Source organism: Lacerta agilis, chromosome 5 (genome assembly GCF_009819535.1).
Source record: "Lacerta agilis isolate rLacAgi1 chromosome 5, rLacAgi1.pri, whole genome shotgun sequence".
Lineage (NCBI taxonomy): Eukaryota > Metazoa > Chordata > Lepidosauria > Squamata > Lacertidae > Lacerta > Lacerta agilis.
In genome coordinates, this window is record NC_046316.1 from 49,447,259 (window position 1) to 49,591,437 (window position 144,179).

General features: G+C 42.7%; 2 protein-coding genes and 1 long non-coding RNA gene across 5 annotated transcripts; 2 read left to right on the plus strand and 1 right to left on the minus strand.

Moving 5' to 3' along the window:
- Nucleotides 1-13,982: 13,982 nt before the first annotated feature.
- SMNDC1 (survival motor neuron domain containing 1) lies at nucleotides 13,983-25,130 on the plus strand. The gene is given in 7 exon segments (XM_033149708.1): nucleotides 13,983-14,005; nucleotides 17,263-17,382; nucleotides 19,883-20,025; nucleotides 21,820-21,981; nucleotides 23,283-23,311; nucleotides 23,314-23,435; nucleotides 24,892-25,130. Coding segments are annotated over 6 exon segments (714 nt in total). The 5' UTR covers nucleotides 13,983-14,005; the 3' UTR covers nucleotides 25,030-25,130.
- A 5,313-nt stretch (nucleotides 25,131-30,443) lies between these two features.
- Nucleotides 30,444-35,189, plus strand: LOC117047014. The gene is made up of 2 exons (XR_004426647.1): nucleotides 30,444-30,588; nucleotides 34,008-35,189. It is a non-coding gene; the product is annotated as an uncharacterized LOC117047014 (long non-coding RNA).
- Nucleotides 32,835-116,734, minus strand: MXI1 (MAX interactor 1, dimerization protein). Of its 3 annotated transcripts, none has more exons than XM_033149710.1 (6): nucleotides 116,373-116,734; nucleotides 90,222-90,354; nucleotides 70,820-70,849; nucleotides 39,909-40,023; nucleotides 37,390-37,561; nucleotides 32,835-34,926 (listed from the first exon to the last, which is right to left on the minus strand). In XM_033149710.1, the coding sequence occupies exons 1-6, from the start codon at nucleotides 116,614-116,616 to the stop codon at nucleotides 34,766-34,768; spliced, it is 855 nt and encodes a 284-aa protein (XP_033005601.1). In that variant the 5' UTR covers nucleotides 116,617-116,734; the 3' UTR covers nucleotides 32,835-34,765. The 3 variants fall into 3 exon arrangements, with proteins under 3 accessions (XP_033005601.1, XP_033005600.1, XP_033005602.1); XM_033149709.1 differs by having other exon boundaries at nucleotides 32,835-34,929; nucleotides 116,373-116,730; XM_033149711.1 differs by lacking the exon at nucleotides 116,373-116,734 and adding an exon at nucleotides 90,771-91,519 and having other exon boundaries at nucleotides 32,835-34,929.
- Between the last annotated feature and the right edge of the window lie 27,445 nt (nucleotides 116,735-144,179).

Here is a 144,179-nt window from a genome sequence, read left to right on the forward strand (position 1 = left end):
GCAGCTCTCATGTATTAATTTTTTTAAAAATACTTATATGCCACAAATTAAGTGGCATATATCAAAGTGGTGTACAGTGGAAACGGGTTGCAAACATGATCCGTGCGGGAGGCACGTTCACAACCCACAGCATTCACAACTCGCAGCGCCGTGTCCGCGCATGCGCAGGTCGCGATTCGGCGCTTCTGCACATGCACAAAGCGCAATTTCGCGCTTCTGTGCATGCGCGAGCACCAAAACCCGGAAGTAACCCAGGTTTGGCACGGTGCGTAACCCGAAAATGTGCAACCTGAAGCGGCCATAACCCGAGGTATGACTGTACAGCAAATAAAAATGCATTAAAATACATAAAGACCAAGACCACTGATAAACTGTAGAATACATAATTCTTTCTTGTATTGCCTTGCAAAAGCCAAGTGGCATAGAACAGTTGGAAAAAGGGCTCTGTCATTCAGCAATATGAGAACTTCAACCACCACATTCCTGTCCAGCCGAACTCTCTCCACTTTAGTCTACAGCTGTATCCCTATCATTTCTTTCAGCTATAAAATTCTTCCAATTTTCTCTTATCACCTGGATGCTAGGGAAGAAAAACCCTTCCCATTATGTCCCCCCCCAGCACTTTCTTGATTTGCACATTTATTAATTTATTTTTAAAAACCCAAATTATTTAAAATGCCAATAATTTCTGGAACACCCAGCAACCTAATTACTAGCAGCTTCTCATTTGTACTATCATTAAATTCACAGCTGCAGCTGAAAGTGACAGGCTGCTATCTCACACACCCAAATGAAAACATACAGGGGAAAAACCCTCCCATTTAATGGGAGCCCATTTAAATCCTCAAAAGAACAGAAGTTTAGTATAACCAGATGATGCCATTTTTGCTTCAGGAAGGACAATAAGTAGCAAGAACCAGAATCAGATAATATTTGGAAAGTTTCAACAATTCCCCCCCCACACACACACATTTTCGTCAGAAGACATTCAAGGGTTTGGTGTGGAAAAGTCTAGTTGCTAACATGACACACCCAGCCTAGACTTCCGTCATTTCTTACATTGCAGTTTTCCAGTTGACCTTAATTCTTTTATTGGCAGAGGGGAGAAACAAGAGCTTTGGGTGAGATGCCTGGATCTCTCTGTCACCACACAGCAACATCCAGCTCATCTGCCATTTTCTCATCCTAAACCAGCAGGGCAGGGGCAGTTGTAGAAACATAGAATTGTAGAGTTGGAAGGAACTCCAAAAGTCATATAGTTCAACCCCTTGCAATGCAGAAATTGTGCTTCTTGGGACTATGCGTATTCAGTCTATTAAGATATATTTAATTCAGGGATGGAGGTTTAAGCAAAGTGGGCAGAGAAACCTAGGTTGCATAAAAGAAACAAAACAGTTTATTCTGAAAATAATCTAAGCTAGACAGTAGCCTTTTTGTGCAATAATGGGTTCTCCAAATATATAAGGTTACTCAGCTTTTCCACCTCCGGGGATTCCCAGTTGTGTGGGAGCCTACATGTAGGAGGTCTGCTTTTGCTATAGTCCACCAAACCGCAGAAAATGGCTTGCTAGCCCCATCAACTTTATTTCCAGATCTGATTGTGAGATAAGATGCCTTGGCTGCTCTTTAAGAGTAAAAGACAGCATTTCTTCCCACTCCCACTCCAGCACTGGGGCAGGGAGAAGTGCTACCTTGAATAGCAGACAGAGGGATCTCTTATCTTAGATCCTAGCAATAAGATCAGAGATAAGCCCTCTGCTTGCTCTTTAGGAGTGTTTAGAGTGGGGTGTATGGGTATTCTCTAAAGGGCAAGTAGAGGAATCTTTTCAGCCATGCCACCCCAACACCGGAGTGGGGAGCACTGAAAATGCTGCGCATGTGTTTGCAAACATGTGTCCACATGTCTGGTGCATGCATGTGCATGTGTTTGAACGTGTCTGACATTGTGTGACTGTGTGGAAAAGGCCAAAGCTGAGCACGGCATCCCCCTTGCAGTTGAGGTTGATTACAAACGGTCCTACATTACAAACCAAGCTAAGTGCTAGCACATGCTCCCAATGTATCTAGTTCCACCCACAGCTTTCTTCCAACAGCAGCTCTGTCGCACCTCAAGTGTTGTATGTGCTCCTCCTCCCAAATAACACAATGGAAAGGAGGAGTGGAGATTTGTATGCATCTGAGGTCCTAAGCAAGACTTCAGTGCTTATTGAAATGGCACAGTGTTATTTCTAAAATCTATACAGCTGTGATTTCATCCCAACTGTGAAAACAGCTTGAAAAGAAAGAGACTCCATTCTGCAGTGTTTGTATAGCAGACGTCGTTGCTGTCTTTGATGAGTGTCAAATGGAATCTTTTTTCCGGATTTGTATGCCCAATCCCCAAAGCAATTGAATGTGCCATGATAAGAAGGTAGTTGGATAGATGTTTATCACGTTTGGTGGCAAAGTGTTCTCAGCAACTTCCCTGCAAACACATTTGGAGCAATAGCGATGTGGGTTCAATAGCAAATATTTGCCCTGTATAGTGCATATATGGATAAAATACAATTGTCTTGGAGGGCTGGAAATATTTAAAGCTCTTGCACTGCAGAGCTTTATCAGGAGTTCTGATAAAACTTCAGTCTCCATAGGAAGGACTAGAATAACATGTGTGTTCCTATATATCTTGAACTTTGGGGAGGAAGGGAGGGCTAGAAACTCAATAAATAATAATTAGAATAGTACAAACAATAAAGTTGAAAAAAGAAAACTTATTTTAGACTGCCACCTCTGAAACAAAACAACTACTGGTAATATTAGAGCGCTATGCCATTTATAAGCAAATACATTGATTAAACAGTGTGGCCAATATGTGTAAGTAAACATGGACATATAAGATTATACTCTTCCACCATAACTCCCTCTACAATTGACCAGAAAAACCACTTAATCTGTCCCCAATAACTGATCTACCTATTCTGCAGAATGAGGTGGTAAATTGAGGTGGTAGAATTCTGAACAGTACCACTTTAGACTGAAAGTGAGGTATGGGTGTCATATTTTTTAATGTTCTGATTTCTGCACAATAATTTCCCTGTATATAGCACATCAGAGACAAAGGTTTAGAGAAACCCTCTTCCCATTGTGCTTGCTTGCTGATAGGGATACTCCATTTTAATGTTGTTCTATGAAAAGACCGCCTGGGATTGTATCAGTCTCTAGAGATGCAGTCGAGAATTCTGCAGGCTATGTTTTACATTGACCAAATGCAAGGACTGGTCAAAATTTAAAGGTGCCTTCCAGATAGTCAAGGAAAACTTGGAGGTATTTGCCTTCATATCAAGAAAACAAGGTGCTGGCTTGTGGCTGTTATCTCTTTCATCTCATACAACCAATTTCCTTAACAATTAAGAAGCAGGAGAAATTAGCTGAGCAAGATATAAGCTAGCAGTGGTTCCTTCTCTTTCTGCATGGGAAAGGACAAACACCTCAAAATTTCATTGAAGATCAGCTTGCTGGAGGGCACCTGTAACATTTTAAAGGCTAGTTGCTTTTCACATGGTGAATGTAATAATCTGCTACCTCATTATTTAGTGTAACATGTAGAATAGCACTGAGATAGAACACATATCTTGAACTTCCACATCAAGTTTCATTGCTATAAGTATAATCAATAGTATTCGCTGGAGTTTCAGGTGTTTGTGAATAATTTCCTGACCTATGGTCTTGACTTCTTGGACTCCTGAGACCAAAATATTGGCTGAAAAGCTTCTAGTATTCTCCACTCCCATATCCATTCTACTATGGAACAAGATAGAATAATAAATTAGAGCCTTGTTTCCTCAGGAAGGCCAAGAGAAGACATTTGCTACTGGGAAGAGACCTGCTTCATCAGTAGTTAATTGCTGGCATGGCTATCATAGAATCATAGAATCATAGAGTTGGAAGAGACCACAAGGGCCATCCAGTCCAACCCCCTGCCAAGCAGGAAACACCATCAAAGCATTCCTGACAGATGGCTGTCAAGCCTCTGCTTAAAGACCTCCAAGGTAGCTGCCCAGGAATTCATGGTTAGTTTGTATTTGACACATGATCAGCAATTGCAAAATAGTTGATAATGTGATTTATCACATTTTTTTGGCTCAGTAAGGTTCCATAAGACTTGGGTTGTATTAGGCCAGGGATAGTCCATGTGGTTCCCTCCAGATGTTGCTGGACTACAACTTTTATCACCCCAGTCATTGGCCACATAGGCAAAAGCTGGTGGGAATTGTACTCCAACATCTGGAGGGCATCTTGTCGACAACCTCTGTATTAAGTGAACAATTTTTCTCCCAACAAAATATTTGTGAATAAACAATGACTCCGAGGAAAGGGGACTAGTGGTGGGTAGACAAATCCTATGCATGATTTTTTGGAAGTAAGACCCACATTGTTCAATATACATCAAATAAGCATGCAGCCTTCGTGTTTCATATTCCCCAACCCCCCCCCCCCCGAATTGTTTATCACCTTGGGTGTCTTTCAAGCTGAAAGGCAATTAATATTATCGTTAAGCTCATATTGGAAGCAAAACATAATTATTTCATGTTCCAATTTTGTTTATTTAATGGAGCTAATTAAAGTAGATATGGTCTTAACAAGGCATGTATATTTATACATATTAATTATTTTGTTACTAGCACCAAACACTGCCGCTCAGTACAGTATTGATGGCTTACCTATCAACGTTATAGCGATCGGGGTTTTCTCAGCTTCAAATATCACCCTTCACCAGCAAGTGCCAAGGCAGGTTACAACAATTTAAATTCAGTGTTAAAAACATATAAAACAAATTACAATCACAAGAATAGGGTGCATCCTGAAGGGGAAAAAAACACACAAAGACACATGGGGTAAAGAGGTGCACCATCAGTATTCACCAAAAGCTGTATAGGGAAGGTGATGGATGCAGTTCTGTGGGAAGGGAAGTCCACAACTTAGGGAGGGGCTGCCACACAGAATGCCATCTGCTGGGGGGCCACCACCCTGAATTTCTGAGGGAGGTGGAACTACCAAGGCAGCCCCTCAGCTTATCAACACCTGAGAGGGTCTCTCAGATATCTGGAGTCTAGAAGACATTTAGGGTTTAAATGCTAGTGTGAAGTGTCTGCATTGCAATGATCCAGTCTGGAAATTACCAGAGCAATGACTACCAGGGCTACCTCATTTCTGTCCCAAAGAGGCTGCAGCTGGAGAAACTAGCTGGAGGTAGGTGCTTCTAGCCACTGAGGGAGTGTTAGCCACGGGGCAATAATTGTATAATATTACTGGTTCCAGGGAGGTTCTCTTACGGACCCCTCCTTCAAGGCAGATGGTACCTCCCCATAGTCCAGTGAAGCACTCGATCACTCTCTGGACCCACCCACTCAACCCCCATGGACTAACTTTAAGAAGCCAAGGTGTGCACGAGTCAAGGGGCAGGTGCCCAGCTGCACTTCTTCAAGCAGCTTGTCTACAACCTCAGGCCACAATAATCAAAACTGGTCTGGCACAGATGGAGCAGACAGTGCAGTGGAAAGCTCCATTGGACATGCTCTAACTATGGCATCCAACTGTGAGCAATTTTGTCCTTAAAGTGCTGCTGAGGGTGTCATAGTAATGCTCTCTTGACCAGAGGACAAAAGCCCATTCACCACTTGGAAAAGCTCTTCCAGAAGGCTACTTGTGGACACAATGGCGGTAGAAAAGTAAGCTTTCTTCGCCATCGCTGCTGCCATGTGGTAGGTGCCATGATGCAACCTCACACATGTTCAAACCCAGATTTATGTCACCCGCACTCCGGCCATTGACCCTCCTGTTTCATTACATGCAGCTCACCAGAGTACTAAGGCGACCTATCCAATTAGCTTGAGAAAATTGATTTTTTAAAATGTATTGGTTTGTTAACTGAACCGCTAGAAAGTCTGAGAGGTTTCTGATGACGCATCACAGAGTGAGTCACAGTGCAATGGATTAGTCATAGCTGTAAGATAAATACCCCCAAGTTTCCTCTAAAGTGACAGGTTTACCTGATCTTGCTGAAGAATTTATGTCACAGAAGTCACCATCATCTGAAGTCATGTAGCTCCAACCCCTTTGGGCTACATTAATCCGGTGTCATGCCATGCCACTTGCCTGGGGATTTTATTCAAATACACTTTTCCACAAAGGGATCAGGCCAGAGTAGCATGCACTGTGAGAGACGATGGAAGAGGGCAGCTCAAATATTGGCAAGACATGCGTCATGAAGGAAAAACGAGGTGCTCGCTTCGGCAGCACATATACTAAAATTGGAACGATACAGAGAAGATGAAGGAAAAACGAGGTTCCATGGGGGAATTAGACTTTTGCTTCCTCCCACCCATACCATCCCTGTGATGTTTATCCAGGTTCAAAATGTTAAATCTTGCTACATTGGAAAAAGAGGAAAACTAAAACTACAGTGGCCTTTGCTTTCTTCACTGGCATCTTGAAAACAACAGGCCAGCTAGCTCTTTCAAAAGAGGAGAAATGCAGAGCAGTGCTGTCATCACAGTATGATATTAAGAGGAATTCTTGGCAGGGGTGGCCAACTCCCAAGAGACTGCAATCTACTCATAGAGTTAAAAACTGGGGGGTTCAGGTCCCTGTGCTAGGAGGAAGGCTTATTCTGCTGATGAAAGAGTAATTCCCAACTTAGCAGCTCCAAGTCCAGAGGAGCTCATCGGGTCATGCAAGTGTAAGGCTTTGCACATGTTCATTCTCAAGACCATTTTATGGCTCCTTAGAATGCACACGACAGCTGATATTTTCTGCATTCACTGCTGCATATATTGTAACACAATCCTTGATAACACTGTGATAGCACTGCACTATGAGATATATTCAGCTAGCTCTTGAACAAAAATTTAATGAACAGCATTAGTGCATTTTCCCCATTCGCTCACAGTCCTTTGAAAACAAACCAGAGACACCTATCCCTCACATTTGCCTACCAACTCCCCATGCAAAAATTATGCCAGGATTCATATCAGTGATGGCCTCCAATAAACCTTATCATAAGCTGAAGAAACAGGGAAAGGAAAGAAGGCAAAAAATATAAATTAAACAGAAAATTAGTTTAATAATAATAATAATAATAATAATAATAATAATAATAATAATAATACCAAATCAGTGATTCTGCAAAATACTGCAGCCTAGTTGGCTTGGTTGAGAGAATTCATGAATTCATTCCTGGTCATAGAAAACTAGATGCCACTTTAAATTTGGACAACAGAAATGGGAAATACCTGTATTTCTATGTCCTTGACAAGTTGGCCTATTGATCTTTTATTAATAATATTATTCTCATATAAATATATTTCTTCTTTTCCAATTACTATGTTTTACCTATTGAGGAATAGATTTACATAGGGTGTATGCAAGAACACACGCACGTTGATAGAAACCATTTCAATTAAAAAAAACCATCACCACAAAATGAACAATGTCAATGCAAGCTGTTCCTTATGCTCCATTGTCTTTATGTACACATGAAAAGTGGTTCTGCCCGTTCCCTTCATTTATTGTAAAATATCATGCACAATCTCTGACTCATTCCTGGGATTTGCTTGCTTTATGTTGAGCACGACCTGTGTTAGCTTTGTTCCTTTTAGCTGTACAAATTGGTCATCAGTAGCACTGTGGGAAGTAACTCGTTTATTAGTCATAGCCAGCTCTGTAATATGAATGCCTAAAGCAGAAATGGTCTCTTTTGATCAGCCTGGTCTGCAGTGAAATTGCCCCATGGATTAAAATGAAAATGTTTGGATGAGTGTTTTAATTTGTTAAGCATTTCTTAACTGATTGTGTATGTTGCATTTGGGTCTTCTTGTCTTTGGGAAAGTAGTACTGGAACAGTTCCCTTACGCTGGTGATCATACATCAATGTACTTCTAGTTGTGATGATGTCCCCCACCTGCTCTATTTGATATAAGCAAGATTATGTAGATTTTTCAGTCATACAAGAGCAAAATTTCCAGTCACATTTCAAACTTATCTTTAAGCTCCACGTATTCCACCACTATTTCTGAGGTTCGTTAAGGGTGCTAGGAATTGCAGCTCTGTAAGGATGAGCTCCCGTTGTTTGGTCCCACCTCCTGCCAACCTAGCAGTTCGAAAGCACGTCAAAGTGCAAGTAGATAAATAGGTACCACTCCGGTGGGAAGGTAAACGGCGTTTCCGTGCACTACTCTGGTTCGCCAGAAGCGGTTTAGTCATGCTGGCCACATGACCCGGAAGCTGTACTCCGGCTCCCTCGGCCAGTAACACAAGATGAGTACCGCAACCCCAGAGTCGTCCGCGACTGGACCTTACAGTCAGGGGTACCTTTACCTTTTAAGGAATTAAAAACAGCTCCCATTTTTTTGGGGGGGGGACCATTAAAGACAGGGGTCAGCAAACTTTTTCAGCAGGGGGCCGATCCACTGTCCCTCAGACCTTGTGGGGGGCAGACTATATTTTGAAAAAATATGTACAAATTCCTATGCCCCACAAATAACCCAGAGATGCATTTTAAATAAAAGCACACATTCTACTCATGTAAAAACACGCTGATTTCCGGACCATCTGCGGGCCGGATTTAGAAGGCGATTGGGCCACATCCGGCCCCCGGGTCTTAGATTGGGGACCCCTGGTTAGAGATATAAATGAATTTTACATGTATTACCATGAATGTGACCTGTATGGCCAAACTAAAAACTGTGTGTTTAACCAAACAGAAGTGCATCGGGTTTGGTCCAGTGCGTCTTGAGAGGGCATTTGCCACAGGTTCCACTCCAAGGACAGCAGGTAATGGTTCTGCCTTTAGAGGTGAACAGAAGACAAAGGGGCCAGTGGCAAATCTTTGCCAATGAGGAAGGGAAGGAGCAGTTCAGGTGTGTGTGCCAAATGATGGGTAGTTGCCTCTAAATTATTTGCATGACTGGCCTACCTTTCTTCATTCAAATAATTTTTAATCTTTCCAGACATCCTGGCTTGGCAGCCAAGGCAGTTTTTCAAGGGATTAAAGATGCCGTAAGAGCAACCTGAAATATGCCCTAAAAGCATATAAACTTAATTTTATTTGCAATACTTGGTGTTGAGCGTATGCATGATGATGGGCAATCTAGTAAAAAAAAAAGTTTAATAAGAAATGTAATAACACAAAAAGGATCTGCTTTTATGTTGACCCCAAGTCAACATCAATGAATTGCTTTCCCCTAGAAAGATATATTTCCATTCAGTTATATTAGATATACCGGTAATATACACACAGCACAGTCAAAGAAACTGGGAGGGAGGGAAGGTTTTGTGCAAACGCAGCAGAGCTGCCATCTAGTGCTTGGCACAGACATTGGCACAGACATTTGCAGGGGAGAGAAAAGAATGAGCTGCTGTAAAAACTCAAAAGTTGTTTTTCACAAGTGATATTTAAAACAGTGTTTTTGTTTTTTTGATTTTTTGTGTTGCCTTTAAGCTGACTATGATCCTTAAAGTGTGTATTTATCTTAAAATTATATCTTCTGCTTCCTTCCTAGCACTAATGGCATTCATTCAGTGATGAGTTTCAGATCAATAGGTGTCAGGCACTGGATCTACACAGATATAAAAAATGTGATGGAACCCCCCCCCCCCCCGCTATTAATAAATATATGCAATTTGCCATTGAGCTCTACAGCACCATATGGTGGCACATTTTTATAACACACTTATAATGTTATAATTGCAACTGTGTAGTTGAGTCCAGGGACTGGCTGGACGAGGAGGAGTGGTGGGAGGCTCCAGCCAGAGAACCCCCTAAGGAAGCCTCAGGAGAGGAAGACTCAGAGCCAAGGGAGACATGGAAGACAGGTCAGAGTACGAAGGTGGGACAGAATGGTTGGATGCTGAACAAGCAACAGGCTTGAGTGAGAGAGAGGAATAAGAGGCAGAAAGCACTGCAGATGTAGGACAGGCAGCTGGGAAGGAGGTGGGGGCTGAGGCTGCAACAGATTCACAGGAGTCTGCCAGTCCTACTGTATTCAGATCCACACACCCCCACCCTCGTCTCCAAGGGCACGGAGGGCTTTGCATGTAGCAAAGAGCACAGAGAGCACAGTGGGCCTCTCCCGGACAGAGTTTAAGTTTCATGGAGAAACAGCCAGACAGGGAGGAGATTTAGGGGGAAGTGGGAGGCAAGTCAATTTTGGCAACTGCTTTACCAGGGCCAGTCTTCCTCATAGGTTTCTTGGTTTGTATTCTGTTTCCTTGAATAAAGAATCAACTTTACTGCTCATCTCTTGAGTCTCCATGCTCACCTGCAGCTGAACCAGCCCTGACAGCAGGTATTCATAGCATCTTAAAAAACCCTTAATATCTATGTTCCCAAATATGAAGTTTCATTACTATTTAGCAATAATTTTGACTGTTTTCATTAAGGCAAAAGATGAGGGGCTTCTTGTCTTTTTGTTCTTATTTTTACAAGATCTGAGCTAGGAAATAAAACTGTGATTGAGAATAATAGAAATAAACGATAGATCCTAAATACCACAAACAGAAGGCATCTAATCCAAAAAGTATTTTCCACACACATGCCCTAAAAAACCCCAACCCCATGGAGGGTTGGGGGGATGATTCTGGTATATAGCATGGAGGCTGCTGGAGGATGGTGTTAGGGTCATAACAAAAGAAAATTGCCTTATTTTGAGTAAGAACAGTGGTCCATCCAGCTCAGAATTGTCTCCACCAGAGGTGGGATACTGGATCTCACAGAAGGGCAGATCCTGACTGGGTTACTTTCCAAGCGCCATTTTGACACGTGCTTCAAAGTTCAAGTTGTGAGAGCAGACAGAAGCTTATCTCCAATCTTAGCATTGTGGTCCTACAATGCGTATATGTGTTTATGACGGATATGTGTGCCAAGAGCTCAAACGCAGGAGAAGCTTCCTGATGTAGAATAGAATGTTCCTATTTTCATCAGAGAAATGTTGGAGGGTATTATAGTTTACATGGAGGTTACATTCCAGCCTTTGTGGACGATTTGGTGCTGACACTTCAGGATCCAGAAACCAGTGCTTGTGAAGCACTGGATTTGATACAAGAATCTGGACAGTTTGCAGGCCTGAAATTGAACAAGAGTAAAACCAAATTTTTGTGTAAAAATCTTTCAATAGATGAGATATCCAGATTAGAAGTCAGCACTGGTTTGAATTTTGCTAAAAAGGCGAAGTACCTTGGTGTGAATCTAACATCAAAAAATTTGTATAAAGATAATTATGAAGTTGTGGAATGAAATTAAGAGAGATTTGGAGATATGGTTGAATTTAAAGTTATCATTGTTGGGCCGAATTTTGGCTGTAAAGATGAATGTATTGCCAAAGATGTTGTTTTTGTTCCAAATATTGCCTATCATTGATAATGTGAAGTGTTTTAAAGAATGGCAAAAGGTATTATCCAAGTTTATCTGGCAGGGTAAAAAACCGAGAATTAAGTTTAAATTATTAACAGATGTTAAAGAAAGAGGTGGTTTCTCCCTGCCAGATTTAAAGTTATATTTTGAAGAAGCAGCAGCATTTTGTTGCCTTAAAGAATGGTTTATGTTGAAAAATACTGATGTACTAGACTTGGAAGGATATGATAATGTTTTGGGATGGCATGCTTACATATGGTATGATAAGATAAAGGCCCACATTGGATTCAAGAATGATTTAATTAGAAAAGCATTGTTTAATATATGGATTAGATATAAATATTTGTTAGATTTTGAAAACACCTTGGTGGATTTCTCCATTGTAAGCCAAGGCCCAGAAAAAGCTAAATATGGAAACAAAGTGGTTGAAATATAGTGATTTGTTGTTGGAAGTTGAGAACAAATTTAAATTAAAGTCATATGAACAACTTAAAGATAAGTTAAGTGATTGGTTACATTATCATCATATTAATGAAATGTTCAAAGCCGATAGTAAAAATACAGGTCTTCAGACAGACAAATCCAGATTGGAAATGGAATTGTTAGATACAAAGAGTAAAAATCTTTCTAGAATGTGGCATATGAAAGATGAACAAATGAAATCAGTAATGACTGATTGGGCTAAAGATGTGGGACACAATATTATGATGAAAGATTGGGAGAGGTGGTGGAAAAAACTACTTGTACAGCTCTGAGAGAAAACATGGTGAAAATGATGTATAGATGGTATTTAACACCTGTAAAACTTGCAAAAATGTATCATACATCTGATAATAAATGCTGGAAATGTAAAGAGAAAGAAGGAACCCTTTACCATACGTGGTGGATGTACCCCAAGATAAAGGACTTCTGGGGAAAGATTTATAATAAAATGAAAAAAGTGTTAAAGGACACTTTTATAAAGAAACCAGAAGCCTTTCTATTGGGAATCATAGGGGAAGAAATTACCAAAAAGGATATTACTTTCTTTTTGTATGCTACGACAGCAGCAAGAATACTAATCGCCAAGAACTGGAAGAATCAAGAGACATCAACAGCAGAAGAATGGCAAATGAAGATAGACTTTATGAAACCTGCTGAGCTGACAGCGAGACTAGGCGATCAAGGAGAGGAAACCGTGCAGGAAGATTGGAAAAAAATTTAGATTGTGTTTAAAAAAAATTGTAATGTTTAAATGTTATATTCCTTAGGGAAGTGGTTAGAGGTTTGCGGTAATCAAGTTGGAAATGGACTTTATAAGATACAATGTTATAGAGAAATAATTCCGGGTGATTGCTAACAGTATGTAACTGCCAAAGAAGATTGAAAATGAATTTCAGAAGGAGGAGATTGGGGATAGTCACCCTAAAATGATAGTGGAATAATGTTAAGAATATATAAGAAATTTGTGTGCTGTTTTTTGTTTTGTATTTGTTTTGTATTTTTCTTATAAAATGAATAAAAATATTTATTTTTTTTAAATACATGGGGGTTACATTCCAGGGATCACGCCTAAAGCCAAAATCACGCCTAAAGCCAAAATCACACTGCGAGAGGCAGTGAAGGATAGGCGTGCCTGGCGTGCTCTGGTCCATGGGGTCAGGAAGAGTCGGACACGACTGAACAACAACAACAATATAAGAACAAAGGATCGTCAGGCCAATGGCCCACCTAGTCCCGGCATCCTGTTCTCACAGTGGCCAGCCAGAAACCAGCGAGGAGAACCGAAGTACAAGGCAGTTAAAAGCAGCAGAGCCCACCGCCAAAATAATTATTTCAGAAGGGCAGAAATCCTGCTCCGATTAAATAATAAGCCCTGCGGCGATATTGGGTTTTTGTTGACTCTCTCATTCCTAACGCTACTTATTACGCGGCTTTCTTTGCACTTCCGCCACTCTCTCCCCGCACATGGAGGATTCCAAGGAGTCGCAATTGGGAGTCGGAAGTATCGGTTTCGATCCGCCTCTTGGTTTGTGCTTTCCCCACCCCCGGAGTGGTCATGTGATCCAGCTGGTTCGTCAGGTCCGGATTCCCCCTCTCGCGAGCGTTCATTTCCGCCGACCGGGCTCTTTGCGTCGTCGCTAGGAGCAGCAAGAAGGGAGGGGGCGACGTTTGTTTGGGGGGGGGGGTCGGACGGGGGGGGCAAATCTCGCGTGGGTGCGCGCGCGCGAGAGCAAAGACGCTTCTCCTGAGACCTGACGGGACGGAGAGAGGCCCTCCGCGCGCGAGGCCAAGGTGAGAGGCGCGGCCCTTCCCCCCAGCTTCCCCCTACTCTCGCGGGGCGAAGGCGGGGAGGCCCTTCGCTCTCCTCAGCCCTCGGCCCTCCGTCACGACCTTCCCTCTCTGTACACGGCGCTCCGCTCTCCAGGCCTTCGGCCCCTTCCTCACTCGCTCCGGGGCCTCCTTTAGGCCCTCCCTCAGGCCCAGGCGCCACTTCCGTCCGGCCCTCTGTGATTCCGCCGCCTGAAGTTTTATCTACGGCCAGCCATTGTCTGCGCGCTTCCCGCACGTGGAGGCCTGTTTCGTCGGCTTACAAGATTTGCCTTCTGAGGATTATACTGGTTTTTTTTACGGGAGGCCCGTCTCGGCTCTTCCCTTCTGTCTCGAAACCTCCGCTCCTTTGTAGCAGGATGGCTGAGTTTTAATGGCACCGCTTTTGCGAGCTTTTTTCGGCGTGTGGCCTTTTAATTGGAGTCAAGTCCTTTTTTTGGCGGGTTGTATCCTGTGTAATGTGATTATAAAGAGTGTATTGTCCACAGTATGGTGTTGGTATGCAGAATTTGCTTTCCATACTTTCCACCCACCCCCAGAAAAATAGTACGTCAGGTCACGTGCTATTCCAGCCATTCCTACCTGTAGGCAAAACTACCAAATTTGGCTTTTGATAATTCTGTACAGATAGTGTTTTCTAAACTTCACATCCGGTGTTGAAAGGACTAGGATAGTTCTTGTGTCTTAACAAAGGATTTGTGTTTGGATTGCTTTCAGTTTTTATATTTCCAAAGTGAGCGCTAGTGTGATGCTCAAGAGTTCCACCCCAGCTCTGCTCCATGCCTCACCCACTCTGTGATCTGTACCATCTTGTATCTGTCACCTTGACAAAGACTGAATAAAGAGGTTTGTCCAAGGCTAGATAACAAAATTGTGGCAGAAGATCCATAAATACAATCCATGTGTTGCTGTGAATTTCCTTATGGGAACTAATGCTAAGAGAGAAGGATTTAGTCAAGGTCAGGCAAGGAGTTTGGTTGTCCAATATAATGCTGAAAATGAGACTTGTGCTGAGAACAATTGAATAGTTATACTTCTCAAGGACTATGTTCTGGAAAACTGAATACAACAGAGAATCTGTGAATGTGCAGAATGTTTAATCTATTTGTAAGCTACCCTTAAGTATCAAGACCATTAGGGTGGTGTACGGCAACAGATAAATAAAAAAATGTAAATATCTCAGAAGGATTCAAGGTGCAAAGGTCTCCTGCAATAAAACAGGTTGCACCAGGCACCTGAAATTCAGTAGGGTTGGTGCCTTCTTGTGTGGCGGAGGCATTCCATGGAATTGGGTCCACAAAACTGAAGGAACAACTCCTTATTGACACCAGTCATATTTCTGGTTCATGAGGAACCACTCTCCTCTTTAAAGGCAGCTCTGATTTGGATTCTGGGCAAATCGTGTGCACATGACAGTATGAACAAGAGACACAACATGAAGGAAAGAAGTTGTTTCTAAATATTGTTCCACTGTATTTCGTCAGCTAGAAGCAAAGATTCTGTGAGTCCCTTGAGTTGTGAAGGGAGCTTCTATTGCTTCCATGAAACCTGAAAGTATCTGCAAAAAGCATGGGTCTAATATAATTACAGTGGTACCTCTAGTTGTGGACATGATCTGTTCAGTTTGCACCCCGAAAAGTCTACAATTAGAACAGAGTATCTGCGCAAGTGTGGAGCGCGATAGAGCACTTCTGCGCATGTGGTGAAACCTGGAAGTATACACTTCCGTGTTTGCTGCGTTTGCAAGTCAAAAAGACCCAACATGAACCTCACACAACACGAGTTACAGGTGGGTAGCCGTGTTGGTCTGCCATAGTCGAAACAAAATAGGAAATTCTTTCCAGTAGCACCTTAGAGACCAACTGAGTTTGTTCTTGGTATGAGCTTTCGTGTGCATGCATCTGAAGAAGTGTGCATGCACACGAAAGCTCATACCAAGAACAAACTCAGTTGGTCTCTAAGGTGACACAACACGAGGTATGACTGTACAATAGTCTGCAGAGGGCTTTCTCAAGTAATTCCTGGAGATTGAAAAAAAAAAATACAACAACCTCCCCTTTTATTGTTTTTAATATTGGAGTAGAGAAGAATTCTATGTAACCTGAAAGCTTTCATAGCATGTTAAGCTTGTTTGTTCCTAATCAAAGTATTTTTAGTATCTAGTTATATTACAATGTTAGGTTTAGATGAAAAAGGGGTAGATTACATAAAGAGTAATGTCAGTGCTGCAGCTCTTCTGGGAGATGTCCTACCGGTATTGTGTGCTTCCGGACATGGAAAGTTTGGCAGCACCCAGGTATTGCTGTTCTGATTGAATCTATAAATGTAAAAGCAAACTTGCTTTCAGGCCTCTGAAATCAAGGTAACATTCTGTAACCAAGTGTGTAGTTCTTTACCAGCCCCAATTGATCTGATTGAATCCTGTCATTCTTCACCCCTTGTGGGCCACTTTGATAGGTAGGTGGGCAGTGCAGTTTGAAATCAAAACGTATGGGCTAAGGCAGAAAGCTTTGGAAGCATTGCCAATTATTGCTTGCCAGTGCCAGTAATCCCTATTTCATTAACCCATGTGGCTTGAAATTAACTACAGCTTGGTAGTACAGTACTTGCAAATCTTACTTTGGGCAAAAAACAAACCTAGTTTACCTGCCTTCCACTGTATGTAATATATGACATAAGGTATAGGGCAGGGACATAAGGTGGGCATCTCTTGGGGGAAATGGCCTCATGGGCCAAATTAGGACACACTGGAGATTTTGCACTTATGCTTTAGCACCAGATTTAAAAAAAAAATCCATTCAACGTTTTCTGAATATAACCATATCACCACTGTGTAGCTCACTAAACTCCTGACACTAAACTCCTGATCATGATTGCTTCCCAACATCAGTTGGGCTGAGATTGATATAAAGATAATGCTATTTGGAAAGAGAATGGTTAAAGTGATGGAGTTGATTCTTAGTAAGGAGAAATGAACCCTCGTAAAGGAAATAACTGGAGCAGTCTCTACAGCCCATAACAAGCATCCCAACCTACTGGACAGCTTCTAGATAGGCCAGCTCCTTGATAGGCCATCTATACTTGGGGAAATTATGCAGTATCATTCTGTTTTTTTAAAAGTCAAGATTTACTGAGCCCCCAAAATGCAACCCAGTAACCAAACAGGGATAACATGGGGGATGTTTGGTTTACAACATTGGTGAGATGCCCTGTAAAAAGTGAGTGAACAAAGTATTCCACAGTAAATTCCCAGGGTGGAAACAGGCGTTTACTTACCCCATACGATTCTGTTATTGTAACATTAACACAGCAGTAAGGGAACAAGCCGTACAAAAGATACTACCTTATAACTTGATTACTGCCAAGGTAATCTGGCATTATTTGGGAAGCCTGCTGTGGACCAGCTGGAGTCTCCAACCAAGGCAAGTTACATAAATATTCTGTTATTGATAAGGCTGCACTAAGTCATTAGTGATTTGCATTCTAAGTATTTTGCCTCTGCAAGACTGTTTTGAAACAGACTTTTCCCTCAGTATTTTGTAATGCCTTTTTGCTCTTTCCAGATGTCAGAAGACCTTGCAAAACAGTTAGCTAGCTATAAAGCTCAACTCCAACAAGTTGAAGCTGCTTTGACAGGAAATGGAGAAAATGAAGATTTACTAAAACTCAAAAAAGACTTACAGGTGAGAATAAGAAAAAGCTTTGTAAATTAAATGTTTTTACACGTATAGTGAAGAGGATCTTCTACACTGTCAGTGGCAAAGAATTTACTATGGTGATATTAACGATGTGCTAAATGTTGGACTTTAAAAGTTTAAAATCTTTCACAAAGAACTAGGGCTGTCACCTCATTAAAGTGATTAAAGGCATCTGAATTGTATGAATTTTGGGCAATTAAATTGACATAAAATATGCACCTGAGTAAAAACGAGAGTTCTGAAGCAATAAACTGCCCTGAGATCTTTTGATGAAGGGGGGCATATAAGTCAAATAAATCATGGGTAGGCAAACTAAGGCCTGGGGGCCAGATCCGGCCCAATCACCTTCTAAATCTGGCCCACAGACGGTCCGTGAATCAGCGTGTTTTTACATGAGTAGAATGTGTCCTGATTTAAAATGCATCTCTGGGTTATTTGTGGGGCCTGCCCAGTATTTTTACATGAGTAGAATGTGTGCTTTTATTTAAAATGCATCTCTGGGTTATTTGTGGGGCATAGGAATTCGTTCTCCCCCCCCCAATAAATATATTGTCTGGCCCCCCAAAAAGGTCTGAGGGATCTGCTGAAAAAGTTTGCTGACCCCTGAAATAAATAAACAAATAAGCCATTTTGTTTTCAGACGATTCACATGTGAATTGTAAGAGTTACTATCTCAGAAAAGGCCTTTGTTTGTGCGTGAAGAATAAATGCCTTTTTAAAGATGGTGTTTGCCACCCACAATTTTTATGAGTGCTTTTGTGCCGAAAATACGTATATTTAAAAACCTTCTGCTCAGTCAATTGGGGCACCTTTTTAGTTGCTAAAAAGTTTTAATGGATTAATGTAGCTGATTAATCAATAGAAGCTCGTACTTTTATATTTTGCTCAGTGCTGTATGCAGAGACTTTTAATACTGGTACTTTAACACTGATCTCTAAATGCTTTTTTTTTTTTACTTGTAATCTTTCACATTAAGCCAGGTGGAATGATCACCACAAATTGAAAGTGATTGAAAGTCCTGGAGTGAATGTTAATATGTGTGTTCATTTGAGTTTTGCTTTTTGAAAAACATGGTAAAGTTGAGTCTTTTAGGAAACAAATTTAGAATACTAGATGATGCACTATTATGTGTGCTGTTATCTTTAGAATCTGATTCAGGTGTGCCTTGCAAGCACTAAGCAGTCATCAGTGGTTCTAGCTCTTTATTCCTCTTAGACTGTATTTTGGAAATGAATTTGTCGTATGGTCTGTTTGTTCATTCACGTTTTCTTTGCCATTTCTACATGTAAGAGCAGCCTTTTACAAGCTTATTGTTCAGCTGCCAATATCTGAGGACAAAAGACAAGTCTTAATCGCATCAGATATGAAAGGTGCATATGTATTAAATTATTCCTTTTCTTGTTAAAATTTGTTCTATTTTTATTCCACCTTTCAGGCAGATACTGTCTCTCAGAGAAGCTCATCTCAATCCAAAGTTCAATGATGGTGGCAGGCTCACTGCCTAAATGAAATGATGCACAGGCCCTGCCCCATGGTTACAAATTAAAGGGATAAGAGAAAAAGAGGAGGGGAAGGGAAACAGAAGGAAGGAAAAAGTAGATGAGGGAGATTAGTTTGACAACAATGTGTTATGTGTTTTACCTTCCTCTCCTCTCCCTGCATGCCCAAAAATCTGCTTCAGAGACTACCCCAACCTTCTGGAACAGATTTTGAGTGGGTACAAGGGGGAGGAAAGGAAAGGAAAGAGAAGTTCTGTTGCACAAGTGGGACAACAGTATTGGATACAGTCCAGTAGACTTAAAAATTCAAAATACATGTAACTTATTACCTGTAGCTATAGCCTATTAGTAGTTTTATTTATAATCTCTAAATAGCAAAAAACATATGCAGGAAACTACTGAGCCCTTGCTCATATGTATTTTATAAAGAAAAGTATTTTCTGTATGCATTCATTCTTTGGTTTGTGTATAGTGGGCTATTCTCACATAAATACAGTTTTTTAGTATTCAAACAAGAAAACTGACTTGCTGAAAAACCTATTTCTTCCACTAACCAGTGCATTCATGTCACAATAATTTTCTTTTTTAAAAGGCTCAGTAATCCTTGCTTTATCACGAAGGAGAGCAGAAAACTCCATTCTGTAGTTGTGTGCCATTTTCTGCTGTCTATTTTTTACTCTTCCATTAAATATAATACTCATTTGTAATGCAAAGAGGAAAATGCAAACGAGATTTTTTCGTGCTGCCCTCCCCCAATGTTAAAATTGGGTTGAGCTATGGGAGTAGTATTAGATACTTGCTAAGAAACCAGACAGATTCCCAAAGCTTATAGAAAAACCTTTAGTAAATTATGCAGACAGATTTCATGTGTTGTTCAGTCTGCTACCATTTGCTAGCAATACCGTAGTTGGTAAATAGTCTTCATGCATGGGCAGGAGTGAAACTACTTAAACTGTGTTTGACGACTTGTTCTTTTCCACCCTCAGGAAGTTATAGAATTAACCAAAGACCTTCTTTCAACACAACCTTCAGAAACACTTGCAAGTTCTGACAGTTCTGCTTCTGCTCCTCCAAGTCACACATGGAAGGTTGGAGACAGATGTATGGCAATATGGAGTGAAGATGGACAGTAAGTGTAGAAACAAACTTCTGTAACAGTTACATGAAATAATACAGTTCCATGGTAAGATACTTCGCTTTGGTTTATACTCCCCTCTTCGGCTGAGCACCAGTTCAGTAAAAATCATTGATTGGATCTTGTATTTTTCAAATACAAAATATATTAAACTTTAGAGCTAGGTCCATTGTTTTAACTGTTTAATTTGACTAGATAGTTGTAGAATACAATATGGCTTCTAATATCTTTTAAAATTTGCCACCTTCAAAAAATCTGGTGTGCAGTAACTGAAATTGTTTTGTATACTAATCTGAAGACTTGGAGCTCTGTTGAGATTGTATTAGGATACTTGGCAACCATTGAGGTGGCAGTAGGGTAGTATAGGGCAGCAAACTTTTCCACTGCTTCCCCCCCCCCCCCCTTTCTGTACTGTAAATTTATTCTCTGAAGTGGTGGCGGGAATGGGCTTAGAGAAAGCAGAGGTCCTTCCTTACAATTGTGTACATATAGAAGGGTCATGCTGTTGGGAGGATCTGTGGTTGTTGCACCCATCCAGACATGGTGGTAAGGGAATGTAAAGCAGGGTGTTTAACATCCTCCCCAAAACTACCCACAGGCAAATATTTTCAGAGGGTTGAATAAAGACTTTTAGAGCTCCCTTCACAAATAGTGATGTGCCTCTAGGGTGTATCCTTTTGCACATTTCCAAAGTGAATCAGTGACAGTCCTCCACCAGGAGAAATTCAATTCACCTTGGTCTTTGCTGAAGTGGGATGCAGCAGTAAACCCCTCAGAGTCATTCTGTTTGGTATCATTTGCTGACAGCAGAAAGTGAATGTGTGTACCAACACATTTCCTCCTGGTCCTGTTGCCTTTGACCTGCCTTCTGCTGATAGAGATATTTTTTAATACCTTATGGGAAGAAGACAACCAGCAGTTCTTTTTCTGCAAGGTTTGGGTCTCCTTCTTGCCATGGCCTTCCGCTTCTCCATTTAGGCCCCTGAGATGCCTAGACTCAGACATTCCACTTAGTTTACTTAAGGATGTACCGGTACTGCTTTTGAGTATCAGTGATGTGATTGAGAAAAATAGATAATTACCTTGATTATCTGTCTTCATTTAAGTTACTATCACAAATCCTACATTGCTTAATGCTTTTCTTAATCCATCTTCTTACGTTAGTAATTCACTGCTTGCTTTCAGAGAGGGAGATTATATGAGGGCAGTGAAACCTCTGTCAAATTACAATCTCACATTGTAATCCTGTGCATACATATCTCAGAAGTAAATCCCATAAAACTTCTAAATACGTGGGTATTGTGGCTGATTGCCTTTTGTGGTGGTGAAAATTAGTACAAATGATAAAACAGCCAAACACGAATCCTCCAGATTCTAAATTTTAAAAAAAATCCTTCCAGTAGCACCTTAGAGACCAACCAAGTTTGTTCTTGGTATGAGCTTTCGTGTGCATGTTTTGAATTTGGGGTTTTCATCAGCTGTACGCCACAATCATCACAATTATGACAAATAAAGGCTTGACATCTCTCGCTTTGCATGTCATGAGTCTATCTCATATGTTAGTTTCACCAGTTAAGTTGAATTCCTGAAATAAATGAACTTTTCCACGATACTCTAATTTTTCAAGTATCACCTGTATGTTTTAAGAGTTTGACTTGAAATGCCAATCCAAAATGAAGCAGGAATGTTGTGAAATTTAATATTAATATTAATCACTGCAAATACAAGTTTTGTAGGGTTGAGTTGTAAACCATTACTCACATGCTTACAGCCATGATATCTTTACAGGTGTTATGAAGCTGAAATTGAAGAGATAGATGAAGAGAATGGCACAGCCGCAGTCACCTTTTCGGGATATGGCAATGCTGAAGTCACACCCCTGCTCAATCTGAAACCTGTGGAAGAGGGAAGGAAAGCAAAGGAAGACAGTGGCAACAAACCCATGTCCAAGTAAGTGGCTGGAACAGTTTTCAGTTGGCTCAGTGTGTCACATAGCAATCGGAAAAGCTGTAAGGCTACTTTGCTGATGAATCATCTCTTCCCAAAGGTGATTTTACAGCAAAAAAAGCCATAGAAGTCAACACTATCCTTAGATGTTATTGAACTGTACTTTGCATAGTTACCCTAGATTTGGGAAAGAGGTAATGCACATTGTCTATTCCTCCCCCCCAATAAATAATGCCTTAGGATATGGGCTTGGCTGCCCCAGTTTTAGAGGTCCAACCCAGGGAAACCTGTAAAGTCCAAAACAGTCTTTGCCATCTTAGGACTGAACTGGTACTAAGAACTAGGGATGGACAAATGGGTCTCTGTTCTGTGACATTTTTGTTTGTGTTTGTTCATAGGTCCCTTCCAATTTCACATTAATTGTGATTTTTTTAAAAAATCCAAATGAAAACTATGTATTTAAATTTGGATTGGAATATATGTAGTGAATTAGGTCAGTTCTTAAATTATCCTCAAGCCCTACTGTGAACATACACATAGATAGTGGTTTGAGATTATGATGAAGGTGTTATGGTTTGTGCTACTAACTTTAATGCTTATCGTGCTGAGTTGGTTAGGCTCATGAACTCCAAAATGATTGCTCCATGCCTGTGTAGTAGTATATTTCCCCTGGGACAAATTCTGAGCTAGAGTTGCTCTGTGTTTAGCAAGACATTAGCTAGTTTCAACTGATTTCTGAAAGAGAGCCGTTATTCGTAGTAGTGCATGAAAGTAGGATTGCTGTGCTTTATTGAAACTTGCAATGCACAGATTGCTTTACAGAAGGAATGACAGCACTTTCTACAGCTGGAGAATGAAATGGGCCTGGACAGCTGAAGCCCCATTGTACTGAGAGTTTATCTTTACATTCACCTAGCCCAAGGTGAGACTCTCTTAATCAGTGTATCCTTGCTTTTATCTACATGTTCTGAGAACAAAAGTGAAGTTAAAGCAAAGGTGATGTGGGGCTTCCAGTTGGTTGCAATCTAGATGTAATGCCCATACAAAACTATTGCCGTATACTGTGGCTAAACTGCCAGTGTTGTAAAAAGAAGGCCAGTTCTGGTGGGTAAAGATGTGGATGTAAGGCAGTATTGATAACTCAGAATTAACCACCTCGGCTTAATCTCTTCATGTTTGATGTTTTGTGAAAATTTGCCCTGATTGCATAGCAACCACCTTGCCATGACACATTACTGCCCTTAGACTTTCTGAAGAGGAAACTGGGGTACATAAGTAACCTTCAGTGCCATTTCTCATTTTAGAAAAGAAATGATTGCTCAGCAACGAGAATATAAAAGAAGAAAGCTTTGAAAAAGGCCCAGCGAATCAAAGAGCTGGAACAAGAGCGAGAGGACCAGAAAGTCAAATGGCAGCAGTTCAACAACAGAGCTTATTCAAAAAACAAAAAAGGCCAGGTTGTATATGCTGTGCATTAGTAGCTTGCTGATAGAGGTTTCTTGCTGAAGAGGAGCAGTGTTAAATGTATGGCAGCACAGGAGTAATCCCCCCAAACAAAGAATATTATAGGCAAAGCTGTTTGTTTCTGGAATATACCATGGGAGAGATCTGTTTATAATATTTTTAACGTACAGTGGTACCTCTGGTTACGAACTTAATTCATTCCGGAGGTCTGTTCTTAACCTGAAACCGTTCTTAACCTGAGGTACCACTTTAGCTAATGGGGCCTCCCGCTGCCGCTGCGCTGCCACTGTGCGATTTCTGTTCTCATTTGAGGTAAAGTTCTTAACCTGATGTACTACTTCGGGTTAGCGGAGTCTGTAACCCAAAGTGTTTGTAACCCGAGTTACCACTGTATGTTAAATATCACTACACTTAGTTTGAGTCCCTGCAAATAGGGTGGGATAAACTAATGGGTATGCATGCAGGTCCCAGTTTCCGAGCACAATGCATTTCCAGGAAATTGTTCGCTAGGCAAGCATTCGCAAAACAAGCAGATGATTTCCATTATTTCCTATGGGAACATTTCTAATCCATGCTTTCTGCCTGAGACTGTTGCAGCCATTAAGCAAAAGCCAGACAAAGGGATATCTGATTTGTCTGATGACATTCCCTTCTATGGTTTTGCCCAAAATGGGTGCTGGTGACCAGCAAAGTACAAACAAGTAAGGACATGAGCAAACTCCGGCTTTTGGATATCTGAATCAGCCACTTCTGTAGCAAAGTTTGAGTATAATTCTTTGTGTTTGAACAACAGATTTCTGATAACAAGCGTTCCAATAGCAGCACCTGTAAAGTTAAAAGTTCATGCCTATAAAGCTGTGGCATAGTTGCTTGCACTATGATGCTTTCAGGCTTCCATAATGTACATGGTACAAAGCTCTTTGTATGTTTCATATTCTTGAGTTTGGTATTGCCAAATATAACTTGCACTCTGTTTGACCCATTGATATGTGAGTTAGGTTTTTAGTGTGTGCTGTTTACATGCTAAATTATTTTGAGTGGTGGTGGCAAAGAAAAACATTAATAAGCAGCCACATTATAAAGATACCTTAACAGAGCATGCAGAAGAGACTTCAGGCAAGTGAGGCTGGTAGCACTTTATGAAGTTTGTAGCTATAAGAGCAAAAAAGGTTTTGTTTTCCTTTAGCCCTTTATTGTGCATTGAAAGGACCCTTATAGAACTGTAGTGGTTCACTGGGAGAAATATGACTTGCTGAGTGCCATGGCCAAAGCAGAAGTGCTTCATTTTCAATTACAGCTTTTTTTGTTAAAAGTAACTGTTTAATGATCAATAAAATTTGGTTGTATTTTGCTTTTTGAGTGGTGCATGTGAACATTTGATATTAGCACTCCTTTGCTGACGTTGAAATTTTAAAATGTTACAATTTGTGCTTTTAATTTGTTCCACAGGTAAAGCGAAGCATCTTTGCTTCTCCTGAGAGCGTAACAGGGAAGGTTGGAGTTGGAACATGTGGAATTGCAGACAAACCCATGACACAGTACCAAGATACATCCAAGTACAATGTCAGACATTTGATGCCCCAGTAATTGAGGAAGAAACGGACTTAACATCACTTCTGCAGGGCTTTACATTTACCTTTTGATTGTCTATATTTTTCTAAAAGTAAACTATTGGCGCATAGTGAAAATGGTTGTTGACATCAGTTGGCTTATGCTGAGTACAAGCCTTAAGCACGGTAATAGCTGTTCAGATTACCCCTTTGCTCTTAAAAGATGTAAATGTGCACAAGTCAGACTGTTGAAGAAATGCCCTTTGCAGTATCTGATTTTTCAAGTGTCCATCCCCATAGCATTAGTTGGGAATGCCATCAACAAAATGGTTGTGAAATAAATAGTTATCCCAGCTTTCTTGCTCCCTCTTATGTGCTTACAGGCCTGCCATCTTATTGCAGGATAGCTGTTAAGCACTGTAACTCCTGCAGAACTAGTACAATTATGACTTTCTCTGGATTTTATTCTATTTTGAAAGTCAATTGTCGGGTTGACTACAATCTGCATCTGCTTCCTTGGCTTGTAATGAATCTGGGCCATCTAATCTCCAGTTAATGATTCATAAACAGTGCAGTTCAAATTTTAAGATTACAGGTTGAATGCATTGTGCCGGAAGTGTTGACAAAATCCATCTACATGAGCAAAACAGGGTTTCCACAAAGCTTGACAGATCTTGGTAGGCAAAATTTGTGCTCATGATTGACTCAACTGAGGAGAAGGGGTTTTGACCTTTGACATGAAGTCTGAGAGATGCTCTAAAGCTTAGTATGACTTCAGGGGCATGTCCCTGTCATTTTTCCCTAGCCCAGGCTGGATAGTGGCAGAACCAGGGGCTTGTCTCTGTCACACTGAGCCTCAGAAAGTCCTTGAAAAGCAGGAAGATACACTGCTGGTTTCCCACTTTCCAAAATCTGCAAGGTTGGGGTGGTGTGGAAGGAACTCCCAGATCTTGCACTGAGTTTCGAAAGCAGCAGGACGTCTTGCTTCTCCCCAAGGCTCATCATAAATTGATGTAGATTTCTCTTCCCCTATCTGGAGTATGGAGAAAACTAGGGGATCTCTGAATTCAGCACAAGGGTGATATCCAACTCATACTTGGAGCAAACCCACTGAAATCAAGTTACCCAAATCAGGGGGTCTGCTTTAACTTAGTTGGGTATTATCCAAAGTCTTGAAGATTCTACCATCCTTCTCCCAGCTCTAGAAGGTGGAGGTTCTCACCAGGAAAAAAAAGCACTTGCTAGTGCCAAGCAGGTAAGCACATTTATTGTCGGAGCAGAACATTTTGATTTATAAGTCTTGAGAACCTACCTATAGGCTTTGTAAGATTCAGTCACTTTGCAGGTTTGATTAGCACTTTTAAGTGTTCAAAAAGCCAAGTTACATATAGAAATACTTATTCCTCTTGAGAATTACTCCGTGCGTTTATGTTGATAAATAATATGGCAAGTCACCGCATTGTGCTGAATTTTTTGTGTGTGCTTATCCAGCTGTTTTAAATGCAACAGGAGGTTCCTCTTACAAGGTTTAACTTGCATTAGTATTGCTGGCCCTCCTTGATTTTATTGGGAAACCATGTGTAAAAGTCTAGGCCCTATTTGTATCTTGTGGATGCAATTGCTTCCCTTTGCCATACGTATTGCTTAGGGTTTGTAGTCTAGCTCTCAATCTTGAAATGTGTCTGATACAAAAGTTACGTATAGCCCTGTATACAGTGTAGATAATTATTTTTGTAAAATATGGGTTAAGTTAATGAACAAGACTGGATTTAGTTATTTCTCGTACAAGAATAATTCTTGCTCATTAATCGCAACTCCATTCCCCATGTATATTATGTTGTTGTAGTTCCCTTTTGTAATTTTTTTTCTGAATTAATAAGATCAGGAACCATCAGGCATTTGTTGATGCACTGATTAGTGTAAATGTCTGTCAGTTTACTTGAGCCTAAAATCCATATCTATTAGCTTAGAATCCATCATAGAAAGAGGTTCTTCTTGTTAACAAAAGGAGGAGGTAATTTTTAGGACTGTGTTGATTTCAGTTTTGTATGTTTAACTTTTATTAAAATAAAGTATTCAAAACCTCTTGGCTTTGTTCCGAAGAATCTAAAAATGTGAAAAAATTAAATCTGGTATGAAATTATGTAACATGGTTAAATTGTAGGAGTTATAACACTTGTGAAGTCCACAGACTACTAAGGTTTTTTCTTCTTCTAAACAGATGTTCCTTGGTCAAATTGGATTATAGAGGTATCTTAATTTTTATCTAACAGTACTGCGGCTTATGATGCAATTGATGACAATTTACCTGTTAGGAAGACATGCATATTGAGGCAGGATATTCAGTTGTCTTTGAAGCTGGTCATTCAAATCTGAATGTCTGGGTCCTGAGATCAGAAACTGCCAGGATAATATATTGATTCTGTTTGTTGTGACTGAATAGCTAACTTTCCTATGGGAAAGCATTTCACTTCCTTTCAAAGCAGGTAAAGATGGAGGCCAGTGCAGCAGACCCTTCTGTTCTTTTACCTTCTGCAGGAGATTTGTGCACTTGTATGGAAAACTGGGCTGCAATTTCAGTAGACTAGGTAAGCTTCTAATCAACGTAGATGGAGCTATGCTGTTGCAGCAGTTTGGACAACTGAACTTGTATTAATTTTTTTCATTAGTGATGTGGGAAGAGAAAAGGGTAACAAATCTTACTAGAAATAAAATTCATTAAAATTTATTTGTATATTTTAAACAAGTTTATATAGATGCCCACAAACAAATAATAATGTTTACAATGATGGAAAAGGTAACATCTTTGCAGCACATCCCTGCACCATTATAGATAATGCTGTTTCAGTATTGTTTTGACGATTGGCGCTGGGTCAAGCTAAGCACCAATCATGGATTGGTTGGGGGTTTTTATCATTCATTTCCTCAAGTAGCAGTTGGCTACAGCACCATTCGAGTAACTGCACCAAAGTTCAGGAAACCTCAGAGGAAGCAAAACTAGTGATAACAGAAATCTTAAAAATAAACTTGCACATAAAAATATTTGTCAAGAGGATACATATCTGTTTAAACACGGAATTGCATTCCTAGACCAGTGCAGTATCATTATATAGAAACATTTTCCCCCTTTAATACACAAATTACAAAGGAAACCCATAATTCAGTAGAGGCTGAAACAGATTTGCTGGTATTTTTAACAGCTGGGAAAAATTATAATGGCACAACCTAATTTGTGCATCAGACACTGGTTAATGTGATTGAAGATAGAACGTACTTACTGGGTTTAAAGACCTGTATTGTAGTCATTTTACATTAGAATATAATAGTTGCAAACATAAATGCTATGCAAGCTTACACTGCAGTAACTCTTTTCTTTTAAAATAGCAAAGTAATAGTTAGAAGCTGCAGAAGACTAAGTTAGGAAAACATTTGAGATTTGCAAAGTGAGATGTCATGCTAGAATTACAATTTCCTTTGCATTCTGCGATGGCTAGGCTTGAAGATCAGTAGCAAGGAATATCCAAGAGCTACGTAGCACAACAGTGATTGATGAAAAAAATGCACTTTTTTCTTATGCTAGCTGTTGTGATTTTAAACAACAATTTAATATATGTACCATGTCAATAGGTGCTGAATAGGGACATCAGCACTATTAGAAATATCTCCAGAGAAGCACATTTTCTCTGTGGAGGAGCCCTATCATTACTTATTTGTGTTGAATTTGAATCATGTTTTTATAATGGGTAAGGCATTTTATGCATATAAAGAGTTAGCTTGTCTTCATTTGGTGTGTTCTTCGTTCAAAAAAGGGATTAATCTGTTCTGGCCAGTTTGCAACAACCAATGAGCTGCTATGCCAGAACACACCCCCTAGTTACTGCCAGTCGGAGCATCATGTTGCACCAACTTGGTTGGTCCAATCCCTTAGGGGGTCAGCTGAAGTCCCTATAGGGAAGGGTATATAACTGGCACTCAGCTTCCTGACATGCAATATTTGTGTTGTGTTGGAGCACCTGCTAAGTTGCATAGCTCCTGTAAAATTTCTAGCAGGACTTGCCGATATTTTTCTATCTAGCAAATGTCTGAATTGATAGGTGTCTTCCACATTGGATTCAGTAATTGATTTTACTGTTCAGCTCTTCAAATCCTACATAGCCTTGTAGATTTCATTGTTTTTTGTTTGTATATGACAAGTTAATCTTGTAGAGCTTAATGCCGCTACACTTACTTGACTGGAGATTTTAGCCATAGTATAATAGAGAGTTTGGCGTGTTTGAGCCCACTGTAATCAAATGACTAGCATGTTGAACTCTGTGTGTGACTTGGTCCCTGTTGCTTTTGTAACAGAAATTAAGGATAGCTGTGTATTTGAGAAACTGCACAATGCTACTGTAGCTTGCATTTGGGGGTGGGTGGGGAAGGTAGCTTCTTCAGGTAAGTAACTTTGCTGAAATACCTATCTTAAATGTACAGAAAATAGGAAAGGAGCTGAAGGTTGATTCACACACGCAGAAGTTTTGCAATAGTAGCTACTGGAAAATCCTGCCGTTTTCCCTAGCAGCTTGTCTTACACACCCACAGCCACATGCAGCATTCAGCTTTTGGCATGCTGCAGTAACCATTGTTTCTTGAACTCCTGATGCTGGATCCTTTGCCTAGTAATGAGTTGAAGGTTAGTCCAGTGTAGAATGTTTGTGCATTTTCTCTCCCCCCCCCCTACTTTGTGTACAGTGATCATCTCAGTTGGCCCTGAGCTTTAATCTAGTCCTGTTATAGTCATAGAAGCAGGTTCCTTCTGTATGCAGTGGTTGTTAATAGAGTAATATTCTAAAACCAAGATCATATTGTGCTACAAGGAGTCAAGAGGGGCGGGGGCCCAAACTACATAAATGCTAGTGGTATCTGAAGTATGAGGACATAGATATTCATAGCTATTTTAGCAGCACTTACATCCAAATTTCCTCTGTTTTTCTTAAAGGGATCTTTAGCATTTTAAAAAAATAGTTCTGAGACTGGCTCATATATACCCACTCTGGTTTGACCAGCTGAACAGAGAAATAGTGGATAGTGTTTAGTACAGTTAAAAATATCCTTTGCAACTTGGCTAGAGAGGAGAAAAATGAGTAATTCTTGATGTTGACGATTCTGTTTTTAGTGTTCCTTCTTTTGTAAATTATCTTATTTAGAACTTTCCAATGGCGTAATTTAATGATGGCAGGTGTACTGTGCACCAGGGAGGCCAGTATTACAGCGTTGTAAAATGGCTAAGTATTAGGCCATAGGTGAAGAGTGAACAGTAACAACTGCTACTTTCAGTTGGCTCTAACATTTGCCAGTTTCTTTCTAAGGCCATTGATCTGATGCAGACCATGATACCTCAACTGGTCCTGGTGCTCTGCCACTGGAAGCTAGATCATTGGTTCACATTGGTTAATCCTTTAACTCACAACCCTTTTCCCCATTTTTGTGTTGCATGACCAATCATATGCTACTGGAACTGCAGTTTCCAGCTCCTCATGCATGAAGTCTGAAGAGCAAAGATGAAGTCACAACAAAGAGGGTTTCAAGTTCTGAGAATCATGAATTTTAATTAACTGTAAGTTATTGCCCATATTAGCCCATTCCACTAGCATGTACTGTCTTTGAACTGAAGTGCCATAGTGTGCCCCAAGTCATATAGTCCATCACATTGCACGAGTTTTGAAGTTCAGTGCTGTCTAGTTGCTTCACTCAAGACTGTTCAGGGAAAAGTGGCCATGCATGTATGGCTGCTGCTTCCATTTTTCATCACATTCAAAAAGCTCAGAGATAGGGCACATGATTTGCATGCAAAGAGTTCAATCCCTGCATCTCCCAGGAATATGGCTTCCTATAGCAAGGTTTGAAATATCCATGCCTAATCCTAGAGAGAGAATAAACATAGACACTAGCAACCTCACTAGTGGTTGCTTATGTCCATCATTTCCTAGGTGGCAGAAAACAGCATAACTCTTGCATCTTCTGGATATAGTAAGATACACATCCATTCTTGGCATTACCTACACAAGCATTAACAATGACAAATACCTAAAATAAGAACTTTCACCAAGATGAAGAAAACCTGGACTGATATTTCCCAGTAAGCATCATGAATGTCTTGATGATGATGAAGTCAGTTTAGTTCATTAACTTTTGGGTGATAAAGGCTTGGTGATGCACCTATATGGGATTACCAGTTTTGGAAATGACCCATTCCTGCAGCTGATGCAATTTCTTTTTTTTTAAAAAAAATATATCTGTATGCCAAATGCAAAGTCCCATTTAACTTTTGGGTCTCAGCCTACAGATACAGCATAGGCACGTTTATCTGAAAGTGAAACACACTGAACACAGTAGACTGACTTCTGAGCAAACATGCATAGGTCACATTACAAATTAGAAATGGGGAGGGGGAGAGATTACATATGAATGTTATCTCAAGTGTAGGAAAAGAGGAAATTTCAAGATGTAAATGCAATTTAATGATGATGTTATATTGAAGTTTGAGCTGCTTTCTGGCTATCACTATGACTCTTAAGTTACAAATGTACCCTTTTCATTTTTTTTAATAGAATGGCAAACATAACCACATGCACATTCAGCCTTTTGTACCTTGTTGCAGTGGCTCTTTAACGTACAAACTGTTATATGTGATTCTGGAGTAACACTTCAAAGTCCCTCTAGGTTTATATTGTGCTTGTGCAGAAATTATACTTATTATATAAAGGTAAGTTGTGTGTCTAGCTAACCCAAAGCTCACACGCAGCTCTTCCTGGTGCCTTGTTGAGGAAACTTCTGAAGGAGAGAACCTTTTTATCAATGTAGACTCCCCAACATAATCTAATCATTCTGGGAACCTATGGAGCTAGGAAATCCCTCCTCCCCAAACATTCTTCAAGAGGGTCCAGGAACGTCATGTTACCCCTTCAACAAAGTAATGCATGAAGAGGTTTGTCCGTCCTTCCCATCTAATTTTTTTTACATGATCTGACACATAACGGCACTTAAATCAGATCAGTATTCAACATCTGGACAGCAACTTTCCAGGCTCATCTTTTTTCTAGTCCTAAAAAAAATATTCCAGCCAGAGATGTCAGGGTTTGAACTCAACTTTTACCTTCAAAGCATGTACTCTGCTACATGAGCTCCTGTGATCAGAAATGGACTCAAAGGATGTCTGCAAAATCACAAACCAAGACTACCCACACAACTCAGTACTGCAATTTGGCTCATTTTGGCGTTCTCGCCAGTCATTCTGAGTCCCACAGAATTGTGCTGGGACACTATAGCTTCACACATGCAGATTATGGGCCAATTAACAGATCTCAGTACTATAAAAGTTGTTGCTACTGGTTCAGCTGAACGTTTTACTCCCATTAACTACAACTAATGGGTTCTTATTCCAGCCACTAGAGGGAGAGAGTACCACATGCAGTAAACCAGAATGTTTATAGAGTCACCTAGGGAGATTAATGTAGAACAACAACTGGATCCAGGCTTTACCAAACAAAATAAAAAATAAAAAAACCCCAGCTCTATAAAACACACTATAACCTTGGTGGGATTATGCTTCTATTTCATGACACAGGTTCTAAAGTTGTGTCTTGTATTATATGACACAGTAATAGCTTCTGGGGTGAACGGATAACATGTGGGTTCAAACATACACGCAGCATATCAGTATCAAGACAAGATCTACATGAGAGGTCATTTGGGGTCATCTAATCACATGGCCAATAGGTTTAAAAAAACAATTTCCAGGCACAAGAACATGGGAATTCTAAAATATTATCATGAGTGACCAAAATGGCAGAACACAGTGCATTTCAGATACAGAAATTTAATGGTGTTAAAGTGCTACTATTAAGCAGAACCATATGCTAACATTTAAACACAATTTCACTGCACTGCTAAATGAGGTTACCTTGTGTTTTTTGTGGGTTTTTTTGTTTTTTGTCGCCCAGCCCTATCTAAAGAATAATAAAATTAAAATCTACAGGACTGAAATTAACAACCCAATAATTATAATCAGCAATAAGTTATGAATTTTATAAAGCATTTTTTTTCTCTTTTTCTTTTTTTTCCCTTAGTAATTACGGGGTAGGCGAATTACTTTAAGTCTCAAACAAGTGTCATAAATGAGGTCTCTAAAAAAGAAGTTTAAACTTGGTAAAGGAACAATAATAAAAATCCTTGCAGTTAAAAACTTAAAAGTGAAAGCAAAGACGACCTCAAAGTGCAGGTTAGAAAGCTTATCGCAAAAGGAAAATCATTTTTTTAAAATTGGATACAATCTTGTTTTGTTAACAGCAAGACAACTGCAACAGTTTCTGCTCAGGGAGAGTGGGAGGGCGTCCCCTGAGGAACTGTGAGACACATGCCATGTTAACTGTGGGCCCACGACTATGGTTGGATCCAGGTGGCAAAGTTTGCAAAGGGAATCCATAAAGGAAATCAAAAGGAAGAGCCATAAAACCCGAGGAGAGTTCCCTGTTCCTTTTGTGCATGGCAGCAGAAAAATGGGTCCCTTTCCATTGGTGTTAGTTACAAAAGACATCTGCAGAATCATGCCTATGAGTTCTAAAAAGACATTGTTGCATGTAGGTTCTCTCACCTGAACAACTTTTACAAACATTTATCAAAATAATTTGCAAAAGGGAAAAAAAGGATAATTGCGGCTCAGAATGGAGGCTGTGCCTTTCCTGCACATCATATCTTTTACAGGCTTGTCTGTCTGTCTGTCTCTCCTCGCTTTGTCAGAAGCATCACTCTAGACAAGGAGTTACTGCTGTAGCCATTGAATCCAGAGAGCAGTTGCACTGTGTGCTGGTATTTTACAGCTCAACACCCTAGTGCTAAATAGTGCGGCACAAGCTCTTGCCTTGAAACAATGTCCAGCTGAAAAGTTGAGCTGAATGAGAATTGCTTCCAGATTTGCAGCACCTCTCTTTTCACAGGGCATGAGCAGAGCTTCTAACTATTACTGTTATCTCTTAGGTAATAATGATCAGAGCTGACTGGAGAAACCTAGTGGGCAGAAGGTGTTGACTGGACTAGCTACTGCTGGTGAGAGTACACAAGAACTTCCCATAGTTCTCGCGTTCAGGTTAAAGCGGGAAAGAATCATGTGATGGGATTTTAAGGAGAATGAAAAAAGGAGTTTTGTAATTCATAAAATTGTGCAAACTCATCAGAAGAGGCTGGTCCAAGAAAATAGTATCACCTTGGCTACTTTTGTCCCACAATCTGGGACTAGCGTTAGATCATCATCATAAGATATTGGACTAACGTTTTTATTTATATTTAGCACCACAAGGGCTCTTAACAAAGCTTGCTAAATTTGGAAGATGGAAAAAATTCTATTTCTCAGAAAGTATGACAAACTGAGAAAAAGGATTGGGGCCAGAATAACCAAGATCCCTTGTCCAAATCAAATAATCTCTTAGCAAAGCTATCCACTTATACATGGGCAAATCTCAGTCCAGCTGTGCACAACTGGAGTCCTGCTTCAGACGTCAAAATAGCTATGGGTTCAGCACTAAGTCAGTATTTTGGACTATGACAGTATGGAGACTGACTGACTCCCGTTAGGTTCCCACCCTCCTGTGGACCCACAGAGCTATTCTAGAGTTGCATCTGTCCAAGCGTAGCTGTTGAAGTGCGGTTTGGAGAAGAAAAATACTGTATCTAAGAGCTCTGCTGTGTGAACTTCAACTACCCCAAAGAAATCATCTGCTCTGCCCTAGCACCATGCTCTAGGAAGTGAAGGAGAGCTTGACACTAGCACTGGAGTAACCCTCATCACTCCCAATGCTTTGCAAGCTGCTGTGGTCATCAATGTCACTTGTACTGGTTGTGCTGATATCATCCACGTCTCCATGGGAGAACTCTGTGCTTTCCACATCCACTTCGATTTCTTCTGCAAAAGAAGGAAGACCCCCAAGTTAGTATCAGGGTAGGTTCACTGTTCAATCAAGACTGGCAAAAGGTCGTGGCCACATCATGAGATTTGCTTGGAAATGTCTGGTGTTGTATCATTGAGGAAAAAGGAAGGCAGAAGGCAGGAAACTGCCTCGTTATATTAATCAATGTTTTGAAAGAATTATTATTACAGCCCATTTGGTGCCAGCTGATTTGGACTCCCAATTTAACAGATTTTGGATTAAACATTTTAAATTATTGGTGAATGCTCCTGAGCAAGAAAAAGAGCTTATTACTACACAACTATTTAACTGCTTAGTACATTTTTGGTCATTTTGATTAGAAAGTTATTGATCAGATTATCACTTTCAGCTGCTAGCTCAAGACAGAAAATTCATATCTAGTGGCACAGCCTTGGATTAAGCAGATAGTTACCAATACAATATCGTAAATCTGAACTGCTGCTCTAGAAAACAGATTACCCCTTCTCAAATCAACAACAAGGAGCTTTGTTGCAAACCAGGGAAAGCACATTAATCGTTGCATGCAAATTATCCCAGACACTATCACATTCTACGCTTTGAATTAATACAAGTAAATTGGCATACTCTCATTTAATTTGCACAATTCATTCTAAACTTTTGAGTTCTCGGAGATTTAAATTTGCAAGGGCGAATGAGGTCTAGGAAAGGGTCATTTGTGGAGCAGGAAGACATGCAGACCTGAGTCTGTTGTTTCAAACACTTAGAAAAAGCACACAGCAGAGCATGGAACTGTACTATCCAGAATGCAACACATGTTGAAATGCTCTAGTGCACACAAATACAAAAATCAGGAATATGGAAAACTAGCACTTCAGGGAGAAATATAGACTAGAAACGTCTCCAAATGACTGAATCAGCAAAGAACCTTGACCTGAAGTGTGTCCCTGTATTTACAAATTCCTCTAGGCAACCATAAAGGAAGGCTTTAATGAAAGAGGACACTAATCCACATAGTGTATCAAACTGCATGGCACATTATGTATGTCCCATGCCATTAAAAATATATAGACAATACTTTGGGTCATCAAGTGCACTGGCTCACTATCCTCAGAAGATAAAACAAACTTCTAGGGGGAAACTATATATAATAATAATCTGGAGTCATCCTGGAGAAACATATCAAACATCTTCACTTCTGAGATTTCTCAATGGTTATGTAGAAATCAGGTTAAAATAATAGCTATGCCAGATACAGCCTTATTTCAGTCCAGCATAGCAGGAGCAAATCAGCAAGGGAGATGAGACGCTGCTGCTGATTGATCCTGCACAGACACAATGACTTAGGGCACAATATTTTTGCTATTCCCTTCATCTCATCTAAGAACCCCATGTTGACATATACTAATATTATGCCACGGCAGACTAGGTTCGAGTTTATCAGTGTTAATGTGTCAATCATTCTGGTTAACGCTGCTTCCCAATTAAAGGCATACCTCATTTTTTGTGCTTTGCTTTACTGCGCTTCTCAGATACTGTGTTTTTAATAAATTGAAGGTTTGTGACAACCCTGCGTCAAGGAGGAGCCATTTTTCCAACAGCATATGCTCATGTCATGCCTCTGTGTCACATTAAGATATGCACATTGGGGTTTTTTTTAGACATAATGCTATTGCACACTTTAGACTACAGTATAGTGTAAACTTTTATATGCACCAGGAAACCAAAAAGTTTCTGTGACTCACTTTATAGCAATTTTGCTATATTGCAGTGGCCTGCAACCGAACCCACAATATCTCCGAGGTATGCCTGTACTATGTAGGAGAAGGAAGTGCAAATCATCTTGTCACACCTTAGTGATGTCATTCACGTATTGACAGTATGTGCTTTTCAAATCCATTTTAAATATAGTAACAACACTGGTACCATTTGTATCCAGAGATGTTTCTGCCACAAATGAATTTGAGAGCTTTCCCCAAATATGTTTTTGTGGTCCCTCATGACTTAAAAGAAGAAAATGGGAAATACATTTGGGCATGGCCACCCACTTCTTCACGGTCGCTGGAGGATCCAACACATGAAACACTCCAGTGCCCATTGGGCGATGGGAAATCAATGGGGTTTAAAGCCATTATCTTTGGGCTGGATTGTGCTTCATGCTACCAGTTTCTGTATTGAACAGAGCCAGGTGAAGGGCCAGGGTGGTGAGAATCAAAAGGCAATATGATAACAGGAAATGAAGAGCAGCATGGGGCCAAAATTATATCTTGAACCACATCTCATCTGACTCCAGCTGTGAGCCTTGTTAAAGAAGAAACTACCACAGAAGATATATTGTTCTAGATGTCTGTGAAAGCAGGCTGTCTTGCCAGGTGAATTAGATTCAAGCTGCTCATGGGCTGAAGGAGCAGAGATGTGTGGAAAGGGAGCCTCAAAAATTCTGCACCCTTCTCTAAAGTCACAGATGAAATACTGACCCCGCTCTGAATCAGAGCGATCTGAGGAAATGGTTGATCCAGTGCTGTCCATTCGTATTCGCTCAATCTCCTGAGAGCCCTGCAGCTGCTCCAATCTTCGCTTTAAGAATCTTTGCTCTCTTTCCAGGTTATCAAGCTGGTGCTGGCTTCTCCTGTCAGCCTCTTCAAGTTTCTGCCATGATAAAAAGCAAGCAAATTATTGTTTCTTGACAGCTACGGTATGTTCTGCCTCCACTGTCAGAGGAAAGATGCCTCTGAGTGCCAGTTGCTGGGAATCACAAGTGGGCAGAGTGCTGTTGCACCCCGGAGCTGCTTGTGGGATTCCCATAGGCATCTGGTTGGCCACTGTGAGAACACAATGCTGGACTAGATGAACCTTTTCTTATGTCCTTACAGAGGATTTCCCTAGTATTTTTCTGCAGACTCATTTCCCTCTGTTGACTAACATCTGAAATGAATTATGTTCTCGGGTAGCACGGAAACAGCTTGCTAGTGGTGGTGGCAACAAGAACGAAAACATCTCTGTGAGGATTCTGGTGAGTAATTAACAGGACAAAATCAAGGGGAGCTTGAGTATAGCGCTTAATTAACACGGGATGCTGCATTGTCAGCTCTCTCTATTAGTGGATCATAGTCTCCTGATCCAGGAACATTCAGCCCTGTTCAGATTATTTAAGTGGAAAAGGCATTAGAAGGTTAAAAAAAAAAAAGTTTGGTGTACCCTTGTTCATTTGGTTTATTAGGTATTTCTTCGAAGCAGTTTCCCAGTTGAACAGTGTTTTATGTAATCTGCTGCAGATTCCTTTGATCGCAGCTGGGAAATCTTACCAGGCCAGTGCACAGGGTTTCCTGATGGCCAGCATGTTGCGTAACTCTAAAGTCATCTCAGGCTAATGCCATCCGTTTAAGCAAGCACGGTTCCCCTCCCTTGCTAAGCCTGAGCTGTTCCAGTGTGTTTAAGCACATCCTGATCCCTGTGAGCCGGGCACTACCCTTTGTTAAAGCAAACCACCAGGAGAAGAGTCAGGAAAACTGCAAACACGAGCACCTGCTGTGTTGCTTCAAAACAGTCTGGCTCTTTCTTTGTGTTGTTACTGACTATTGTGCTGACTTTCCCTTTTCAGGGCATTAAAAAAACAAAACAACAGTTAACACTGGAGGTCCTTAGCAGCATTTCCCTGTAGCATGTGGCTTGGCTCGCTTGCTTAAGTTACCTGGAGCAATCTGTGCTGAACATCAGATTCTCTCTATGGCACACTTTGGTCTAGATTATGTTGAATGATCTTTCACTGGTCTTGCCTTGCTTCTGAGATTGGGCTTGATTTTTAACAATTCCGTCCAGCTCAAATTCTACTATTTCCCCCCTTTCAATCTCTGAAGAGTTTAAAGCCCAGCTTGAAACTACACTTCTGCAGCTATTATTAATGCAGCAATTTGTTAGTCTTTAAGGCAGTAAGGGACACTGCTATTTTTATTTCAGTGTGCATATTACAGTTTCAGGAGAAATTCTAGCTAAGTAAACATCTTATGATTTCAGCCATATTATTTACTATGCTGTTTTCTTCAGTATTTCAGTGGTATTTATACACTCAATATATTTGAGAGTTAATTTACAAAGAATGCCAGCAGAAGGGCACATCATTTCAAATGATCCAACTCTTAATTTAATTTTGTGGAAAAATCTGCATTCTAAGACTATGATTAATGACATAATGAATCACACCAGATATAAATTTTAGGCACATGTAGTAGTGCAATAAACTCATTGCATATAGCCAAATGCCTTTCCAAAGCATTCATACTACATATTAGTTTTGAACTTATCAGAACCTCCTGATCTTGAATATGTATAGGAACAGGGTGGGGAAGACAGAAACCTTCCCACCTCTTAACTGTGGCCTCTCCTGCAGTGAATTCATTAAACTTTGGTATCTTTCTATTATGGTTTCTAACATGAAGCTGAGAGCCGTAGTTTGGATATTATAGTGATTATAGTCTGTTAAAACTCCAGTGCAAGCCCTACTGGAATTAATGGCATTTGCACAATAAATATTTTTACAATTGACTCCAGTGGCTTTCAAACTGCAGTGTCCTGCACGATTCCTATTGATTTTAATGGCATTGGTGCAAGACAAACTCTTGGTGAATTTCCTGGTTTGTGGAACTGCAAATGTTCTGGAGTTTTAAAAGAATTCTTTAGAAACAAAGAGTAGCATTTCAAGAACAGTATGCTAGGTCGATCTGTACATTAATGGCCAAACTAAGGCTGCAATCCTATGCACACTTACTGGGACTCAGTAAAGTCTTACTGAATTCACTGAGACCTTTTCAAGTCAACATGCATAGGACAGTGCTGTAAAAAAAACCCCTTACAATGTAATAATATTATGGTACTAATCCTCCAAAGTAGGGTGTCAACTTTCCTTAGTGCAATTATGGCTCCTAGATAATCAAAACTTCATTACCAGACTAATCTTACTGAAACATGCTGGAAAAACACAAAGAGATGCAGCTCTTACCTTGATATGTGCTTTGGCTTTGTTAAGCAGCCCAAGGGTTGTGTGTCTGGAGCAGTCAGGTCCTAGTGGTATCAGAACTTTTAAACGTTCTAGACACAGGCGGAGGTGAGCTCGTCTGTGAGGAAGAGATGTGAGAGTCAGAGCTGCATTTCATTAGTTTCCCAAACCACAGTACCCCAGTTCCCCCAGGCATGGTAACAACCTTGTTGTTTCAGCGGCACCTGACATTCAACAGATTTCACTTTACGTGGCAAAACTCTGACCTCAATAGAATGGTATGTTCAATAAGGCACATGCAAAGGGATTAACCAGATGATCTACCCCATACATTGTGGGAAAAGTCAACCCATTGCCTTTCTTATAGCTACCATCTACAGTGAACTAGGGGACTCGGGTGGCACTGTGGGTTAAACCACAGAGCCTAGGGCTTGCCAATCAGAAGGTTGGCGGTTCGAATCCCCGTGACGGGGTGAGCCCGTTGCTCGGTCCCTGCTCCTGCCAACCTAGTCGTTCAAAAGCACGTCAAAGTGCAAGTGGATAAATAGGTACCGCTCCTGCAGGAAGGTAAATGGCGTTTCCGTGCGCTGCTCTGGTTCGCCAGAAGCGGTTTCGTCATGCTGGCCACATGACCCGGAAAGCTGTATTCCGGCTCCCTTGGCCAATAAAGCAAGATGAGCGCGGCAACCCCAGAGTCGTCTGCGACTGTACCTAATGGTCAGGGATCCCTTTACCTTTACCTTTACAGTGAACTAAGACGAAGTTCATTCCCAGGCATAAATGCAATGACTGGTTATACATGGGCAACACCTATCACATATTCATTGGAGTACTCCTGAATTTTTCAGTGTTCAGTAAAGAAACTTGGAAATGCAGTGGCCCCATGTGCTAAAGAAAGCTCAAACCAAGACGGCATGTTCAAAACCACCACCATTTTTCTTTCATTGCATGCAATTATTTTGACATCCAGCCACTGTGTTTAGGGGACCGATTCAATATGTTTCCTATTAAAAGACAAACAAGGAGCCTAGGATTATACAATACCATCATGTAGTGAGCACAAGACATACAGTCCTTAATATGTAACAGTACAGAGGGCCTTCTCAGTAGTGGCGCCCTCCCTGTGGAACTCACTCCCTTCAGATGTCAAGGATACAACTACATAACTTTTAGAAGACATCTGAAGGCAGCCCTTTATCAGGAAGTTTTTAATGGTTGATGTTTTATTGTGTTTTGATATATGCTGTAAGCTGCCCAGAGTGGCTGAGGAAACCCAGCCAGATGGGCAGGGTATAAATAATAAATTACTACTACTACTACTACTACTACTACTACTACAAATGAGTCCATGGCAAGGATGCAACTTGAAACCATCTCTCCTCAATAAAATACAGCATTCCATCCCTGGACAAATGTAGATCCACAAGTCAAAGTCCTGATGAATATTAGTACATCAGTGTCAGACTACCTAACTCTTGAAATACAGCTGCATATCAGACTCATGATCGACTGCTTATCCGCATTCTTTAAAATACTCAGCCTACTACAGGACAGGTAACAGGAGCCTAAATCAAAGTAAATGTTACACTACAACAGCATCTACCAAAAAATCTAACCTTGACTGGCTTAGGCCCAATGAGCAAATGGTAGTGGACATTAAAAAAAACCAACCACTTTTTAACACTTGCTAAAAGATAAGGCTTGGGTTGTTTTTTTTAATCTTCCAGGGAATAAAGCAATACAGCTATGGGTAATTCTGCTTCCCTTCAATGCTAGAATGAATGGCAGAGTCAAGAGGTGTTTCTTGGTCAACCACAAAGATTTCAATGGAACACAGGAGTACACTAGCCTAAACTGAACTGTAACATAAAAAAGCCTTGAATCATGATCAGAAGCGAATGAGGAATCACTGCAGATGCCAAAGGATGCGTGTAACATACTGCTAGTGACCCACTCCTGTCAGGAGACAGGAGACAGGCTGGTGCATTTTTGTACCAGCTGGAACTCCTAAACAATCACTCACAGCCAACCCACACAGCACACATTTGACAAATCCAGCCTTAAAATCAGAACTGACACAAACACTGGTTGTCAGGACACCCTTAGATATAAAGGACCACATCCTTTTCAAGTCTTCTTGTATGGTCTTCTCTGAAGCGGGGAGAAATCACTACTGGCCCCATAGAAAATGATCCAGATATCTTGAATTATAGTTCACCTGCCACTGGGCTTCTACTTGAGAAAAAAAGGCAACAGCAAAGACAGGTGCACACGAACATTTATTCATTTAAATAAGGGCAAACTGCACTTTCATATAAAATACCAGACATTAAAAACTTCCCTGAACAGGGCTGCCTTCACTGTACTTTTTAAAATGCCTACTAAAAACATGTCAGCTCCCCCACTTTCAGGAAACACGACGAGGGAGAGGGCTGCAAAGTTTATTGTAGGGCTAAAAGTGGTGAAGGGAGCCAGGGAGAGAATTTAGGGTTACAGCTAGAGGTGGAAAGAAGCTGTCAATGCCAAGTCACTCATGGAAAGCAATAGAGGACTGGATCTGGAATACAATTTTCTCAGAAGTCAGGTCTACCCAGGCCTCACTGCTGCTCAGTCACAGATCTACTAGAAATGGTAGCCTTGGATTCTAGGTACATAAGTGCATATGTTTACTGATTTGGACCCTTCATTTTCCACAACCCCGTTCCCTGGGAAAAGTCCTTCATCCTATCTCCAGTTGTGGCTGTTCCCAGCACCTCACTAGATAAAAAGCACATCTGTCCATTCTTAGGTCAAAATAAAGACCTTCCTGACCCTGATAAGACCATGCAGACTACACTGAGGTGGTGAGGAGGCACTGAACACACAGAATTAAGTTAGAGCTCATTTTGAATTCAATATGCAAAATTATTTTATTAAACACTCCCATTAAAATATTTAATACAGTGCCACCCACATACATGGTGCTTTAAAGGAATATATGCAAAAGAGCCAGTTTCTTCAGCTAAAAACCTGAATTTCAAATAGGATAGGAAACAGGGAGGCAAGGTGAGGACAAGTTATATTCCCCCCCGCCCTGAACCATTTTTAAGATGATGCAGAACACTGCTCAACAATGGCCAAAATGCCCACCTTCTGAACTAAACCAATAAAGGTAGATGGGTAGCCGTTTGTTCTTGCGTCCCTCGCCTGAAGAAATTCCCCAAAGCTCATTCACAACCTGCGACTGAAAGTGAAATCCCCAAATCGATAACACCATGACGTCAGCCTCTCTTTTTACACTGAAGGCCTCCCCAGTTCCCGAAAGCCTTCATCAGTCATGTTCATAGACAAAGGAGGGGAATGCAAGCTCAGTCCATCTGAATGAAGGCCGAAAAATTAGTCTGGGTGCTTCATTTACATTTTGTATTTCACATCCACTATTGTTAGTAATTTGAAAGGAGTCCGGGAGGGGGGAGGTGCTGGTAATCGCACAATTATATCACTGACAAGCAAGGATGATTAAGGGTGGTAGGGTCAGGGGTTTGGCTGATGAACTGTCACAGGAAGAGTAGCACCCACTAGAGAGGACAGCCTGTCAGTGTTTGTATTCCAAAAAAAAAAAAAAACCCCTTCACAAAAGGCCGTAATTCACTTGGAAAAACAACCCCAAGGCTCTGACTTTGTCTTTGCTGGATTTGTTTTTAACACAATAATAATAATAATAATAAAACCTTTAAAAACTCTGGAAGAGAACAATGCATACTGAACTCCTTCCATTTCTTGCCCCGGCTTTCGTATCTTTCCTAAAATGGAAAAAGAAAAGTATATAGCACTTCACCCATGCTGCCAATCAAGAGGGCCCCGCAACTCGGATAACAAAACTATATTGACAGCTGCTGGTTGACAACAGGGAGTTGACACAAGTTAATGGTTCCCACCCCAGCAACAGGTGCACTTGCAAATGCCTTAGGAGGGCTTTGCTGGACTTGAAGGGTAGTGACTAATTTGAATTAGGGGAGGTCCATGTAGGACTGTATGCAAATACACTCAGACTTGTCCAGCCATCTCACTGCAGCAATGTAAGATCATCGTATGACTTGAGGCCACAGTATAACTATGGGTAAACTAATTACATTGCTTTAATTGTTATGCAGAAACAAGTCCTCTTGTCTGGCAGCACTGAAGAGAGGTGACATGAAATTGAGGGTTATGAAGGTTGAACTATGTTGACAGGAGCCATAACCCACATCTTTGACACAAAAGGGGCACACAGAGTGGCTCAGTTATTATTATTTTTAAAAAAGCTCCACAGGAATGACAAAAAAACCAGCTGATGACATATAGTATAAAACAGCAGATAAAGCTCTCACAGTGGCTTCCAAGGCTTTAAAAAGGCTTGGAGGAATAAAAAGGTATTTGATTGCTGTCAAAATGACCATGACATGTAGGTGAAACTTCCTGGGAAAAGAGTTCAGAGATGGCTCTCTCCAGGTCACTGCCTTGCCTCCAAAGCTGGAAGCACCCAAATGAGAGCCTTAGGACAACAAACTCAGTGACTGGGTGGAAGAGATGATCCAACACCCGCCTGGGTCTTAAGCTGTGTAAAACTTTTAAAAACTTTGAACAGTCACCACAGGGGCATCTGAAGGGACCACCTGCCCTGAGGGGAGGGGAGAAGAAGCACCAACAGCTTCTTCTAAACAAACAGGTTGTCTTTCCCACTTTTTGTAACCCTTCTTTAAAAAGCAGGTGCTTATTGTTGTAATAATCTTCCGTAAGCCGCTTTGTGAGGTCTGCCAGAACAGTGCTATACAAATACTGTAAATAAATGAAAGGATCTTGCTCTTTGCACCTGACATGATATGTGCGTATTTCTCATAGCTATAAACGGTCTACTCCGAAGTGGCTCTGATTCATGGACTTACGAGAGGAATCCATGCATTCAGCTTCAGGGGCACAGTAGAAGAGCAGAGGTTTTGCATAGCACAGGTCCCAAGCTCGCTTCCCAACATCTCCACGAAAAGAATCAGAGAGAGAAAAGAATTCTGAAGAAAAATCTAGAGGGTTGATGCCAGTCAGTGTAGAGTATACTGAACCAGATGCACCTAAGATTTGATTCGGTAAAAGGTGGTTTCCTGTTTTCCTTCAGAGATAGTCAAAATGCAGAACATGATAGTTACCAGGTAACACATTTCATCACCTCTCAATATTTGCCCTTTTGCTGGGTAATTACCTCCCATAGTATTAGGAGCCAACCTTACCAGCTCTTAATATGCAGGTTATGCTGACATAACATAATATCTCGCCCAGACATCAGGGGTGAAAATATTTCCTCAAATCTAAAGCAGTGCCTTTAAATTCAGAAAAGCTTTCTGTACATACTGGGGTGGCTTCCCGTCTCTGCATTTTATCAGCCTTGCGCATTTAGACAATCTAGGTTACCATTATATTTTAAGCAATTAATTCCAAGTGGCAGATGTGGATGAATCCATAGTCTGCAAAAGACGTACGAATGAATTTTTAGATGGTCAGTATTGGGAGTTGGAACCAGTGCAAAGAACTGGTGAATTTCATATCCAGGTGGTAGGCTTGTGGTAGGCTGAGTCAGAATGAAGGCAACGTTCTGCAGATAACGTCCTCCTCTGCAACATATCGGAGAATCATTTCCTCTGCATCTACACCGTGTGACCTACGTAGGTGTTTCCTGAAATGCTCCTAAATGGACAGGCAAAGTACGCACCCAACTGGCTTTTGCGCATCCTGCAATCCAAGCAGGATGGGAGTTGACCATGTGCTGCTTAGTATCACAATAAATCCTGCAGAACAGGATGCTTCACAAGCAGATGACCTATCAGGCCAAGCTTTTGATATCAAAGTTACCAGCTGCCCCACCCACCAAATGTCCCTTATTCAATGACATCTAGCAGGGGCACTTAGACCCTGAGGATTTAAATCTGTGCAACAGGCGCCCTTATTTAAAATACATACCAAAGGTGCCCAGGCAAAAGGACCAAATATTTGATGCAGTTTATGATAGGAAGGAAAGCAGGTCTAACTTGGAGGCGGCTTTGTTGAAGGCTCCCTGAGATAGGAACTATGAACTGTAAAGCTCTACTATTTATCAAGAGAACCTGGTTTCAGATTAAAACACATGCATAGATTATTCCAGCAGAAGAGGGGAGAAATGTGGAAACTTACCACCTTTTCTTTTGAGGGAGGGGGCATCAGTACAGTCATATTAATCCCCAATAACTGCAACTTTCACACTTCGATTACTGCAAACTGCTCTATGTGGGGCTTCCTTTCCACTTGGTTTGGAAGCTGCAGTGAGCACAGAATGTGGCAGCTAAAATACCAAATGGTATGGCTAGTTTTACAGATATGACACCAGTGCTTAGGGATCCGCACTGGCTGCTTATCTGCTACTGAGCCAGTTTCAAGGTTTTGTTACTGGCACATAAATCTCTAAACAACTAGAGATCAGACCCAGCAGATAGCCTTTCCTACAACAGCCCGACTTGACCTTTATAGTCACCAGAGACTATGGATCGCCATTCAGAAACCTTACAAAAACTGCCCTTTTCAAGTGTAGCCCCAACCATCTGGAAAACTCTCCCCCAAGATGCTTCAAACATATCCAAAAACTTGGTTGTGTGTTACTCAGGCCTCATTCTGATGCTTGAGCAGGTTACCATGTTCAGTTGCCGATTTGTTCATTTAAGTGATGGAACTTTTACAATGTGATTATTGTACTTTATTTGAATATTTTACTGTATTTTGATTTTAAGTTCTATATATTTGCAAACCACTTAAGAGAATGCTCCAAAAATGCTATGTGGTATAAATTCTCTAAAAACAACAACAACTCTTTCAGGTCATATTTGTCTGGCAGCAGATTGACACGCCTTTTGTACTGGTATAAACAAGCAAGCACCTAGGTTGACCTGGTAGCCTATCAACCACACTCCTGATCTTTATTGGGCAAAAATGACTGACGCAAGGCCCTTTGCAGAGCCAGGAAGTACCAGTTTTGAAGCGCACCGCTTTTTGTAGCACTGAAAGGTATCATTATGAAGGAGAACAGTGTGGGAGGAATGAATGAGGCCAGCTTCCATGTTCACACTGACCTAATAAAGGAAGGTGCTTTGCATTCTCAAAACAGGCCACAAGTAGTTTTAACATGTTAAAACACAAAAGAAGACTCCAGCAAACATGGGTGAAATTCCCAGGTGGCGCTGTGGGTTAAACCACAGAGCCTAGGGCTTGCTGATCAGAAGGTCGGCGGTTCGAATCCCTGCCACGGGGTGAGCTCCCGTTGCTCGGTCCCAGCTCCTGCCCACCTAGCAGTTCGAAAGCACATCAAAGTGCAAGTAGATAAATAGGGACCGCTCCAGCGGGAAGGTAAACGGCGTTTCCGTGCGCTGCTCTGGTTTGCCAGAAGCGGCTTTGTCATGCTGGCCACATGACCCGGAAGCTGTCTGCGGACAAACGCCGGCTCCCTTGGCCTATAAAGCGAGATGAGCGCCGCAACCCCAGAGTCGGACACGACTGGACCTGATGGTCAGGGGTCCCTTTACCTTTACCTTTATGTAGCTAGAGTCTGGAGTTCTGCAGCTTCTACATCTCTCGACAGAAAACTGCTGGCTAGCCATAAGTGTAGGGTACATGTGCAAGATCCATTTGAAATCAAAGAAGCAGAGATCCTGGCTGGATTAGGCTGATCTGATGCAAAGGTGCATGAGATCCAGTATGTTTTGGGAGGCTCACCTTCCCAGGTAGGCATGAGAAAAGCCTACACCCACCGACATTCCCTAAGTGGGCGCACATGGATGTAATTTCATATTTCCCTTGAACAAAGCTTATGTGTGAGTGTGTGTTAAAAGACAGATTGTTCACCCTGCCAGCCTGTGCTTTCTCCTTCTCTCAAGGTATAAAATCCCACACTGCAGTGTGTCACACCTCAGTCGGACGGGTCTCCTCCTCCTCTCACTTGGTGAGCAGTCGCCCATCTGCGGAGGGCTGCAATTTCAGAGATACTCTCCACAGTTACAAATGACATCATCCCTCTGATTATATAATGCTCGGGGAGGAAGCCTATTTTTATGAGCATTTACTGCATAGCTCTGGAGCCCTACTGTACCACGCACATGCAGGGCCAGACACTGCTTCCTCTGCCTCTTGGGCACAGTGACGGCAGAAATCCGCCAAAACTCGGAAGTTTATGAATGATAATTGTAGATTCCCTGCAGATCAGGGCTAGAAATACTGAGGGGGCAATTCAGTGAGCACTTTTTTTTTCAACCTGTCAAATGGTTTTAAACACCAGAATATGAGGTCTTTGTGCACTGCCACACTTAAGGTAGGGATTCTTCTATTATAGCTACCACACCAGTGCTGGTGGACATGTTTACTCACATGTGATAGCTCCATGAGCAGCAATATTGCACAAGAACCAGTCACAACAACCCCCCCCCCCCCCACACACTATCACACCATATTCCAGTGGCATCAGAACCCGGTGTGGAGACTCTTTCCTTATTCAGAAGATCCCTGTGAGAAGCCATTTTCCATGCATTCGGATAGATTCGTACATTATGACCATCTCATAGAAGTGGCTTCCCCATGAGCTGTTGGTGGTTTCATGAGGCAGCAATAATGCCACATTTATAACTGCTGCCCGGTGCCACTGCCATGTGGAAGTGCTTTCCCATGCTTTTCCACAAAGCTGCTCGTAATGTGCTGTAAAATCTTCACCCAATGTCCACCCCCAACTGCATTGTAACATTTTGCAGACCTCTCACACCAGGTATGCAAATGGGATTCTATTTTCTTGGGGGTTAAGTTTGGATGTACATTGGAGACTAACAGAAATTAAGCAGTTTGTTTTGTTTTTTAGACTCACTGCACACTAAAAACATATTAAAACCCTGCACCAATGGGGAGCCACACAGACTTCCACTATGAGAGACTACAAGCAGTCACCTCATATCCTCACATGGGAGAGGGCAGGAGAGGGATAATCTCCACCTCCAAACCTGGGATTTGCATCCAATGTAAGTCATACTCTGAACAGATCCACTGAAATTAATGAACATGACTGATTTAGGTCTACTGATTTCAATGGGTCTACTCACAAAGTATAATTTAGTTAGATACAACCCACAGGGATTTTCCAGTTAAGAGTCATAAGATACCACAGGGCATAAAGGGACCCCTGACCATTAGGTCCAGTTGAGGACGACTCGGGGGTTGCAGCACTCATCTCGCTTTATTGGCAAGGGAGCCTGGCGTATAACTTCCGGGTCATGTGTCCAGCATGACTAAGCCGCTTCTGGAGAACCAGAACAGTGCAACTCTGACATGCTTTCAACTGCTAGGTTGGCAGGAGCAGAGACCGAGCAACGGGAGCTCACCCCCGTCACGGGGATACAAACTGCCGACCTTCTGATTGGCAAGCCCTAGGCTCTGATACATGGACACAAATACTTGCAATCATTTTTAGCCTCAGATTATATGGAATGCCACTTGCATTTCCCTTCTTATTTGCAGCTCAATGTTTAACCATTTATCTGCAAAAGGAAGAAAGAGTTACACTAAAAAGGCTCTAGAAAAAACCATTTTTTCTGATACATAATAGGTTGATGCAGGCAAAGAAAGGAATGGTTTTGTATTTTCCCAATTATTATCCCAAAAGATTGCTAGGCTTAAATATATCTTTGGACCAAATTCAATCAATGCACACCAAAGGGGGCTAATTCAGGAATCATTTGCACATATATTATTTTATTATTTATTAGAAGTCGTAGCAGCAGCCATTTTTTATACAAGAACAAAACAAGTGGGGGCAGAGACCCTCTCCTACTTTCTTAAGGCTAAAGATATGCCCAAGGCTGTATTACAAAATTCCACATGCAGGAAGTAGTAGGACCACAAAAACTAAGGTGACATATTCAGCTCTTTTAAAACACCATCTACCCCCCCCTCCCCATAACTGGGCCAGCTACACAGAACACACAATGTCACTGGTTTGGCATGCACAATCCTAAGAGAACCCAGTCACATTCTGCTAAGGTGCCATGTGGCTTAACACCAAGCGTGTATCGCAAGGACGCACTTAAAAGCCTTATTTCTTTTAAAAGGGGAGAAATGTCCTTAAAGGGACCAAATTTTTTCTCTCATCACAAGCCTAACTCAATCCTCAAATCAGAAAGCATATTTGCTTGAATAGGGGCAGAGAAGAGGAAAGAAAATGTTCCTGTCTGGATTTGTTACACAATGGTTACAGGATAAAAAGCAAACCACACACAGAAAAACACAGAGCGCATTTTCAAGAAATAAACAGTGTGTGTGTGTGTGTGTGTGTGTGTGTGTGTAAAAATACAGAGTTAAATTGTATTCTACAAAAATGCAGAGGAGAGAGGCATCGTTTAGGAGAAAAATAATGGCTGGAGACAAGCAGCCAAGCCTGTATTAATAAATCATTGCAGAGTATCATTTTGGGGCCAAGTAATAAGAGGCATCTGCATAATTCTGCATGTTCAGAGAGAGAACAGGAAAGCAAGCAGGGGCTTTCCTTCCATAAACAATTCCCAGGTCATATGCTTATCTTGTAAAGCCATCATATGACTTGACGGGTTGCTTCATCCTTAACCCAAAAGACAATCAAATCTTTCTCTCTCCTTTCCACCAGCCCCCCCCCCACCCTCAGCCACCCTTCCATTGGTTGCTGCTGTTTCGATGCAGTTCCTATTGGGCAGTTTGTTCTCTAGCAGAGAAAGGACGAACCCAAGATTTTGCTAAGTAACACAACCAGAAATGGAAAGCCAGCGAAGGGCTGGGGATGGATGGAGACTGTATTTCCTTTGCTATAGTGTTACATAAGTGCTCCAAACCCTTGAGCCAGGCATGGTAACACGGCTGTGGCTTTCTGCCAGTCCTCGGTAACTCTGCTCATAGGTGCACGCTGTCAAATACAAATGCAAAAGCAAAAACACATGACCTTACTCTCAGGAAATACACAGCTGGCAACACCGTTCAGAAAACAGACTCGGCTACAACAGTTGAGAAAGCTTTTTGAAGGCTTTCATACTTTTTGCTTAAAAAAAAAAATAATGGAGCCAAATGGAAAGCACTGTTTTCTCCTCCTCAATGGAAGCTGCCGTTTAATTTTCTTCCCCATTCAGTAGTTCCAGCCGATTAAGAGATAAGCTGCATTGAAATAGTTTATTTACTTAAAGGCTGCACACCCTTTCAGCCAGAGCTTCTAAGTAAAGGAACTCTGAAATCAAGTCAACAAAATAAAAAATGTAAAAAATTAAAACACAGCAACTAACGTAAGGCGTTTGGTTAAACACATAAAAGAGTAAGAAGAAGAAAAACGGCAGCTAAAAATAGAAAAGCAGCAATAGAACCCGAAAGGGAAGCCTCTTCCCCATTTTCTCGAGCGATTTACTTGAATCCAAAACATTCGTGCCAGTGTAGCTACTGGCACAATCAGGGCTTAATTGGAGACAAAGTTCAGTCCTGGAACATATGAAATCAAAAAATAAAATGCCCTTGAGCTCCTGCCCTTTCACTTTCAGTCTTTTGTGGCAAGAAAGCAGGCTGCAAACACACCCTCAAAATCCCCTTTCCAGAGACTAAACTAAATACAGGTTGGCCACGTAACCAAAACAAGGACCAAAACAAGATAAGAGCAGGCCTGAAGGAATTTCCCTGCCTTCCAATGGCTACTAATATAGGAACATCTTGTGCCCCATTCCCTCCAGACATGTCCATTCACACCTTTAAATTCAAAGCTATGTGTACCCCTTTCAAAGGCTTGTCTCCCAATGCAAACAACCTAGGAAAAAACCTGGAAGAATGGGGAGGACCACCTCCCCAATTTTCCCACCCCCTTCACATCCCTAATCTCTACACACCCAGGAAAACAACTGCCACACCTGATCTATTTACATGCCTCTGCAGCTGATACTCTCCTCAAGAGGGGAGAGGAGGTGAACTTTATATCAAACAAGGTGACTGTACTATGCCTCGGGTAATAGAAGGGATAAAGAACCTTTTTTACTCCCCTCTTTCCAGTCTGAGTAGGTCAGGGGTGCCCTCCTAAGCACTCAGGCAGCCTTACGTTCCTCCTAACACCAGACATCCAAAGCAATTGCTTACAAGGGAAGCAGAGATAGCATCCAGCTTTCCTGCTCCTCCCTGGAGACCAAAGTAGCTTGCTTTTCTCTGTCAACCTCCAACTCATACACACAGGTAGTGCGACACCAAAAGGCCCGGACACATGACAGGAAAATTCCCTGTAGGTCTTGCAGAAATACACAGAAGACCCCAACATCCATGTCTGGCAACAATCTTGCTTGAGGAAAAGCAAGTGGGGCAAAGCAAAATGGACCCTCATCATCTGCTTAGAACAACACACAAACGGTTGTTAGGCGTGTGCTACAGAAAGTATAGGCTGGGATAAGAAGCTCTGTGGTACTCCAGAAGTAGTCAAACTACAGCTGCCATCACTCCTAACCACTAGCCGTGCCGGTTTGGGCTGATGGGAGTTGGAAGTCCAACAAGATCTGGAGAGCAAAAGGTTCTCCCATCTTTAGTGTATAGGGCTGCGATCGAATCCCTTTCAAATTGCTTCACAATTTAAAGTGCTGTGAAAGCGCCATATGAAGAAGAACTCATGTATTGCTGTGGCTCTGGGAAACCTATGTTCAAGTCCCAACTCAAGTCATGAGCCTAACAACTGGCCTTAGGCATCTAACAACTGTGCATGTATGTTTAAATTAATAATTTTTAAACGTTAAAATTGAAAGAGTGATATCCCACATTAATCATACTCAGTGTAGACTCACCGAGGTCAGTAGACAAGAAACGCAAGTTGGATACCATTCAGTGACTTTGCACCAATCACTGTTAGATCCAGAAAAGCTTCGTCCAATGAAGGAGTTTCTTCTTACAGCTTCTCTGGCTTTAACCCACTATTTGTCAGCCTAGCTAGCCTATCCCACACAGTTGCTGAGAGATAAAAATGGAATAAATCCACAGATATTGCTTTGAACCTCTTGAGGGAGCAAAATATACACATCACTGGTGGGAGCAAGGCCCACAGATCATTTTTGTACTGTGTGAAAAGGTAGAGATTTTGGTTTATTCTCAAAAGTTTCTGCATGTTATTCTCATGTTGTTTCCCATGAATGTGATGTGGAATGCAACTGTGCTAATTATAACACCAAGATTAACCTAATGGCGCTAAAAATAAGCTAAAAATAAAAAAGGACTGCTATGGAAATAGTTGATCGTGTATCCTGTGCCCTCATTCTGGTTAATCCCATTATACTCACTCCTCTTTAGAAGCCATTCAACACAGGTGTGCGTGTTTTCAAAAACACAGTGGCCTTCAAATGCGTTATTTGTCAACAATCCAAGAGTGCTGAACCAAAATTACGCCTACATTTGGAAATTAATTTTCCATTTCAGAAAATGCCAGATCCAGAAATTCTAAAGAAGCCCCAAATCTTGCTCATCTTGAATTTCAGCAGTCACAATGTCTGAAATCCTACAAATGCCAATTGTTTTCCATCTAATGCTGGTCCTTTACAAATCAGTTGTAATTTCTAGAATTTCTTTTGTCCATTAAATAATCAAATGTGCAAGGAAGTTACTGTTTTGGATCCTTGAGCTCAGAGGGAAAATTCTACATGCAACATTTTGAAGTCACTCTTTAAAATGAGCAGAGCATAATTTCTAGTGAACCCCTTGATCAGCTTTCATCAGGTTATAGATGGTAACCAAATGGTATATAGCAAAAGGGCTCAGATTCATACAGCAAGGTCAGTTATAGTCCTGGTAGGAGACCAAGCCTTCCTGTTAATATCTCACAAGCTCAGTTGCTTAGACACCTAATCTGCAAATGTCTGCCTTGGAATGGGTTGGATTCAAGCCTGCAAGGAATGAAAAAATACTCAAGAAGGGTGGGAAACACGTTGAATCATATAGTTCATGCAGTAGAAATAAAGGACAAAACAGTATCTCCTAGGAGGAAGCCACAGCGCCTTGTGAACAAGACTAGAATAATTAATATTTCACCCGACATTGAACCATTTCTATTGTCCTTTTACATGATTAATAACTAAATACCAGCAGACCTCCACAGGAGTTTCCAACAGATGATGGGGGGGGGGGACACCAAAAATTGGGACCATATTGGAACTCCAGTTAACACAGCCCACTACCAAATGTGTTTTCTATTAAAGGGAACAAATGGCTCACAGTATGGTAGTGATCATGTGACACAATTTCCCCCATAAGGATAGGTGTTACGGCTTCCTGAATTTCCAAAATACCACACTCTAAGAGATACAAGAAATACTAATATTGCTTCATTCTGATATCCCCAAGCCACACGGAGGACACACGATTTGGCCTAGTGCATTCCTGAGTACAGTTGCATTTTCCTTCCAGCTGTCACGCTCATGTTAATGTTTGCTATAAAGTACCACTCCACTGCTGCTAAGAACGAGTGGCTGCATCCAGTGATGTGTGGCTCAGGCACTGCTTGCTCCACATGGTTCTTTTCTTTGGACAGTCGGGCAACTCTGGGAAGATCTATTTGCAGAATTTATGAAGAAAGCCCTTTGGATGCTAAGCATAGCCACAAATCTCTACATATGTGCGCTTCAACGTGTTTCCACAATCTAGCTCGCTCAGAGTTACATTGTTCTTAAACATGCAGTTTACAAGGCTTGGTTAATCTTACGTTAAAGCAAAGAAACAAAGATTCCCAAGGTGATGATTTCTTCAGCCATGCCTGCATGATTGCCAACAGTGGGACAGCAGTGTGCACATAGCCCTGTCTGTAGCATGTGACTTGTCTCACTCACTAGGGCCACATGAACTGTAGGTATATTTCTGCAGTGCACTTGCTCTCCTTTCTGTGATTACTCTAGTCTGGACTGTACTCAGGTGGCAGAGGTTAGGTGAAAGGTCCTATCTGGACTGGATTAGGTGGATTCTAGAAATCTTCTACCTCCAATTCGATACCGGTAGAGACGTTGGGCAGCTTCTTCACCACTACATTGCAGCGGAAGCGGCATTGGCAAAATTCTCTTTTGTTTGCAGCCTTGAAAAGGCACAGGAATCCTATTCCAAATGGAATTTGGCACCCACAGCAGTAGATTGGGATTAGTATATGCGACTTGGGAGTCCAACACTATCTGGAAGGCCGCCGATTCTACACCTCTATCTAAACAACAATCTTCCCAAAGCAAGGCCTACAAACATCAACTGAAGGTTATGATCACTTTCCTAAAACTTTTTCTCTGTTGCAAATGTCTCATTTTCAGCCCAAACCTAACCTCCCCCCTTTCCCCATTTTTAAGCTTTACACAAATCGTTGGGGAGAAATTGCATATTCCATCAAAAGAAACACCAGATTCTTCCTGGAGGCGCATTACCATTACAGAGGCTGATATCTCTGTTCTGCCGTAATGGAGCAGCTCAAGATCTTGGCTTTTGAGTCTAAGCAGATTCCAAAATGTCACCTATTCCTCTACACCAGGCATGTCCAAAGTCCTTTTCGGAGGCCTAATTCGGCCCCTGTGGCAGTTTAATCCGGCCCCCATGGCAGTTTATCCTCGGGGTCAAATCCTTTAAAAATCTCAATAACTTCAATCCTAAAAAAATCTCAACAATTTAGGGGTAAAATTGTTTTTTAAAAAGCTCAACTTTAATCTTAAAAAAGGTTCAACAACTTCGGTCAGCCCTCACGTATGTTCACTTCACTCAAATCTGGCCCTCTTTGAAAATGTTTGGGAACCCTTGCTTTACACGTTCTTTCTCAAGAAAATATGTAGCCTATAAGCCAATTTTTCTAGTCGTCAACAGTTTAGAAAGGGTCAGCTAGAGGAACACTGCACATTTCCTAAGAGAGTAATATTACCTAGAATATACTACAGGGACATGCTGTTCCCTCAGATCTGCTTTCTACTTCTCCAGGCATCAAGGGAACAAAGTTGTTTGCTTTGGGGGGGGGGGGAAACATGTGCGCCACTCACTTGCCAAAACCAGTGTTTTTGTCCCATTATCATACACCCAAGCCATGGAGTGTTATGTCGTTTTCACAAAGTCTTCCTACTAGAAGCTTTGATCCTGTATTATGATTTTCCAGGGGCCTCTTGTTTACCAGATACCTGTATTCTGAATCTGTAAACACAGGGTTTTCCCCCCTCTCTTCACGTGCAATCACCTCTACTGTGCTCAATGGAGCTCACCAGAATCCATATAAGAAAGGGTGAATATAGAGCATTATTCATGACATTTCTTTTCCACCTTTATTCCAAGGAGAAGGTGAAGGCACACATGATTCCCTCTTATTTCTTTCTCACAAAAGGTCTATGAAACAGGTTAGACTTGAGTTAATGGGTGGAGTTGCCAGTTCAGTGGAACTTCCCCTTTCTTCCTCCTTCCTCCCTTTCTTCTCCCTGCACCTGCTAAATCTAATCTGTGAGGTTCCTCCAACACTCCACAGAGGATTTGAGGAGGTTGCAAAGAACATTCCAGGAGAGGAGAGGGGGAAAAGTTCTGTTGCACAAGTGGAAATCCTTGCAACAAAGGAACAAGTGCAAAAAACAAATAAATAAGTTACTTTTGTGCAGTTTAGAATAAGCAGAGTATAGGCACACTGCAAATAACTCCGCAAGTGAGTCAAGCCACATACCAAGCATTCATACACAAAAGGAAAAAACCCCAACTCTCTGACAATCTAATCAGGAGAATTTTCTGTTCCATTGTCAAATATGATAACTCTTAAAAGTCTGCATTTCCCACTAGATTCTGCTTAGGCAGCAACCTTCTTCCCAAGCATTAAGGTGATTTTAATTTAGATGATTTTATTTAGGCTTGCTGCTGTTTTCAGAGCATCTGGTTTAATCTGCTGCTGATTATCAGGATTTTTTGGGCTATTTTTATGTTGGTCTATACACTGTTTTAAAGGCTTGATTAGTCTGTACTTGCAGGCTGCTGCAATTTGTGTTTTATGTCCTATTACTCGAGTTGTGTTTTTATTTTTGTATACCACCTAGAGAAAAATATCCTGTAAGGCAGCTGTGGAAAAAATGTATTCTTACCTAAGTAGTACTTTTTTGCTTTAACACCTAAATGTTGCGTAAATTTCTGTACCACATACCTGCTGTAAAATAAATATCCATTGCCTTACAATGAACTTTTTTCCTCACGTATTTATTACTGCCCAATGCAATTAGAACATGCAGGGCAAAGAGCATCATATGATAAGAGTTGATTGTATGATGTCCCAGAAGCTAAAAATTAATTTGAATTGTTTAAAGAAATAAATGTTGATTGCAAGAGACTAAAGAAGAAGAAGTTACTTCCATCTAGGTGTGACTAGATGAATGAACTCGGGTATAGATAACAACTACATATAACCTTACAGATTTTAACACATGTTAAAGGTAAAACTGGATACTTTGAGAAGGAAGGGTTTCACTTTCTTTTCATCAGTAGTAGAATAAGAGAATGCAATCCTAAACTCACTTACTGGGGACCAGGCCCCATTTGAACACAGTAGGACTTAGCTCAGAGTAAGCATGTATAGGATTGCACTATTAATAAACAATGTAATTCATCAACTCTGCACTGTACAGAGGTTATATTACATTTCTTACATTTTCTGTTAATTTATTTATATATAAAAAAGCTTGGAAACATCAAACATGTAGCTGGAACTCCTTTCTTGAAGGAGTGCAGCAGAGTTGGTTTGAAATCTTCATACAATTCTGTAACTCATTCTGTTTTCTGGGAACCCAATAACCTATTTTTGTCAGGAGATTTCGGTTTGTGGAGCGATTCATGGAATGCCACTACATATTTTTCTGTAACATTTCCCAAAAAATTGTTTTGCATGCCTCTTTGTACTGCAGCACAAGATCTAGAAGCCAGTGTGGTGCAGTGGTTAAGAGTGTCAGACCAGGGAGACCCTGGTTCAAGCTCCCTCTCAGCCATGAAACTCTCTAACCTTGAGCCTGTTATTCTTGCTCAGCTTAGTCTACCTCACTGAGATGCTGTGAGGATAAAATGGAGAAAACAACCAAATACACCATCCGGATGTCACTGGGGGAAAGGCAGGCTAAAATGGATCCACAATAAACAGGTTTTTAGACTTCAAAAATGGTGGGTGCCAAATAACTTTTGACTGTTGGAACAAGCCATGAAGCCAAAAATGTTGTATTGTGGAATCAGATGGGAATATTTTGATCCTAAGAGTTTGAAAAGAAAATGCTATGGGAACACAGATATTGCAAGCACACAAAAGACCCAATACTATAGCATGAAGGAAGTTATGAAACTTCCCAAAGCTTTTCAGAGACTTGGTGCAGGACTGCACTTTTGACCTTCTAAGGCATAGGATCAAAGCCAATAATGAAACGCAGAAGTAAACAGGTGAAGCTTTTCACGGCAGGAAAATGTTAGCTGCTAAATTTCTGCATTTCAGACCTATCATTAGCAGTACAGAAGCCAGGCCAGTTCAAAATGGTGGGAACCTTAGCTTTGAGGGAAGCACTATGCATCTGAGAAGGCTGCCAGTAACGCTGAACAGGATACAAGGCTGTTGCAGAATCTCTTAAGGGACATATTTGTCAATTTCAGTAGCAGCACTAATGCTGCCTAAACATGATCAGATTATACCTCCCTGCCCTCAAAGAGTATATGTTTGTTGCTTGGCACTGGATGCAGAGTATCTAATATACTGTAGAAGCAGAACAATAGGCCCTCTGCCATAGCCAAATTACCATTGTATAAACCACATCAGACCTCCAAGATTGTGAAGGTAGCTCAGTCCCACGGAGGGAAAAAAGAATCCTGCTCCAAAGACAACAAAACCCAGATTGAATCAAGTGTCAGCGCACACCCTGTATCAGCAAGGGGGGTGGGGGTGGAACCCTCAGATGATATAACAAGCCTTTATAAATAATATCTCTCCAAAGCAGTTCTGGTTTCCTCCATTTCCTTCCCCAGGCTGACTCAAAATAGCTCCTATTAAAAGCTTCTCCCTTTGTAAAGCACAGTTATGGCACTGTTTCTTCACACCCACAACTATTATTTAGTGGTTTGACCGCACTGACTATAAATGACACACTATGGATAGGTCTGGGGAAATGGGTGCTGCTGGCAGAATACTTAAGCGTCATAGGAAATGTCCTCCCCACCCCCACCCCCATAACAGAAAATGGAATGGAGTTTAGTATCTATGCAGTTCTACTTCACAATCTGCCTACCACACATGTTAGGGCAAGTTTGTACATGCATGTTCATCATTCAGTGACCTGCAGCACCAGCAGGTAATTTGCTTATGTGAAACAGCCCCATGAGACCTAACACCCAGAAAGAGATTTCATATCACCCAACATCCACTCCTAATGAGGGCAGTTTAGTGAACGACCATAGGTTAGTGCAGTATTGAGCAGCGTATAGAGACGCCCCAACAGAATGAGTGACAGGAGGCTTGGGCTTAAACATTTTAGCCCTTAGCTGGGATGCTGATGTAGACTGCACCTCCAGGTTCCTCCTAGCTGAGTGATCACAAGACTGGAACCTTTGAAACAAGGGTGGAGTTGGAGGGAGGGAGATTAAGTGTTAGAAATATCAGTGTTTTCTGCTGTTGCTCATTCTGTGGAATGCCCTTCCCTCTGCCCTCAGTTGCTTCAGACATTTTGTAAAGACTTCCTTTTATCCAGGTTTTGCCTGATCCGTAAAACTGGACACTGATTTATGTCTACAAATAAATCTCTGTTTTATTGGCTTTTATATGTTTCTATTTTGTTTTATTGGTTTAGGCTGTATTTTGTTTTAATGGATATTGGTTTCATATTGTACATAATGATCTAGTTGAGATTCCTGCATTGAAGAGGGTTGGTCTAGATGGCCCTTGGTCATCTATAATTCTACACCGCTTAGTGATTTTTTTTTTTTAAAAAAAAGATCAAGTGGTTTAGAAATTCCTTTTAAATAATAGGAGATCATGAAAAGCAAGGTTGAAATGGATAACCAACAAAAAAAAGGGGCTGATGGTAGTTTTATTATGATGTGTCCTTTTCGTTTTTATGCTATGGCCCTTGGCTCTTAAGTTTTTGAAAGTTGCCTAGAGACTCTTTTTTACTGAGCAACTAATAAGTAAAATAATAAAAACCTGGTAGAAGTTTCCAATACACAGTTCAAATTCTACGGTCAAAATGTATCATGAAAATTAAATTGTGCAGCTTTGCTTCACTGCGAATGGCTCCTTTTTCTTGTGACAGAAGTGGGAATGTTGGCGGAAATAAAGTGAAGAGCTGAACAAAAGGAGCATCAGACAGTGAAGTTGAAGAACAAAAGTGGGTGGGCAGAAAGAAGAGATCCTGGACATCTGCAGAAATAAAAATATTTATGTTCCTCCTGTTGCACACACCTAAATATATGAATCTCAATGTGCTGTTGATTGTGGTTGTAGGAGACATGGGAAGGGGAAGGGGTGCCACACACCCCTTTGTTAAGAGTAGCATAATATGAGGGTTGATTTTCAGACATGACGTTCACTGCATAGCTTTGGTTAAGCAGCTATGCCAGTGGGATGAACCTGACAAAATTACTGCAAGTTGAGGACAGGGGATGGGGGCTAACTTATGACCTGCTTTGACATGGAACAGAAATTAAATAGTACTATTAGTAACAGGCACTAATAAGGTTTGGATCTAAACTGAGTCATGCTTGGAATAACCAATTGCTTGACTCAGTACGGTACATGATTCAGTACAGATTCACCCCATATGACAGTCTACCCACAGAAACAAATTAATTATTTTCAAAGTGTTGAGAATATAGAAAATTATTTCTCAAGATTAGCCCCAATATCTGTATCATACAAAGCAGTGTCTGTTGCTCAAGGTCTTCATAACACGACAATTACTGGTATCCTGTTGTATATAAAACATTATAAGTACAGTATAGGCTAATGCTTCACGTAGTGATTAGCTTGATATATACTGAAGTTTTTGCTCTCCTAAAAACACTTCAGGTTTTTCAGACTTATCACTGAATGCAGCTTTGGAAATGGCTGCTCCAAGGATTTGAGTCAATCCTTGTTCTTCGGATACACCATTTCTGAGATACCACCTACTTCTGTCTATGCATCCATCCATCCATCCGATCTGCCTTAAAAAGGAAGGAATTCTGCATCAAGTTTCAAGAGCCAAACAAAACCCACTCAGCCTACCTAACCTTTCTAAATCCAAGATTTCAAAAGGAAAAAAGAATGCTTGGGTGCATGGACATGAAGTGGCGCAAATATTTCCATGAACCTGGCAATTCCGGTGCAGAAATGCTCAGAAGTGAGAAGATAGGCACTTACGAAACAATGGTAGCAAACAAGCATGTTCACTCTTTGGGTTACCAATATGCAATGTACTCCCTTAATTTGATCCAGCTTTTTTTTATATGCCACTACCTGGTAGCATCACCATACTTGGTTTCCGCCCCCGTCCCCCGGTCATTTAAAAAGTTTTTTGTACATAGTCTGCACCATTCTCTCAAAGCTGCACTTTAGTTGCAATTGTTATCTCATTTCCCTAACACGGTATTAAAATTTTAAATGGGTGTCTGCACAGAAAGATACCAAACTTTATGGATATCATGGCAACCAGCATACCATATAATTTTGAATTATCACCTGCATGCTATTATCAGAATTCACACATCTTTGTGAACAGCTGTAAATTTACAGCTGTATTGTGTTCACAAACATTCATGATTTTATTTATCAGAACAGCTATGTGCATATTCTTTGCTTGGGTTATCTTCCTGCTATGTAGGAAAGAATGAGATAGTTAAGGAACGTAAGTTGTTTATGTTCTAAAGCACTCCTGATAGGTTGGCAAAATATGCTCTTATTACCTCATCTTCTCTTCGCCAGAACTTCCCAAGTGGTTTCCACCTGGTGATGCTCATGGGTCTATGGAGCAATGCAATGTGCAACAAACAAGTCACTCCATCAGAATCCCTTACCTGAACGAACCTAAAGGTGAGCTGGAAACCTAGACCCAGCGGTTGGTTCAGGTGATATCTCCGAGACCTGGCTAGTTCACAGATTCCTGGGCACTGACATTTATATGCAGTACCTGCCACTGATCCAGTATCTTAAGAAAAGAATACGTAAAGCCCTGCACTGAAGAAATGCAGCAGCCTCAGCTCTAATAATGCAAAAAAAAGTAAACATGCACAATTCCTGAATGGATAGAATACATTCTTGTTGCAGAATGTGGTTATTCAGCTCATAGATGTGGGGCTTACATTCCCTACATATTAATAGCTTGTTATAAATCTATAATTCTTTCCCTGTAACTAAACTGTTGGCTCATTGCCCCCTTTACCTTGCCACAGGCAATGACACAAACCCAAGTTATGAAAAAAAGAGAAAAACTGAATTGTCAACAGTTTCAATATCAGATTTGAATGCAAGAGCATGCACACTTATAGTCACAGTAAGAGAATGCACAAGTTTTAGGGGACTGAAGGTAACTACTGTTCTTATTGGAAAAAACCATTAAACATGCCACAAATCCATTAAACACTAACATACCATCATTTCAAGGATGTCTTTACTTTGTTCTTGAAAAAATTTCTGGAATTGCAGCACTGCAAACTCTTGATTTTATTTTAAGTTCCTTGAGTCTTGGCAGGGCTCATTCTACCCCAAAACTCGTTCCCCAGGCCTGGAGAAGTTTTTGAAGCACCCAATGGAATGTGCATAACCCCATGGAAATCATGCAACCCTAAGCACAAAATAACCTAAGCCACAAAGCAGTAGCACACTAGCCCGAAATATTATCTTATTTCTAAAATCCACTTTCTCCATATAGTATAGCTTTCCAACCACATTTTCTAAGCTTCTCTTGAGTGGAATTAACTAGGCCTGAAGCTGCTTGAGATTCGGACAAGTCAATTTCAACACTCCATTTACTTGCCTGCACATACTTCTAATCAGGAATTGGGATGGGAAGGGAGTCTTATTCCTTTCTATAATGTTTGTAGTGTTTGTAGTGTACACTCATCAAGCTGCCGCTGCTGTATCAGAGTTACTGCCTTTGTAGCAACAGGGGAAACAACTCTTGTTTGTTGGGAAACAACGACAGCACAGATTTCAAGGCAGGCAAAGCAATCACGTGGCTAAAGAACCAGACTGTCATCCTGAAACTTGTGGGCAAGTTTCCTTTCCACACTGGAGAACCTTCAGTCCACCTTCAGTCCAACAGACTTTAAACAGAACCTAATCCAAGGCTGACATTCAGCCCATCTTAAAAACAACTCGCAGTAGTAGACAGCAATGTGGGATGGTGCTGTCTTGCCAGAAGGGAGAAGGGCAAGGCTGGTACAGTGCAAAGATGCCAGTAGGAGCACTGGTTTGGCAAGAAATCCATTTCTTGCTCCCTTGGGCCAAATGGTTAAGGAGGTGTAGTAATGTATAAATCCTTCCACCCATTCATGCACCCAACTTTCAGGATTATAATGCCACCAGTTTTCCCAGATCCCACTACCTTCATGGAAAACACAGCTAAGACTTCAGGTCTGTAACATAAACAGATCCTCCAGGATTTCATCAAGCAATGACAGAAAAGGGCTTTTCTTTCTTTTGCATCTCCTGAGCATTCCTCTGAAACCACTTGTTCCAGCATTTACAATTTTTTAAGGTGCCACCAGACATAAATGCAAATGAGGACGTTCGACCGATATAATGGCCAGTGACTCAAGTTATCTTTCCTTGCCCCTCACCTCATGCTTCAGTGGGCTCTTGTAACTTAACCTCAAGGTGCTGCTTGTACATTTTGCTCCTCTAAAAATTGTAGAATCAATTTAAAAACAATTACTGTATATTCTGGCGTATAAGACTACTTTTTAATCCAGGAAAATCTTCTCAAAAGTCGGGGGTCGTCTTATACGCCGGGTGGAGAATCTGCGGTCGAGTATATCTCAAACTCTATATTTTAACTGGAAAAGTTGGGGGTCATCTTATACGCCCAGTCGTCTTATACGCCGGAAAATACGATAAATAATATTTCAGGGAGGAGGGAGGAAATGAGTTAGTGGCGTTACCAGTGTCTACAAACAAATTAGTGTTACACACAGCCAGTTTCTGCTGTAACAAAACTGGTTTCCAAAAAACCAGACGGGGAACAAAATAAGATTGTATATTTTAAAAAGTGCTTTGTCCACGCCCATAGCAGGCTTACCACACAGATTATGTACTTTTGTATGCACGCTTCCTTTACAAAAGGAGATTCACCATTTAGAAGTGCTCTGATTCACCTCCAAAATGAAACATTCATCACAGCTAGTCAAATACGTGAGGATAAAAATGGTTTGCTCCTGCATTATCAATCATTTATACAGCAGTATTTCATTTTCAAAGTGTTTTACAATAATTATTTTGCTTATCAACTCAACAAACGTCTGAACAAGGTCACAACAATTCCCTTTCGCACGTGGGGGCTTGGGGCTGAGAGGCAGCCAGTCCCCAAGGTTATCCAGAATGTATAAGGCTGACTAGACGTGAATCTAGATTTCCCAGAACACATTTCAACTCTCTGGCAGCAGAGGGTGCTGACAACTCATACCTAAAGCTACCACTTTCATCAAAGTGAAGAGGCTTTACTGTGTATCAGGTGGGCACAGCTATTCCAACATATAAATGACAACATCACACATAGATTCCCCCAAAGTGCACACTATACAGAGAATTAAGGAAGAATTTACAGAGGGGTGAATTCCTTAAGTGAGGGTACAACTTGAGAAAATAGATGTTGCCAAAGAGGAACGGTTATTAAGGGAGACAAAAACTTGTACACAGTCAAGTCCTAGAACGTCAAACTAAAGAACCTGAAACTAAACACACATTCTAGTTTTTAAAAGTGCACTATGTACGCAGAATGTACTATGGAAACCAATAAATATGCCTACATTTATTCTGAATATGGTACGAGAAAATCAAAGCCCTTAGGTTCTTCTACATGCAAAACTTTAAAATAGTCACACATCACTCCCAAATTTAAGCTATAATTTGCAAGATCCAAATTGCTGGGTAAAATTCAGGGTCTTTTCTTTCTAAAAGAAAGAAAGTACACTGCTACAAGTCTATTAAGAGCTGAACATAACAGAAGAAAAAGATTTGCGTCTAGCACTTAGTCTTACAACTTATCAATAAGAAGTATCAAAAATAGATGTGTGCAGATTTTACCATACACTTAGGAATATGACATAAATGAATGTGAAATACTCGATCTAGTTTTCCTCGGTTTATTTACAAAATGAGTCAGGGAGGTTAAGGTCAGGATTGTTCTGTTTGGTATTCACACACACAGTGGCACCAACAGTGAATTATGCCTGGGTCCAAATGGAACTTCAGCTGAAAGATGGGATATAAATATTTTAAATACATGCACACGTTTCAAAAACGTGCAGGTTGTGGGTGGAGAGACTATTAAAACACATCTCACAGATTTGACTCACAACTTAAACGAAGCTGCACACACTTTGGAAAAGTGCAGAAAGAAAGCACTGGGGAAATATTTGGCCCCAGAATTTATAAAAAGTGCCGCCAATGGACATAGTCTCAGCTTGTTTACTGAAGTGAGCAGGCCCACTTGAAGCAACCTTGCAGAATTTCAAGGGGTGGGAGAGAGAGAGAGAGAGAGATTAGCAAGTGAGTTAGAATGCTAATAGAAAAAAGCACCATCTGGCTTCCAGCCAGAAACCAGTGAAGCCAGTTGGGTGTAAAACAGAAAGGGGTGGATGGGATGGATATGGTACACAGCCCAAAGCTAGCTGCCCATGTAACAGAGGCATCTAGGAAAAGCAAATAGGGCTATGAACAATACTGAATCCAAGCTAGTAGAGCAGATGTGAAAAGCCAACGATGGTTCACAAACCCCATCTAAAGCAAGCCATGGTTAAGATTAACCTCCGTGCAGACATAATGCTATACAGTGGTTAACGCAAGGAAGAGGGATGTTAGCAAAGCCTATGATTTCTGTGCCGATGTTTTTAAAAGCCACACCTGCCAGACCAGAAGGGGTTAAAATAAAATTTAAACACCAAACCAGACAAGCACCCACTTGCAGACAAAGGGGGAAGAAACTGAGTCAGGGACCTAATAGTGGACAATTTGAAAATTACAGGGTATGTCAATAATGGAGATAACAGGGGGATTCAAAAAGGAAATAATCTCCACAAGGGCCGGGGGGGGGGGATAGAGAAAGAAGCAAAAAGGAGCAACCGCCTGCAACAAAGCCATTAGATTCAGGACTTTTATCTTTGCCAATGTTAAGTCTGCAGACAGTTGCAGACTTAAAGACGCTACAGATAGAGAGCAATGAAAACCTGAAGGTGAAGCAATCCTTTTGTTTGCCTTGGAGCCCAGAAGGAGATTTCTCCACCAGCATTAAAACACACTGTCTGGTTCTCAGGTGACTGATTTAGCTACTTCTACTTTTAGCTGCACCAGAAGGCTGTCCATTAAATTCTGTTGGCAGAAACGGGTTGAGAAAAGGGACACAAGCCACAGAACCCTGCCACCGTCCTCTCCCCCAAACACCCCAACACCTCACTACCTGCTGCCTATTTCCTCGTGCTCTTCAGGTGTTGAGCCAATCACTATCCTGCTAGCGGCCCACTGATATCGTTGTAAGTATCCAACATGTAAAAACACAGAACTCATTTCAAGTGAAGGCAAAAGTTACTCCTCGAGCAAAATGCCACCAACCCAAAAGCAGCACTTTGCTTCGGTGATATAGCTGTGGGAACCTACAGTGAACCCAGACTGCTTTCTCAATAGCTGAGCATGACTAGAATAGGGCGCAAAGTATTGCTCTGAAACATTAGGGCAACGTTGGATGCCAGTGTTCAAGAGTAGGACGGAGGAGGTTATTCATTGAAAGCAAAATGGAAGGTAAGTCTGAGAAGACCAGCCATCTCCAAACCTGCTCTGAGGTTTTACAGTTAGAAGTTCTTGAGGCTGAAAGTCCAGGTTTAAATTCTCTAAAGCTCCTTCACAAACACAGAACAGTGCAAGAACCACATAACAGGATCCTCTGCTGTTGCAAGGGAGGATGTTTGTGTATATCACAGCCATATATATATATGGATGGGGCCACCTGCATGGAACTTTCCCTAATCTAACCCTTGCTAAAAGGGAGCTCGCAGGTGGGAAAGATCAAAGAGACCGGACCCAGTTCTGTGACTGCAATATTTACATGGAAACATGGAATCATACCTCAGGGAACTGCTCCTATTTTACTGTGTTCGCTTCCTCCCTCCCCCTCACACACACACATGTAATGGAGGGACGGCGTATAACGAAACCAAAAACGGGCAAAACTAATTTTAAAAGCACCCCAAGTTCAATGCTGCTGACATAACACAAAAGAGAATAAAGAACACACACTGGGGATTTTTTAGCTCTTGTTGTGAAGGGCAAAGGAAATAAAACAAGAGGAGTTTAAGAAAGTAAATAATACAGGACGTGAGGTTCCTGAATGGTGGCATGCTCAGCTTTGTAGCTCTCTAGCTGTACTAGGATGGCAGAAGCTCCAGATCGCCACTACCACAAGCACTGTCCTAAGCCTGCCGCTGTCTTCGCTATGCTGCGAAAACCTCTCCCCACATTGCATATTTCAGTCTTCCTGCCCTGTCTCCAACCCACTGACAGGAAACTGAAACACAGCATACAGCAACTTGGCTCGTAATAGGGATCTATAAATTGCAATGCACTCTGACTATGTGTTTCTTAAATGCACGAAATAGCGGACAGTTTTCTTCCCCACCCCACCCCTCCCAAGGAGGTGTCCAATTTTAACAAGGCTACTATGTTCCTCATGATAAATCTAAATTCTACACCATTAAGACTCCTTCCTTTGGGGCGATAAAGACACTGACAAAGGGCATCATTTAGGCATACCTGCAAAAAGCTAAATTTGTGACTATTCCCCCCAGTAGCTTTTAGGAATACATTGTGAAGTCGAAATCTCAGAAGTATCCTGTGCCAGTTATCACAGTTTAGCAGTCTTATGCCGCTAAAGTATCTTGGGAACAGTAGTATGTTAAGGGGGCTGAGAGTTGTTCAGACTCCTTGCAGAGGTACAATTGCAGAAGGAACCATGACTGCTAAGGTGGCGCAAGAGTGCTTTAAATATATGGTGTGGCATGGATGTGACTTCTGTAAACATTAATATCAGTTCTTTGCAACTTGGGTACTTCCTCCTTTCCTGTGATGTTCCTTTTTTTTATGAGCAACGGCGTTACAATACCCCTTCTCTCAATCCGTGGCCCGTAGGCACCTATTCATTTATTACAGTTATCAGTACCCATTCAGCATGCAAGGTTGCTCATTAGTAAGAAAGATTCATTAATAACACTAGCAATATTTTCAAAAAATCTAACAATTCATCAGGATTCTTCCTACAGAGCAAAAGAGCTTTAGCTGGGGAACACACACACACACACACACACACACAGAGAGAGAGAGAGAGAGAGAGAGATACAGTCCAGCTACCTCTTTCCCAAATCCTCTTTAGGCATTCAAAACAATGCATAAGGGTGAAAACTGTGTGACCTGGGGGCAGAGTCTAAAAGGTCAGATAGAGAGGCCTGGAGAACTCGAAGTTCTCCATGCCTGGGTTTCCCATGGAGATTCTGGCTGCATTCAACTGTGCATGCCCAGAAGCCTCCCTTTGTACAAGGGTCCCAACCACAGGTAGAGTGTATCCAGATTCAACTGAAAATTGTTTAGAGCCCCCTTCGCACTGAACACATGAAGGTTGGCATGTGCAGTGTTGCAGCAGGATGAAACTCTCTCTCTCTCTCTCTCTCTCTCTCACACACACACACACACACACTCCACTTTAAGCCCACCCCTGTACATCTGAATGCATAAAGAGGGCTCTCGAATCCTTCCCACTGTGGTAGATGGCCCTTTGCAGGCAAGAAAATAAAGCCCAGCTTCTCCCATTTGATTTTGTGTCTATGCATCTGTTGCTCCCTCCCCTCTGTTTTCTTTCAGGACTTGACCTCCTTTGCATTTCCACAGACCTATCAGAATTTCCCGGTGCTTTTTTCCCCCCTTTCTAAAATCCCCTTCCCCTCACAAAACTATTGGTGCCTCAAAAGCATACAGCTGTGTGCACTTTTAGCATTATCGTTAATTGAAATTGCAAGCTCAGCTCAAGACAACAACAACGGGCCCAGCCCCCAGCTCTTTGCAGAAGGAAGTAAACATACACAGGAAACCCACAAAGAACAGGCTTGCGATGTCAGGGGACAAGGCAGGACACCAAAACAAAAACTACAAAGCGCTGCTGTGACAGAGGGACACTGGTGCGCACACAGAACCTTTTGATTTTGTGGAAGCACGTTAACTTCTGCTGTTCCAGCCAGAGAGTCGTGGCTGTGTCTTTAGCCAGGATGCTAAGCTGGAGATGCCCCTGCTGCGGGTGGCGTGGGGGGGGGACCCGTTTCAGACCGAGGGTTGGGCTCCAATCTGAGCACCTTACCAGAGGGCCACAGGCAAGTGGTGGAGAGGGCCTGAGGCAAAAGTGAGCAAGGCAGCAAAGGTGAATTTTACCTTTGTACAGAAAGCTAATTTCTACACACACTCATACAGCCCCCTCTCTATTCTCCACCCAGGCAAGCAAGATACAGAGTACGAGGGCAGGCAAAAGACATGCAGAGGTTGGTGTGGAGAAGCTTTGGCCCTGCAGATGGGGCTTAACTCCCATCACCTCAGACCATCACCTAGGTTTGCTGGGGCTGATGTAGTTGTAGTTCAGCAACATCTGCAGGGCAAAAGGGTTTCCCACACCTGTTCAAGGAGTTGATGAGGCAGAATTTGTGAAGGGTGTGGCCTAGGGAGAGGTCCAAGAGCTAGACAGAGAGGTGGTTGGGTCCCATTGGAGCCCCAGGCCTGAGGTCACCACCCCTGCCCTCTTCATCATCAGTGGATTCGGAAGGCAGTCTGAGTAAGTCTCCCCTTCCCATGCAAGAGGTTTTCCCTTCCACAGGACCATATCAGCGAGCCTGGGAACAGAGATTCAACCAGCCTCCCTACACCCATCCTCCCAATCCTGAAGATATGTTTATAAATAGGAAGCCTGGGTACAATGATAGCATCCTGAAAGCAATGCCATAACCCGATCTGCGTGTGAACTAAGTCCCTGTTGTCTCAGTAGTATTTATATTACTCTAACTCCTGTTACAAAGGAGATGAGTCATAGAGTAGAGCTAGCCAAGCAACAAAACTGCATGGCTTGCTGAAAAACTTCGGCTCAAGGATAAGCGGGCTGCATCCTGAAGCACATTACAAGAGCACCACTCCAGAGGAGCAATGGCTAGCCAGATTTAAAAGCCATTGGACAATGCCATTTCCCTTCAATAGGCAGAGATTATGACAGGCCCGATAGGCAGAGAAAAAGAGGAGGAGGCCAACACACACACACACACACACACACACACACCTCTTTAGTTAACATGTAGTGTCTGAGAAATCCGATACCCTAGCAACCTCATGTATGGACACTGACCCAATCAGATTTCAGTTTGCAAAGAGAAGAGAAACAGTATTTCTTCTGCATACAGATGAGCTGCAAAAATGGGTCACTTCTTTGCATTTTAGGGAGGGTAAGAGAGGTACTTCTTCTTTCCAGATCTTTGCATGGATGTGTGTGTGTGTGTGTGCGCGCGTGCATGCGTTGTTTTGTTGTTTTGAAAAAAGCACTCACCTGGTGCAATGTGGCATTTCCAGGCTGCCAAGGCAAACCAGAGGAAAGCTGAAGGGTTTAACATTTAGGCACACTGATAAAAGTTTGCATTTTCAGGAAGCCAGTTTATCAGTAACTTACCGGTTCTTTTCTAGTTCGTTGTGCGTAGATCTGGAAGATAAACCAAGAAGAAAAGGATTAGCCACTTTATAACTTCAAGAGCCAAGTCCCCTAAATTGTGAGCAGTTTTTGTTTCTTAGTTACAATGGATCAGAGCAGCACATTCAACCACCCACACAAAGAATTACCGTATTTTCCCATTTATAAGACATGGGGTGTTTTGTTTTGTTTTGTTTTACAAAAAATAGGTTTAAAATTGGGGCTTGTCTTATACACGGGTAGTGCTCAGGGATGTTTTCTTAATTTGGAGCCCCCCAAAATAGGGGGCGTCTTATACATGGGGGTGTTTTATAGACAGAAAAATGTGGTACTTACAGACCCTACAATTGAAATATTTGGAGCTCTAGATCTTACTATACCGATGGTTTTCAAGGCTTGGGATTTTCATTCAGCTACATCTACTTGCTCATTGTTTCAGTCACCACAGATGTATGAATCAGCGTGGCCCACATAATTTTAGAGTTATGATACAGCTTACACAGGTTAGTTATCCCAAGATGAAAACAGAGATCAGGGAGAAAACCCTGAGTAGTCACAAGGATCCTCAGATCATATTGCAATGTAGTTGAAGCAAAATTCCAAGTATGATTGATACTTGGCCAATAAAATTATTCCTATTCCTATTGCTATTTCAGCTCCAATTGATCATATGTTCACTTCTTCCCATAAACAAATCAGAAGTTGAAACAGTGGAAGAGGGTTCAAACTCAGGATAAGTCATCCTGAACAAGCCAGTTTACGGAAATTTTAATTATTTTGAGCAATTTGCAAGTTTCCAAGGCCCTTTGAATTAATGAGACTGCAAACTTTGTTTTTTATTGGCCTACATCATGGATAACATAATGGAAGCAGGAGACAATGAATGTTTGGATCCCATCAAACTTTATACTGTATTATTTAAAGTGCTAACCGTAACAAACAATATCCTATGACTTTTTAAAAAATGACATAAAAGAATTTGAGAGTAGCATGTATATTTTATGATAGACTAACTTAAAATAAGAGGTTAGTGGCTTAGAAAAAGAATAGAAAGACATATCCATTTGTTTGCCAATTGACATCACACTTGGTTGAAGGCCAACTATTTCCTTTTAATATATTAAAAATATTTATAACTCACCCTTCATTTACAGATACTTGGCCAGAGTGCAAAACTTTAAAAACCACCATACAACAAGCACCAAAACCCTCAAAACAAATAGAGGGAGATAAAAATAACAAAGCAGGCTAATAAGCAACTAAACCTTAATATGCCTAGGCAAATAATAGATTTTGACCTGGTGAAAAAATATTGTCTCACTTCTAAGGGGAGGATATTCCACAAACAGGGTGCCACCACAGAGAAGGCTCTCTTCTGCATCACCCATACCACATTTCCCCCATTGATAGGACATGTTGAAGACACTCCTTCGATCTTAAGAAAGGGGCAAGCTGATTTAGGGAGAGGCACTCCTTTAAACTATCAACATCTAAGATCGATCCTTGCAGAGAATCCTAATGACAATAGAACTGACTTCAAAACTACAGTACTGTAGTTCAAAACTCAATGGCGATTCCTCTATTACCAGTAAATCAGAAGCTTCTTAAGAAATAAGGGTAGGGGAAGTGGTGAACAGGGCCAACTTTTACTGGGCAAGTAGAATACACAAAGATTAATCTGAATTACTCACACCTCCAACCTGGAACTGAATGAATGGCTACATGCATAAGCCACTAACTGTAATATTGTCAGGAATTTAGAAGCTGGTTCTAAGAAGCGGTCTCCTATCTTCTGATGGACAGACGCCTGGCTCCTTTCCCCCTGTGCAAATTATTACAAAGCCTAGAGCAGAATGCACAAGTGTAAAAAGGTCAACCAGCAACATTCAATGAACTTTTTTTTAGCCTAAAGATGTATGAACATTTGGAGTAAAATCAAATGTAAAAACAATGGGACCCTATTGTCACATGCTATGCAGAAACTTAAGGGATGTGGGTAGTGCTGTGGTGTAAACCACTGAGCCTAGGGCTTGCTGATCGGAAGGTCAGCGGTTCGAATCCCCATGACGGGGTGAGCTCCCGTTGCTTGGTCCCTGCTCCTGCCAACATAGCAGTTCGAAAGCACGAAGTGCAAGTAGATAAATAGGTACTGCTCCGGCGGGAAGGTAAACGGCGTTTCCATACACTCCTCTGGTTTGCCAGAAGAAGCTTAGTCATGCTGGCCACATGACCTGGAAGCTGTACGCACTGTGCACTGTGTTAAAATACATGCATTTCAACTATTAAATAAGAATGAAAGAGGGGTGGGAGACACTAAAGTTCTCCCATGTCCCAAGAAATAAAAATGAAATTCCTTTGAACTGTATTTCAAGCAGCAGCATCTAAAGGTACAGAAATAAAATCTGACACTGTTGCGAACTTAATGCATTCGGAGTAATCTGTGTGTAAATTACTGTGTGTAAATCCAGTGTGCTGTTAGTTTTATTTACTGTTATGTTCCTGCAGGAGATGTCTCCCTCTTCCTGGAGACTCCATTAATGGCTCCAAACCCAAAGATATGCAAGGGATTGAATTCCAACATTATAATCAAGCCAGTCATGAAGGTTGGCGCTGAAAGAACAAAGTTCGGCCCACCGCTGGGAACAAAATTAAAACAGCAGGCTCTCCCTATTTCTTCTCACACAGGAGACTCTTTATTACTTATCTTCCTTCTATCAGACACCAAAGCTGAGGAGGGTTGCCATTTTTCCTTGAAACTGGAAAGTTTATTATGTGATTTATAACCATATTGGCATAAAGTAGTATGAATTTTCCCAGACAAGGAAAGGGGTGGGGTGGAGGGGGGGGGGCTATGCCGCTTCTAAATATATCCTGTCAGACTATTACGATGAACAATCCTTAAAATAGAAAGCATTTTGAAATACATCTAGTGTTCTCCTTGGTAACTTGAGGTATAATCAAAATTCTCTCCTCAGAAATCTTTGCCATTTCTTCCATAGCTTCCTCGTAGTAAGTACACTCATAATTGCCTCTAAACTAAAAATTATAATCATTCAATGGAGTAACATCCTGACTTTGTTAGATCGTATACGCTCATGTGTTAAGTATTGCCCACGAATGTGACTAAACTGTGCGGTTGCATAACCATAGCTCAGTGGTTATGCTAGACAGAATTTGGCTAACAGTGCACTCCTCTAAGTGTCTTTTTAGAAGTAAGCCCCACTCTCTTGAAGGGGTTTACTCCCTGGTAAGTGCATGTGAACAGCAGTCTGAATCCTAGTTAGCGTTTCGTTTTTTGAGCAGATTTTTATTCCTCATAGATGTCCACATGGCCACCAGATTAATTCCATTTTTATTTTGGTAAAGGTAGAGAAAAGAGCCTCGATACTGTATACAGCATTTACAGAATTTCTGTGAGGCTGAAGGGATGATGATGTTTGCCCAAATGACCATTTTTGTACAGGACATCACAGTTTTTCAAAGTACCAACCTTATTACATATACACATAACCCTAGCCAGAAGTGGAGCTAAAATCTGATGAGGAAAAGGGATTAGCTACAGAACAGCACAAACGGTTCCAATTCTTATTATTCTTGTTTACCAGATTTGACTCAACTGCACACGGTTGTGTTTCCAGACTGGGGCCTTATATCACAAATGGGTCATTCAGATACAATCTCTCTGTGTGAGTATTTGGCTTCCACACACCCTAGTTTTCTCAATCCTGCGTATTCATCGTTTTTCCACCCATGTGGGTTTGTTGCCCCACCTCTCCATCACATACTGCACAAACTTCTTCTATTCAGGACACCTTTTCATAAACAATTCTCTGGAAGTGCACAAGAGCAAATGTTGCAAGCCTTTGTTATCTTGTTTCACAATAAGCAAAAATAGAGACTTGTAGTTTTGGTGGGTTTTTTGTGGGGGAAGGTGAACATTTCCATTTGTTTGTTTCTAATTTTTAGTACCAAGGTTTTGCACAAGAGGGATAAAGATTTTTTATCTAATATTAAAGCCTAGAAAGTGTGGGGCAAAAGGTAAATGTGGAGGAGCCCATAGTCTCAAAGGTACATACCACACACACACACACACACACACACTAGAGAGATCTTGAAAAACAGCCTCTCCTAATCAGGTTGCTGAAATTCAAATGTGCCTTCAGCATGTTGCAGTTGGTGGAAATAAGCCCACTCCTATCATCTGAGCTACCAGGAAGAAAACGGTTAGATTGCACACAACTGGGAAGCAGATGGAAGTATAGGGGTGTTGTGTTAGAAGCCACCCACCCAAATCACATACCCCAAAATGCTAACAAGCTTCCATACCAGCTGTAATTGCAGATGTCTTAATGGGCTGCTTTTACTTATCGGATTTTCTATAGTAAGGGGAGATCCATATTTATTATTATTATTATTAGTAGTAGTAGTAGTAGTAGTAGTACTACTACTTCTGAAGCATGGACCAGTATTTTAATGGCAATGATGTCATGTGGAGACTACAAAAAGAACAAAAACGAAAACCAAGCCTTGCCTACATGAGCAGCACCAATTCCACAATAAACTCCTATCTGGAAGCACTCTTAAGTCACAGTTCAGCATAATGCTTAGAACCCCCTCAGTAAAGCAAGCTTTATTCCACCATTGTATATTCGCTGAATTTTGTGGCACTGCTCTACACTCTGCTGCCTCCATTTCATAAGGCTATTATGTGGCTCTTCAATGCTGACCCCTTACTTTAGAACACAGGTGGGCAATGTGGGCCCCACAATAATCCCCCCTGCCAGCTGTCTGAGAACAAACTGGTAGGTTTCTGTCATCCATGCCATGGCTTCCCCTAAAAGAATCATGGGAACTGTAGTTTACCGCTCACTGAGCTACAATTCCCAGCACCCTTAACAACCTAAAGTTCCCATGATTCTTTGTGAGAAGTTATGAGCTTTAAATGTACAGCATGGGTGTCTGTCTGTCTGTCTCTCCCCCCCCCCCTCTCTCACACACACATACCGAAATCAGAAAGAAATAATTTCATTTGAAATTAGAAATTCAGAGGACTGGTACCAATTCAAACCTGATGTAGCCATGGGGAAAACTGAAGCAGATCAATCTTTATTCTGGATTAGCCAGTCCAGAAGGCATGTCCCTGGCTCTGCCAATCATTAATTCTAGCTCTGTCACTGGCATGGGCAAATGCACACACAGACATGGATCAATTACCTCCCTGCTCCCCCCCCCCCCCCGAACACACACTAAGGAATCCTCCTCTTGACAGAAAATAGGCTGCCCAGCATTTGCAATTCCTTACTCCAAAGTATCAGGCAGTGCAAAGTTAATTAGCGCAAGACTTTAAGGTAATAGTTGAACAGCCACAAACAGATCTCTTGGGTAAGCCACTCCCCTCCAGCCTGACATAGTCCTAATAGTTGGGTGTAGGCTTAAAATGCTTCATCTTGGAGAAAGGCCCAGTGAATGGTCTGGAAACACCCAATATTGCAGAGTTACCAAAACTAAGCAGACGAGTAACCTGAAGGTCACAGGGCATATTATTATTATTTTAATGAAAAGTAATTTTTACTATCCCCCCAATAATATTTGTAAAAATTATGGCCATGAGCCATCGTAGCACAGGTACAGCATAGCCTGGGAGAGAAAGGAAAGGAAGAAGGAAGATTCCTGGGTGAGATCCCCTTCTGCATAAGGAGTGGTACGACTGTGGCATGAGCATTTCTTCTTCTTTTAACTTCAAACAGAGTCATGTGGATCCAAAGGTGCCCTTCCACTCAAAGCAAGATCAGATCCTACTTAGCAGAACATTTCACAATGAATTGAAATCCAGAGGAGTTCTTCCATTTGCACAAGATAACCTTCTCTCTTTCCCAACTGGATTATGTATCTTGAACTGTGTATAGTTTTAAGCCTCTTTACGCATGCCCAAAACACAATCCAATACAGAGATGGGGAACTTCTGGCTTCTCGTTGTTTCTGGACTACAATTCCCATCATTACATTGGCAAGTAAGCTGTTTGAAATCTCCCAAACCCTGCTGCAAAACAAGCTTTGCAACAGAGAAATATTTACTATGCACTGGAGAGCTTCATGTACCCAGTGTGCAGGCATGCCGTTGCATAATGCCTTTGCAGCTGCAGGTACTTTGTGCAGCAAGGTCTCCCCTAGTGCTCTGCACAACCGTTTGCAGAATGGCACTAGGGAGCAAACCTATTCTACCCGCCCTTCTTTGTAACCTAACCTACCATCGTCTTTTTTCCCCAAAGTGGATATTACAAAGGAGGAATGTACTTTCACATTTCTAAAAAAAAATTCATACATCAAAGCAACTAAAGATCTTTTCACATCAAGGCAGCATGCAGAAACATATGAGCAAAGGAACAATTAGGCTGTTTCTCTCCCTTCTCCCCATATAAACCCGTGTTGCTGTTGCAAAATCCAAGACATAGAATAGAGTCAACAGCCTTCTTGGCACATTCATACTGATGAACTTAAGAAGCATAGGGAAGGGGGCATAATTCACAGTTCTGCTGCTATACTAGACTTGTTGAAATAAATAGGAATTCAAGAGAAGTCATGTTTTGGAACAACACATCCTGGAAGGTTATTTAAATGTACAGACCTGACCTAACCTGGTGAATAGAAGGCATACAAAACATTGGCCCAGTTCACACGTCACATTAAACCATAATCTGATAACAAGATCTGGTTTAATGTGCATGAGTAGTGTACTCCAGTCCAAATAACTTAATTGTGCAACAAAGAGTAGTGTACTATTGAACACTGCTCAAAAGTTCCTGTGGTGTTCCTTAGAAGGCTGGATTGTCGTGTTGCCTGGACTTGAGCTCATAGTTTCATTCATATGGTTTCATATGATGTGCTATCTAGGCCAATGACTATAATACACCCACTAGAATATGAGGGCGAGTTTGCAAAATGGCAATTGCGATGCTTTGAGCAAGGCTACTAACCCAGACCTTTGCTACTAGTAAGTTATTGAAATATTAAGCAACGTCAAGTCCTCAGCACAACCAAGATAATGTAAAATAATACATCTACTTAACCTAGTTTCTTTATTTAAATAAAATATGTTGTTCCAGGGAATGGAAAAACGACCTTTAGAAATACAGCCTCATGAATACCCAAAGTTAACCCCTACAGAGGCATAGAAAGTAACACTTGGAGGAGCAGCAAACAATCCTGGAAATTTATTGTAAGTCACAAGATTCTTTCTACACATATTTAAATTCACTGGAGTGTCATTACATGTGTTTTATATTTAAAATGTTACATCCATGGGCACTGCCTGTGTCTTTATTTTTATAACTATACACTACTAAGATGGCACAGCCACTCTAGACATAATAATTATACAAATATACTTGGGAAACAATTCATATGGCCATTTTTTACACATATAAGAGTCACCATCTGATGACTATGCAACACTTCCAATGGTATAATAAAACAGAGACCATGTTATCAAGGGGTACATATAAAAGACCTCTGCACTACACAAAGTTACCAGGATGCTATCTAGTCATGACTTTCCCATGTCAAAAGTGGCCATTTAAAATCAAGTCTATGTGTGAAAATAATCCAGCCTCTGTTTTTCCATGTTCACCTTTTCAATTAGAACAAATAAATGTGAATTGAAATAAAAAGTGACACAATACTGTAAATTACTTGCAGTTTGATCAATTTCACTGCCCATCTCAAACAATGTTTCTTCATTTGGTTTCTGGTTGCCGAGACCTTTGGGATTGGTTGGATGTGTCAACTGATTTTAAATATCTGCACTGATGAATTTATATTTCTTTAAGATTTGTTTTATTATTCGATTTATTATTCTGCCTTTCTTCCATGGTGGAACTTGGGTTCCTAAGGTGATTGGTCTCCCATCAAAGCAAAGACCTGGCTTAAGACCAGCAAGACTGTAGCATCATATGCCTTCGGATCACACCCTGGGAGGAATGATATTAAGCTAAAATTCAGAATGGCAGAGGAAGCAATTGGGCAGGTTTGAGCTTGAACTATGTTTTAACTTGAGGCGTAGGTCAAGTCACAGAGTGATAGTTAGAATCCAGTCAGAATGTACATGCATCCTAATAGAGTCACATGCTTCTTCACTGGTCTGCCCTCACTAGAATAAACCTAAAAATATGCTCCGGCAAAAAAAATGTGATTTAATACCACAGGGTGAAGCAGCTCAAGTAGAATGTGCAACTAGCCCAAGGTCACCCGCTGAACTTCATAGCAGAGTTTAGATTTGAGCCCAGGTCTTCCAGACCCTAGCCTTATGCTGTAATCACACTGCCCCACTGCTGAAACCTGGTGCCAAGACTCAAACTCAGAATGATAGCAACAAGTCTGTGCATTCAAACACAGGGCTACCAAAATCAAAGGCGGGAGGTGAAGAGAACATTATTTTTACAGCAGCAAAGCGATGTGTGCGAGGGGGCTCTAAACCCCCGCTGCAACTTCCCTCCCCGCCCCCAGCTCCAAGTGCTTTTCACCCAGCCAAGGTTACTGCTGGGATCAGAGTTCAGTGGTGTAAAAAGGTGCTGAGGGAGAGGCGTTCTGGGTGGAGCAAGGATTCTTCTCCATTCCATGAGATTCCTTCCTTCTTTCCACGTGACGGGGGTAGTTCCACGTTTAAATGCAAGGGACTGTTGCAGCCACCTCTAGGTTGGCCCCAGGTTTTACATCTCAAAATAATCAACTAATCTCTTCTACAATAATATCCTGTGCAGCATGATTTCTTCTTGTCTCCATGAGAGCTTGGAAGGTAGTCAGCCAAGGCTGAAATATTGCGGAACTCAACCAACCAGCAAAATGTTTTGTCATAACCATTAGGAATTGCTACAACACAGGAGCAGAAAGAGAATATGCCAAAGGTTTCAGCACTGAGAAACCAACAAGGAAGCAAGATTAGAGATGGATTAATATGTATGGTCTCGATCTCAAAGCTACTAACATGAGTTTGACCAAACTGCGGGAGGCAGTGGAAGACAGGAGTGCCTGGCATGCTCTGGTCCATGGGGTCACGAAGAATCGGAAACGACTAAACGACAACAATACGTATGGTCTGGAATTTGAAAGTAACCAAGAGAACTATCAGTAATTTACATTTGGATCCAGATCAGGCAGATATATTACACCAAACATTTCTGAGTATGGTGGTTATCAAACTGTGTCTGTTAGATCTGTGGCACTTTTGCTGCAATGCTGTTTGTAGACCTCTGGCCAAAAGACACAAACGTATAGCATCAACACTATAAAAAATAAATCAGGGTTGGATGTGGTGGTGGTAAAGAGCTAGGTGTCTGTATCAGATATTAATCATCCAGGTTTAGAGAGGCCTGAGCAATAATTCAGACACATTTGTGGTGTGTGTGTTTCATTTTCAATGTTACTAATCCATATAAACCAATATTCAGTTACAATAACAAGTAATAAAAGTTACAGAACAGAAACAAAACAACTCAAAAATATTGCTCAGCTTTATAGATAAAAGTATCTTATTGTATCTTATTGTATCTCATTGAGGGCAGTTTTCAATATTTTTGTAACACGGTAAGTTCAAAAGACACTTTTTCATAAAGTCCACATATTCCAAAAGGCTTTAGGTGATATTTCTAAACTGCAAGGGCAACTTCAAGAGTACCTTGAAGCTTGCTTTCATGCTCAGAATGTACACATCACCAGGGTCAGACCAGTGATAACTCCAAAGGAATTTTGTTCACACTGCCTTGTGTGTATTTTGAACTATCTGTATTGAAAAAAGCTAATAGTCTTTAGTTTAAGATAAGAGGCACCTCTTCTTTCATTAGGCACCTTGGATCCTGCTGTCCTCAACCAGAGTGCTCTGATTGAGCAGGGGAAGCCAAGATGGTCCCCTCAAAAGGTTTCAGATTACAACTCCCATCAGCTGCATGCTCAAACAATATAAATGTTTTTAAGTTTTTGTATCAAATTAGTATATATTCTATTGAATTATATTGTACACATTGCAGCAGCCTTTGGCTATGAGCAATAAATTTGACTGACTGCATGCTCAAAGGTGATGGGAATTGTCATCCACAGAATCTGGAGAGTACCACTGCATTAGGATTTGGTTATAGAGTACAGTTGTTGGATGACCTGTAGGTCCTTTCCAGCAAAAAGATCTTATGGCATTAAAGTCTGTAGAAACAGAAGCCAGGATTGCAATAAAGCAGGCACAAACCTAAAACCACAAAAATAGTGCTAACTCTTCCTCCAGAAACCTAGCAACAGCAGTGTTCAGTTTCTAAGAAATACACAGCTCCCTTTCTGATAAGTGTGGGGTGGTTCCCACAGCTGGCCTCCTACGACCAGCCCGATAGGCATATCAGACAGTCTACAGACATCCAGGAAAGCTGTGGTCTCTGTAGCTAATAAAACCTTAAAGGAGGTCATGTTGGACCTCTTGGGGCTAAATATATCATCCCATCCTACCTCAGGGCAGTTGTACAGCGTGTCCTGTGCCCTTCCTTTCCCCTCATGGCAATCCTATTGGGCCAGTCACTATTATTCAACCTAGCATCACCCAGCAAGCTTTGTGGCAGCACGAGAACCTGAACCTGAACCTCCCTGGTCCTAGCCTGACACTATAACCACTACACCACACTGGCTGCATTTGTGATCTTTCCTATGGGTAAACGTTTGGCCACCAAGTCAGCTTCCTCAAGCCAGCAATGCTCAGCAGTTCTCCAAAGGCACCTAGTTTTAAAGCAGTCGCTAAGCTCCAGAAGTGTCAGAATAACAGAAAGACCAAGTCATCTTGCCGCATAACCAAAATATTAAGTCCATCAGGTTAGGCAGCAGCCAAAATCCGAGTGCTTTCAAGCTGGATTTCATTTGGATTAGAATCCAGTGAAAGGAGCCAACATATAGTTCCACAATATATACACCACCCCTAGTTTCTTGGCCGAACAGGAAGAACAATATACATGCAGAAGTAAGCAGCCCAGTTCTGTCAAAAAGCATTGCCTACTGCAAGCCTCTCCTCTGCCACAGGGTTCTGGGATAGGAGTTCAGGCAAAACAGGTATTTTGTATCTCACAAATCTGGCACATATACCGGTAATTAAACTCTCTCTATCCCCAAGTATTTGCACTTCCTAGATATTACCAGGTACTGGACAACATCCCATGTATGTGGTCTGCGTATTCTAAAAATATCAGCCCTGCAGAAGAGTTTAAGAGGCCTACATCCTACATATGTTGTCGCAACTCCAATACATTGAGGCAGGGAGAGAAGAGTCAGAAGGTAGATCTCTAAATCCATAAAATCAAGAGTAACCCAGCACAGCTGACATTGCACACAACCCCACGTGGTCGCTGGCATCTCAATGCCACCTGCAATCACGTTCGTCTTGTATACTGTGGCTCAGTTATCTGTCAGAATTCAGTCGTGTGTAATGAACTCGGGACACACTGCGCACAACAGTGATACATTCGTGCGCATCATATATAAAACGCATCTGCAAATATATATTTGGAAACACAGCTTCAGAGCCATTCACACTTTACTTTTTAAATGTGGACACATGCTACATTTTTTAAAATGCCAAACTACTTTAGCAGTGCCATCAGTTCTAAACGGTACCTGGGCATTTAAATGGTTAGGTTTCTCTGCAGTGTGCACAGAAATGATGACTGAAAAGGGATTGGGCCCCACTTCTGTTTATTGCAGGGAAGCCCAGCCACTTAAATGGGCATGAATCATCCACAACTGATGGTACAACACATGGAATTTGCTATTTAAATTCTGGTGGTTTGAGTACTCAGGTTAAGAGAGAGAGAGAGAGAGAGAGAGAGAGAGAGAGAGAGAGATGAACAAACCCTTACAGAATTCAAAATGATTCAGTAACATCTATATTTCATTTACCAGAAATCAAGGGCTAAAACAGAAAAAGGACAAAAGAAAGAGAGATTCAATCAGAATTAAAACCTGAAACAGACCAATAAGGGGTGCTTCTGGGAGTAAAACCAAAACCAAAACAAATAAACCCAAATCTATCACAACAAAACAAGTATAGAGCAAAGGAGCTGGGAGGACCTTCCCATCATGATGATCCTCGTGAATAAATTTTAAAACAATCTGGAAAGATCTTTTGATAATCAGTGTCCATATGCTTTATTTCATGCACACAAAAATATCCTCAATTTCTACAGACAAAAATATCCTATCAGATAAGCAGTGCAAGACTTAACACATCAGGAAAGAAACTTCAGCAGTTTAATTCATGAGAACATTTGCAGGATCAGGACCTTGGGGGTAACTGGATTTTTAAAATACCTGTAAATCAAACCAAAACATATGCATTTACCCAGGCTTTAAAAAAACAACAACAATGCCACTGTTTTACGTTGCCATTGTATGTTACTATTTTTATGGATTATGTAATTTTTTTTTTACCTTCCATGATTTTATAAGCCACTTTATGAATCTATTGAATTGAGAGATGGGTTATAAGTGGCTAAAATAAAATCAATCGAGGTTCGAATCCATTGTAAACTTAAGTCATGAATTAGCACTTCTGAAATCAGTAAGAATTACCGTATTTACCTGAATCTAATGCTCACCTTTTTTGGCCAAATTATATTGCGAAAATTAAGGTGTGCATTAGATTCGGTGGCACATTTACATTTGCCAACTTTTTTTAGTTGTTTCAAGGTTCTGAAAACTGAGGTGTGCATTAGATTTGATGGTGCATTAGACTCGAGTAAATACAGTACTTCTAACTAAACTTGCCTAAAATAATCCTATGTAAGAGATTTTCATATTCCCTAATGGCGCTAGCAGCAATAAGGAAGTAACTTTATTCGTGTAACATTATCACTATGTCCTGTGTTGCCACTCCACAGCATGTACTTAAGAAAATGCCAGCAGCCTTGCCAATTCTCTTTCTAAACAAGGGAGGGGGGGGGGACAGCACACCCTACAAACTGAAACCACTGAATTGTACACTGCCTAAACGTAGCAAAACAGCAATTGACTTCTCTGACTGGGCCTAGATTTTGCAAAGAGCTTCAGGGCTCGTCTGGGAAACATGACACTAAAAAGAGTGCTGTGCCAGGTTTTCACGATTTTTTTTTAAAATTTCAAATGCAAGCGCTGCATTTTGAAGGGGGCAAAAAGTTTACAAGAAACCTCCTACCTTCTTCCATGCCTGTTCACTGCCATTGTTCCTATTGTTTATATATATTGTTCACACACACACACACACATATGGGCAGGGCTTCTTCACTATGCAATTCTTCACGATGCAATTCTAGCTAACCAGGGATCACACACTGTGAACAGAATGAAGTCATCGCACAGCCACATTTGAGCATACGATGATTTCAGCAAGGGCAAATGAAGCTTACCCACTGCCCTCACACTGAAGGAGCACAAGGAAAGAGAGAATGCATGCCTAAAGCTCAGGCCACCCGGCTGTTGGTCCCCAACTGGCTTCACTAGGCAATTTCATCGTATGCCAGCACTACGCAGCAAATGTCCCTCCTTTTCTTGCTGCACGACATGAGCTAGGACAAACAGCACATAGGAACATGGATTCAGGTGCCGACACTAACCATCTCCACTGCACTGATTTCAATATGATACTCCTATGCAAGGAGGAGGAGGAGGAGGAGGAGGAGAGATGCTGGTATGCATATTCTGCACTAATAAAAGTGCTCTGAGTACCATCACAAAATGGCTGCTAAGGACAGCCAAAATAAGAGGTTCCAGTACTCTGTACCAGTGAGTACTGTCACAATTAAACCTTGTGTTCAACTATGTTCAGATATGCATCCCTATCCTGCCCTAACAAAATCAACTATATGTAACTGAACTGTTGCAATGGAGCAGCAATTGTGCCTCAGCAACAGGGATGCCTCCCCACGTCTACATACCTAACACCTTGCAAGTACTTTCATACCCCCTTTCACAAAGGGCTGTGCAAAACTGTCCGTAAAAGGGAGGCACATTTCTCACAGAAAGAAAATGTTCATGAAACTCAGTGTTCACCTCCCATTTTGACTCAGCGCTACTTGAAATTACTTAAAATCAGGCCCCGGACATTCAAAAACGGTGTGGCTGGAAGTATAGAAATTTGGGTGCACTTTGCATGTACATTCACAGAAATGTCTTCGGGATGCACAAAAACATTCCAAAATAAGTACTTTTTTCAGATATCTTCTTTGAATAACGTCAAAAATTGCCCTCAGTGGCTGATTCATACATAAGTATGGAAGGATTTATTTTTGTCAGTGTAATAATAATGTTTCCTTCCCTCTCCCCTTTTAGGACTATTTGTCCTTGAAAATAGTTACAGAGTTTTATTTCTCAGTACTGTATTGTTAAGTATACCAAGTATACACATAGTATACAGCAAAATCTCTTGATACTGTAGAATGTATGGATGAAGGTTCCCCCCCCCCAAAAAAAAACAAGTATGCCCTATGACCTTATTAAGCTACTCATTTTCTCAATAGGTTTCTCTGTTTTCCATTATAGACCAATGCAATGCCCTCCACAGAGTCTGGGTTAGGTCTACACTTAACTTACAATACCCACTTTGGGAAAAGGAGAGATTGTGCTGTTTAGAAGCTAGAAGCCAATCTTCATGCATGTCTACTCAGGAGCAAGTCTTAAATCAACAGGACCCAAATTCCCATGTTCAGAAATGTCATGTCTCTATAAATATGCTTAATATTGCACCATTGCTTCTGAAGGAAATTCCATACAGTTCAAATTAGTTTGGCAGGGCCAGGACTAGTAAAGGATGATAGGGGATATGGCCCTTGCCTGGTGGTATAAAGAGAAAAAAGGAGCCAAGGGGAAAGAGGTCCCCTCACAAACCTTAATCATAAATCCTAGCAAGGCCCACTTTTGCCTTCTGTCCTTTTAACAAGCATCTTCCCACAATGATGACAGCTAAACGTGCTCTTCTAAAAATAAAAGCATGAATTGGATTGCAACACAAATAGTCAAGCCTACAGACCAAAATACCATAGCACTCTACTTACTCTACCTTATTCAGCATCAAGTCACTGTATTAGATGTTTCAGAGATGCCACAAGTTTTGTTACAGAGCAACATTCTCTGAATTGTCCGCTTCCACTTTCCTACACAAGCTGGGTGTAAAGCAGCACCTCACTTTGCCTACTAACAGCCACCAGTGCTCTCAGCCTCAATTTGCCGTATCCTTTCATGAACCCTGTTAGACTGAGGGATTACACAACAGACCATTTTAACTTCATTAACCTGATTATATGTTGGAAAAAAGCATCCGTCTGCATGCATGCGGCTTTCTTGATTTCCTGCTCATGCAATAATGCTTTGGCTATTGAAGAGCCACCGAGGCTGCAATCCACCAGACTCCACTCCCACACAAGTCCTATTTGAAACAATTCAGGGTTGTTCAGGAGCAGCACACGTGGAAGCACAGCATTGGCATGCATGGCTGAAATGAGTAACTGCTAGGCAAGCAGACATGTTAACCACCCCTTCCGTTATAATGGGACAAAATGACATCCGTGTAGAAAACTGAAAATCCAACCCCAACCCCCATTCACAACAAATAAGCATTAAAATAGTGAATGTCCAGAATAAGGACGTGACAAGAGTGTATTTAATAGGGGCTGAAATTGTGCAGAGTTTTCACCCAACAAAGCAAAGGCCACATTCACATACAAGGTTAAGCCATTAAGAATGGTTAGCTAAACCATACTGTGCACGAGCTGCCTGTCTTAAAGCTGTGTCTGAACCTGCAGTCATGGGTCAAATAGTCCAGGATTGCAGGTGCAGAGATAAAGCTGAACCAGATGCTCCATGGTTTGTTTCCCTGCTGGTGGAAGGGAGATGAAAGTAGGAGTGCTCAGGTTGCATGCAATTTGTGAGCGGTTCAGTTTCACAAGCCATCATAGCTTAGCATTACATGTGAATACAGTCGTAGTCCAGTTCTGAATCTAGCTGTACACGCAGCACCAAGAGAATATCAGTATTCCTTTTGTAAATGGAAACTAATTTTCTTATAACCATTGCTACTTAGGCTGAGCAGAGAACCCCATAATCTACAGGCACTATAAGGACTATGATATGACATTTGACAGTTCAGTTATCTCCAATGGAGAACATTGCTAAAGGATTATTCTGAGATCCTCAAGACACCGTCAGTTACCTGCTTTAGGCACTTCCTTAAAAACGTCTCTCCCCCCCCCCCCCGGCCTTTCCTGATTTTCTTTTCCTTCTTATAACTTTCCCCCTCTGGTGTGTTTACATTTTTATCCTGCCTTTAGTATCTGTGTATCATATTCTCATGTTATGTTTTAGAGCACAGCTCCATGCTTTAAAGCACCATGTTGAATACTGCTTAGACTTTTTAAAAAATTATTAAAGCAGTCCAAAAAATTCGAAACAAAGAAACAAACAATGCTCGGGGCAAATGCCACAGCAAAAATTAATTACAAGTATGGGGCCACAAAACTATACTTCCATCTCATGGAACCAGCAGATTTTTCACCAGCCTGCTTCATTCACCACCTTATTCATGCACTGCTAATTACCATGTTAGCTTGGTAGAAGCACAGCATAGCATACGTCATATGGAGAATACAGCACATAATTCTGCATGGCACTACTAAGGGAAGAGTGCAGGCCAAACTAAACATGGTAGGGGCAGCCACACTGACTCGTGCAAATGGTGCAGTCATGTGAATCTAAAATGGTAGGTTCTGGGGATTTTTACAACAAAATGTGCACATTGATAAGCAGAACTAAATTTTTGTCCCCTGCCGTAACTCCCTGTACAGGTATTCCATCAAATCATGATTCTCCCTACCCACAAATCCAGTGCAATTCTGGTACAGTATTAGAAGCAGGCTGGTGAAAAATAAATTTATTTTTATGCCTGTCCAGCCCACAGGCTTTGTTTGTTTTTTATGAAGTTCCTGTGATAATGAATGCTTCAGTGCTGGGAATCCTGACACTCAGTATATATACTCAATATTTACCCCCTGTTGTCCTACTGCTGATGCAAACACAGAAAAACAACAGCTTCTTCATGGCAAATAATCTAAATGGTGTCAAATACTACATTTACCCTACTAAGTAAGGAAAGTTGTGAAGTAATCATTACTCCAGCTCTAGTGAAGTGAAATTCCTCTTCCTGAAACAAAAACACTCCTTGTACATTATTTTATATGCTTTGAGGCATGTTGGAGATTCAGAAAACATAGGCGAAGGCCTCAACAGTTACAAACAGTTCTTCTAAATTCAGCCCTGCTTACCTATTAATACACTTTTATATTAACCACACACAGGCTTGTATGTCGAAGTGCTCTTCAATTTAGAACTGTTTTGAGTCCGTCCCACCCCACCAATAAAGCCAACACCAGGAAGTAACAGAAATGCCGTCAAGAAAACAGAAAGCACACTGAAAACTCATCACCAATTATGCCCATGAACTCTGCTCAAGATTTTACTCCAGAACATTCTATGACCCCAGAGCTCTGGAAGTGGGAGGGGGACAAACCAAGGAGTAACCTTCCTTGTATTCATGGGACTGACTTTTGAATAAGTGTGCAAAAAGATGGGCTCTTAGATTTTCAGCCTTCTGTATCTCTGTCTCTTCTGTCTTTTTAGCAGTTCTCTCACCTCACACCTTGCTTCCTTTTACTCATGGTTCCTTCCCTTCTTCCATCAGCAGCCTCCACTTACCCCTATTTGCTATGTTTTACATTCCCTGTCCTTGCACACCCACCCCATACCCGAAAAGGGACAGTGCATATTCCTGCATTGCAGGGGGTCCTGCTGCTGCCTCTCTACCAGGCCCAGGACAGGCCCGATAAGACTACAAAAGGACTGCTGCTGCCCAGCAGAGAGTACTGTTCACATTCTTTTAAACTGCTTTTCAATTGTATCTCGTTTTTAATTGTTTTTAACTGTTTTTATGTGTTTTGGGGTGGTTATTCAGCTGTTTTTGTTAATATTTTGATGATGTATTTTGGGCTTTTATGTTGTAATTTTATCTTGTGAACCACCCTGAGACCTGCGGGTATAGGGTGGGGTGTGTGTGTGTGTGTGTGTGTGTGTATAAAACTAATGACCCTCAGGATCCCTTCCAAAGCCTGTCCACTTCCTGCCCTTTTAAATCTGGGGTCTTCCTTGGATTATTATTATTATTTGTTATCACAACCCAGAATAAAATTCCTGTGACTTTTGGGGGAACAAGCTGGCAAAATTATTTTTAGGCAAATCTGCATGTTGTTTGACACATCATGCAACTAAAATGGCATCTTTGCAGAAATTGTGAATGCGGTATTCTGACATTATATATGGCTAATTCAGAGGGCATCGTTTAGCTTTAATAACTTAATGTCTCTACAAAATGGATTCTAAATTAACTTCAATACACACAAACACAAAACATTTTAAAGAAGTAAATGATTACCCACCACTTTGGTAACTTTGGACAAGTTGGTTTAAGTATATTCAACAGAATGAATTTATTTCAGGAAAATGCAACCACAAAAATCAAATTACAAGTGAAACTTTCCAACTAAAGCAGTCCATGAGGCTTCAGAAATATTATCTTTATTGAAAAGAACTGTGCAGGTCTTTTTTTCCTTTGTTAAAAAAAAGATTGCAAAAACTTGTGACAACTCATTACTGTATAATGCATACCACATGAGGCATAGAAAGCAGGTTTCTACATTACACTATTAGCAAGCCATTCACATAGTGGTAGGTAGTTTAGTGTTATGTGGTCATACTACTACTACACAGAAGTAACACAAAGCAAAAGTACATCAAGGGGCACCTATAATTTCTTTGGGAAACGTTTCAGCAAATATGGCTAGATCTAGAACTGCAGGTATGTATGCACTCTCCAAAACAATATTTAAGCTGCAATCCTAACAAACTTACCAAGGAGTAAGCTCCACGGAACACAGAGGGACTCATTTCAGAGGTAACATGCATAGGATCAGGCTCAAAACCAAGGTTAGTTTCCCTAGAGCAAAATCATCCTTGCTTAGAAAAGCCTTCAGTGAGAATGAAGGATGGAAAGTTACATAAAAGGCAGCATGGCACAACCTGCAGAAGCTGAGGCATTACATAGCCAGCTCGCTCTGCTGGATTTAAAGAGCCAGCTACCACAACAGCATGTTGGGAAATTTTTCTATTAAAAGGCACAAGCCTACAGATTATCAAGGACTGAGAGGAAGTGAGATCGCAGAGAAAGGAAACTGAATCCCCAGAAGTTGCAAGCAAAATACAGCCAATTGTGCCTGATGGGCTTACAAAGGATCACAGCTTTTTTTTTTTTTTTTTTTTTTTTTAAAGATTTACTCCCTGCAATTGGTACCTGTTAGCAGTGCCCGTGCTGCTCCCTCCGCTGCTATGCTTTCTTGCCCGGCTCAGCCTCTGCGGTGGCTTTGGGTCCTGCAGTCCAAGGCTCGGCATGGAGGGGAAGGTCGAGGCATACCCATGCTCACACTCTGCAAAAATCACCAGCAAACGGGAAAGCGAAGGATCAGTCAAGAGGGAACAAAACAGTAGGTTCCAAGGACACATGGACTTAGGGAGGAAGCTTCAGCTAGCCCAGAGATAAGTCCTCAGGGAGTGTCTTCAAACAACCAAGAACTCTGGCGGGACACAGGGGCTACAGACAGCAAGCCACCTGTCCGAGGTAGAGCCCAGAACATAGCAGGCAAATGCTTGGGATGGTACGCTAGCAGTTCCTAGAATCCCACCTCTCCACCCTGTTTACCTACAGCATGTGAGCCTGCTAGCTCGCCCTCTCCCTTTTTCCCAAGCCCTCCCCAAACAACCCATTCATTAAAAAGGAGAGAACAATTCCCCCTTATGGGGGACGTGTCACTCCAATCCCCACCCCCTTCCTCAATCCAGTTACCTCTCTCTCTGCGCTCCAGGTATTCAGCTGCCTCCAGAAGGCGCTGGATGTTAATCATCTCCACCCGTTCCATAGCCCCTGGGCTGGATGAGGCCGCTTGCCAGCCCCCGGGCACTCTTAGATCTTCTCCTGGAGAGCTGAGAGGAAGACTCCCCGCTCTCCCCTTTTACAACAGGGGTGGCAACAACTCCGCTTCCTCTTACCGGGACGGGACGGGCACAGGGCAGCAGGCGAGGCGGTACTAAAGGGCTGGGGGGGGGTCCCTTCTGATGCCTCCGGGAAGTTTGATCAGCGAGACCAAGAAATGAAGAGGATCTAACAACTCCTGCCGTAGTTGCCCCTGGACCCTGCCCACATCCTACCTCGAGAGCCTGGCGCTCAGTCTCCTGCTCCTCTTCTTCATCCCCTGGTCAAGGAGCACTGATCCTGCCCGCGACCCCCCTAGTGCTGATCCCCGGCTCTCGGGTGCTCTTTCCCCCTTCTCCACCGATCTTGCCCCGTGCCTTCCCCTCCCTACACGCCGAGTCCCACCATCGATCCCTCCTCCGACCTCTCCGTCAGCCTTGCCCCGCTAGTCCTGCATCCTTGCTCGCCTTCGCTGCCCGCTCCTTCCCTTGTCCCTACACTTTCCCTCTCCACCTCGGGGCTGCCCCTGCATCCATGGTCCAAGCCCTGTTCCCTGGGATCTTGCGGCCGTTTTCTCCGCCTCCTGCAGCAGATCCTGTAGGTCCCTGCCTCTTTCACAGTTTGTTTACCTCTGGTTAGAAATCATGGGAGGCGGGGGGAGGGCACACACGCGCACGCACACACACATGAGAAGACTCTGCCGCGGGGCCGCTTGGGAAATGTAGTTTCCCTGCCTGCGCTCCCCCTTCAAGGGCGGGGAGCGTGCACAGGAGCAGCAATAGCAATGGCATTGTGGGAAGCCTTCCGCGTTGCGCGCACCCTTTCGTGGCTGGACGAAAGCGGCTGCAGCAGCTAAGCTAGGCGATCATCGCCAAGGCAGGCTGGCTTCATTCCCCCACCCTCCTTCCAGTTGCACCCCTGCGTTTCTTGGGGGGGGGGGCGGGAACGGGGGAAGCCCCTTCCTCGTTCATTCCCCACTTAACAAAACCCGAGATCTAGGCTCAGTGAGTGAAACCGTTGGAGTGATGCAGGCGGGTTTCTTTCCGCCAAGACGCTCGTTGAGGGAAATCGCTTGCGTTTTAAAGTGTCACTCGCACTTTGTGCAAATTAAACCACTAATTTGCACAGAACAACTAAGGAGCAGAGCCTATCTGGGTCTACTCGGAAGTAAGCGCCACTGATTTCTGTGCGACTTGCTCCAAAGTTAGTGTACACGGAATTATGGCACAAATGTGTGTGTATGGGGAGGGGTGCCATTACAAGACTGCATAAGTTCTGTATTGCTTTTATTTTTTATTTTTTTTAAAGCATTTTTATGTTTGCCGTCAAAACTACAAAATTCTGCTCTTGCAACTCTTCGAGCAGACGCCGGAAGTCAGTTTCGCTGAGATCAGTGGGACTTATTTCGAAGTAAACACATTTTTGATTGGACGAAAATCCTTCACCTCATGTTCCCTATGTGGCAGAGCTGTCCGGCAAAAACGCGGTAGTAGGAGGGTTAGTCTGGATGGGGACCCTGCTGTTAATCCACCCGAGGTGGTGTAAAAAGCACAAGGTCAAACGTATTCAGAATCAGCACTGCCAAATCTCAGCTTCTGGAGTCTTATCAGGACAGGAATATCTCAGCCTAGAACTGCTCACTCTGTTTGCATGGAAGGCTTCCACTTAGGAGGGCTGATTTGTCTCCATGCCAGTCTGATAGGTGGTTTGTTGCTGCTGGCCAGCGTCATCTGAAGCGTTATCAAGTATTTTAATTTTTGACTGCTGATCAAAGATCCCTGGTTATTTCATCGGTGGGGGCAGAGGAACGATTGATGGAAAGCAAGCATGCACCCTTCTCACAAGTGGTCCTTTCCTTCACCCACCCCCGGCCCCTACCACTTTGCCAGACCCCTGTAATTATTTCAAGGAGATGCACTTTTCATATTCAGATCATTCCCAAATAATCAACTGAAAATTAAAAGAAGGCTGAAACCCTAAGCAGGCTTACTACTTGAAAGCTAATTCCATCAAAATCAATTGGACTAACAGCACAAGCCTAACGCTGGCTACTTATACATAAGCCCTATTGAATGCAATGGAATTTACTTCCAGGTAAACAAGATTAGAATCGCAGCCTTACTTAAGAGAAAATAGTTTTAGGATGAGTGTGTTAATGTGAAAAATACTGTCATTTCTCTTCAATATAATGTAAGGAGAAACCTCAACCGCCCTCAAATTTTATTCTTCAGTGTGGCAGAATGTGTACACTTTGGAATTCCCTGCTCATTGATATTAGGCAAGAGCTTTTGCTTTACTGTTTGTTTGTTTGTTTGTTTGTTTGTTTAATAAGCTACCCAGGCATGTATTTTAATATGTAACTTTAGTTTGCAATTCATATCTTTAAGTGCTGGTTTTATTTCTTGTTTTTAATTTTTTCAGTTTAACATTTTAAAACATCTGATTTTATTGGTAATTTTAATGTACCATATATACTTGAGTATAAGCCTAGTTTTTCAGCACACTTTTTGTGCTTTAAAAGCTGCCCTCGGCTTATACTCAAGTCAACCATTCCTTAAGAAGTGTACAAGAACGGTGGTTCTTTACTCTCCCCAGGCAGCTTGTTCCATTCCTGAACTGCTCGCATAAATGCAAACTTTAGACCCCAGAAGGCAGAAAGCCTATCAGTTAAGGAAGTATTAAAACCCCACAGGTGCTCACTTTCCCTGGCTCCTGCTTAAACAGGACAGGATCCCAGCCTTCTCTGTATAACACAAGGGAACATTGCGCTGTGGGTTAAACCACAGAGCCCTAGGGCTTGCTGATCAGAAGAATGGCGGTTCGAAACCCTGCGACGGGGTGAGCTCCACAGCAGCAAAGGAGGAAGAGGAAGGAGCAGCCCAAAGGAATGCTTTGGGCTGCTCGTTCCTCCTCTACCACAGTGGCAAAGGTGAACCGGCTTATACTTGAGTCAATAAGCTTTCCCACATTTTTGTAGGGAAATTAGGTGCCTCGGCTTATATTTGGGTCGACTTATACTCGAGTATATACGGTAGATGTTTTAGGTAAACTGCTTACAGGTTTGGGTCATTAAGTATCTAAATCCTGTTATAGAAATAAATTTCAGAAGTCCACTTTTCTGCTTCTATGCCACCCCCTCCCCACATCCTTTTTATTGGTGCTGCCATTGTTGCCACTCTAGAAATGCAATAATAGGCCAGATTGAACTAACCTGTCCTGCAGGTTGATTAAAATTCAGCTAATCAAACATAAGCAAATAAAAGAAAAACATTAGAAGTTATAAACTGAGCCACCTAGGCTAACAAAAAATGCAACATAAACTGTCACACAAAAGCAAGAGTAACATCATACTTTTATTAGGAACGAATTAAAAGCCATAAAGAAATTAGCCAGCTTTTCAGGTGATCTAAACTCTTCAGAAAACTGGATGGTAAACACACACACACACACACACACAGAGAGAGAGAGAGAGAGAGAGAGAGAGAGAACTGCTGAGCACATGATGGAAAGACAATGTCTGCAATTTGTAATAGTCAGTGCTTTTTTCTAAAAAAAATATGTTTAGGGGTGCTCTCATTTTCCTACCCATATTGAAATACTGCCCCTCAATGAGGCCAAACTTAGATTCACACAATGTTTAGGCGTATGTGTACTCCTGCGTCCCCCCATAAAAAAGCACTGCTAATAGTTGCAGACAGAATGATGGGGAGGGCATGCTGTGCAGAAGTACAGGACAATCCTATGAATGTTTCCTTATTCAGAAGTAAGACTTCCTGTGTCTGATACGCCTTACCCCAAGTGAGTGTGCACAGGATTGCAGCCTTAATTAAGTTGGACCAGGCTTGATGCAAAGGATCTCAGGTTGTCCTGATAGGGAAATTTACCCGCCACCACCTTCCCCCCACCATTATGCCTCCCCGGTAGCGAGTGCGGGACTCATGAACTCGCTAAAAGCCCGACGACGAGCGGGCATTCCTTCCCCCCCTTTTCCGGCCATCTCCCTACACTTTGCAAGTCACACAAGCACCACATAAAACCCTCGCGATGAAGGGTTCCCCAATATCCCAATCTGCGTTCCGAAAAGCCCCTGGAAAAGCGCTTCTGTCAAACAGCGCTCCGCTGGTCTCCATTTTCTCAATGAACGGGAAACCCACCAATCAGGAGCATGCATTCAGCTCTGCCTGCAAAATGGAACGTTCAGGTCAGCTACTATGATTCAATCATCACCTTCACGCTTGACTGAACACTAAGTGGGTTTTGACAGGCTCCCTGCTGGGAGAACAATGGAATCGAAACCAAAATGTAACCAGTTGAGGAAACTATTAATTATAACTTGCAACAATGTATCAAATGGACAATTTAGACGCTGGGTGGCCCAATTTTGACAGCTCGAAATATTTATTATTGTAAAAATCCACAACTCCTGAACGCAGTGTCCGATTTGCCTGGTTCGGGTGTCTATTTGCTCCTTGAAAAATAACCTTTCTAACCCCTCGGTCCCCGCCATCCTCCGATCATCGGAAGTATATTATTTCGATACTGCATAATTTTTGGACTCTCCACTCAGTGGCTTTCATAATCCCCTAAGCAGCGAGTCACGTCCGCAGGAGGAGATGCCCCCTCCCGATAATCCAGTCAAGCACCCATCCATCAGCTACCATGGCAGCAGACATCCTCCTAGGAGCTTTCTATTGTCCTAACGCAGAAGAAACCTTCAATGTGTATTGCACCCACCCTAGATCCATTCACCGGTTCCTGCCATCCTCCCTGAAATGCAAAACTTGTTTTTCCCCTATGTAAATTTTACTGTAACCTCCTCTCTCCCCTCCCCATCTCTGACGTTTCTGTGATGTATTTCGCTATGTATTCTGGGCTATCGCGGGAACTTTTAAAAGTCCAGGACACCCTTTGTTCGGGGTTCAGATTTATCTGGAACCTATTGCGCAATAAACTTTGTGCTTTGCTTTGCTCTGTGGCGGCTGGACTCCTTTTGTTCCGCAACGTCTTCAGGTCTTTGCCTGACGATCCAGGTGGACGGGTAACTTTGTCCTCAGGGTCTCCGTTTTCCGTGACAGTTCTTGGTGCCGAAACCCGGGAGGCTTGCGGTCCCCCCGTGTTGCCGACCGGGGCTTGTGGGTTCTTCAGCCGGCACCGGGTCTCGTTTTCCCGAAAGATCTCCAAAGCTTCCGGCCGGTCACCGGGTTGGAATTGTGAGCCTCCAGGAGCCAGCCCGAGAGCAAAGGAACGCTCTGCCGGCTTCATCTGGATCCAGGGAGACGCGTGAGACGCGTGAGTATGAGTTAAAAATCCAGTGCACTGGTGGGAATTGGGGTGGTATATCCTGGCAACAAAATTCTCTGCCTTCCTATCTATCGTTTTCTAGCCTTTTCTCTGGTCCAACCTCACGAGGGACCGCGCTCAACTCGAAAAGGGGAGTTCTGAGCTCTATCTCTTTCTCTCCCTCTCCGGTCAGCCGCACCGATGGGCTAAAACCCCGTCGAAAGCAAGGGATCGGAGCTCTTTTTCGTACCTTTGCCAGCCGCCCCGGTAGGAGAAATCCTATCGAAAGCAAGGGGCAAGGGGACTTCCTTTCCTATTTAACCTCAGCCGCACCAGTCGGGACACGTGTACACGCATGTCGTGTGTGAACCCGCTTCTGAAAGCAAGGGAGGTTTTCCGGAACGATTGCTCTATCTGGGGGTCGCCCGATCTGGCACCGCACTGCGCGGGCGTTCAGTAGGGTCCCTTTTCTAAGTTTAACGATAGGTAGGAGTTGCCAGGAGGGTGCTCGGCTTAGCAGGGCGGTTGGTGGCAGAGTGGTGAAGGTAAACCCCAGGAATACGTTAGTTGCAACAGTTGAAGGTCTAGGAGGATCTAGACGGTATAGGTGATAGTTACGGTTGATTGGACTAGTCAGCTCAGAGTGTTATCCTGTGGCTACACTCCCTTATCCTTTCCCTCTTGTTTTATTTCCCCGTTTAGACCCCAGTCGACTTAAAAATGGGTACCCAAGCCTCAAAGCATGAGCGGACTCCCTCAGGGAGGAAGGCTTCTAAGAAGCCATCCAAATCCTTGCGGGACCCTGACTCTCCCATAGAATTTGTCCTCAAGCATTGGAAGGCACTGCCTGGACACGCTTTCCTGTCCAGAGAAAAAATGGAGGATTTATGCCAAAACAAATGGCCGGCCAACACGTCTAACGCCGAACCGGAGTTGCGTTGGCCCTCAGACGGATCGTTCAACCCAGACCGCCTGAAATTCCTTAAGAAATATCTGAGGGAAGAGAGGCCCCGCCAGCTTGAGTACCTGGTAGTTTTCGAATCGGCCAAAGATTTAATACCCAAAGGAGATGCTCTCCTGCAACTGCCCGTGCTAAATAAGAAAGGATCCAATAAACTACGGAGAAACACCATAGAAAGGACTCTACCTCCTCCTTATGAGGCGCCTCTAACAGACGACTCTATGGAACAAGCTCTCTTCCCCTTCTTAAACCGTGGGGCCACTGCACCTACTCCAGAGGAACTAACAGATGACCCTGATAGCGAGGAAGAACAAGGGGCTAGTGGGGGTGGAATGCTCCTTCGGAATGGAACCCGAACCGGGCAGACACCCGCTGTTGCGCCTAAAGAACCAGCGCCGCAAATGCCTTTAAGGGCTCTACCGATACCCCCGGTAGATCCGGCCGACCCTCCCCGAATGATATATACCCACCACCCGTTCCATACGGCCGATCTAATTAACTGGTCCAATCAAATGCCGTCCTTGAGAGATAACCCCGACATCTGCTACCGCCAAATCAGCACAATTTTTTCTACCCATAACCCGACCTGGGCTGATGTCCACGTCCTCCTGAACGCCCTCTTCAACGAAGCAGAAAGGGCTGATATATTGACGAAAGCAGGGGAGGCGCTGGAACGCCCCAATTACCAGACAGGTAAACCCGACAGAATTGAAGCCCTGACTACACAACACTTGCGGGTCGAACCAACATGGGACTATAATACACCCGAAGGAACATGGTATATAAAGACCTTTAAAAGGGCCATATTAGACGGAATCAAGGCTGCTGGACAACGTACTATAAACTGGACAAAGGTCCAATCCGTTCTCCAGGGCCCTAATGAGCACCCTTCCGACTACTACGCCCGACTTCTGTCGGCCATTAAGACCTGGGGAGGGATTGACCCTGAGAACACCCAGCATGAAGTTATAGTGAAGGGGTTCTTTAAGGACCAAGCAACCCCTGACATCCGTAAAGCCCTAAATCTGCAAATCGGATACGACGGCAAAACCATTAGCGAAATTCTCTCCATAGCCCGAACTATATTTAATAATAGAGATGAAAGGAAGAAGAAAGACCATAAGCCCGACGAGGATAACGTGTTGGCCCTTAACGTGGAGATGATGCCACACAGAGGCAGGGGAGGAATGCCAAGACACAGAGGAAGAGGGGGGGGGCCACCAGCCATACGCAGACCGTGGGGCCCCTCGGGGGGGGGTTGCTTCCATTGCCAGGAAGAAGGACACATAAAACGATTTTGTCCATATTTAGCCTACCCCCCCCTTCAGTCTCCCTCTCAGCCTTCTCAAGGCTACGAAGTTCAACCAGTAATACCGAATAGTCAGCAAAACTGGGCACCGCCGCAGCACATGCCAGTGTACGGGAACCAACAGATGATCCCAGGCGGCTCACAAGCCTTAGCACCTCAGCCTCAGACGCAAAGCCCACACCAAGGGTAAAGACCCAGTTTCTAAAGGCAACAGAAGAGCTGATAGAGCTGCCCAAATGGCCGCACTACAGGCTCCACAAGACGGAATGGACTTTCAATGTGTCCAAATCCCAGCAAGCATTGACTTTAACATCATGTACCAATCAGCCTCCGCTGAAGAGAGGTCAATGTGGACCTCCCTGGGAGCCACACAAGTTAACGGCATCTGGTTGCTCCCTGACGGAAGGGCCGTCCTTTCAAAAGCCTGGACTCCAAAAGTAGTGAGGGTGGTTCATCAGCAGACCCACTGGGGAAAGGAAAAACTCATAAACTACATCCAGAGATGCTGGTATGCCCCAGGGGCAGCCGTAGCTGCTGTAACTGCTACAAAAAACTGTATAACATGCCAGACCTTCAACCCTAAACGTGAGCCCAGGCGACCACCGGGGGCCAGACCGTGGGCTTTTGTTCCCTTTGAAAGCCTACAGCTTGATTTCATCGACCTTCCCCCGTGTCAAGGATATAAACATGCACTGATAATCATTGACAAATTCTCTTGTTGGACTGAGGGATTTCCTGCTAAAAGAGCCACTGCCACCGTAGTGGCCAGAGCTCTCTTACAAGATATCATCCCGAGGTTTGGGGTTCCCCGCAGATTAGACAGTGACAGGGGAAGCCATTTCACTGCTCAGGTAGTCCAGCAGGTGGCACAAGCCCTAGGCATAAAGTGGGAACTTCATACACCATATCACCCAGAATCTTCGGGGCAAGTTGAAAGGATGAACCAGGAAATAAAGGTCCAACTGGGCAAAATCTGTAAGACAACCGGACTGAAGTGGGTGAATGCACTACCTCTAGTCCTCCATAATATTAGAAGTGCACCCACGGGACCTCTGAAATTGTCCCCCTTCGAACTTTTATTCGGCAGACCGCCCCCTGTTTATACCACTCAGTTCCCCCTCTCAGAATTGGAAATAGGTGAATCGGAACTAGTGAATTATGTCATTCAACTCCAAAAACAGTTACAACGTCTCCACCAATATGCGGCAATAGAAGGGCAGAACCTGCCAGCTGATGCCCCAGTACATTCATTCCAGCCAGGAGACTGGATTCTAGTAAAGGTATACCAGAAAGTGCCACTGCAACCTTCATGGGAAGGACCATTCCAAGTGCTCCTCGTTTCCCTCACTGCAGTTAAGGTTGGTGAAAAGAACTCTTGGTTACACCATACAAGGTGCAAACTCACCCAACCTCCGGAAGACAACCAGGAAAGTGGGGGAGAGGACTATACTTTTGATAAACCCCCTTCCACCCCAGATTCTTTCATAGACGGCCAGGACCAGAACCAGGACCGGGACCAGGATCGGGACCAGGATCGGGACCAGGATCGGGTCCACCAGACTTCGCCTCCGGACCAGGATCGGGCTCTACAGACCGGACCTGATTCGGAGCCACAGGATCGGGCTCTACAGACCGGACCTGATTCGGAGCCACAGGATCGGGCTCTACAGACCGGACCTGATTCGGAGCCACAGGATCGGGCTCTACAGACCGGACCTGATTCGGAGCCACAGGATCGGGCTCTACAGACCGGACCTGATTCGGAGCCACAGGATCGGGCTCTACAGACCGGACCTGATTCGGAGCCACAGGATCGGGCTCTACAGTCTGGACCGGATCCCGACGCCACCGAGTGGACATCAGAGCTCATACCAGACGGCATCCGACTGCGCTTGAAACGCAATTGATAGCTCAACGCACCCTAGCAGCGCACCCCAGCAACGCACCCTAGCAACGCACCCCAGCGTCGCACCCCAGTTCCTGTTCATCGTACCCCAGTTCCTGTTCATCGTACCCCAGTTCCTGTTCGTCGTACCCCAGTTCCTGTTCATCGTACCCCAGTTCCTGTTCGTCGTACCCCAGTTCCTGTTCATCGTACCCCAGTTCCTGTTCGTCGTACCCCAGTTCCTGTTCATCGTACCCCAGTTCCTGTTCGTCGTACCCCAGTTCCTGTTCGTCGCGCCCCAGATTGACAGCTTTTGACAGCTGTTTGACAGCCCTCCGTGTTTTCGGACTTGCCACTATTGACAGCTTTTGACAGCTGTTTGACAGCCCTCCGTGTTTTCGGACTTGCCACTATTGACAGCTTTTGACAGCTGTTTGACAGCCCTCCGTGTTTTCGGACTTGCCACTATTGACAGCTTTTGACAGCTGTTTGACAGCCCTCCGTGTTTTCGGACTTGCCACTATTGACAGCTTCTGACAGCTTCTGACAGCTCTCCGTGTTTTCGGATTTGCCACTATTGACAGCTTTTGACAGCTTCTGACAGCTATTTGACAGTTCCCTGTGTTCGTTTCCAAGACTTGCTGCCCTTTTGACAGCTTGCCTTTGACAGCTTGCCTTTGACAGCTTGCCTTTGACAGCTTGCCTTTGACAGCTTGCCTTTGACAGCTTGCCTTTGACAGCTCCTCCTTAGAAATGAACTCCGTCACGGTACTCTTCCTTTTCCCTTTCTTGGGCAGGCCCCTCGCTTGGACCTCTGAACACTGCCCTGGAATAATGACTGACCACCAATACCTGGACTTTCACCTTTTGGAACAGGGTGGCAAGCAAAATCCGGACCGGATTGGGGATTTTGATTTCTGTCTCCCCGAAAGCAGGACTCTGTTACGCCACTCACTGGTCCCCAAGATGAATGGGACACAGCAGTGGGAACTGTTTGTACGCTCCAAGGACTATAGGAGGCTGGGCTCAGCCTCCGTCATCCTGGATCAAGGGAGGTATCGCCTTACCTGTGTCAATGGCTCATACCTCCTCTTCAGCCATGGAGAGGTATCCAAGAGCCCTAATTGGACTGAAGTGCAGCAAGGTGGGGGCTCCCACACTTTTACTGACACTTCTTCTCTCCCCACGCAAAACCTCATTTTTGGGTTTCAATGTACCCGCCTGGTACCACCGCCTTCCAGACCCCTGATCCAAGGTATCTGCTTGAGACGTTTCTGTTGCTTATGGGACCTGGGTCCCACTGAGGACTGGAGGGGCTCTGATTACCTGGAGGGCTGGTATCACCCCATCCTACCCTCAGACCCACCAGTTTGGGATCACACCGGACCCCTGCGATGTGGAGGAATTGCCAAGACAGCCTCCCTTTTAAACACCACTGATCCCCTCCACCCTGTCGGAACTGCTCCACGTCGCCTGGCTGCAGACACTTCCATCCCTGAGCCAGACTTCCTTTCATCATGGGATCAAAACTCCTTCATCCAACTCCTTGGCAAGGTGGCCAAGGAGACAGAATACCCGAACTGTTGGATTTGTGCCCATGCACCAAGCCACCTCCGGCAAGGACTTCCCCTGGTTCCCTTTGCAGTCACCCTGGAACAGCTCCGCCTAGGAAACGTGGCTTCATGGAACCTCACTGCCTTAAACCTTACCCACCAGTATCTGTATCTCACTGGTCCTACCCACGGACCCCTCTGCCGTGTTTTCTCTGGAGATGGTGCCTCAGTAGGGACTAGTTCCTGCGACACCTCTCTGGAAATCCATGAGAATGGACAAGTGACTGTTCGTACCCAATCAAAGTCACATTTGGTTACTGACCTTCCATCAGCCTGGGCGCTGGCAGTAGGTGCCAATCCAGTGGGCCAGACCTCACGCCCCAACATCGCCTTCCTCCACAGCTTCGCCTCTGGCAGACTCGGGACTGACCTAGCCGGACTGTGGTGGATCTGTGCCCACCGTGCCTACCGGTGGGTAAGCCCCCACATGTCTGGCTCCTGCTACCTAGGGTACATTGTCCCAGGAGTACGTGTCACCCAAGACCTGCCTACTGGGAGACTGCGGAATAAGCGGGAGGAGCAGGCCCTCTCTGACCTGTCTGATGTGGCTGCGAATGGAGAGACCTGGGGAAGAGCCCTATTCCCAGCATACGGTGCCGGTTCAAACCACGTTGATATCCTGAGGCTCACCGATGTCCTCCTGAAATTCATGCGAGAAGCTGAGCAAATCACGGATTCGCTGACCACCGAACTCTCACAGGTGAGACAACTTGGAATTCAAAACCGAATTGCTACGGACTTTTTATTATCAGCGGAGGGCGGGACTTGTGCTCTGATTGGCTCCGAGTGTTGCACATACGTGACAGATCAAACCCTGAACATTACAGGACATTTGAACAACATCCATCGTCTGACCTCCACTTTGCACGACATTCAACATGAAGGAATGTCAGACTTTGATCTTTGGAGCTGGTTGCCCAACTTGGGGTGGGCAAAACAACTTTTAAAGGGTATTTTTCTGGTCATCATAGTGATAGTGTTGTGCATGTTAGTGCTTTGTTGTATCTCTCGTTGCTGGACCCCATGCTGTTCTTTGATCCGCTGTCCCTTAAGCCCACCTTCCTCCTCCATGTTTCCCCTCCGGGCTTACTATCATGGCCAGCCCACCTTCCCTGAATACGTCCAGTTAAGACACCTGGGGGAAGGTGAGTACCAAGTCACGGAGGTATAGGTGTGGAGAAAAGGATTTGTGGTTCTACGAACCAGATTACAAATCTTATCTCCAAGTGCGGGACTGATAGGGAAATTTACCCGCCACCACCTTCCCCCCACCATTATGCCTCCCCGGTAGCGAGTGCGGGACTCATGAACTCGCTAAAAGCCCGACGACGAGCGGGCATTCCTTCCCCCCCTTTTCCGGCCATCTCCCTACACTTTGCAAGTCACACAAGCACCACATAAAACCCTCGCGATGAAGGGTTCCCCAATATCCCAATCTGCGTTCCGAAAAGCCCCTGGAAAAGCGCTTCTGTCAAACAGCGCTCCGCTGGTCTCCATTTTCTCAATGAACGGGAAACCCACCAATCAGGAGCATGCATTCAGCTCTGCCTGCAAAATGGAACGTTCAGGTCAGCTACTATGATTCAATCATCACCTTCACGCTTGACTGAACACTAAGTGGGTTTTGACAGGCTCCCTGCTGGGAGAACAATGGAATCGAAACCAAAATGTAACCAGTTGAGGAAACTATTAATTATAACTTGCAACAATGTATCAAATGGACAATTTAGACGCTGGGTGGCCCAATTTTGACAGCTCGAAATATTTATTATTGTAAAAATCCACAACTCCTGAACGCAGTGTCCGATTTGCCTGGTTCGGGTGTCTATTTGCTCCTTGAAAAATAACCTTTCTAACCCCTCGGTCCCCGCCATCCTCCGATCATCGGAAGTATATTATTTCGATACTGCATAATTTTTGGACTCTCCACTCAGTGGCTTTCATAATCCCCTAAGCAGCGAGTCACGTCCGCAGGAGGAGATGCCCCCTCCCGATAATCCAGTCAAGCACCCATCCATCAGCTACCATGGCAGCAGACATCCTCCTAGGAGCTTTCTATTGTCCTAACGCAGAAGAAACCTTCAATGTGTATTGCACCCACCCTAGATCCATTCACCGGTTCCTGCCATCCTCCCTGAAATGCAAAACTTGTTTTTCCCCTATGTAAATTTTACTGTAACCTCCTCTCTCCCCTCCCCATCTCTGACGTTTCTGTGATGTATTTCGCTATGTATTCTGGGCTATCGCGGGAACTTTTAAAAGTCCAGGACACCCTTTGTTCGGGGTTCAGATTTATCTGGAACCTATTGCGCAATAAACTTTGTGCTTTGCTTTGCTCTGTGGCGGCTGGACTCCTTTTGTTCCGCAACGTCTTCAGGTCTTTGCCTGACGATCCAGGTGGACGGGTAACTTTGTCCTCAGGGTCTCCGTTTTCCGTGACAGTCCCAAAAACTGTAAGGACAGAGAAGCACAGCTGTTCTCTCTGCAAAAATATAAACGCTAGCAGTTCTTCAGGCATGCCTCTAGCCCTAATTGCAAGACAGAAGAAAGAAGCAAAGGAATACATTTTGCAGTAATCCTTGCGTTAGCAAAGCTGGAGATTATTTTATTTTATTTTTTAAGTGAGTAAATGTGATTTGAATGTTCTTTAAAAGTATAGTGGGTACATAGTAAAGGAAGAATCACAGGTGGGTCGTGCAATTCTAGGATCCTGGGCAGGTGAATTAGTCATTTATTTAGTATTTCATAAAAAGCTCCTAACATACCTGCAGGAATGTGGCTTGGGCAAACTCAAAACAACACTGGACTGTGCCCTGCATTGAGCAGGAGCTTGGACAAGATCCCCTACAAGGGTGGGAAGCCTTGAGCCCAGGAGCTATATAAGGCTCTCCAAACCTAACACTCCAGTCCTGTGCTTTTGCCTGGCTGGAATGTGTCCACCTCGTGTGCCTGGATAAAAGACTAATACCTTTGAAGCACATTCAGAGCACATTCTTTCCCTCAAAGAATTCTGGGCACTGTAGTTTGAGGGTTGCTGGGAATTCTAACTCTGCAAGGGGTAAACAACAGTGCCCAGAATTTTTTGAAGATAAGAATGTGCTTTGAATGTTCTTTAAAGGTACACAGTGTATTGTGTGTCGACACGTGGATGGGTGACTCCCTGGAAACCACACGTAAGCTGCCTTGGGGTTCATGACAGAAGAAAGGCGGGGTATAAATGTCGTAAATCTTCATGGCAGGAAAGTACCCAGCTGAACAAAGGTAAGAGTCCATTGCTCTGCTTGCTTTTGCTGGCCCTGCCCAGCACTGGCATGCAACTCCTGGAGCGTTGTCCATGAAGGGATGTAGCCCTTGAGCTGAGAAATATTTATTTATTCAATGCATTTATATGCCACCTTCTATTCAAAACATTTGAGACAACCCACAACAATATAAAATGCAAAGCCATTCAGATCATTATAATTAAAAAATAAATACGACACCACCCAAAGAACCAAACTAAAACACAGCAAGCTCATACTAATGAGCCTCAAAGGCCTAGCAAGTGAGTTTACAACAAGAGCTGAAAGCACATCACTGTTGGTGCATGCCTTACTGCCCACTACAGACAGACAAGGTCCTTTCCCCATCTAAAAGTCTATAATTTCAGCAAGAGTTGGGGGCATCAAGGGAGGAGACAACGATGGCTGTGTACACACTAAAAATGTAAAGCACCCCCCAAATAATCCTGGGAACTGTAGTTTAAGGGTACTGGGAGTTGTAGCACTGCAGGGAGGGAACTACGGTTCCCAAGATTGGGGGGTGCTTTAAATGTTTGGTGTGTACACAGCCTATATCTTTGATCAGGATTTTCAAATGTTGGCCTGCATTCCTTAGCCCAGAAAACATGAAGGCCCATGAAGAGTTCTAGTGATGAAGCTAAGAGGGTTTGGTTCTGAGCACTGCTTAGAAGGGAGACCACTTGAGAATCACCACCTCTGTCGCCTTGTGCAGATAGCATTTTATTTGTGTGCAGGGGCCAAATGTAATTGTGCCATCTGGTCCTGCCCCTTGGATCTCCATGCACTAATGAGCACATAGACCATAGCTGTCAACTTTCTCTTTTTTTGCGGGAAATTCCCTTATTCCAGCGCCATTTCCCACTGCAAAAAAGGGAAGGTTGACAGCTATGGCCGTTTCCCACTGCAAGAAAAAGGAAGGTTGACAGCTATGTCATAGACTGGCACGAACCTGTTCCCTATTTCCTGTGTACAGATCATTATTGTAGGAGTCAAAGTGCATTGGGTTCTATGCACCCCAACACAATAGAAGTTGATCTCACCAGTGGGGCACGGCAAATTATCACAATGCATAGGAAAAATGTTAGCAAGGGTGGGGGGGGGGTTGTCTGATCACTTTGGCAGAGGAGTGGGTTACAAATAAGATGGCATTTAGTACCCTGTAAAACAGACTGTAGGTGATTGCCATCCAGTTTCATGATTGTCTTCTAGGACTGGTCTTAACTGTAGAAAGTCACTCTGCTACTAAATGAGCAAAACAGTCTCTGTCAAAGTGTCCGCTATTGCCTTCCCCTTCAGTTCTCATATCACAGGGATAGGATCGCCAACATCCTGGCTTTCTGTAACAGGGCACACAGTTCAACTTCTCATGGCGTAGACCTGAGAGATGCAAGGTGCGGACTGGGTGAAAGGGTCCTTCTAAAACAAGGGTAACCAAGTCTGGGACTGATGGGGCTGGAGTCCAACAACATATGGAGGGTCACTGGTTCCCCATCCCTCTTCTATAGGCAAATTACACTGGTGTGGTTGCAAGATTCACAACAGCATTCCAATGAATTGGAATTATCTGCCAAAATGTTCGTGGCATCAGTGAAAGGTTCAAAGCTACATCAGGGTGTCCCATGCTGCTGACTAATCCATAAACTCCTCAGGAACTGTATGTAAAAACAATTGCCTTTCAAGCTCAGCTCCTCATCTGGAAAGTTGGGCCATTTTAGGAGTTTTCTGAGACTGAAGGCCTACATCCAGAAAACACAGTTAAGCTGTGGAGGAGGGGTGTTGTTTGGAGGTATTTTGCAATTTTACTTCTCACATCAACTTTTCGGTTGAGCTTTCTTCTATAAACATCAACCATGGCAAATAATGCAGCTCCCCCCCTTTTTTAATGAGCTTCTCATCATTTCCTTGAAAAGTCTTGTGACAGTTGGCTTGTTAAAAACCTCTCGTATCACAAGACACACACCACAGCAAAGTAACCCTCGAATGAAAAGTCAGAGTACCCTCAAGAAGTACGGCTCAGGTCACAGTCAGGGAGAAGAAGAGAGCATCTTTTATGGGTAATGATGTCCTTGTCCGTTCATTCTTTGGGTTTCACTGCATGCCAATTGGCAACTTTGACACCAATGGGCTGTCTCCTCCCACTTGACCTTTTAAGAAAGGGGCTATTTACATCTTATTAATGGCCACTTCAGCACCCAACCCCTTCTATCTCTTAACAAGATCCTGAATCCAAGGAAGGACCTCCATAGCAAATTCCTGTCCATAAGCACAAACACAAATTGCCAACACACCAAACTGAAGAAGCAGGCTCTGGTTTATCTTAAGAAGTAGTATCCACACTTTCTTATGAAAACACTTTCCCAAACTTCATATATGGAAATAACCGCACTTGGATTCAGAGACACTAGGCAATATCTTGTAGTTACCATACTTAGAGCAGACCCACTGAAATAAACAATTCTCTAAGTATTAGTTGGATGTCAGTCACTCTTTCTGAAGCAATGCTTGTCACTAACATGTGCATTGATAAATACCGGTATGTCTAAATATTTAATACTTTGTGTAATCTGGGCACCCTGTGTGTAATATTTTACCCTTGATACCAGAGGATATAACAAAATTCCACTACCATTAATATACCGTATGTGTAAACACTCCGCCACTATTTTACCTCCTACCTTTGTTGCTTTGGGTCTATGATACATATGCTTCTACGTCCAAGATAAGCCTTTATGGCTATATCAGCAGGAGGCCTCAAAGTCCACATAAATGCATAATACTGTTCAGATACCCATTTAACCTGAGAATAATATTGCAGCGGCGTTCCATAGGGATGCTTCAGCCACACACATATTGCTCAGTGTTATCAGGGGGACCAGAGGGAAAAGGACAAGAAGCCACTACAATTGCTAACCTGCCTTATTCTTAGATGCTTGGACAAGCAGAAAAACGATGAAAGCATAATTTTAAAACCTTGCAGTGTACTTGCGACTAGTGATTCCCAAGGGCAGAAAGTAGCATGGATGAGATTCAAATGATTTCCTGGCGGCACGTTGGAAAGCAAAGTGATTTGGAGAAGAGTGCGTAGCACCTCTGCAGGTATCAGGTTCATTCCATGTTGGTCAACTGTGAAAGCTAAGCATGACATCTGGATTCTGATAACGAAACAATTTCGCCCCTCGCTGTCCTGCCTGCCCTTCTGCTGCAGCAGACACATTCCTGTTGTCTTTCCTTTAAACCCTTCATTTATCTGCCTTCTTAATCAGGTTTGCCAACTCCTGATGCTCAGAAAAGCAAGTCAACTCTCATCCTCATCCAAATTGCAAGAGAGGCTTATATATTATGTGATCTAAAATAATACATTTTAGATTGCTTTTTATTTGCCATCTGGTTTCTGAGCCTTTAGGCTACACTGAGGTCAGACATTTTATTTTTTTATTTTTACTGCAGATACATGGTGAAGAAGAAAAAAGGAAAAGGGAATAATGGATGAGATGAAGCGCTTTCATACATACAGTACCAGGAAAAACAATAAAGAGAGTGAACTCAAGCTACAGTGAACTTGAACTATGCTACCTCATTCTAATAGCAGCACTTGCAATTTACCACCAACTAGAAGTTAATACTTTGACTGATGCATACAGAATAAGTGAGATGCTTCTGATAAAAGAACATACACAATGCTTTTCTTTATATATTCTCCGAACAGCACGGAAACAGCTAACAGACCAAAAGTGTTTTGTTAAATGCATACTGAATGCCAGACACTCAACCTTGTTTCCTATGTGTGTCCTTATTTTATCATTCTACCTCTGTCACAGCAAAATGAATCTTTAAATAGTTAATTTGGGGAACACACAATGTATTTTCACAAACATGAAAAATAGCCATGGGGCTATGCCAGTGGCTGAGCGCTCTTCATAGAGGGGTCTTTGGAGCTCCTTCCTCAGGGCCACTTCATCTGTTGTGGCCTCAAAAGGGTGTTGGTGCTAAAACCTTATTGATATGGCAGACCTCCACATTGAGTGCATACAGACACCCAACTGACCACAGTGTAAATTTGCTAATTTCTTAAATGTATGCTTAGGTACACCAATATAGAGGACCATGGCTGGTTGGCTTTGTAGTATTCTGCTACTCTACCCCATTACTGACTTGTTCTGCTACTATACATAAAGACTATTTCTTCATGCATTGCCCTAGTGCTGTTTTCTCAATATTTCCTGATTCTTTGTTTAGGGGGAAATATGGTTAATTCTGTCCTTGTAGTCTTAAAAAGTTTATTCATACTGATCATGGTGTTGTTTTGATCAAGTCAGCAGAACATTGCCTCCTCTCTCTCTCTCTCTCTCTCTCTCTGCCTTGGAAGTTGTTCTCTTTCTCTTCTTAGGGGGAAAACCCCAGGATTTAAAAAGAAGATTTTGTTGCATTTAAACCTGCACAGCAGTGGGTCTGTCAGGGCAGAAGTCCAGGGTGCCAAACAGCAAAAAATATACAGGGGGCCCTGTAAGGCTATTCATCTCAGGATGATTAAAAAAAAAAAAAAAAAAAAAACACACCTAGCTGCTCCATTGCTGAGAAGTCTTCTGTTGTATTGCTACTAAGCTTGTGATGTGTTGTTTTAGATTATCCATGCCTTATTTTGTATGCATGTTGTCAGTTTTTTAAATCCACTGTTGTGATGTGTGCATATGCATGCATTTCCAGAAGCATATGTGACTTTTGTAGGAACTTTATTCTGCTATATTAGCACCACGTTAATGCTGGAACAGTTTTTCATGGTTGGTACCTTATCCTGCATAGTCTACATGCTTATGATGACCAATGCCTGAAGAATACAGATCAGCCTCTCACAACCTGATGCATGGCTGTGTTGTTAAGGCTGATGGGAGCTGCAGTCCAAAATAATCCAGAGGGCATTAGGTTGAGGAAGTCTGGTGTATATATTATGGCCTATCACAATCTGAATGAAAACAAAATGGAAATGAACAATCATAAAATAGTATTATGTTTATTATTACTTTGCAGTTAAGATTGATCATGGGCACACATACTTCACACAGCCCTCATTATGAAAAACCTCATCAAACACACCAAAAGTCCTGTTAGAAATATCTTTTTAAGCAAATACTTCAAATCTTTCAAAATACATAAAAGCACTTAGAACAGAAATCACAACAGAGCATAAAATAATGTTGAAAAAGTAGGAAAGGCACTACTCTAGAGCTTGTAGCTCAAAGCATAAACCTTTTCTGCTCACTGTCGTCGGCTATGGATTATGACTACTGATGAAAAATTTACCAAGTGGTAAATTTAAGGAAACTTTTTGCACTAGAATAAGGCCCACAACTTCCACTACAAATCTGGAAAGATGGTGGGGGGTGGGGAATCACTCCACATTAAAAAAACAAAACACCACCAGACCACCCCACAAAAAAAACCTTACAGTTAGATTCTAGTTTCATTTGTACTGGACCATGGTGTTGGTAACTTCTGAAAAATGCTTAACTTCACCCATGATTGAACCTAACTGCATGTATGCCAGGAACATCACACACTCTACAAGAATCACCATGTTGAAGCCAAACCATGTGGAATACATCTTTCAGACAGTATAGCTCCCACATGGACGGCCACTAGATTACAACGTATGAAGTGGATTTTAATATTGGGATTAATCTTTGGGAAATGGCGAGTTATTGTTTAACGGTAGAATTGCCAAGAATCACTGTGGTGTTATTATTTTGCTTTATCTGTATTCCACGTGGCTTTTGTGTGAATTGTCTTACTTCTATCCTTTATGTACACATGCTCAGAAGGTTCCATGGCTCATTTGTCCTACACAGTTATAGCACTGCTCATAAGGATGCACGAGAAAGAAACTTTGGTGCCACTTGTCATCCAAAAGGCTGTATGGCTGGCATTTAGCAGGTGCAGAAAATGCTCCACATTGAGGATTCCAGCTTGGGGGGGGGGGGGCTTCAAACATTTTTCATTATGTAGGAGTGGTGTCAGTATCATTTATTTTAAGCAAAATACACCTGCTGCAGAAATCATTGTGTAAAGCATTATTTCTAGACATTGAGGGATTAAAAAGAGAAGCAAAAGCCATGGTGATCTGATGTGGTCCAACTTTTTAATCGACCATAGAAACCACAAAGCTCAGAGACTAGCACTGGTGTACCACTGGCACCACAATAGCGCCTCTGACGATGCCACATTTTTAGAAAGATCACTGAGTCTTATGACACCTTGAAGGCTGACAGATTTATTACAGGAATAGCTGTAATGGGCTACAGACTATGTGGGCCACAGAATAAAAAACATTTATTAGTCTTTTAAGATGCCACAAGACTCTTTGTTGTTTTATAACAGATTAACGTGGCTTTCCTTCTGGAAATCATTAAGGTCATGTAAAAATCATCGAGACAATCTCCCAAGAGGGTGAAAAGACCTTACTGATGGGCTGGCTAGCAAAGCATGTAGGATAATAATTAGTATTGCCACCTCATGAGAAGAGAAGACTCCCTGGAAAAGACCCTGATGTTGGGAAAGATGGAGGGCACAAGGAGAAGGGGACGACAGAGGATTAGATGGTTGGACAGTGTTCTCGAAGCTACTAACATGAGTTTGGCCAAACTGCGAGAGGCAGTGAAGGATAGGCGTGCCTGGCGTGCTCTGGTCCATGGGGTCACGAAGAGTCGGACACGACTGAACGACTGAACAACAACAACAACCTAAAAAAAACCATTTCAGGTTTGAGCAATCATCTCATAATGAACATATGGATATATCCTTAGATGTTTGCAGCCAGTAATGCTCAATCATGCATTTTTAAAATACAGATAATCTTCTCTCTCCATTATGGGTGCTTTGTATTGTTTCCATTTTGATCTACAATGCAAACACACATGTTGAAGTTACAATGATCTTCTGCTGCAACTGGGGATTCCTTTCTTTAAAAATGTTTAGGCCTGAGATGTTTGTTTAAAACACATGCCCAGGTATTATGCTTCTTGCAAAATGAATTAAACTAGTATGATGATTACCATTATTGTGAATTATGCTAGTGGTGGGGTTTATAAAATTAATGCAAATATTGCCCTCAAGCAGTAACCTGCGTGCAGACAATAACATATGGTGTATGAGAATCAGGAGATGAAATGGAACCGAGCTCTCCTGTTCCAATGTGAGTTATAAACAGGCACCAGAAAAGTGAAAATGATAAATATTTTATATAAGGGAGGGGGAAGACAGTGCACAAGCCAAGTGCAACCTGTCATAGAAAATTGAAATGATAATATTGATGTTAAGTCAGTTACTTTTTCTTTCTTCGCTGCCTTTAATTATGCATTTATTTATTTTGCAAAGTAATTGCACACGTTGTTTTAGTGGACTGCAATGGTCGTCTCTCTACATAAGTATATTACAAAGAAGCCATTGCTTTGCAAGGCAAGTGATTATATATATATATCCTAAAAGAAACTGCGGCTTTCCCGAAAGTCGTATTTACTGGTCCGATGGGGGCGGGGAGCGGGGATGGCACTACCAATCTGCAGCTAGTAAACAAGAGGTGAGCGCGAATCTGCGTGTGCCCTCCGCACGAAGGTTTACGGTAGAGCACTGGCTTCACAAAGCCTTTGATGTGCCAAAAATTCAAAAGCAAAGCGAAGTGCGACAGAAGACTGGAAACATCCTGGAAAAAAACTTCCAATCTTTATCGAGGCCTATGAGTTTCTGGTACCTTGACGGGCATAAATCCAGCTGATGGAAAAATAAATACAGAGTAAAGCCTTTCAAACATAAATAACTTTTACTGCCTGGCAAAGCACCCGCCCCATCTGTGCCCCAAGGAAGAAGAACACGAACATTTTCTGGGCAGCCTGAGCGTGCTCTCCTTCGGGTTGAAGGATTTCATCACTTGCTTTGCAATCCTGCAGGAATTTACGAGGGGCTCTGCCATTCCCTTGCCTCGCCGCGCAGGCAGGAAAAAAGGGCTGCATCCCGCGGCACCCTTTCCTGCCCTTGCTGCCGCTGCGATTCTTCGCCCTCGCGAGGAGGCCCCTGCCTCTTTAAGCAGAGACTATGACATCACCCGACCACAACTCCCAACAAGGACACCCTCTCGGCCGCAGGCACCTCCCATTGATCTCCAGGCTCAGCAACGCGTGACGTCATAGGGATGAAGGAGCGCCCCCATTGGCGGAGAGGCCCGGGATAGCCGCGCCTTCCGAGTTAGAGCGGGGCCAATCAGAGGAGAGGAGTTTGTCTCCATGTGGAAACCATGTGGTTCTGAACAGGAGGAGGAGCCGGGGCTGATTATACTGTAACCCAGCCAGGCGGATCAGAGTGCAGCCGAGGCAGCCCCGGCGTTTGCGTTGCGGCCTCGCTGATGAAACTTCGGGCGGGGGGGGGGGGAGGCGGGGGCTGCGCGTTGACGCTGCCAAAGTCTTCACGCCTTGTTTGTGTGCGTGTTTTTTTTTTTTTTTAGAAGTTGTACAAAATGGCATTGGATAAGCGCAATTTTAAAAAGTTTTAGGGAAGCTACATGCGGGGAGGGGGGCTGCAGCACTTTTTTTTTTTTTTGCAAATGCAGGAGGTGTAGAGAAGAGAAGCCAACATCTGCTCCTCAGCATTTTCTGCGCGAGGTGTGAGAAATCAAGAATAAACCGAGAAAGATGCTTGGTCCCCGAAGGGGTGGGGGGACGCGCACGTGATTTCCCTGGAGGGGATTACAACGCACGAAACCGACAGCCCCACGAGACTTTCAAATCGGGTCCATGGGGACTGCAGTGTTAGTCCACGGAGGCGTTATTAATACTCGTATTGCTTTCTAAAGCCAGTGCATTGCTGCTGTCGCCCCTCAATTTATCCAAATAGCTTGGAGAGCGCCCCCCAAAATATGGGATAATCAAAAAGTTCGCATTAATGAGAGTGCTGCTGTTTACATCAAGTTTCATATTTATATAGGCCTTCCTGCAGGAGACACCTGGCGAATTCAAATAAATAAGGCTGTAGAGGAGGACATAATGGAGGCGAGGAGTGTTCCTACCGCATATGCCTTGCTGATTCAAAGAGAATATAAAAAAAAACCATTAAACTGACAGCACCATTTAACAACACGCAGGTCTTCCGCAGTAAGCAAAATTACTGTTTTGAGTTCAACTACTGTCAGCACCGACAACCCACGTAAGATAACTGGACTGGAAGGGCTACTTCTACATAACTAGCAAGACAATGCGTAGGTTGCTGCGTTGATGTAATCCCTTGTTGTTTTCTCCCTTTCTTTGGCATTGGATGAGATGAGGTCTTTTTAAAAAGCTTGGAAGAGGTTTTTAAATTCTCTGGAGGGAAACTGATACTGTACTTTGGCGCAGGTTTGTTTTTGTAAGCTCAGAGAGAGGCGAGCCTGACCCAGTTATGTACACCACCTTCACCTGTACTAATGAAAGGAGGTGACCAAGAGACATGGACTGGTCCCACACGGGCCAAGTTGCCGAGAAAGAGAACTGCGGGCGCCACCCCACCCTCGTGGGCTACCTGACTACTTTGGTCTTTGCCTACGTGACTTCCCGGAGGAAAGGGAGGGAATGAACGATCGCGGGGGGTGGGATCCTGCTCTATTAATTTAGCTCATCTGCCTTGTGTGATCCGGCAGCGTCAAGCGAAGGTCCCTCCACCTGAGTCCTCAAAAGTCTGGTTGGGCGACTCAGGAGGAACAGGATTTACAAGGAAACAAGCTGGCTTCTAAATATATTTCCATTGATGACAGCAAGGCCTTTGCCATTGCAAAGCTCGACGACCAGGAGGAGGAGGAGGAGGAGGGGAGGCTTTGTCGAGTCTTCGCCCTCCACCCTCCTCCCGGAAACAATACCCATATCCACTTCTTCATTAAAAAGAGAGAGAGAGAGAGAGAGAGAGAGAGAGAGAGAGAGAGAGAGAAAGCGATCAACAAAGGCTAAGCGAGTTGAGCTGCAATGGAAATTTACACGGGGGGATTGCGCGGGGGCGACAGGAGGGGGGAGCGCTAGATCCGTCAGGCCCACTTTGTCCGTGGGGCCGAAACAACAAACGCACAACCCAGAGACTGCCTGCAAGATGCAAATAATAAACTTAAACCCAAGGGGAGCGAGTTATTTCAACCCCCCCCCCCACTTCTTCCCCACTGCAGGGGCTGACGCGATGCATTGCTTTATTTATTTCCCCCCCCCCTGACCTTCCTGGTACAGTAGATCACACGCCAGCGAGGTTTGGTTAAAACGATCCCCGGCTTGTTATTGTTCTAAGAGCCCCGCGCGAAGACGTTGCAAACGAGCGTTTCCCGACGGATTGTTATTTTCGCTGACGGCGACGCTAGCGAGGGGGGGAGGGGTGCTGGGGCAAATCCTTTTCCACCAGAGGGGGAAGGGGGAAATGCACATATCTGTCTATTTGGCTACCCCGCTTTTGTTCCCTTTCACTTATTATCCGGCTCGGTTTTCTGGAGGGAGGGGGGAGGGGAGGGGGGAGGAGTGCAAGAGTTTAAAAATATAAACAAGCTCCCTCCTCCCTTTTCCTTTCTGCTTAAATCTTCGAAGTATTCCGTTTGTCTACTAGCCGAGCATAAAGTTTGTTTTGCATTGTCTCCCCTCCTCCCTCCACACCAGCCCCTAGTTTGGCCAGTTTCGTTCCCCCCACCCCTTTGACACATTACCAGTCTTTTATGGGAACGGGAGATCTCAGAAAAACATGCCACAAAGATGCAAATATAACATGATGACATTGTTCTGGGTCACTTTACGGATAGCACGGGTTCTGGCTTTGCTTTGTTTCTGTTTCTAAAAAAAGAGAGAACTATACAAAAACAATGTTTTTCTAATTCGATCGGGTGTTGTTGTTGTTTTTTAATAAAAAACACGAAATCTCTTGGTGCATTAAAAAAAAGAAATACCGTATATATTTGCTGGGATGTGGTTGTAAGGGTGAAACTAACCGAGAGTTTAGCCTGATCTGGTAGCCCCGGCTCTCTGTCTTTCTGTCTTGTTGCATCTTCATGAAGGTTTTCTTCATTTTCTGTTGTCATCGCACATGCCTGGCTCTCTTTATTTTTTTATTTTTATTTTTAAGGAGCAGCAGAAGAAGGAACCAAACATAACCAAAACTCCACTTACTTTTGTTTTCCTTCTCGATTTGCTCCAGGTAACTGGCTGCTTCCAGCAAAATCTGCACGTTCTGTAGGAAAGTGTTGATCTTCTCCATGGAGTCCTCGCTGCTGGTGTTGAAAATGTCACTGAACGGGCACCTGGACATATTATCTGCCACTGGCAGTTGCTGCTGCCGCGGCTGCCCTACGCCAGGCTCCACAGCATCCTCTTCACATTTGAATTCCTTCCTCGGCCTGCCACGTTTCCCCATTGCTTCTGCAAATGGAAACTTTGAAATTTTTAAAGCCCTTTTGGCCGACTTTCCTCCTCTTGTTGCAGTTTGTGTGAGTGTGTGTGAGAGAGTGTGTGTGTATGTCTAGGAGAGATTGAATGAATCAAGGGACCTCTTGATTCAAAGACTCCGGGCAGGTCCTAGTGCTGGTCTTTTTCATTGTCTATTAAAAATGGGAGTTCATTTCTTTCTTTCTTTCTTTCTTTCTTTCTTTCTTTCTTTCTTTCTTTCTTTCCCCTGTTTTACTCAAAGGATTGAGCAGAGGTCAACCACATTTATTTATTTAAAAAACATAAAACCCATATTAGAATAAAGCACAGTGCATTATAGGCAAAAATAGGTCCCCTGACCCCAAGGAGCTTACAGTCTGATTCTCTGTCAACCACTGGGGGAGGGAAGTACAAAGGTAGGGAGGGGAAAACTTGAGCAAATGAAGTTACATGATGTACATAAACCTGGGTTACAACTGGGAATAAAGGTTAAGCAAAAATTGTGTCTAGAAAAAGTAGAAATAATTATAACATTATTTTTCATTTTCTAATGAACAACACATACCTTTCCCTTTTGTCATTTCAAGTGTAAGTCACATAATCGTTAAGAAACTTATACAGTACCTGGATAAGCCGGTATTATGGTGTTTTTCTTTTTCTTTTTCAAAATTCTAAAAAAAACCAAAACAGTGTAAAATATGAATTTGTTTGCTGGTTGACATAGCCCACAACTGAATCTGGAAAAAAAGAAAAAATGGAAAAGGTTTACAAAATGGCAGTAGATGACTAGAAAATAAGAACAAAGATCTTTATTCCTAAATGTTAAAAGGCTTATTTGAGTTGGACATGTAACACTTTATCTCTAAAAATTTGAAGCATGAATATAAAATGCTTTTTAAAAACTGAGATGGGCATAGGAGGGTGTTGTACACTGAATTTTCCTATTGGTGTGAAATATAGTACAACATGACAATGGTATATCAATTTTAAAAAACAACAACAGGTATGCTGTTTAAAAAGGAATATTAAAATCTGGGACAGAAACACTGGCATCATATGCAGAAAAACTAATACAGTAATCCCCACATCTGAATTCTCTCTCTCTCTTACATTTCCCAACTGATAAGATCTTGTAGTTTGAAGACCAAGGAAATGTTATTTCCCCACAACAGATGAACTTGCTGTGGAAGAGACTCATAGTTCCTCTGAACAACTGTGCAACAACTTAGTCTTGATTGTGAAATAAACAATAATCAGGAAGGACTGCCACAGAACTACCACGTGAAAGACAGAAATTCAGTAATTTAGCACACATATGATATGAGCATCATTTCTCATGCTGCACTGTCAGGAGCTGCTGGATGCAGCTGCCCCATGTGGTTAATCACTGAACTGCAGGCGGTAGTTTCTTTAAGTAATAAAAGTACCTTCAGACCCTGGTCTGACCCTGCCCATCCAAGCTGGCCATGGGATCTTCCTGGGCAGAAAGGACTACAGTACTATAACAAGCTTCCTGTTCCAGTGATGCCTCACCTGAAAAACAAGGTTTTCCTGAGGAGTGGCATGTTCTTGTTTCCTGGGTCTGGTTCCTAGTTTGTCCTCTGGTTTTTATTTGCTTTATTGGCAAAATATTAAAAGAAACAAACTCATAAAATATCATGCGATACAGAAACACCCTGTTTTACATCATGGAATCTTAGGGATTTCTGTTCTATTCATTTTTGTGTGCTTTTTATGTGTATTTATGTTGCTGTCTTGCTGGTTTTCAGGCTGTGTTTCTGCTTTAATGTTTACATTCTATATTTGTTTTTCAAGCTGTACACTGCTTAGAGGTTTTCAAAATGCTAAGTGGTACACAGTATAAATGCTTTTAAACAAGCAAAGGAATACATTTTAAAAAGGTGACATTCAACTGTGATCATGCCTCCTTGATGGTGAATGGAAAGATAATAGGTTCACAGAATTGTAGATTTAGAAGATACCCCAGGGGTCATCTGGTCCAACTCCTTGCAATGCAGGAATCACATCTGACAGATGACCAAACTGTGTGAAATATACTCGGAGTCAAGTGTGAATTTCATGCTCTTTATTCAGCTCATAGTAGTGAGGAATGCAGTTCCCCCAAAACATCTGCTTTATATACACTATTTACACAATGGGCCTCACGTGATTGGCTAATTCTGGGATACTCCTGTATGCCAATCGGGTTGCGGATTCACTTCCACCTGGAGCTGGATTGTGTCGCTCTTGCGGACCAATCAGACTGCTGCATTCTGGATCCTATTGTTCTAGGACCAATCAGACTGCTGCATTTTGGATCCTATTCAACTCAGTACATAACACTGTGTTTCAAAACCTTCAATGAAGGAGAGTCCACCACCTTCCAAAGTAATCTCTTCCACTGTCAAACAGCTCTGTCAGAAACTTCTTCCTAATGTGTAGTCGGAATCTCCTTTCTTGTAATTGTTTTGGGTCCTACCTTCTGGAGCAGCAGAAAGCAAGCTTACTCCATGTGACAGCCCTTCAGATATTTAAAAATGGCTATCATATTTCTCAGTCTTCTCTTCCCCGGCTAAACATCCCCAACTCCCTCAACTGCTCCTCATAAGGCTTGGTTTTCAGATCCAGTATCATCTTGTTTTCCCCACTCTGTACATGTTCCAAATGTTAGTGTATGTAGAAACTTCTGGGTTTTGTGCGGCTGGCATGTAGCCTATTGTACAAAGGTAAAAGTCACATCCATTCTTCTGACCATTTTTGCCACTGACTTTACTGACATATAGCCCCTGGAAAGTTTCCCATGTAGAAATGTGGTTCTCAGGCTAAAAAGGGTTCCCAATCCCTGGCTTAAGGGATACTTCTGACACCAATGTTCCCTTTCTATCAGAGGTGCTAAAACAAATATCAGAATTACCGGTACCTATTGAGGGATTCTGATGCCTGATTAAAACTGGACCATGCTTACAATTAACTATTACCACTAATACCTGATTATTCACCTCTTGTACCTTTTAATGTGGACCATTTCCTCACTCAGCAGTGAGTGTACTATATCTTCTACAATGAGTACCACAGTGTTGATGTTAGATATATATTTCCAGAAGTATAGCCTACATCAAAAGCTCACTGTTTTTGTTATCTCTTTTTAAACAAGTGTGCCCAGTACAATGGTTATATTAAAATGCATATTACAGAGATGACTGTCTTTTAATTGCTAGAGAATGGATGGCTGCCATTCAGATGCATAACATGAGCCAGAGGTTTGGTACTGTATTTTTTATGTAACCATTTGTGATTTTATCTGTGTAGAAAAAGGGTTAACATGAATAAACAGACATTGATTTTTCTGCTTCCTTTAACAAAATATCGTGTAGCCCCCAAATCTACTACATATTTTGGAAATTGACATGTCTCTCTGTCCATCTGTTCTCTATGCTTTGGACACCTCTTGCCATCCAATTTGGCACAAGGGTTCCCTTGGTGGAGGAACTGCTTGTCTGAATATTGGATGCCATTTTGAATCAAGTCGGCAAACTGAAACGTTCCATACTGCGCTAATTTGGACATCTCTTGAGATTTTGTCGCCCAAGTTATCACAAAGGTTCCTGATGCTGAGGAGCGGCTTTTGGATACCATTGGACACCATTTCGAATCAAGATGGGCTACTGATCATTTCAAAACTACACTGATTTGGAGACTTCTGAAGATAATTTAAATGCTAGGCTGCTGCTGGAAAAACCCTCTCCAGAGGAACACTTGGCATTCCCCAGAGCAAACATTACAGAGGAGTAGACTCGGACAATGAACAGCAAGGAGTTAAAAGTCTCTCAGGAGTCACAATACCCCAACCTCCTCTACAAGACACAGAGGGTCCCTGAATAGAATCAGAGGCTGAGCCACCACCCATTCTGGGGACCACCAGTACCTAAAAATGCAGGCCCATTCAGCTGCCAGATACTAGAGTGCCCATTTGGAGAACAAGGACTCCTCAAGAGTAAGAGACTATTTGTGGGGAAGCTGTTTGTCACAAGCAGACCAAGCTCTTCATGCAATCCAGATGGTCTGCAACTTTGCTGTGGGTGGGACTCTAAAGGTGCTTGGTCAAAAGCCCCCAGTTCCTGGCAAAGAATGCTAGAATGTCTTCGTACCAGCTCTTTGGCTGGCCTTTGTTTTGACCTTGGACCGTTCCTTGACCTTGTCTCTTGTGCTTTGGACTTTGGACTGTGACCAGATCTCTCTTTTCAGATTGCCCCGTGAGTGGTCTGGGAACTGCTGGACTTGGTTTCATTTGAAGAAGGACGGTAACCAATTTTTTTATGACGGTTCCTAAGATCAAAGAGGAGATTTTTGTCTATTGTTGGGTTCAATTGCATGCTGTATTTAATCAAGATGGTGGACCAAATCTTTCAAAACTGCACTGATTTTAACCACTGATTTCAAAACTGCACTGGTCCCGCCCCACTCTCCTTAGTAGTGCTTGGGCTATGTGAGGCACTTTCTGCTAGTATATTATAATACAAACTACTGTGCATACAGCATTTCATTAGAACTGGGCCTTGGTCAAAAACCATGCAAATGTGGCCTGGAGCAGTAAATCTATTAAAGTAACACTTTGTAAACTGAACTGCAAAGTCTCAGTGCTGCTACAGACTTGACCTAGCTTTTTGCAGATGTAAATATGATTGCACTTAGTTTTCACACATACTAAGGTAGGCCGGGTAGATTTGGCCTGGGTTCCACAGAGAACATGTTGCTAGGGGAGTGCTATAATAAATAAAGTGGTGTCTTTGTTCCAACTCCAGACAGTTTTGATGGATTAATAGTACAGAACGATGTGTTCTAAAATGCAGAAACTAGCCGGTACTGTAAGTTCCACACTCTCAAATGCTACCATGTGCTTCTGTTGATAAGTTCAGCTTCAACTGCAAATTGTAGCAAGTGTGGATGTGTGTTCATGCGTGCACGTGTATTGTGAGGGAAAAGTGCAGACTCTGGTACTGTTGCATAACCTTAAGATCCTGAAACTTGATGTTACAGGGCCATCCTGTGTAAGTCAACAAAGAGCTCATGGATTGAATTCTCATTCATACAATTGGCTAAAATCATGAAATACTCAATGGCTTAGTTGTTAAATATATATATATTTATTCACTATGTGCAATTGTAATATCATATGACTGCAGCAATCATATCATGACAATCCTGTGAGACGGAATTTGAAAAGTGAGCAGGACGGAAACAATGCCATTTGAACACAGGAAAGTGGGAGGCTAACAGTTCAGACATACTTTATCTTGCTCTCATTGTTATGTGTAGCTAGCATATTGTTAGTGAAGGCACTGAAAATAAAGTTGCCAGTCTCCTTGGGCTTCTACATAACTGTCCAGTGTGGCCACATTTGGAAGACCATGTACAGTTCTACTTGTTCCATCTTCAGAATGATACCATAGCCCTGGAAAAGATATAGAAACAACCACACAATACCTCAAAACACATCATATATACACATATATGTATATATGATGAAGTACCACCAATAAAATGATATGAGCCATAGTATAACTAGTATAACAAAGCCAAGAGGAACAACCAACTGAAAGTCTTCTGGAAGAGCCATGGTTTAGTCAAGCACCTAAAACAGGGGTGGGGAACCTGCATCTCCAGATGTTGTTGGACTCCAACTCCCACCAGCCCCAGACATCATGGCCAACAGTCAGCATTGATGTGAGTTATGTACACCAAAAACCTCTGGAGGGCACCCTATCCCTAGTCTAAAAGAATGAAATGTTGGGGCCTGATGAACCTCCTCTAGGAGGCTATTCCGGGGAGCGAGTGAATATTGGGTACAAAGAATATTTCCAAGCAAATGACAGTGCTTTCTTACCAGTGGCCCATCTTTAAAGCACCTCTTTTCCTTGGAGGGTTACCGCCATTCAAATCCAGAAGCGACTCATCAGCTGGGGTAGAGCCACTAAGCTAGCTTCCTTGCAGGTGGGTTGCTGTTGCTTATTGGGAGGAAGGTGAGGCTGCGGGGAGGTTGGTGCCATTCAAGAGTGCTAGATTTGATTCTGGCAGTGTATCGAGTGCACCATTCTGACCTCCCTACTGCCCCCCCTTCCCGGTAGGCAACAGTGACCCAGCTGTTGAGAAGCTAGAGTACTGGCTCTGCTTCTGTTCAAAAATCTTTCTACACCCCCCCCCCCAATTTAATCTGTTTTGTAAAGTTTGCAACTTTCCATTAGGAAAGACCAACCTGGTCTTTTTTGTTTTTGTTTTGAAAAGCAATAAACATACCGTTAATATTCATTGCATTCAACATGAGTGGTATTAAAATGGTGGCCTTGTTTGTTTTGCAGTGATGTCATCATTGGGCTATTTAATTTTTGTCATAGTTTTGGGAGACAGTTAGCCTGGTTGTTTCTTCTCTCTGGTACTTGGAGTACTATCAATATACACACCGCTTTAGAGAGCCCAGCTAAAAGTTTTACAAGCTACATTCTACAAACAAAGAAGAGTAAAAGCAAAGGAAAAAAGTCAGCTGTGGCCAAATGTGGACAGGAACAAAACTGGCAAAATATGAAGGAATTACATTAAAAAGTGTCTTCACCGTTTGTCTTTTTGTCACTGAGCCTGGAGTTTTCAGGGTGAGGGAAGCAATCTGTCATCCCTGGCCTTAATCCATCAATATGGTCAATAATCACCAGCAGAGCAGGAACCAGGAGAAACCAACCCAAGCAGCTTCAGTGGAACCTCAGATATATAGAATCAAAAAGGGTTGTGCAAGTAATTACAGGAAATATATCCCTTTTTCAGGGGAAGGCAGTAGATCTGAACTAGGTTAAGTTCCAAGGCCCAGAATGTGAAGAGACAGCAGGACATGGTGAGGTTCTGAAAATAGAGGAAATGAATTTTAGGTACAGGAGCAGGAATACCAGAACAGCCTGAGGTGCAATGTCTGACAGAGCCAATGGCTGGTTAATTAACATCCTACTGACAAGAGGAAATTGCAGCCACACTAGACTGTCTTGGCCATAGTTACTGTTGGCCAATCAAGTCAAGAAATGTTGCATATTGAGCTGCCAGTAAAGAAGCCCTGAAGTAGCACACTAGATCTTGCCTTGGACATGAATTATTATTATTATTATTATGAAGGCCCACATTCTCTCAGCAGGGATCTGCCAAGGGCTGGGTGCTGGTAGTGTGTGGAGCTATAGTCAGCAGTAGGTGGAGTTGTCTAGAGCTTTCTCTCCCTCTCTGCCACCCACCTCTCTCTTCATTGTGTGCTTTCCTCCCCTTCATCTGTTTGTCCATTTTGCCTTTCTACACATCCCTCCACCTGCTTCAGTGGTGGCTGGTGCACACTGGGGAATAGTTGGGTGTCTGGCTTCAAGCCCCAACAGAAGGTGGAACCAGAGCCAATGGGAGGCAGAGTCAATTAATTCTACTTCTACCCCCTCCCCCTCCCTGGAGTTAACACTGAGACCAATGAAGAAGGAAGCTGACAGTGAACCCCCCTGCACTGATTGTAAGTAGCAGGGTAGGCAGGTGGGGGCTGGCTCGGGACAAACGGAGGTAGGTCTGCCTCAGTTTTTTAGGACAGCTGCTGATTTCAGGGACTGGAAGTGGCTCCACCCCACTGCAGCACCCGAAAAACCAAGGAACCAAGAAGCCCACAAGCTCCCCTGCCACCCAGAATCCCAACTCTAGATGCATAGCAGCCATTGTACTAAAGACTTTGGTGCCTCCCTACAGACCCCCATGGTGCCCAATGCCCCCCCCCCTCATGCCCCGTAGTGCAGTGCCTGACATTCAGGTCACATCAACCTCACATATTTGAAACAGAAAATTATTATATCTTTTCAATAGTCATGACTTCTCCCAAAGAATTCCAAGAATTGTTGCTTGTCATTGACACTGACCCCACAGAGCTACAATTCCCAGCACTTTACAGTTCCCAAGCTTCTCCATGGACTGTTAAAGTGGTGTAAGAATGCTTTAAATGTATGGCACAGATGTGACCTCACTAATCTTGTCTTATATCACTGATAGAAATTTTGAATTACTCATGTTCAGGGCTGCTAACAGGGAGGTGCAAGAGGTACACATGTACCAGGCCCCATGCTAGCAGGGGCCCCATACTTTTTAAAAAACAATGAAAGCTAAGTCAACGGGACATTTCTGAAGAAAGTTAGAGTACAACATGTGGAGGTAGCTGTAATGCCTTGGCACTCAGCAGGCAGCATAATAATAGTAGTAGTAGTAATAATACTAATAATAATAATAATAATAATAATAATAATAATAATTTATTTATACCACTCCCATCTGGCTGGGTTTCCCCAGCCACTCTGGGCAGCTTCCAACAGAATGTTAAAATACAATAATATATTAAACATTAAAAGCTTCCCTAAACAGGGCTGCTTTCAGATGTCTTCTAAAAGTCTTGTAGTTGTTTTTCTCTTTGACATCTGGTGGGAGGGCGTTCCACAGGGTGGGTGCCACTACCGAGAAGGCCCTCTGCCTGGTTCCCTGTAACTTGGCTTCTCGCAGTGAGGGAACTGCCAGAAGGCCCTCGGCACTGGACCTCAGTGTCTGGGCAGAACGATGGGGGTGGAGATGCTCCTTCAGATATACTGGACTGAGGCCGTTTAGGGCTTTAAAGGTCAGCACCAACACTTTGAATTGTGCTCAGAAACGTACTGGGAGCCAATGTAGGTCTTTCAAGACCAGTGTTATATGGTCTCGGCGGCTGCTCCCGGTCACCAGTCTAGCTGCCGCATTCTGGATTAGTTGTAGTTTCCGGGTCACCTTCAAAGGTAGCCCCACATAGAGCGCATTGCAGTAATCCAAGCGAGAGATAACTAGAGCATGCACCACTCCGGCAAGACAGTCTGCGGGCAGGTAGGGTCTCAGCCTGCGTACCAGATGGAGCTGGTAGACAGCTGCCCTGGACACAGAATTAACCTGTGCCTCCATGGACAGCTGTGAGTCCAAAATGACTCCCAGGCTGTGCACCTGGTCCTTCAGGGGCACAGTTACCCCATTCAGGACAAGGGAGTCCTCCACACCTGCCTGCCTCCTGTCCCCCAAGAACAGTACTTCTGTCTTGTCAGGATTCAACCTCAATCTGTTAGCCGCCATCCATCCCCCAACAGCCTCCAGACACTCACACAGGACCTTCACTGCCTTCACTGGTTCTGATTTAAACGAGAGGTAGAGCTGGGCATCATCCGCATACTGATGAACACTCAGCCCAAACCCCCTGATTATCTCTCCCAGCAGCTGCATATAGATGTTGAAAAGCATGGGGGAGAGGACAGAACCCCGAGGCACCCCACAAGTGAGAGCCCAGGGGTCTAAACACTCATCCCCCACCACTAGTTTCTGAACACAGCCCAGGAGAAAGGAGTGGAACCAGTGTATAACAGTGCCCCCAGCTCCCAACCCCTCTAGGTGGTTCAGAAGGATGTTATGGTTTATGGTATCAAAAGCTGCTGAGAGATCCAGCAGAACTAGGAAACAGCTCTCACCTTTGTCCCTAGCCCGCCGGAGATCACCCACCAGTGCGACCAAGGCAGTTTCAGTCCCATGATGAGGCCTGAATCCTGACTGGAAGGGATCCACTATTTAGCATTTCCCACCCTGCCTAGCCCCAAACCTCTTCTGGGCACCAGGTTGGGGAAGGCTATCTGGCAGGGTTTGCAAGAGCCTATAAGACAGTGTTGAATGCCTCTGCCTCTGCCCTAGCTTAAGATACAGCTTTAATTGCAGTGGGGTCAACAGCTGCTATTTGCTCCATAAAATGCATTTACACAACCAGGCTGCCAGAAGGCAGCTGTGGAAACTAAAGTTTACTTTTATGCCCCATCTACGATCTATTGGCTTCTCCCTCCATCACAGATTGACCTCAGTTCTTTGTATGAAGGAAATTCCTTTTCAGAGAGTGATGGGTAGTTCATTCTCTGTGACTCATTCTCAAATACTGTGAAGAACACGAAGCACACCCCACCCTTAAGAATGTAGAAGCAAACGCTATGGCGGCTGTCCATTGAGGGAGGCGATGAAATTCCTATCAAAATGTGAAATGAATAAAACCTTATAAACTCAGCCTTTGCAGATTTTGCCATACATTGCTGTATGCTGCTGCTGTTATATGTCTGAATGAAAACAGGTCTAAATAAGGTACAGGTGTTCTTTAGAAGTAATTCTTTATTTATTTTTTTAAAAAATTATGTATTCAACGTTTTCAATCCTGTCTTTAATAAGCTCAGTTACTCGGAGTAGCTTACAGAAATTAAAATGTTCATTGAAACTACATCCTAACGGAACAACAATATTGAAACAAACAATATGAAAAGGAAAGAGGTTCAGAAGATTAAAAACTCTAAACAAAGTTCACCATATAAAGATATTCTATGGGAACGGCCATAGCAGACTGATGGCCCATCTGCCCTGCATGCAGAAAGTCTCAGATTCAATTCCTGGAAGCTCAGGTTAGGGCTGGGGGGATCCACCCAAAAGGAACCCCCCCCCATAAATATCCCCCTCCAATATGAAGTCATTTCACTACTTTCACTAGCATGTGTATTTATGTGTACACTTTACCCTCTCTGTACACACTGCTTGACTGGGGAAAACGCACTATAAAATCTGGGAGAGGGCGGATTTTGAAGGATGGCTGTGTTTCAGTTCATATATTTTTCAGAAGGTGCGAATTTGATAAGATCCCCTTCAGATGCAAACTGAATTGAACTTCTGCCCAATCCCTAGTTGAGAGGATGGAAGAGGGAGGGGAAAGCCATGCATGTCACCCTGACCAAGAGGAATAGGATTTAAAATGTAGCAACATAATATAAATAGCTTTGATTTCCCAAGTGTCCAGTTGCCTCTATTCCGGGGCATAGGTAAATACATCCATTAAAGAGCCCGCTTGCAAATGATTCAGAGGACAGTACACTGCTCATGATGATCTCTTACTTGAGCAAATGTGAAGGCACAAGCGTGTGCATTTGCTGTGATAATCCTCTGAGGCCCTTCTCCAGTTCCCACCCCCCTTCAGAGGCTGGGTGGATGGCCACCAGTGACAGGGACTTTTCTGTTGTGGCCCCTTTGAACCACATTTGTTTTATTTGTTTCTGTGATTGTTATGCCATACCTTCCCTGCTGGATTGAGAGGTATTCCCAGGGCACCTTGTTGTTTCCATCAAGGAAACAGCTTCAAACAAAATACGTTTGTGTAGTAAACAAAAAGAAAGCACTCTAATGATACGAAAGCATAATGTAGAATACAAAACCTGGAAAGGATTATAGATTTTGATCGCAGCTGTGCATCACAGCCCTAGGCATACTAAGTAGCAAGTGCCAGTGAGCTCAGTGGTACACAGTGCTTTTTCTTTTTTTAATGTTTAGAGGTACTTTCATTTTCCTACTCATATTGAAATACTGCCCCTTAATGAGGCCAAACTTAGATTCACAAAATGTTTAGAGGTATGCGTACCCCTGTGTCCTCCCAGAAAAAAACCACTGGTGGTACAAACTCCAAAGTAAGGAAGGGTTTAAATGTAAAAGCATTAAAAAGCTGGGGGCAATTAAACAAAGCAAAACACACAGCTTTGTTCAGAACAGGAAAGACGACAAGGTGGGTACTGGGTGACTTTAAAGATGTTTGTAAAGATGTTGTTATCACTTGTTTGCTGCTCTGGTTTTCCTTGGGAGGAAGGGCGGAATATAAAATTGATAAATAAATGCATTAATAAATGCACAAATAAATGAAAACTCCCTACGCAAACATACCTGTCTCAGTCCCGCCCCCCTCTATCCCTTAAGTGCCTGGTGAATTTTTATTTTTTTTAAAATTACCCCTCCCATGGATTGATGGTAATTACAGAATGCATTTGATTGATCTGCCATTTTGTACAGTGATTCTCACAATAATTGTGTGTCTATTCCTATTTTTCAGCTTGTTTTGCTTATACAGGCTTATAATAATTATGCAAGCCAACTAAGAGATCAAGTGAAGGAAAGGCAGGATGCACACCTTTTTTTAAAAAATGGGTCCAACCCAGCGAAAGGTGAAGCCCCCTCCTCAAAAGCCAGTGTGGTGTAGTGGTTAAGAGCGGTAGACTCGTAATCTGGGGAATCGGGTTCGTGTCTGCACTCCTCCACATGCAGCTGCTGGGTGACCTTGGGCTAGTTACACTTCTCTGAAGTCTCTCAGCTCCACTCACCTCACAGAGTGTTTGTTGTGGGGGAGGAAGGGAAAGGAGAATGTTAGCCGCTTTGAGACTCCTTCGGGTAGTGAAAAGCGGGATATCAAATCCAAACTCTTCTTCTTCTTCTTCTTCAAAACCCCATTGTATTCAATATGAGACAGATTTCATCATGTTCCTAGCACTTCAACTTAAGAGCAGTGAACTGGGTGACATATGTGGGTTCCAGGATGCTGTCTGGTAAAAAAAAAACCAACAACAACCAACCCTTCCCCTATGCTGTAGTCCTGACTTCAATCCCCCTCTCCACATACACACACCGTGGCTGCTACTTCCAAAAGTTTAGAGAGAGCTGAGATTCATACATCTCTATTGCCACATCTCATTTGGCCCTCAGAGATTAGCAGCCCATGAGAGAAAATGGGAACAACAGACTATTGGGAAGCTGAATGACAGGAGGATTAGAAAATGTTTTGCACATTAAAGCTGAGATTGACAAATCACTTTGACTAGCCTACTTACTCTTAAGTCAGTCTTCCATGAGACTTGTTTGGATTAGGACAAGCTGTTTTTAGGAAGAGTATTCTTTCTTAAATTGTTTATGGTTTGCAAAGTACTATATAATGAATTAAAGGATTTTAAACTGACACAGAGAAAGAGGAGAAATTAATAGTTTGGTGTCTCTTTACACTGCAGATGGAATCAGCTCTCCTCTTAGGTTGATGTAATGATGCTCTGAGTGTCCACGGCTCGGGTCCCTAGTGAGATGGGCCAAACTCTGTCTGCTAAAAGGTGAATTTTACACCACTCCTAGGAATACAGAGATTGATCCACTGTCTGGAAAAGCAGCTTAGGCTGGAGGGTAGAGAGGTCATTTGACATCACTCAAGAGCAGGGAGAAGACATCATGGTTTTGTGTATATCTATTTCTTTACAAAGGCCCCATTTGAGTTCTTATTCTGAAGAGTGTTGCAACTGCAAGCCTAAAGGGTGAACTTGATCTTCAAATGCTGGACATTCAGTTCCACAACTATGGAAAATCTAAGGAAACAAACAAAGCATGCAAATCTGACCTTTCCTTATTTCCTGTCACTTTGCTCACTTCAATTGTTCAAGGGAAGGGAAGTGGATTATTTGAAGAATTTTAGTTTAGCTATGATTATCAACCAAGGGTCTTGTTTCACAATCTAATCTACACACACACACACACACACACACACACACACACACACACAAAATGCATGTGTGCACAGATGCACATATATTTTCATCGCTGTCTGCATGTTAGATTCAACAAATCTATCCCTGTGTAGGGCAATGACTTCTGCTTGCACAATGCAACTTCCCCTCCTGCCCTTCACCTTCTCAAATCTGCCCTGGGGCTCCCTCAACCCTTCAGAGTAGATTTGGGGGGCACAAGGTTACATGGGGAGAGGAGAGGGAATGGAAGTCCTTGCATGAGCAGGAGGACTGTATTGGATTTGAAAGAGTTTTTAAAATATGGAATTCTTTTTACTGTGAAATTGCCTTGAGGTATTCTATGGGAAACAATTTATAAATGGACTATATTGCAACGCATTTGTATCTGATTGTATCTGTGTCTTTCTTGCTTGGCAATATACCGGTAATATATCTGTTTTCTGCACTGCCCTCTCTAGGCTCTAGTGAAATTTTGTACATTTCGCCAAACAACAGTGTAATATGAATTAAATTGGCAATTTCAAGTTTGCCAGGGTTCCAGGTTGTGCCTTTTAATACATTGCAATGGCTTATTATGGGACGTGTCTAGGTTCCTGTCCTGCGTCAGAATCCACCTCACATCTGTGGGAAGTACAGAAGGGCCTTTGATGAAGAGACCTGCACATAAGGGAGAAAGTAATTATTGAGGGACCCTGCTCCAAAGTCATTTAGGGCTTTTAAAGTTAAAGCCAGCATTTGACATTATTATTTATTTATCTCAGGGTGGTTCACAGCATAACAATATAAGAGAGAAAAACAAAATACACAATAAAAACAAGAACAAAACAAACCAATAACCAGGCAGGGCATGAGGGGGTTGTCATTGAACCTGGAAATGGACTGGGACCCAGGGCACTCATTCAAGGCTGGGAAGATGAGTGCTATATGGCAGGTACATAACCTAGATGCTATGTTTTGTACTAATTATATTGTCTGAACTATCTCCAAGGGCAGTCCCATAGACTGCGTTTTGTAATAGTCTAAAAGGTATGTCACTGGAGCATGAAAAATTGTGGCTAGGTTATCTTTGCCTAGACAAGGTCACAACTAGTACACCAGTCTTAGCTGATGATGAAAGGGGTTTAATGCCACCAAGGCCACTTGAGCTCCTAAAGACAGGGACAGATCTGTTTGAACCTACAGACCTTAAGGTGAAATGCTACCCCACTCCCAATAAACCAGGCACCAACTCTGTCTTACCAGTTTATTGACCCTCATCCAGTCCAATGCCACTCTAGGCAATGGTCCAGCTCTTCCTATAGCATGATCTGAATTTGAAGCCAGATTATTTTGAAATGTTTTTTTCTTCTTTTTCTTTTTCAAAAGCAGCTGCTGAGGCCATCAAACTTATCAGTTGTTTGCAGACTCTCCTATTCTATAGCAGAGAAACACTTACTGGTTGATATGTGTGGTCCTGAAAAAAAGATAAAAGAAAGAAGAGGAAGAAAGAGGGAGGAATCTAGTCCTTAGAAAAAATGCAGCAGTCTAAACTGGAGCTAGTGAGCTGATTTAATATCCACTGTTGAGAGCTGGAGAAAATTCGTGTTACAAACAGAGTGCGTTGCCATGCTGCCCAACATCAAAGTGCTGCCACTGGAAGGACTTTTGTAACAAAGAAACGAAACCTCGGGACCAATCTGTGTCATTAGCCCCCAACCGCTCCAGCTTTGTTATTATGGAAATGTCCTCCTCAAATACAAATTGGAACTGTACAGTATAATTAGAAGAGCACATTCATTTATTTAGGAGTGAATCTCTTACTGTCCCCCAATACCTTATGTCTGTTAGGCTGCCATGTTCCAGGGAAATCAGTCAAGGGATGTGGGTCATTATGTAACAAGATCCATTTCCTCAACAGAGCTTTATTTTATACAGTAGCAGTGTTTCAGAGCCTTTTCAGGTGAAAATTGGAGCAGACCCCTTCTAGGGCATCACAATTGGTTTGGTAGGTACAACATTCTGCCAAGGGAAGCAAGTATTTAGCATGTTATTATTCCCATGTTGAAGGGAACAATATTTACTGATTTTTTAAAATCAGATTCTTGGTCAATTGCTAATTCATATAGTTTTCCAATTCATTTAAACACCTGTATTGTGTTTAGTTGATATTGTTAATCACAGAAGACGAGCTAAAATAAAATCAAAACAGGTGGTCTTACCATTCTGTCAATGGGCGCTGATTATACTTGCTTATGCAACAGAATTTGATTGTGCAGTGCATAATAAATTCTTGGAATTCATTGCCATGAGATGCGATGATAGCCATTAACCTAGAGGGTTTTGGTGATGGACCGAGGTGGGGGAGGGTGTTTCCTTTCTGACAGATACCTTTTTTTTATATATAACTCAGCCAGCCCCATCCCAATAATTATGCTAGGCTACCATCTAAACCACTGAGCCTAGGGCTTGCCAATCAGAAGGTTGGCGGTTTGAATTCCCGCGACGGGGTGAGCTCCCGTTGTTCAGTCCCAGCTCCTGCCCACCTAGCAGTTTGAAAGCACATCAAAGTGAAAGTAGATAAATAGGTACCGCTCTGGCGGGAAGGTAAATGGCATTTCCGTGCACTGCTCTGGTTCGCCAGAAGCAGCTTAGTCATGCTGGCCACATGACCCGGAAGCTGTCTGCGGAAAAATGCTGGCTCCCTCGGCCTATAGAGTGAGATGAGCGCCGCAACCCCAGAGGTCCGCGACTGGACCTAACGGTCAGGGGTACCTTTACCTTTTTACCATCACAATTCTATCCTTCTATTTGGATGGATTTATAAAGCAAACTGGCAGTGATCCCTCCCATTAAGCCCAGCTTTAGAAATATTAAATAGTAAGGAGCTTTAGGTTTACTTTCCAGAAAACACCAAATCTTACAGAAGTTTGTGAACTATCCTTCTAAGATAAAGGGGCAGCTTTAATAACTGTGCAGTCTAGCAGTTGTGGAACATTCTATTAAGAAATTCCAGGGGCGGAGCAAAACACAGCAATGGCTCCTCCTCCTCCTCTTGGGACTACCAGCAGCAGGAAGCTACTTGGACCCCCTCCTTCCCCTCTGTAGCAGCAGCAGGAGGAGGAGGAGAAGGAGGAGTCAGCCTCTGGACGGAGCCATGCCCAGCTTGGCGCTTTGCCTTTGCACTTTGGGGACATGGGGGGGGAGGCAAGAATGGCACCCACCCCCAAATATAGAGTGGGCTCAAAAGGACTCTGCCCCCAGGAACCGACACCATGCTCTAGTGTTGATCTGCTCAGAATACATGATTTATCAAGATTTAAAACCAGCAACAATTAGATAAATTCTTGGAATATAGGTCTATCAATAGCTGCAGGCCATGATGGCTCAATGAAGACTAAGCCCCACTGAACCCAATGGAACTTTTGAGCAGACAGGTGTAGGACTTTACTATCAGAGGCATTTGGCAGGCCATTGTATCCAATCAGATTATTATTATTATTATTATTATTATTATTATTATTATTATTAGTGGGTTTTTTTAAGTAAACAGGCCTAGTAAACAGGCAAAGTTTCACACAAAGCTAAAAGCCATTTCTGACAGCATAGTTGTGGCATGTTTACTCAGAAAGAAGTTCCAGTAATGGGGCTTACTCCCAGGCGAATGTGCATGGTATTGCAGTCTAAAAGACACACTGCATACAAATGGAGCACAACTTCCTTAGTCCAAGCCCCAGTTTCGTAAAAGCAACTAAGATAATACTTGAGTGTTGCTTGATTTCAGCAAGGCTCGAGGGTTTCCACCTGTGCCAGAGAAAAATGCTGGGGCCTTGCTAATTTGCAGATGTGAGCAAAGGTTAATGCATATAAACATATGCAACAACACTCAAACTTATTCTTTTAAAACTGGCCATGTAGGAATAGCAATTAGCCAGGCTACTGGCAATCAGGTCAAGCAAGTTTAACCCTATTTTGGTGGCAATGGGTTGGTTTTTGGTTTATAATAGCAAGTGTAAACGTTTGTGGGTTTCCAGTTCTTTGCAGACTAGAGGTCTCTGTTCCTTGGCTGCCTGTAGGCGGGCAATTTTAGGGCAATCTTCCATAACAGCTGCTCTGCTACTGGCAACTGCAGATCTAGATGAGGCTCAGGTGTGTTTTTAACCACCTTATCATCTACCTATGCTCACAGCAAGTCTAAAGGGCAAAGTGTAAAAGATTCTGTCAGTGTGGCACTTGTCATCTGAGCAGCTCTACTGGTCATGGAGCCACAGGCTTCAGTCAGCAGGGAGGAAATGAAACCTTTGCTCAATTACAGGCTAGAGAAACGTGGCAACATTTTCAGCCAAGTGCTACTTTGTGAAATGATTTCTTAGCCCAGCAAAACCATTTTAAGTCCAGCCTCTTTCATGAGCCATTAGATGGGGAGGAGGCCTGGAGAAAGAAGGGAGGGAGAGTCACTGATTTTGTTTGCTTACCATTGTTCCATGTCTGAAGCATGCTCCCATTCGGTGTTAACTCTACAGTCCTAGGCCCGTTTACCTGGGAGTAAGCCCCTTTGAACTCAGAGGGACTTACTTCAGAGCAAGTAGTTATGGGATCTGCTGTAAGAAAACCCGAATGGTATTTATAAACAAACAAACAAACAAACAAACAAACAAACAAATAAATACAAATGTGCTAATCAAGCAATGCAGGAGCTTAGGAGGTTGCTGCTCAGTAGTTCACATAAATCAGGCCTGCACACAGTGCTGGTTCCAGGTTTTTGGAAGCCTTGGGAAAGAGATTCTCAGTAGGCCCCCTTTGACTTGTTGTTGTCATCCAGTTGTTGAGTAGAGAAGGAATGACTGCTGGGAGGAGTGCAGAGGGAAGAAACACTATGGTGCATCAATAACAGCAAAACCAGGCATGTCTCTCGCATATGGACCAGGGATTGCCACTGGGGATGAGAGCTTCAGCTGGTGCTTGCATTAGTGGCAAGTTGGGTAAGGCTGCCCTCTGGACACTATGGTTGCTGCAGCTTACCTGGACCAGGCTGTGGCAAGGCAGCAGCCAGGTAAGCGCTGTGTGGAATGCTGGTGGAGCAAATCCAGCACTCCAGCCAGGGCATCCTCACAGCCCCAACCTCACCACCGTCCCACCCCCAGCATTGTCCAGGTAAGCTGTAATGATGCCAGTATGGGAAGGGGGGCTCAGCACCTTTGACCGACCACCCTGGCCCTTGCTGGGTGCTCAGTGATGCTGGCTGTGCCTGAACAAGTTGAGATCCCATCCATCCAGGCATGGCCAAACTTGGCCCTCCAGCTGTTTTGGGACTACAACTCCCATCACCCCTAGCTAACAGGACCAGTGGTCAGGGATGATGGGAACTGTAGCCCCAAAACAGCTGGAGGGCCAAGTCTGGCCATGCCTGCATCAAACCAAATGCAGCACATTAGCCAAAGGATTGAGAATATCTACAAGCAAAGTGTGTGCTCTTGCTGCTGAGCTTTCCCATTAACTTTTAGTAGGATCAACAGACAGCTCAGATGAGATTATATTAGACACCCTGATTATAGGTTCTGATCTCTTTTGTAGAACAGGTTGGTTTTTTCTGGGCAAATTTTGTATCTTTTGTTAACCTGCTATGCATGCTGGCTCCTGTGAAGGTCCGATCTTGCTTTTGAGCATGGGCAAGACACTAACAAGGGGCCATAATTCTATATCATTAAAAAACACATAATTATCACTTTGTGTCACATACATATTCATATTTTTACACATACACTAGAGCAGATTTATGCATAAACACATTTCAGTATACCAAGTATAACTTTTTAGTTATGGTTTTCAACGATACTAAGAATGTGTCATGTCGTGTGTGTGTGTGTGTGATATAGATTAGATCTAAACATACATATATAACTATATACTGTATATATTTATATAGTTAGATATATTGTTGTTGTTGTTGTTGTTCAGTCGTTCAGTCGTGTCCGACTCTTCGTGACCACATGGACCAGAACACACCAGGCAGTTCATTTGACCAAAGAACACAAAAAGAGCTGTGCCAAAAGGAATACAGACCCTAGTAAGTGTGCCTGGAACCTCTGGAATCATTATACAGGTTCTTCTGAGGTTTCAGTCCTGGTCTGTGGTGCCTAAAAATCTGCTGTTCCTGCAAATGGTGCCTAGTGTTGAGCGCCTGTAGTTCCTTAGGTACACACCCAAACTAACAACCTGCCATTTTTTTGTACTCTAGTTTTTAAAAGGCATTGCTTTTTTTAGTCCATGGCTTTTCCTTTCATTTTAAAAGTGGTACCTAAGGTTTAGTCCAGGATGAAGCGGAATGGCAAGTGAATATAATTAGAGGTTCAAAGATCTGATTATACACTTGTGTACAACGTGTAAGTAATATTATGTTACCAAATAATGGAAGAGAAGGTAACATTTCAACCTTGCAATTATTTTCTTATGATACACCGGAGCCGCGGTGGAAGTGAGGCACTTAAAGGCAAGGAGAAAGGGTCATAAAATGTCTGGGCTGCAGGAATGTTCATTGAAACAATTCAGATATTTAGGCACCATCTGCAGTGTTGGAGTTCCCCATTCAGCACCCGTTCACACATGTATGTATGTTGCTACCAAGAAATCATACCTGAGACCTCAAGGCTAAATATCTGAACTGATTCCATTATTAGCTATTAGCTGATGTGAATAACCTGAGGTGGTTGACTCATGAAGGCAGTTTAACACGGGAAACTTATATCCTGTGGAACATGCAACTGTGAGCTGAATGTGGAATGGAGAATAAATTATATTTTATATTGCTTGGTGTGTTTTTAGTGTGTGTCAGTTTTCACCCATCCATCCATCCATTCATTTTTCATTTATTTCATAAAATGAATACATCACTTGATTGTAAAAGAAACCTCAAAGTGGAATACAAAAAGAATAAAACAACAAATTTATCAGTAAAAAAAGAGAACAATTTAGACCTTCCCAAAATAATTAAAATCAATGATAAGCTGAAAACCAGATTAAAACACATGCCAATGTTCTACAGGTCTGGAAAGGCTTGCCTAAGCAAATAATGTTTTTAGCAGGTGCTGCAAAGAGTACAGTGAAGGCACCTATGTCAATAGGCAGGGAGTTCCAAAGTGCAGCTGCTGCCACACTAAAATATCCATTTGTTACAAATGTAGAGTGAGTATTATGTGACAACTGTAACCACATAATTACATAATTTTATTGTTCTGTGGCTGTGCCATGCGGAAATTTGATCTTACCCGCTGAAGCTTGGTTAAGCAAAATCTCTCTTCAGCTTCTCTGCGTTTCTGATAAGATCCGATTCAGTGGGTAAGATCAGAGTTTTGCAAGGCCCAGCCATGGAATAATGAGAAAAGCTCTTGGACCTGAGAAAAAGTAATCGGTATACAATATGATCAAAATACAGATCAAGCGAAGGTGTGGATGAGCCCTTACCCCCTCCTCCCTAGGACTCTATGATTCAGTCCAATAAGTGAAAGTAGCATAAAGCTGAGCTGAATTCTCCTCAGCTACCTTGTCCCCTGTTGTGGCAGTTGGCACAGAAAATTCTAGATCATCTCCCTTTGGCTCCATTGTGTTGGGCATTAGCATGCACGCCGTGCAGAAAACTAGTCTGGGCAACTCCTTGGCATCATTTATTTATTGTGAGGAAAATGAAAAGGGGGATGTAAATGTAAGCAGCAGGGGCAAGGTGGGTGGGGGGAAGAGAGGGAGAAAACTTTTTTTAAAAAGCCAGTGGGAAATAATGCTCAAGGGAAGATAAAACAGATTCCTAACTCATCCAGAACAAACTCAGTTTCCCGTGACTAGTACGTTGCTGCTTTTTACCCTCGACCCTCTGAAATACACTTCTACCTGATGTACCACATGGTTAGTAAGGGAGCGATGCCCCTCTGCCTGGCTCATTGATGCCCCATGTTGTGAGAGGCTTCAACACGCCCCCTCCCCACTTTTCTCCTCCCTGCCACACTGATTTTGTCTGTGAGAGTCTGGGCAGCCAGTCTGCACTTTGTGGCAAGGTTCAAGCAGACAGCTAGACACGCAGGCGAGCCGTTCTTTGAGAATGTGGCAGAATGCCATCTGCCGCTTCAGAGTATTTCCCACCCCCCTCCACCGTCCTTGCACTCCTTTCCAACTCTCACACACGCATGGCCCTGGCTTTTGGAGACATGCTTACCAACTGTCAATTAGCAGGCCTCAATACACTGGAAAAGAAAAGCAAGCTGCCTCATGACAATGATGGCATGTGGTGTTTGTGTGTGTGTGTGGACTCTGTCACCAACACATTCGCCATGAAACTTGAGCCTTAGAAGGTCCCTGACCTTAAAAAAGAATCCCAGCCTCTTGGTGCTTTCGGTGACCTCCTCTCCCTCTCTGCTTCGTGCTTCATGAAAAGCTGCATTGTGATCATTTTACGCAGCAAAGAGATGGCGATGATCTCATAGGTCTGGGTGAAAAGGGACTGTCGTTGCTCAGTGCCGTTGGAGTGATCTCATTGGTGTGCTGCGACTAGGCAAAGGGAGACCATCTGCAGAACTTTTAAAAATAATTATTATTGGTGACCGTAATGGGGGATGTTGTGTGTGGCACACCTGGCTTTTCCCTAGTTTCTTTGGGCACAGGAAAAGCGGGGTACTGTTGCACTTGGGGAAAGGTTCAGGTGTACAGGTGGGAAGTAGGCCAGTCTCTGGCGAGAGATGGCCCAAGGTATTCTGCTGCCTGAGTTTCCCCTCTCCTCTTTGTCTTTCATTGTTTCTCTGCTGATATAAAAGAGCAGCACAGGAACAAGTATGGGAGAAGCTAACAAATGACAACTGAGGGGCCCTGGGGTTCTTAGCAGAAACAAATGAGAGAAAATTTAAACATATGGACATTTTGCATTGTGAAGGACTGATTTGAGAACAGACACCCCAAGGCATTATGGGATGAGGGTCAAGGAAGGTATCATACACCAGCACCAACTCTACAGTCCAATTTGTGGGATGATCAGCCTCATATAACCAACATGCATAAGTCTAACGAATGCATTAAGGTGTTAAGATCATAGAGTAAGCTGTCCTGCCAGGCTTAGATCACTTTGAGAGAGAGTAGGTAATCAAGCCTTTGTTTACCCCACCAGACTACCAGGGAAGCTCAATGTTTGAGGAGGTGTTAGCCGGTTACTCCAAGCTCAGACTGCATGGCTCTCACAAGTCACTCTTGACTTCCCATACCAATAATTTCAGAACCTTCACCACTTTGAAATTAAACTAAGTTTCACTGTCTGTGCAGCCTTTCTGACTGATGTATGGAAAAGCACATGAGCCTGACCTTTGGAGATTTGGTAAGTGAACAGTTTTTAACTTACTAAATGTGTGGTCTTTTCCAATGTTGGGGGAAGAGGGTATTATTTTTGGAACTCGCTTGGAAATACATATTGTAAAGGTCCATGCTTATTTCCATGTTTTACTTTGCTGTATATTCTGCGATTTAAAATCTCTGCTGCTGTTCTCTCACCAAAGAGTATTTGCCCCAAACTTGGATCTTGTCATCCAAGGAATTATCCTTTTTATACCTACTTTTTACCTCGCCAAACAACACAATGTAGAATTGAGCTGATTTCAGTTGACTTAAATATGTTTAACTTTGTTGCATTGCGTCTTAGAGTCCTGAAAGTGACCTGCTTCTTTGTTCCACCAGTAGCAGAAGTTGATGGAGAGTGCTTTTTGGCAGACAAATCTGCCGCCCATCCCTTGACCATTATCCCCCTTTCCCCAGGAACAATAGAAGTATGTTTGTCCAAGATGAAATCTACAAAATGGGCACTTAATAAGATCTTTACATATGGCCAGTTATTTTCTTTTTCTAGATCAAGGTAAAAAAAATAAAGTGATGACCTTTTATGTTATGTTATTATTTTTACTGCCAGGATTTGCTACCTTGTTTCCTAATGGTTGTCCTGATTCCTTGTTTTAGGGCAAGAAAATGATCTAAATAAATAGATTTTGACAGGAGGCCAATTCTGCTGCCAGAATTACACTAGTTAAATACGCATAACTCACTTAATTAGAAAAAAATAAAATAAAGACCAGATTAAGGTTTCTGCTTGTACAATTGGTTTTCCTTCATTTTGGAACTGGATTTCTTTTCAGGAAAAGATGTATATCGGCTAAAGAAACATTTAAAAACCCAGCTGGAGTTGAGCAAAGTCCTTGCTCAGCAGAGTCCAAATGTGTTTATGTGCCAAAACATACGTTACCACAGGAATTTCGAGATCTAGGTCAGAGATTCAAGCTTCAAAACATATTTCCAGAGTAGGAGCCCATCGGCTGATGTCTGAAGAACGCAGTAACTCAAGAGTGAATGTGGTAGTAACTTTCCCAATTTCATTGCAACAAATTTATGATCAGTGAATAAAATGGAGGGCTGGGTTCCACCTGACATGCTCAGGCACTGTCTCAGACAGTCAAATCCATCCCCTTTAAACTCCAGACGATTTTAACAAACCTATTCCAAAGGAGGGTGCGTGTGATAAAGATGAGCCAGCCTCAAGAAACGGACTTGACTGTTAGCCACAGAAACTGTTAGGCCAAGAAGCAATTTGACTGAAAAGCTTTTGTGGCTACGCCAGCCTCCACTTGAGCTACTAATTGCTTTTATTTTATTTTTTCCATAGTTGGTAGCCATTTTCACACATTTATAAGCAAGGACGGTCTTCCCCATCCCCATAGCCTTCCCCCCTTTTAAAGTCTAAAGAAGGAGAAGGAAACCAATAATTATTAATAATAGTGCTAAAGATGTATTCTTGGACAGAAGGCTTTTTGTGCAATAAACTCTGCATAGACGTACATAGACTTGGCTCATCTTTCCACTGCTCTAAATTACAGCCATGTCCTCAGAGCTGGCACATGCTTCTTGGGAAGCAGAGAGGCATATAAACAGAGGGTTCCCTCGTATGGGACGTTGCCCTGGTTGACCTGCAATGCCCCATCCAAGGCAGTTAATGCTGCTTTCAAAGGGTGCCTAGTGTGGGCCTGCTCAATTCATTGTCCCCAAAAGCACTTCAGAGCCACATAAAGTATGTTTTGTGTTCTCGAGCTAAGGTTCTTCTGAGCAAAATGGTATACGAGTGGATGCTTCAAGAAATTTAAATGGCCCCCTCTGGGGGGCCATTTGTGAGGCTGGCTTGGTACTTTGAGAGAGTAGTTATTGGGCACAGCGGCAGATGGGGCAGCAGGACGAAAAAACATCTGAAAAGCTTCCGCACCCTAGTTCCCAAGCCCACAGTAGAGCTTTCACATGCATCTTCTGCCATGTGTAGCAGGTGGAACCAAATTGGTACCCTACAGATGATGTTGACCCCAGCTCTGCTCAGCCCCAGCAAGCATGACCCAGTGACCAGGGAGGATGGCAGCTGTAACCCACAAGTTCTGGAAGCCACCACATTAGCTGCCCTGTGCTACAGGACTCAGCTTGGGCAAGCCATAATGGTAATTTGGAACAGTGACCATGAGACCATCTATGGAGACCCCTTCTATCAGTTCCAAAGCCATGTTTGGTTGGCTCAAGTGGGAGACTTTGGAACTCCCTACCTACAGAGGTTTCCTCTTATCCTTCTCCTTGTTATTAAGTATTTTATATATATATATATATATATATATATATATATATATATATATATACACTTTATTCGACCGACAGTCAGAAAATTATTAAGTATTAAGATCTTGCTACAGTGGTACCTTGGTTTTGGAACGTCTACATTGACTAACGTTTCAGAACTCAAACACCAAAAACCCGGAAGTAAATGCTTCCGTTTTCGAAAGCACCTTGGAAGTCGAACAGCTTCTGTTGAGTGTGGCTCAATTTTCTCAATTACCATATTTTTCCGTCTATAAGACGCCCCCTATTTTTGGGGACTTCGATTTAAGAAAATGGGGGGGGGGGAGATACTATCCATATATAAGACAAGCCCAGATTTTGAACATTATTTTTGAGTAAAAAACCATAGTCTTATACACGGAAAAGTATGGTAAATTTGCAGGCCGCCCTTTGCGCCTTGGTTTTCGAACGTTTCGGAACGTTAAAAAACCGAGGTACCACTGTATTCTGGAAGGCTTTTGGCCTTTATAGAAGCAGGATCCTATAGCTTCACAACATACATTACCGGTAATTACAATCAACCTGGTATTTTACTCTGGTTTTCCACTCTGGCTTCTTAAATTATCTAGCCAGGGGAGACTTCTTGTGCTGAAGGCGGACAGTCAAGCACTCAAGGTAAGGCAGCATCTGAAGATGGTGCCTCTGCCTGCTGATTTCAGCAACTGTGTGCTCACCTCTGAGGGAGACGCATTTGTGCAAGCTCTAACCACGACCTCTTTTTACTTACTTAACTGTGTTATCCCATCAAAGTTCTGTGTTAAATAAAACTTGGCTTCCTGCCAGCATAATGCACAGAAAAGGAAGAGTATAAAGTCGAAGCTGGGTTGAGACTCGAGAGGTCTAGCTTGAAGGGCTTCTGTGTCATGTAGAAGGGGAATCCCCCTCCCCACACAATTATCTGCCTATGCTGCATCATGGTTATTCTTTTATAGAACTTAAGGCGGTGCATGGTAAAAACTGAGTGGGATAAGGAATCATTTCCACATGCAGATATCTATGTCAGCCTCTGAAAGGTATAGACGGCAGCGAGGCTTGACTTGCTACTACTACCTAGAGGCAGGCCCGTGCAGAGCCTGCCTTGCCTGAGGCCCAGGGCAGGCAACTTGTTAGACTAAAGTTATAAACTCAAACAAAAAAGCAGCCATTTCCTGGTGGGGCCCCCAGCTGGCTTAGCCCTCTGAGGTCAGGGGCAAGGAGGAGCGGAGCCTTCTGATGGCATTTTGTGCAACAGCCTCTACATCTGGCACTGTATGTAGCATGCAAGCCTAAGAAGCTGGCTGCTCTGATTTTATAGCCTGCCCTGGTCCAGCACTTCTGTTCTGTCTAGTGCAAAGTCTCTCCACACACCTGAACTTATTCTAAGATGATAATCCTCCTCCCCATTGAGTAAATTGGTAGAAAACTCTGCATTTCTTTGTAGTGGTAGCTATTATCTATGGGTCATAAACTGGCAGGACGATGGGGAGGAGGAACAGGATCCCGGCGAGGGGTGTAGCTGGGACTGGGACACACCAGGGCAAGCTGGGGATGGGGAAGGAAGTACTCACAGAGTGACAGAGGGTGCCTAGAGGATGGATGTAAGTGCACTGGATCCAGAGCAGCAGGACTCATCACCAGAGACAAAAACATGGCGGGCTCTGAGGCGTAGGGAGCAGTGCTCTTGGAGGCTGAGGCAGGCAAAAGCCCACAGCTCAGCTTCCTGGCTGGCCAGGTGGGGCTCGCTGGCTCTGGGAGGAGGGCTGTGATTCCTCAGCTGGAGGAGGCTTGGAACAGGTGAGGGTCACCTGCCTCGTCAAGCCCAGATGCTGCAATCAGCTGCAAGTACACAAGGGAAGCAGAGCTGAGGTGCTGTGTCTGCTCAACTGCCCATGTTGATGGACCTTGGCTTGGTTCCTCCTGGACCTCTATGGGACGGTACTTCGGGTATCTTGACTGCTGGAATTCAGACTTAGCTACTTTGATTGATATTGGACTGCATTTCCTGACCTTTACGTGGATTGACTCCTGGACTTTTGAACTTGGCATACTGACTTGCTACCAGGTAGGCCAGGGGTTTAGGACACCCTGTAGCAGAAATCCACAAAGGGTTTGTGAATCTTTAAACCTTCCTTCAACTTATGGTGTTAAAAAAGATTAGGAGGAACTGCCCACCATTTCTGCCTTTTTGGTGCAATGCTTTCAAAGGTCGCTCTGTTTGTGTTACATCAAGCGAGAGCCAATAAATAAGTTATCCTGAATGAGGAAGTGCATGGCATCAAAGCCTTCAGTCACTCAACACAAGCAGAAAGGATCACACTCAGAGTTCTGTCTCCCATCCATAGCTGTCAACTTTCCCCTTTTCTTGCGAGGAATCCTATTCGGAATAAGGGAATTTCCCTTAAAAAAAGGAAAAAGTTGACAGCTATGCTCCCATCTCCTGCTGTATTAGTTACCAGCCCTGGGTGCTAATTTCATTTATTTCTCAGCTTTCTTCCATAACGGAACCTAATATGGCATACCA

Coding starts and splice junctions, on each gene's coding strand:
- MXI1 (XM_033149709.1), bottom strand. CDS start 116,616: ATGGGGAAACGTGGCAGGCCGAGGAAGGAATTCAAATGTGAAGAGGAT. Junction 70,850..90,221: donor AGCACGGGCACTGCTAACAG/GTACCAATTGCA, acceptor TTTATCTTCCAG/ATCTACGCACAACGAACTAG. Junction 40,024..70,819: donor AACGAACTAGAAAAGAACCG/GTAAGTTACTGA, acceptor TCTTCCTCACAG/ACGAGCTCACCTCCGCCTGT.